We start from the raw sequence: 144,179 nt of genomic DNA, 5'->3' as shown, positions 1-144,179 counted from the left end.
TTGAGCTAGATGGGGATTTTTTGGGTAGAAGAAGAAGTGTGTGGGTGCTGGCATAAGTGGAGGGGGACTACTAGGGGCCCACGAGACAGGGGGCGCGCCCAGTTGGGCGGGCGCGCCCTCCACTCTCGTGGCCTGGTGCTTTCCCCTCCTGTAGTGATTTCAGTGCCTAAAATCCTCAAATATTCCATAAAAATCATACTAAATTTGCAGGGCATTTGGAGCACTTTTATTTTTGGGATATTTTTTATTGCACGAATAATTCAGAAAACAGGCGGATAATACTATTTTTGCTTTATTGATTCTAAATAACAGAAAGTAAGATGAGGGTATAGAAGGTTGTGGCTTCTAGTTTCATCCATCTCATGATCATCAAAATGAATCTACTAACAAGGTTGATCAAGTCCTGTTAACAAACTCATTCCGAAAAACACGAAACCGGAGAAATTTCGAAGTGACACTAGGTTACCTCAACGGGGATATGAAAATCCCCAACAATAAGAATATCATAATTTTTCTTGACAGTAGGGAGAGGAAACTCAAAACCTCTAGTAATAATTGATGGAATTTTCTCAATAGTATTTATGCTGTGAACTTGAGGTTGTTTCCTCGGAAAATGTACCGTATGCTCATTTCCATTAACATGAAAGGTGACATTGCCTTTGTTGCAATCAATAACAGCACCTGCAGTATTTAAAAAGGGTCTACCAAGGATAATCGACATACTGTCGTCCTCGGGAATATCAAGAATGACAAATTCTGTTAAGATAGTAAAATTCGCATCAACAACAAGCACGTCCTCACAAATGCCGACAGGTATAGCAGTTGATTTATCAGCCATTTGCAAGGATATCTCAGTGGGTGTCAACTTACTTAATTCAAGTCTACGGTACAAGGAAAGAGGCATAACACTAACACCAGCTTCTAAATCACATAAAGCAGCTTTAACATAATTTCTTTTAATATAGCAAGGTATAGTGGGTACTCCGGGATTACCAAGTTTCTTAGGTATTCCACCCTTAAAGGTATAGTTGGCAAGCATGGTAGAAATCTCAGCTTCAGGTATTTTTCTCTTATTAGTAATGATATCTTTCATATATTTAGCATAAGGGTTTACTTTAAGCATAATAGTTAAGCGCATACGTAAGAAGATAGGTCTAACCATTTCAGCAAAGCGCTCAAAATCCTCATCATCCTTTGTCTTGGATGGTTTAGGAGGGAAGGGCATGGGTTTCTGAACCCATGGTTCTCTTTCTCTACCATGCTTCCTAGCAACAAAATCTCTCTTATCATAACATTGGTTTCTTGATTGTGGGTTATCAAGACCAACAGCAAGTTCAATTTCTATATCATTGTTATTACTAGGTTGAGCATCTACATGAACATCATTATTAGCATTATCATCAGGTTCATGTTCATCTCCTGATTGTGTTTCAGCATCAGAGATAGAAGTATCATTAGGATTCTCAGGTGTTTCTACATTAGGTTCACTAGAAGCATGCAAAGTCCTATCATTCTTCTTTTTCTTCTTCTTAGAGGAACTAGGAGCATCTAGGTTATTATTCTGGGAATCTTTTTCAATTCTCTTAGGGTGGCCTTCAAGATACAAAGGTTCATGAGTCATTTGTCTAGTTCTAGTAGCCACTCTAACAGCAAAGTCATGTTTATTTAATTCAACTAGCAATTCATTCTGAGCTTTAAATACTTGTTCAGCTTGAGTAGCAATCATAGAAGCATGTTTACTAGTGAGTATAAGTTCATCTTTAACTCTAGCTACATAATCATTCAAGCGTCCTATCATATAAGCATTATTCTTTAATTGTATACCAACATAATCATTGAAATTTGCTTGTCTATTCATGAAATCATCAAATTCATCTAAGCATGGACTATGAAATTTAATAGACGGGATTTCATCTTTATCATATCTAGAGAGAGAATTTACCTTCACTACCTGTGTCGGGTTATCAAGACAATGTGGTTCTTCAACAGGCGGTATATTAAGACCATGTATTTCTTCAATAGGAGGTAAATTCTTAACGTCTTCAGCTTTAATACCTTTCTCTTTCATTGATTTCTTTGCCTCTTGTGTATCTTCAGGACTGAGAAATAGAACACCTCTCTTCTTAGGAGTAGGTTTAGGAATAGGCTCAGGAGTTGGCTTAATTGGTACAAGAATTGCGTCAGGAATTGGCTCAGGAATTGGCTCAGGAAGAGTCCAATTATTTTCATTAGTCAACATATTGTTCAATAATAATTCAGCTTCGTCGACTGTTCTTTCCCTAAAAACACAACCAGCACAACTATCCAAGTGGTCCTTGGAAGCATCAGTTAGTCAATTATAAAAGATATCAAGTATTTCATTTTTCTTAAGTGGTTGATCAGGCAAAGCATATAAGTAATCGGAGAAGCCTCCCCCAAGCTTGTGGGAGACTCTCTTCTTTGATTTGCACAAAATTATATATTTCCCGCAAGGCAGCTTGTTTCTTATGAGTAGGGAAATATTTAGCAAAGTAATAAATCATATCCTGGGGACTACGCACACAACCAGGAGCAAGAGAATTATACCAAGTCTTAGCACCACCCTTTAATGAGAACGAAAATATCTTAAGGATATAAAAGTAGCGAGATTTATCATCATGAGTAAACAGGGTAGCTATATCATTCAACTTGGTAATATGTGCCACAATAGTTTCAGATTCAAGGCCATAAAAAGGATCAGATTCTACCAAAGTAATAATTTCAGGATCAACAGAGAATTCATAATCCTTATCAGTAACAAAGATAGGTCAAGTGGCAAAAGTGGGGTCATGTTTCATTCTACCATTTAAAGTCTTTTGTTTCAGCTTAGCTAACAATTTCTTAAGATCTGATCTATCATTGCAAGAAAGAAAATTTCTAGCAGTTTCTTCATCCATAACATAACCCTTAGGAACAACAGAAAATTCATAATCATTCAAAGATCTTTCATCATCACTATCATCAGTAATAGCATCTTCGATAATTTCGTTCTCTCTAGCCCTAGCAAGTTGTTCATCAAGAAATTTACCTAATGGCAAAGTAGTACCACACACATAAGTAGTTTCATCATAAGTATCATGCAAAGCAATAGTGGCATCATCGTTAACATGCGACATATCAGAATTCATAGCAGTAGCAGGTTTAGGTGTCGCAAGCTTATTCATAACAGAAGGAGAATCTAGTGCAGAGCTAGATGGCAGTTCCTTACCTCCCCTCATAGTTGAGGGATAGATCTTGGTTTTAGCATCTTTCAAATTCTGCATAGTGTTCAACAGATATAAGTCCCAAGTGACTCAGAGAATAGAGCTATGATCCCCGGCAACGGCGCCAGAAATTAGTCTTGATGACCCACAAGTGTAGGGGATCGCAAAAGCTTTCGAGGGTAGAGTATTCAACCCAAATTTATTGATTCGACACAAGGGGAGCCAAAGAATATTCTTGATTATTAGCAGTTGAGTTGTCAATTCAACCACACCTGGATAACTTAGTATCTGCAGCAAAGTATTTAGTAGCAAAGTAGTATGGTAGTAATGGTAACAGTAGTAAAGATAAAGATAGCAAAAGTAATATTTTTGGGTTTTGTAGTGATTGTAACAATAGCAACGGAAAAGTAAATAAGCGAAGCACAATCTATGAAAAGTTCGTAGGCAATAGATCAGTGATGGATAATTATGTCGGATGCGATTCCTCATGTAAAAGCTATAACATAGGGTGACACAGAACTAGCTCCAATTCATCAATGTAATGTAGGCATGTATTCCGAATATAGCCATACGTGCTTATGGAAAAGAACTTGCATGACATCTTTTGTCCTACACTCCCGTGGCAGCGGGGTCCTAGTGGAAACTAAGGGATATTAAGGCCTCCTTTTAATAGAGAACCGGACCAAAGCATTAACACATGGTGAATACATGAACTCCTCAAACTACGGTCATCACTGAGAAGTATCCCGGTTATTGTCACTTCCGGGTTGTCGGATCATAACACATAATAGGTGACTATAGACTTGCACGATAGGATCAAGAACACACATATATTCATGAAAACATAATAGGTTCAGATCTGAAATCATGGCACTTGGGCCCTAGTGACAAGCATTAAGCATAGCAAAGTCATAGCAACATCAATCTCAGAACATAGTGGATACTAGGGATCAAACCCTAACAAAACTAACTTGATTACATGATAAATCTCATCCAACCCATCACCATCCAGCAAGCCTACGATGGAATTACTCACGCACGGCGCAGAGCATCATGAAATTGGTGATGGAGGATGGTTGATGACGATGATGACGATGGAGAACTTTTGTTTTCTACACATGAAACAACATCATGGTAATTCTGCTGAAAACAGCGTCAGTCCGGGTTAGTTTCATTCAAACCATGCAAATTAGAGTCCAAAACAAGGGCAAAATTGTTTGGAAAAGTAGGTACGTTGGAGACGTATCAAGGTGGTGCGGTGGCAGCGTATTCACGAAGATCTGCATGCCACCACGCAGGTGCTTGCTGAGTTGGTCTGAAGGCCGCACGTCACCACAGAGGTGCTAGTCTAGCTGGTTGGGCTGGCAGCTGCGTGGGAACGGTGGTGGAGTCTTGGCGGGTGCGGGCATGGCTACGGCCCCGCTAATGTCCTCATCAAGGGTCTTGCCGGGGCCCCGGTAAGGGTCTTGTCGTGGCGTCGTGGTCGTCCCCGGCAAGGATCTTGCCGGAGGTCTTGTGGATTTCCTCGGCAAGGATATTGTCGAGGATCACCGCCTTCTGGTCCTCATCTGATCTGGAGTGCTCACAGTCTTCACAACGATCTGCATGCCATCGTGGAGGTGCCTCCCGAGCCTTGCTTCCAACGTGATTGATGGTGTTGGAAACCCTGGGGCTCAAGGGTGGCGCGCTCTACTGGCGTTTGGGCAAGTTGCCACGACAAGGCCCTTGTCGGGGCTGCAGAAGCCGCCATGGCAAGGGTCTTCCCGGGGGAGTCTGCCTTGCCCTCTTGCTCTTCGTGTCTCTGTCTTGGTGTTGCTTGAAGTGTGTTGTGTCTTCTGCTTCCCTCTCCTGCCCTGCTAAGTGTGGCCGTGGGTGCGGCTCTGACTGCCTGTGCACAGGTAAAGGGGTACGAAGTAGTGCCCCTACTTCTGTACACCGACAGGAGCCCCCGGGCCTGGGCCACACATGAGCACGACGCATTGTTGGGCTAGGCCCAGAATGGTGCGCGGGCAGGCGGATCCGACTTTTACCACAGTAAGTTTTCCGCCCGCTGCGCTTCCCCATGATTCGCGTTGAATGCGTGAGATGGAGGGCTGTGCATGATGTGGGAGGCATCTGTGGGGTGCCTGCTGCAAGCAGGCGTCACATCGTAGTAAATGGTAAAGAGGCAGCCACACCTTCCCATAAAAAGGAATAACCGCAGGCGCACTGCTCATTTACCCTCCGCGCCTTCTCCAATCTCGGAACCGTCGTCCCCATCTTCTTCCTCCTCGAGCCTTCGCTTCTGCTTGCCACTGCTGTGCCGGCCATTGCTTTCGATCCTTTGCCTCCTCCCAGCCGCCATGGCGCCCAAGACTGGTATGGGCAAGGGGGTGGCCAAGGATGTCGTGGAGAAGGAGGCGCTGGAGAACGAGGCGGCAGTGCGGCGGGCACAATTCGCCTACTTCTCCTGATCATCAGTCGACGTATTCCACCTCAAGGAGTTCTTCAGGCCTCTGTGGGTGGCAGAGACACCGGGGCATCCTGCCACGCGCATCATCCCCGCCGACTGTGGCGAGGCTGGCCCAAATCGGTACCCCTTCTTCGTCGATTTCTTCTCTTGAGGGCTCTGCCCCCCTTTCTCTGATTTCTTGAACGACATCATGCGTACCTTCAGCTTCAGCCTTATGGACCTCACGCCGAACGCTACGGCATGTATGGTGCTTTTTGCCCATCTCTGTGAGGACTTCACCGGGGTGCTCCCCAGCATGGCGCTCTTCCGCCACTACTTCTCCCCCCGCGTCCAGCCAGGGGGAACCCTCTCCGGAAGTATCTCTTGGATCCCTAGGGTCCAAGGGAGAGGCACGTAGCGGGAGGGTGCCCATACGGAGAGGTGGGAGGAATGGCGGGGTCGGTGGTGCTGGATAGAGGAGGAGAACCCGCCGGAGTTCTGCCGGGTGCGTCAGAGCCCGCGGACACGCGGTGAGGACTGGAGGGACGTCGACACCGACAACGCGAAGCTCTCAATCGCCAACACCAGGATCCATCACCTCACCACGGTCGGGCTCACCGTGGAGATGATTGGGGCTGACTTCAGCCAGCGCCGAATCGCCCCGCTGCACAACAAGGGGAGGCCGGCCTGGGATTTCAGGAACGCGGCCGACATCATGAGGCTCTGCCTCGGCCTGAAGCATAATTTCACAGTGATAGGACATGCCCATTTCTGCTAGCAGCTTTCCAGCTCGACGTGTTCGCCGATGGCAGGGTGGAGAGGACCGGCAGGGCCATGAAGGGCGGCAAGGTCATCAAGGGGCCCCTGTTTGTGTTGCTGCCGGGCGTGTTCCCGCTGAGCAACAACACGTGTCGGGGCACCATTCTTGAGATGATGCCGGTCTTCAACGCGCACGGCCTTGACCCGTCCTGGGTCGACCCCCGGCATGCGAGGTGCGGGAGTTCTTCGACAGCCTATCGGAGGGTTATGACCATGACGATCCCCTGCTCATTGAGGATACCACCCAGGCGGAGGTGGACTACATCGCCACTAGGGTGGCGGAGGTGGAGCTTGCCAAGGAGGCCGGCAGCATCGGCGGCATGGAGGACAAGGCCGAGGCAGCTGCGGAGGAGGAGAAGCTCTCTCGGTGGGCGAAGCCTTCCGGGGAGGCCAGCGGCGTCAACGTCGAGGCTCCCCTTGTTGAGGACGTGGTTGGGGAGTCGACCGAGGAGGAGGCCGAGGCTGATAGCCCCCCGGCCATGGGAAGAGGATGCGTCCTGCGGCGGGCCAGCTCTGGCGAGCCGGTCCGACCCCGAAGGACTGAGCCGCGGCAAGGGGCCCAGGGGGAGTCTGTGCGCCAGACGAGGGCCGCGGCAGAAAAGAAGGCGTTGAAGACCGTGGTGGCGAAGAAGAAGGCGACTGCCTCTTCTTCGTCCAAACATCGTCGGACTCCATCCCGTTCTCCACCCCCCACAGACGCTGACGCAGAGGTCGTCTTCGATTTCGGGTCTCTCAGCCCACGGAGGAAGAGGAAGGCAGTGGGGGAGGAGGCAGAGGACGAGTAAGTGTCTGCCCTTCGTCACTTTTTATCTTTCAAACTGCATTGCCTTTCGTGACTTGTCTTCGTCTTTGCAGGGATAGGGAGACGCTGGCCCACAGGGTGGCGAAGAGGGCCAAGGTGTCGGCGGGCGACTAGCCTGTGGTGGGCGCTTCGGGCACGCCGGTGGTGGACATCAGCCCGGACAGCAGCCCCCAGCACAGCCCCCGGTGCAGCCCTTGGCATAGCCCCCGGTTCAGCCTCCAGCATGCGTTCACCACTCACCCCTCATCAACGGCCGTTGGGGTACGATTTCTTGGTGCTGACCTTGCCATGGCTGTAGGAGGAGGACGGCAGCAGGAGGAGTCGCCGTGGGCCACCCCCGACACACCGCCCCCATCAACCACGCCGCCTCGAGGGGTGTCCCCGGCAAGGGCGCCAAGCGTCGAGCCCATGCGCATGGAGGAGGAGGAGGGAACAAACTTGGGCATTGATGGCTCCGTCCCGGCGACGGATTTGGGCGAGGAGGGGGCCACTTATTCCCAGCCCGGCATGGGTAAGTTACCTGCTTTCTGTCCTTGCTTTTCCTTCTTTCTTTTTTTTGGACCCTGATCTTTCCCTCGCCTCACTTTCCTTCCTGGCATACAGATCCTCCCTCGGCGGACCAGGGGGACATCAACACCGTCATCACGGAGGTTTCCAAGGATGGCGAGTCCGACACCGACAAGATCGCCGCCGAGGACGCCGCCGAGACCACGGCCAAGGATGCCGCCAAGGGGCCTACCGGAGGGACCAGCGAGGCTGCTGCCGAGGAGGCCAGCCAAGGCGCTTGTCGGTGTTCTGGGAACGGGGGTCCCTAGACTTTCCTTGCGTGCGTCCCACGGCGTGGCTCCACCAATGGCCCAGTGCGGCCCGTCTTCGTTAGCCGGCACTCAAGACCCTCACGAGGGGCCAACCCTCGCGAGGCAGACGACACGAGGCCTCTCCAGGAGCAGCCTCACCAGGCAGGCTCGCAAGGGGCCAAGCCTCATGAGGTGGATGACACAAGGCTTCTCCAGGAGCGGCCTCACCAGGCAGGCTCGCGAGGGGGGCGGAAAGATCAAGTCGAGGGGTACCTCGTGAGGTTCCCGTGATGCAAGCCATGACGACCAAGGTCAGGCGGGCAACAGGCAGGCGCCAGCATGCACAGTGTCCTTGTTTCCCCTTTGGTGCTAAGGGGGCAAGCACCGACGCGGGGTACCAAGGCATCAGGCAAAGGTTTCCATATCGGTGCAACAAGACCAAGACTAGCGGGACGACATGACGGAGGTCATCGTGGAGCCCAAGACGATGTCACCACCAGCGCCTTTGACAGGCGAAGACCACCTTTAGTCAGGATAACTCATACTAGTTGTCCCCTTTCAAATTGGTCGTTGTTGGATCCCTTCCCGCTCGATATTCGGGGAGAGGACCAGGGCCTCTATAAATATGACTAGCCACCATAGATAAAAGGGACAGAGGAGGACAAAATGGATCAGGACGAAACAAACTTAGTTCATCTTCGCACCCACCAAGCACAAGAACACCTCTCCTCAGAAGGTTGTTCTTCCCTTGTACTGTTCAACATCAGCCCAAGAGGGAATCCACCACCAAACACTGGAGTAGGGTATTACACCACAACGGTGGCCTGAACCAATATAAATCTTGTGTCTCTTGTGTTGTGAGTTCATCGAGCTAAGCTTAGAGATCGCGGCGAGGTTGAGGGCGAGATTTGGTAGGGGGAAATCTTCGTGTGCACCCCCAGTGTTTGAACCTCAAGGGTTTTGCCAGAACCCGAAATCCGACATTTGGCACGCCAGGTAGGGGTGTGCCAGAGCTTTCCTTCTGCCAGTTAGCCCACCGTCGCTCCACGAGTCCAATTTCTGGTGATCCGGTGACTAGCACCGACCGCTGGGCGGCCTGGCCAGCACGGGCCATGCCGCCCACCCAAGAAGACCTCAACCCCACGCCCCAGGCAGCCCGCACCCAGAAGAACGCTGCGGGGCACGGGCGGCGCGGTCACACACCGCCCGCCCTTACTCCACGGAAGGTGCAGGCGGCCGCAAGGGCTTCACGCCACTCTGCGGCCACAGCGCCGCACACACGACGGGAACAAGCAAATATGAGAGCCACGCTCACTCTGGCTCGGGAGCTGCTATGATGCAGGTTGATGGAGAGCGGTTGGGATGCATTGCTGGAGCGCATTGCGAGCTCCTGGATGCCGCAGTCTTGGGGGCGCCGCCTTTCTGCTTCTAGCTTGCACCCCGGGCCTCGGCTAGATTACACGGCGGGCCTCTCCACGCCCGCGTGCCCCCAGGCGCGCCGCAAGGCTTGATCGACACCAGCTCAACCATCGGCGCTGGATGCCAGGTCGCACCAGCACCACCTTCGGCGAACGAGGGCGTGCGCATAGCCGCCTATGGCCCGGGTGGGCCGCCGCCCTACCATCCTCAAGACGGCACGCTAGGCCGGGCAACATGGAGTGTCGGGCACTACGGTGAAGTCTTCGAGGCGGCGTCTTCGGAGGCTTACGTGCCCCGCATGGTGAATTGGGTGTACATGCTAGATGATGACCCTGGTTCGTTCCTCGGGCCAGGCTGGAAGGAAGAGACGCCAGAAGCCGAGCCTTTCCAGGAGCCTCAGGGGAGCCTCACCAACCGCACCGGCAGCAGCAGCTATCGGGTACCACTAATTCCTCAAGAGCAAAGCTTATGCTAACCATGGGTCGCAGGAGGGTTAGGTCACAACAGCAGACGGCTGCCCCAGCTCGGCAGCCTCCCTTCCACTAGCGGGAGCACACTGGGGGCTGCGGGAGAGGGGCCGGGAGCAAAGCCCCTCCCCGCGGCACACGGAACAAGGCATCCCCCGGAGGTAGGCCCTCTGCCGGGGAGGTGCTGCAAAGCCTACCCCTAGCAGAGGACCCGTGGTCGCCGAGGGCGCCGCTAACATCCCCTTTCCCCCTTGGCGTCGTCCTATTTTCCGGTCGCCGCCGATGGTGGTCGAGGGTGGCGCAAGGCAGGGCCCTCGTCTGGCGATATGAAGTAAAGCTCACGCCTGTGAAGCTCGCCGCCCGTGACACTCTCACGTAATAATGAGTGGGGCCGTACATGCCCCGGAGTCTTAGGAGTGCTGCCCTTGGGCCTCGGGGGCTCCCTCCCACACCCAGTGGTAGCACTTAGCTCCGTGCTGGTGAGAAGACTTGAAGACTAGACTAGGTGTCGAATGCGGCCATTTGCTTTTTGACTTCCTTTCTATAGTCCTTCTTCCTTGCTTTGGATTTAAGTTTGAGTTGAATTTTCTTTGCGTGTGCGGGGAGGGTGACTTTTCTCGTTCGTGTGATTTCTTGCATTCTGGTTCGTGCTTTAATTTGGAGTTCGCACTGGCTTCCTCCCCCTCGCGAGCCCCTCGCGGGCGGGGCTGGGCAAAACGCGCGTGCACTGCACGCGTGCCATACTACGACCGGTACTTGCTCTCAGGAGGCCCTCTCGACCGGGTCGGCAGGTCCCTCAGGGGATCCTCGGAAACTCACCACCTCACGAGCTGGTTCAGGGCTGGTCTTGTCTAAAGGTAAATTACAATGGCAAGCTCGCCGCAGGGCTCCTAGGCTCATAGAGGCATATATTCAGTGTTGACCCTGAAAGCATAGGAATGGCGATCTTTTTACATGAGGGGAATCCCCTCCCAAAATGCTCTTACAACCTTTGGGGCCGTGCCTGAGCTTATGTATGCAGGATCAACAGCAGAGAAACATGGGACCAGTCAGACATATCGGTCACCGCGTCCCCCGGGTCGCCTCCATATGCATCGCTGGCGCCGCTGGCGCTGGCGTCGCCATCAGCATCACTGGCACCGCCGTCATCGTCGTCGACCACGTCGCCTTCATCCGTCGCAACTACCACCCCGTCATCATTAGAAGAAAAGGCCCTAACAAGCGCATCCACGTTATCCTCCACCCATCGCGCCAGGTTACCCCGGATGGCCTCGGGCAACGGGGCGATGGCAGCATCAAAGTCAAAGTTGGGGTAGGTGTTCTGAAGATGACTGAAGATGCGGGAGAATGCACGCCTGAGCAGGCTGCAGCCCCTCTCCTCAACAAGCTAGTGAGCTCTCTGGGTCGGTTCTCCAGGCGCGTCACCACGTCAGTAAAGAAGCGGAGGTGATCGGTGTAGTCGGTCGCGTTGGGATGCGGGGCGTTCTTATCATAGATGTTGCCCAGGGCCACGTTGGCCCTGTTCCCGAGGTCCTGAAGCATGGGGGTGTGCATACGCTCCAACGTCCACTATTGGAGCTCTTCCTCCCTGTTCTGCTGCGCGATGGACTCAATGTTGGCAACCCGCTACTGGAGAGGAAGCAGCTCCATGCGGGTGGAGGCCAGCTCGGCCTGCACCGAGACTAGGCCGGCTGCGGTGGCCTCCGCGCGCCATTCCACTTCAACTAGCCTGGACCTAAGGGCGGCAGTCCTGCCCGCAACCTCGGCTTCAACCACCTTCAGCTTCAGGTCATACCTGCTCGCAAGATCTGCATGAGCCTCATCCACATGGCGGTTGACCTCCTCCTGGACCCGGGCCTCGCATGCGCGAACGGTGTCCTCCGCCTGGGCTACCTGGCGCTCCCTCATCTCCAACCGTTCAAGCTCAAGACTGCGCTCGGCGGCCTCCAGCATCAGCGCTTCCTCATGCTTCAGGACCTCCCCTTCCTCGACAAGCGTCCCCCTCAACGACGCACGGGCGGCTTGGCGCGACTCCACCTGCTGCTCCACGGAAGCGCTCCAGGCATGGAGCTCCCACGTGCGCTTCTCTGCAATCTCTCAATGACGGTCTGCTTCCCGGGCCTGCTCCAAAGCCCGGGAGCAGGCCTCACACAAGGATGCAAGAGACGCCTCGGCCTTAGCATTGTCAAGCTCACGCTGGTGGCGCCCGAGGTTGATGGCCACATTCAGTTTATGCCGCTCCTCGATCAGCCGTCGGCCCTCGGCTTCAAGGCGCGTGTCTACATCCGCAAGTTCTCCCCCAAGCTGGCCCATCGCGTCCATCGCCTTTTAAAAGAACTCGTGGCGGACGGCGCTTCGTTCAAGCGCAAACTTGAGCGCGCGACTGACGTCGTCCACCATTGCGGGCGTTGTCGGCGGGACCCGAAGCGGTTCGCCCCCTCTCGGCAGGGGGCTAGGGGCTGGCGCCCCCACGATCACTGGTCAGGCCCAGCAAGGGACCCGGACCGGCACAGGCTCGCCACATGAAGAGGAGCCCAAGATTGACAACAACCAGTTGCCGTCCACGACCAGAGGAGGAGCCCTGGGTAGGCTGGCCGCGCTCCAGGCAAGGTTGCAAAGGAAAGGCGTCAAGGGCACGGGCTCAAGGCACCTTTCAAGCAGGCTTGCTTCTCCAGCTGACCCCGCGCCAGGGGTGGCGTGCAGGCCCGGAGCACTCAAGGCTAGCAATGAAGGCCATGACAATGGAGGCTGCTTCTCGGGAGACTCCGCGGGCTTGGCAGGAGAAATCCTGAAAAGCCACAGTCAGGAAGGGAAGTAGCGATTGGGGAATTACAAGGATAAGGTACTTACCCATCTGTGGTGATGTACTTCCTATGTTTCAGCGGTCGGATGGTGCCACCAGTACAGCCCGAAGACTCCTTCCTCTTACAGAGTACGGCAAAGTCCACGTGGAACCGGCCAAGGCATTGGACGTGGAGGCCAGCGCGGGGCGTGGCTGGAGAGGGCCACAGGCAATCGACCTTAGGAGCACCAAGTTGGGAAGAGCAATCAGGCTCCGCCTCATGCTGGCTTGCTGAGGTCTCCGGACCTTCGGCCTCAGGAGCCGTAGGCCGCATCTCCCCCTCAACAACTGCCTCAGGGCGAGCCTCACGGGTTCCTGAGGATGATGCCTCGGGAACCTCGAGCGGCGTCGGCACCTCGACACCCATGCCTCCAGCCTCTTGCGATGCTTGCCTCCCTGCATTCACTATTGGGGCAAGCTTGGTGCTGGCGGCCAGGAGTGGAGCCATGGCGACAGGATTCTCGCGAGGCCCCACAAGGCCGATCGGACGCAACCCCCATTCGTTAAAGGAAGGCATCTGCCCCGCGAACTCAACCCTGTTCGGGCAGAGATACAAGAGGCAACCCCCTTGCGGCATATCGTCGGGTGAGGGGTTGCCCAGTCAAGACTTCAAGCACTGTCCTTCGCGCTTCAAGCGAGAGCCCCGACTCCTGAAGCCTCATGCAATCCTGGTCACCAGCCAGGACCCACATCAGCCGGGAATGGTGTTGGAGAGGGGCAATGCGGCGCCGGAGGAATTCCATCACCACCTGGGGTGCAGTCACACCAAGGTCTCTCAACCTCTTCAACCGGAGCCAGACGAAGGAAAGGCGAGAGCTCGCGAGCTTCTCGTGGCTCCAGCCAGAGTTGGGGATGGCGGGTGATGACGGAGGCGAAAGTAGGGGGAAGAGCACCCCCAACATCCACGTACACCCACCGCGTCCGGAACCCGCTCGCGGACGGTAGGAGATCAAAATCAATCCTCGAGGCGACCGTATCTACCACAGACTGGAAGCTCAGGCATCCCGAGCACTATGAGGGGTCGGTCAGATGCAGCGAGAAGAAATGGCACAAGAGGGCAACGGAAGGAGCAATGGCCACCATGGTCTCGCAAACAAAGGCGAAGATGGCGAGAAGGGCAACAGATTGGGGATCAAGATGCAGCATGTGAATATGGTAATTGGAAAGCACTACCTTGAAGAATGTGGAGAAAGGAGGAACCAGGCCGGCCCACAGGGCGTCAATGAAGAACCGAACCTTAGTAGTTGTCCTGCCAATGGAGGATCGGGATGCAGGCCAAGCCACCATCCCTCACCACTCGTTGAAACTGGAAGCAAGCATGGGGCAGACCTTGCCCAAGGCCTCCTGATTGAGCGCCCGCGATCGGCCGACGGCGGGCTCGATTGTCAGGGGCAGATTGGCTAAGGGCATAGGCTTCTTCCCTTTCTCCGTGCGAGTCGGCGCCATGGCAATGGAGGGGACTGAGCTAGAGTCGGATTGGAAGCAGGAGCCGGGATCTCGAGGAGGAAGGAAGGATGGGAAGCACGCCGCCTACAAGGAGGAAATAACTATGTAAGGTGTCGTGGCCGCCTAGCCAGGCAGATATTGGGGCAGCGTGGGGAAGTGGAGATGCCCATGTCCAAGCAGTCGCCATGCATCGACCAAGGCCACAGGATGTTGGGGCCCGCGGCGCTCCACACTTGACCTTTGGCTTCGCCGCTAAGCCAAGTCCGAGCGCGCCTTGGGCCCGGGGGCTACTGTCGGTGTTCTGGGAACGGGGGTCCCCAGACTTGCCTGCCTGCGGCCGACGGCGTGGCTCCGCCAGTGGCCCAGTGCGGCCCGTCTTTGTCAGCCGGCACTCAAGACCTCGTGAGGGGCCAAGCCTCGCGAGGCAGATGACACAAGGCTTCTCCAGGAGCGGCCTCACCAGGCAGGCTCGCGAGGGGGGCGGAGAGATCAAGGTGAGGGGCACCTCGTGATGTTCCCGTGACGCAAGCCATGACGACCAAGGTCAGGCGGGTGCCAGCACACACAGTGTCCTCGTTTCCCCTTTGGTGCTAAGGGGGCAAGCGCAGGCGCGGGGTACCAAGGCATCAGGCAAAGGTTTCCATATCGGTGCAACAAGACCAAGACCAGCGGGACGGCAGTACGGAGGTCATCATGGAGCCCAAGACGGTGTCACCACCAGTGCCTTTGACACGTGAAGACCACCTTTAGTCAGGATAACTCGTACTAGCTGTCCCCTTTCAAAATGGCTGTTGTTGGATCCCTTCCCACTCAATATTCAGGGAGAGGACCATGGCCTCTATAAATAGGACTAGCCACCACAGATAGAGGGGACGGAGGAGGACAAGACGGATCAGGACGAAACAAACTTAGTTCATCTTCGCACCCACCAAGCACAAGAACACCTCTTGTCAGGAGGCTGTTCTTCCCTTGTACTGTTCAACATCAGCCCATGAGGCAATCCACCACCACACACTAGAGTAGGGTATTACACCACAACGGTGGCCCGAACCAGTATAAATATTGTGTCTCTTGTATTGTGAGTTCATCGAGCTAAGCTTAGGGATCGCGGCGAGGCTAACGGTGAGATTCGGTAGGGGGAAATCTCCGTGTGCACCCTAGTGTTTGAACCTCAAGGGTTTTGCTGGAACCTGAAATCCGACAGCGCTGCTGAGGAGGCCGGCAAGGGGCCTGTCGGAGAGGCTGGCAAGGCTGCTGCCGGGGAGGAGGTGGTCGACGGCCAACCCTCCTCCTCTGCCGCCTCTGGCTCGGGTAGGTACTTGAAGGTGGGCGACGACCTGTTTGTCCACCATCTAGCGATGGCAGGCACCAGGGCGTCGGTCGAGGAGGAGGTGTTAGATGACGAGGTGCTCGCCGCTGTCGGGCTCGAGGTTGTCGATGAACCGAGCACCGGTGGCGGCGGTACCTAGGAGGAGCAGCTCCTTCGGGCCATGGGCGCCATCTTCTAGAGGTTGCAGGCGCTCCACAGTGCCCGTTTGGACAAGGTGAAGTCCAGGAAGGAGGCGGCAAGCAAGGCGGAGGCGGATCTCGGGGAACGCGTCGCCGAAGTGCATGCCTGGTTCCGCCAGGCCCACGAGGAGCCGAAGGCTGCCCAAGGTCAGCTGGCCGAGCGCGAGCTGGAGCTTGTCTTGAAGCAGACCGACATCAAGAAGGCCCAGGAGGCGGCGAAGGAATAGGCCACCAAGGCCGAGGCCACCCGGCATCAGCACTAGGCCGAGCTTCACTCCCAGGAGGAGGACCTCGTCCCTCGTGAGGCGGCGCTCACCGCCACACTCCATGGCAAGGACGAGGAGGTTGAGAAGCTCGTCACGAAGCAGACCCGGGAGTTGGAGAAGAAGCACAAGGAAGCACTCGATGCTCAAGCTCTGGCCCACAGCGACAAGGTAAAGGAGCTGGAGGTGGAGCGGGACGGCCTGAGGAACAGGGCCCAGGAGCTGGCGAAGGAGAAGGACACGCTCAATGATGCTCCAACAGAGGCGCACGCCGCAGTCCTCGGCAAGGCCGAGCTGCTCACCCAGGCCAACAACTCCGTCAGCGACCTAAAGCTAAAGCTGGAGAGCCTCAAGGAGACGCTCTCAGAGGACAGGGTCCAGGAGGAGACCCTGACCAAGAATCTGGAGAAGGAGAGGCAGCTGCAGAAGAACGACGCTGCCAACCACGATGATTTTGTGAAGGGCGAGAACCTCTGGATCAGCCGCCTCACCGACATTGCCAACAGGATCACCAAGAAGCTGGATGACATGGGGATGTCGAGCGTGAGGTACACCCCAGAGTCGAACATGATCCCCAACACCAAGCTGACACTGTTCTTCGAGGGTGTTCTTGGAGCCCTGGAGCAGTTTTGCTCTAACAGAGCGAACTCTCTGGCCAATGAGGCTCGGCTGCTTTGCCAGGGTGCCATGACCAAGGTCCTCACCAAGGTGGCATACTGGTACCCCAAGCTCAACTTCGACGCTGCGCTAGAGAGCTTCCCGGAGGATATGGACCTCGCACCGCTCGAGGAGTGTATCAAGCCCATCATCAGCTGCGTCGACGGAATCGAGAGGGTGGAGGGCTAGCGCTAGGATTAGGCACCTCGTTTCCCATCGCCGCTGCAGGTTCACGACAAAGACAATTTCTATCTTTAGTTAGAACCGCGACAACAATTGATGTAATATAACTTTGCAGTACTTTGAATCGATGCACATTACTCTCCAATTTGATCTCCATTTGTATCTCCGCCCTACATTAATTGGGTAGGCTTGTCGGGGTGTAAACCCAGGGCGTAGCACCTTGGGGACGGGTCCCCAATAGCCCGTCGGGTGTGCTTGCTTCCGAGCAAACCACCTTACCGCCCCAACACGGCCGCTCGAACTGTTGAGCGGACTCGAAACAGGAACGAGAGCGTTGCCAGTGGCAGAAGGCCACCCTGCCGTTCTCGACGCAGCCTCTTGAACTGTTGAGCGGACTCGAAACAGAACAAAGGCGTTGCCAATAGTGGAAGGGCCCCATTGCGTGTAGGTTTCTCATACAGAGAGAAAGATCTCCAGGGATTATAATCTTATATAAAAGGAGTTGCTCAAAGTTTAGCATGACTTATCTTTTCTATCGCTGCGCGAGCGTTTACTGTGCCCGCCAACGATGCCACTCATTTTGTCGCCTTCTTCCTTGGAAGCCATGGTGAGGAAGAACAGCTAGACTAGCCGCTAGACCGGATTCTCACAACTGCGCCCCCTACCTGGCGCGCCAAAGATGTCGGTGGGAACGACACCTATGGGACATAGGAATCCCTACTACGGTCGGCGGGCACGGGGCTATGAGAAGAGCGGGTCCAGAAGCCAGCACAATGATCGTTTACCCAGCTTCAGGTCGCGAGAGTGTGTAATACCCTAGTCCTGCTTTGGTGTGTATTTGAATGTTCTTGAGCTAGCTATGGTGTGTGACTTGGCCAAAAGAGCCGAATCCCCCTCCAGTATGCCTCGGGCCTCCTTTTATAGGAAAAAGGGGAAGCCACAGTGGCACACAGGAGCTGGAAAGGGTACAATGTACAAGTTTATCGCTTGTCATTACGGGGCAAGATGCATTAAATGCGTCCCTGAGGTGTCCCATCGTTTAGGTGCCGCCTCGCTTTACCTCGACACACGTCCAGGCCAGCAAGGCGTGCAGCGCCATGTGGGCTGGCAGGCTGCTGAGGTGGCGTGGTGGCGGCGTCTTCACGAAGATCTGCATGCCACCATGCAGGTGCTTGCTGAGTTGGTCTGAAGGCCGCACGTCGCCATGCAGGTGCCAGTCTAGCTGGCTGGGCTAGCAACTGCGCAGAAATAGAGGTGGAGTCTTGGCGGGTGCGGGCCTGGCTACGGCCCCGCTGATGTCCTCGGCAAGGGTCTTCCGGGGCCCCGACAAGGGTCTTGCCGTGGCGTCGTGGTCGTCCCCAGCAAGGATCTTGCCGGAGCTCTCGTGGATTTCCTCGGCAAGGATCTTGCTGAGGATCACCGTCTTCCGGTCCTCATCTGATCTGGATTGCTCGCGGCCTTCACAAAGATCTGCATGTCATCATGGAGGTGCCTCCCGAGCCTTGGTTCCAACATGATTGATGGTGTTGAAAACCCTGGGGCTCAAGGGTGGCGCGCTCTGTTGGCGTTTGGGCAAGTTGCCCCGGCAAGGGGAGTCTGCCTTGCCCTCTTGCTCTTCGTGTATCTGTCTTGGCGTTGCTTGCACTGTGTTATGGCTTCGGCTTCCCTCTCCTACACTGCTAAGTGTGGTCGTGGGCGCGGCTCTGACTGCCCGTGCACAGGTAAAGAGGTACGAAGTAGTGGCCCTACTTCTGTACACCGACACCCTTCTTTCCCTTCCCCGGCTTATCATCATCACACACGGGATCCTTGGTACTATCAGAGTTGGCGTATTTGGCGAGAGCCGCCATTAGCTCCCCCATGTCGTTGTAGTGGCACTTAAGCCGCCCCAGCTTCTGCTTAAGAGGGAGGAAACGACAATTCTTCTCTAACATCAGGACTGCAGAACCGCATTGATACTATTTGACGAGTGTATGACTGACGAGATCTGGCGCACCCAATGGGTTGTTGACTCGCCTTCACCTGGAACACAAGAATCCAAATCCGGAATCGACATAGGCTGCTTGCATGTGTCTTTGAAATTTTGAATAAAACGCCTCTTTAACTCTGCCCATGACCCAATAGAGTTAGCGGGCAGGGTTTTTAACGACGTACGAGCCAGCCCATCCAACATCATGGTGAAGTACTTAGCACACACATCATCGTCGACATCCAGCATCTCCATGGCCATCTCATAACTTTCGATCCAAGCCTCCGGGGGCTGATTTGCATGTAATTATGCACCTTAATGGGGCCCTTGAAATCCTTAGGCAAGCACTTATTGCATAGAGCCGGCACTAAACATGGCACACCCAAGGTTCTAGAGGTTGCTCCTGCCTCCATGGACGTTGAAGGATAAACCAGAGATTGTTGTTGAGCCGCCAGCTCCGCCTCACGCCGAGCTCTGCCCTGGTCTACCAAAATCTGAGCATCATTGCCGACACATGGCGGGTCAGGCCTGCAAGGCTGGTTGCGGTGCCGCACACTGCTTGACACGACTGGTTCATCAATGTGCCTGCTATAACTCCTGCTTGGACGAGGTGTTGCATGGATACGATCACGACTGTTCGAATAAGCCGCCTACTGGGCCACAACCGTCTGAAGAAGCTCTCCAGCTCTCTGTATTTCCATTGCTGCTAGCGACTCATCCTAGGCCGGGAGAGCCGCTAGTCGTGTTTCCGCACCTATCATGTTATCCAAGGGGTTAGAAAAATGCCCCGGAGGTGTTGGAATGTGCCGAGGAGGGGTTACGTTCAAACGAGGGGGATCTGTAGCCCGTGGCTGAACCGGTTCTCCTACCACTGGCGCCTCAGTGGTCTGATTCATACCGAGCGAGTTACTTGGTCCTGCCCCAGGCGTGTTGAAAAGATTCCTTGCATCGTAAGTCGGGGGTAGCCGGCTCACATGCCTTCTGTTGAAAACAGCGTTTGACGCATCCATGTCCAAGCTTAAGCGGAAGTTCTCCGCCTAAAGCCGTTCTGCCTCCCTCTATAAGGCGGCTCGCTCCGTTGCCATCCGGGTGTTCTCTGCATTTAACTCCTCCTTGGCTTGTGCTATATCATCACACAATTTTGTAACCTCCGTGTTATGCCGAGCTTGATTCATCGGGTTAACCTCCGCCATTAACAACATTGTCAGAGCATACAATAGATCAGACAAAACTTGAGCCGGCGGGTGCACATGGCATCCTGACCCAGAAGCCGTCGCTCCTACTGACCCGGAGATCATTGCCGCTGCAGTCAGAGAGTCCTGCGCTGGCTGCATACCAGCCATGAAGACTGTGACCTAGTGTGGCGGCTCGTAGGGGTCTGGAATATTGTCACCATCAGAACAGCCCCCAAGCCCGTCATCATGAACCTGGTAGATGGAGTTGGTCTCACCAGTAGAAGACTTGTCGCCTGAGTAGATAACCATCTCACCACCCGAATCAGATCCTGCTTCTAGCTCCACTCCATAAACGAAACCAACAAAAACATGATTTGGGGCGGCTTTAGCCTTGGCGGGTCGCGCGCGCTGAGCCGACTCGATGATGTCGGTGTAGATGTCTGGCTCAGCTTCCAACTCAACGATCTTGCCGATGAAGACATGAATTCCATGAAAGGGGACCCGATACCCATACTCGATTGAGTCGGCTTCGGGGCCCCAGCCCTCATCATCGATGTAGAGCTTGGCACGATTACTCTTGGTTATACGGCCCACAGCGTGCCCCTTGAGCCCTGCGAAGCTGCCCTTCAAGAACTCGAAACCACCATGCGCTGGCCCCACGGTGGGTGCCAACTGTCATGGAATTATCACGTCGGATGTCCTAGCGTAAGGACATAGGTGTGGAGCCATCACAATGTAGTTAGCTTGAAGGGGTTAAACGGGACACGGGACATGGAGAGTTTACTGGTTCGGCCCCTCACAGTGGAGGTAACAGCCAAATCCAGTGTAGGGTGGTTATTGATTGGGCTTCGATTACCAGGGAGCGAATACGCTTTACCTAGTTCTTGATCTCTTTCTTTCCTTCCCTAACTCACCACCGGGTCGTCCCTTTATATACACAGGTTGACGCTGGGCGGTTTACAGAGTCCCGGCCGGCTCATAAACAACGCATCCGGCTCAGGGACTAACTAAGCCTACCTTACAATACAAGTTTATCCTCATGGCGGTTCATCCTCCTGGGCCTTAAGTCGCCTCTGGGTCTTGGGCCGATAGCGGGCTTGTTATGGCCCGCCACCTTCATGGGTTATCGCTAGTGGTATGACCAGGCCCCTCCTGGGCGGTTCATACCCAGTAGGTATATCCCCAACAACAGGGGTGTATTGAAACTCTCATATTTGAAACAGGGGTAGACAAAGAAAGCGGAGTGGATCAAGTGTCCGGCTCCACTACCCGAAAACCCCGTTGATCCTCTGCTGACGAGGATGCTGGTTCTGGCGCCGTACCAGGCGCCGGAGAAGAAGACCAGGAAGAAAGGCAAGGAGGCCAAAAACGGCCCCCGCCGCAAAGGTCCTTTGGACACTATGTCCGAGGAGTCTAAAGCCCTCTCCTCCCTTGAGGGATATGAAGATGAGAAGGAGGAGGAGGAAGAGAGCAACTCTCCCCCTAAGGGGAGGAGGAAGAAAAGGGCGGCTTCTGTAGACCCAGAGGCGGGCGCGTCCAAAAGGGGGAGAGTATCCCACACAGACGACTCAGATTTAGATGCCGAAGTCATCCCCGAGTACCACCCCAGGTCGAAGCCCCTGCCCGAATCGTAAGTTTCTCCAGATGCCTTACATACCTTGGCGTTTATAATTATTGTTTTTAACATGTTGTACTATGTGTTTCAGTCCGGCCCGCGACCTCCCTCAAATACGTCTCCGGGGAATTCGCTGGAGCCGGGGGTGGTGGAGAGCGAGACGCCTTCACGAGCCTCCCCGCATACTACTCCAAACGACACCAAAGTCATGTCCTGGAGGGCCCCTCCAGGTAATGAAGAGGTGCAGAAGTTTGTCAGGACGGTGCCAGTGGGTAATGCCTCAGTTGTCGAAGACATGGGGGGGGGCAACCCCCATGGAGACTGAGGACGGGGGCCATGACCAATCCACCCCCCAGCCACACTATTCCGGAAACCCATATGGTTCCATAATCCAGCAAGCGGCCCCCTTTGAAGGAGGGGGGAGCGTCGACTCCACCAGCGACCTCCATGAATTCGGAAGCACCGGATAATTTCACGGAAGCACTTCGTCGTGCTTCCGTCATGGAGGAGCACCGCACCCTTATGGGTGTGGTGGCTGAGAAAATTCAGTCCGCCAAAAGTAGGCTGAATGAAGCCTTTGGCAGCCTATTAAAGGGCTTTGAGGTAAGCGATGTAATTTTCTAACCGGTTTTAAATAAAGAGATATACCTGTGTGTAGATAGTAGAGCCTGAGACTCTGTCCGGTTTCGAAGAAGCCGGACAGAGGATCACATAGTGTTCAGGAGAGGTGACATTCTATTATACAACAGGCTTCCCTACTGGCGATGAGCGCCCAGTCCGCCGAAGTTGCCAAACTCACTCGGAAACTGTGGCTGGCTGATGAAGAGGTTGTCCGCATCAATAAGCGGTTTGTGGAGATGCAAGGTATGCGTACATTGAGTATAAGTCCCCAAGCATAGATATTTTGATCTTTTTGATGACGAACTAAGAAATATTTTAACTGTGCTCGCAGTTGGCGCTGATGAGGTTGAGACCCTCAAACGCGCTCTTGCCGAAGCCAAGGAGGCAGAGGTGAGCAAGGCGGCCACAGACGAGGCGGCTGAAAGCTTAGAGGGGGAGAAGGCCACCCGCCAACGACATGAGGCGTGGGTGGGTGAGGTTGAAAAAGAGCTCAAGGACACAATTTCTAGATGCGTGTCCTTGGAGCAGACGAGCTCGGAATAGGCCGCCGAGCTCATCAAAGCCCGTGAGAGCCTGAAGGAAGCCTGGGCTAATGCCCAGGACGCTCGATAGAAGATCTAGGAGGCGATGCGTATTGCGGCTGGTAAGGCCTTTATTACGTAGAGTAGGAATACCAGTAAAAGATATGTTTTACTAACCTGAGTTCGGAGTTCTCCAGGTGCCTTTGCCGACCTGCCAAGGAGCATTGCAGATGCTGCCGCATTCTTCCGAGCCGAAGAAAGTGGCTCCACAGAAAAACTGTTCTGGTCGTAGTACCTAGCACCATAGCTTCCAGGGTCCCTAAGCGACCAGATGAAGCAGTTGTCCGAGCCGCATAGGTTGGCTGGGCTGGCCATGAAGTACGTGATAGTCCATCCATGGCCAGCCGAAGATGTACCCAGCAGCCACTTCGGGCTCGTGAAGAAGCTGGTGGAGGCGCTCACTCAGATTGATGCCCTTAAGCGGTCATCATATATTGAGGGTGCTCGGATGGCCTTTGCCCACATGAAGGTTCAGTGGGCAAAGATGAAAACCGCCGAGGTTGCCACCGCAGGGCCACCTGAGGGCAAGGAGCACCGTCGGCCAGAGAGGTACTTCGACGAGGTCCTCGACGGAGCCCGTATTGTAGAGGGCCAGTGTTCCAAGGACATGCTGTTTGAGTAGTTGTGTCTGGTTTGTAAGAGCGATGTAATGAACTCGTAATGTATGACAAGTATGATTACGCTTTATTATCAGTTTGTCCTCCTATTCGCTGTTTATATGTCTGAAAGTTTAATAATCATCGGCTTCAGCCCCCACATAGATGCTACAGGGGTGTTCAGGACCGCATCACCTCACTTTATCCAACGTCTTGGTCCAATGAAGGAGGCGTTTTGCGAAGTGAACCAGGCAATCAGACTATACGATTTTAGTACTTTCATTTTAGTCATAAGAGTCCATTGGTGGCACTAATTACTTAGCCCTTCGTTGCATGATCGACAATCCGGAGTGCGGTACCTTTGCAACGTGGCTGTTCAAAAACCCAGCCCTTCGTGTAACACGGCATAAACCGCGAATGATTTGTAGTATAACACTAAGTCACCGGATCGCTGGTCCGCTCTCGCTTATCATGATAGTCAGTTTTCGGCTTTCTCTACTGAGGTAGTTGACCGGACGAACCGAAAATACAGTTGAGCAGTTCTCCCTTTACTATCTTACCCAAACTAGTGGAACGTAAGGTGGCAAACATAGGAGCCGGGCAACCCAACTATAGACCAAAGACATGATTCGGAGGAGATGCGTATAATGCAATATCTGGGACGCCGAAGAGTTCCCTGTGGGAGTTTGGACTTAAGAATGAGCGTCGAAGAAAGCCCCTTGTATGAAGACCGTGTCAAGCCACATAAGCCCGTTGACCGTAAGGGGGAGCACAGATAACAAGGAGAAAATCCAAAGAAACCAACCAAGAAGGTGATAAGCATATTTTCCCTTCGTATCTTTATTGATATGTCGACTACAGGCAATGTCGTTCAATATGAGGGTCATTTTACATGCCCTGGAAAAGAAGGAAAAGATTTTACATAAGGGAAAGTCTATCACCGGGCCTAAAAAACATAGTTCGGGAAAGAAACTCCAATGATGCCCTGCCGCACATCTGCGCCTTTCCTCCTTAGTAGTGGGTCCTTTGAGAGGATCGTTGGATGGTTGGGATATGCTGGCCTAAAGGGATCTCCTATGACAACCATCTTGTTTCTAGGGCTCTTGATGAATCTGTGTTAAAAGTAAAAAGATATATGCGGTCAAATTACGGTCAAGCCATGTAATGGGCATGTACCGTAGTGTGCCTCCAGCGCCACCCAAGGTATTTTTAGTGTGTATTTATGTATGCGCGGTACGTAAGCCGCGGCCTGATGGGGCGGTCAGCGGAGGTCGAACTTCTAATCAATGTCTGGATCCGTTGATTTATCGTTGTTATGCGCGGACCAAACTCATTTGGGTGCGTCATTGGCTTTATTGGCCAACGAGTTGTTTGGCTTGGTAAGGCCGATGTACACTTCGGTTGCGAGGGCCGCAGTGTGCTCTTCGGTATGGAGTGAGCGCTCCATATTACCATTGACTGTAATAATGCCATGAGGTCCAGGCATTTTGAGCTTCAAGTAAGCATATTGCAGAACTGCATTAAAGCGGGCGAAGGCAGTTCGTCAGAGCAGTGCATGGTAGCCACTGCGAAAAGGGACGATGTTGAAGATTAACTCCTCGCTGCGAAAGTTGTCTGGGGAGCCGAATACTACCTCCAGAGAGATTCATCCTGCGCAACGGGCCTCCGCTACTGGTATCACACCTTTAAAGGTAGTGGTACTAGGCTTGATTCGTGATGGGTCAATCCCCATCTTTCAGACAGTATCTTGATAGATCAAGTTGAGACTGCTTCCTCCATCCATAAGGACTCTAGTGAGGTGGTATTCGTTGATGATTGGATCGAGAACCAAGGCGGTCGAACACCCGTGACAGATACTATTTGGGTGGTCCCTGTGGTCAAAAGTGATCCAACAGGCTGACCATGGGTTAAACTTGGGGGCGACATGCTCTACGGCATAGACATCCCTTAATGTGCGTTTGCGCTCCCTTTTAGTGATGTGAGTGACATATATCATATTCACTATCCTCACCCCGGGGGGAAACTGCTTTTGACCCCCGGTGTTCGGCTGACGGGGCTCATCCTCGTTTAAGCTTGGAGGCCCTTTTCCCTCGTGTTCGGTATTTAACTTACCGGCCTGCTTGAAGACCCAACCGTCCCTGTTGATATGGTTTGCTGGTTTATCGGGTGTGCCATGAATCTGGCAGGGCCTCTCGAGGATTTTGTCTAAGCTGGATGGCCAATCCTTTTTACCTTTAAAAGGTTTCTTCCGCTGACCGGACTCAGGACCGCGGAATCCGGCATTGACTGTCGTATCGTCTGCATTGTCGGTGTTATTGTTACGACGTTTGTTTTTATTGCGGCGAGGTTTGCCATTGCCATCCCGTACCTCAGAGGTGCCAGGGTTGCCTGAGTTGTTGCTTCTACGAGCCAGCCAGCTGTCTTCGCCCGCACAGAAGCGAGTCATGAGTGTCGTTAATGCTGCCATGGTCTTCGACTTTTCCTGCCCAAGGTGTCGGGCGAGCCATTCTTCATGGACGCTGTTCTTAAAGGCTGCTAAGGCTTCGGCGTCAGGACAATTTACGATCTGGTTCTTTTTAGTTAAGAACCTATTCCAGAGCTTGCGGGCTGATTCACCTGGCTGCTGAATTATGTGACTCAAGTCGTCCGCATCTGGTGGCCGGACATATGTGCCCTGGAAGTTAGCCTTAAAGGCGTCTTCCCAGGTTCCAATGGAGTTTTCTGGGAGGCTGTTTAGCCAGTGCCATGCTGGTCCCTTTAGCTTCAGCGGGAGATATTTAATGGAGTGGATGCCATCTCCTCGAGCCATATGAATGTGGAGAAGGAAGTCTTCAATCCAGACGGCCGGATCTGTCGTTCCATCGTATGGCTCGATGTTTACGGGCTTAAACCCTTCCCGAAACTGATGTTCCATAACCTCATCAGTAAAGCATAAGGGGTGTGCGGCTCCTCTGTATCTGGCGATCTCCTGGCGGATATCGGCTGGCATCTGGGTTCGGTACTGATCCCGAACATGGTCGAGGTCATCACGCCGGGCTTCATAGCCATTATCTCACACCGGGGCACGCCCCGTTGATCCATAGATTGATCGGGTCTGACCAACTTTATAGGCTAGGTCATGTTGCAAGTCATATGTATAGCTCGCGACTGCAGTCTCCCTGCCTCTTCGGCAAGGGGCCGCGGGTTGGTATTCGGCTTGATATGCCACTTTATCCCGCCCACGTGGTGGTCAGTCTGGTTGGTCTGCTTCATTGTATTTCGGCGGTATTGGTTCAAGGACTTGGTCGTCGAATTGAGGCAGCAGCTTGCGCCTAGGGTAACTTTTGATAGGTCGCTCTTGGCCATATTCCTCAGTGGCCTGGACCTTAGTCCATGATGACCCACAAGTGTAGGGGATCTATCATAGTCCTTTCTATAAGTAAGAGTGTCGAACCCAACGAGGAGCAGAAGGAAATGCTAAGCGGTTTTCAGTAAGGTTTTCTCTGCAAGCACTGAAATTGTAGGTAATAGATAGTTTTGTGATAAGATAAATAGTAACGAGCAACAAGTAAATAAAGTAAATAAAGTGCATCAAGGTGGCCCAATCCTTTATGTAGCAAAGGATAAGCCTGGACAACTTCTAATAATGAGAAAGGAGCTCCCGAGGACACATGGGAATTATTGTCAAGCTAGTTTTCATCACGCTCATATGATTCGCGTTCGGTACTTTGATAATTTGATATGTGGGTGGGCCGGTGCTTGGGTACTACCCTTGCTTGGACAAGCATCCCACTTATGATTAACCCGTATTGCAAGCATCCGCAAGTACAACAAAAGTATTAAGGTAAACCTAACCATAGCATGAAACATGTGGATCCAAATCAGCCCCTAACGAAGCAACGCATAAACTAGGGTTTAAGCCTCTGTCACTCTAGCAACCCATCATCTACTTATTACTTCCATATGCCCACCTCTAGGCCCAATAATGGTGAAGTGTCATGTAGTCGACGTTCACATGACACCACTAGAGGAGAAGACAACATTCATATCATCAAAATATCGAACAAATACCAAATTCACATGACTACTAATAGCAAGACTTCACCCATGTCCTCAGGAACTAAAGTAACTACTCACAAAGCATATTCATGTTCATAATCAGAGGTGTAATAATATGCATTAAGGATCTGAACATATGATCTTCCACCAAGTAAACTAACAAGTATCAACTACAAGGAGTAATCAACACTACTAGCAAACCACAGGTACAAATTTGTGGTTTTGGATATAAGATTGGATACAAGGGATGAACTAGGGTTTGAGAGGAGATGGTGCTGGTGAATATGTTGATAGAGATTGACCCCCTCCCGATGAGAGGATCGTTGGTGATGATTTCCCCCTCCCGGAGGGAAGTGTCCCCGGCAGAACAGCTCTGCCAGAGCCCTAGATTGATTCCGCCAAGGTTCCGCCTCGTGGCGGCGGAGTTTCGTCCCATAAGCTTGCCCATGATTTTTTCCAGGGTAAAAGTGATGAAATAGCAGAAGATGGACGCCGGAGGCCCACCAGGGGGCCCAGGAGATAGGGGGCGCGCCCCCTGTCTTCTAGACAGGGTGTGGACCCCCTGGCCTATTTCTTTCGCTCAGAAATTCTTATTAATTCCAAAAAGTTGTTTCGTGGAGTTTTAGGACTTTTGGAGTTGTGCAGAATAGGTTTCCAATGTTTGCTCCTTTTCCAGCCAGAATTCCAGCTGCCGGCTCCCCCTCTTCATGGTTAACCTTGTAAAATAAGAGAGAATAGCCATAAGTATTGAGATATAATGTGTAGTAACAGTCCATAATGCAATAAATATTTATATAAAAGCATGATGCAAAATCTTGATTCGATCTTACAACCTAATTTATTTGATTAATGGATCAACAACCAAACCACCCATTTTATCAAAAAGAAGGAGCATGGTCTTATTCGAATTCAAAGCGCTTCGTAATCTTCAACCAGTTTTGTGCTTCAATATAATTTTCCAGGGATGTATCAGTCCACCTTTCGTTCAGGGTGTCTTGCTCTTCTCTGAGCTGCTACTGCTTCCTCTTCAGGCTCCGAGCTGCAGCAATGAGCTGCCGCTTGAAGCGTCCTTGGCCAAGGTGTTCCTCTGTGACGATGAAGTCTTTGTCACCGAGGCTGGCCTCCTCTTCGGATTCTGGCATGTAGTTGATGTCCTCCTCATCTTCGTTGTCGGCACGTTTGGGACTGTGCTCATGCTACCTCTTGATCTTGCGTTGGTTTTTCCCTTGAAGAGGAAAGGGTGATGCAACAAAGTAGCGTAAGTATTTCCCTCCATTTTGAGAACCAAGGTATCAATCCAATACGAGACGACACACAAGTCACCTAGTACCTGCACAAACAATCAATAACCTTGCAACCAACATGATAAAGGGGTTGTCAATCCCTTCACGGTCACTCGCAAAAGTGAGATCTAATCAAGATAGTAAGGTAAATATTTATGGTATTTTTGATATATAGATTGGAAAGTAAAGATTGAAAAATAGTAAACGAGATGGGTTATAATGGAAAAGAGATGTAATATAATAGAAAGAGACCTGGGGGGCTTAGGTTTCACTTCTCTCAAGATAGCATGTATTACGGTGGGTGGACAAATTATTGTCGAGTAATTGATAGAAAAGTGCATAATTATGAAGACATCTAAGGCAATGATCATGAATATAGGCATCACGTCCATGTCAAGTAGACTAAAACAGTTCTGCATCTACTACTATTACTCCACACATCGACCACTATCCAGCATGCATCTAGAGTATTAAGTTCATAAGAACGGACTAACACATTAAGCAAGATGACATGATGTAGAAGGATAAACTCAAGCAATATGATATAAACCCCATCTTTTTATCCTCGATGGCAAAAATACAATACGTGCCTTGCTGCCCCTACCGTCACTGGGAAAGGACACGGCAAGATTGAACCCAAAGCTAAGCACTTCTCCCATTGCAAGAAAGATCAATCTAGTAGGCCAAACTAAAATGATAATTCAAAGAGACTTGCAAAGATATCAAATCATGCATATAAGAATTCAGAGAAGAACCAAATAATATTCATAGATAATATTGTTCATAAATCCACAATTCATCAGATCTCGGCAAACACACAGCAAAAGAGTATTACATCGAATAGATCTCCAAGAACATCGAGGAGAACTTTGTATTGAGAATCAAAGAGAGAGAAGCAGCCATCTAGCTAATAATATGGACCCAAAGGTCTGTGGTAAACTACTCACGCTTCATCGAAGAGGCAGTGGTGTTGATGTAGAAGTCCTCTGTGATTGATTTCCCCACCAGCAGATAGCCGGAAAAGGCCCCAATATGGGATCTCACGGGTACAGTAGGTTGCGGCGGTGGAAAAGTGGTTTCATGGCTCCCCTGATGTTTCTAGGGTATAAGAGTATATATAGGCGAAATATGTATGTCGGTGGAGCTACGAGGGGCCCACGAGGGTGGGGACACGCCTACCCCCCTGGGCACGCCCTCCTGCCTCGTGGCGTTTCTGAATTCAACTCCAAGTCTTCTGGATTGCTTTCGGTCCAAGAAAGATCATCACAAAGGTTTCATTCCGTTTGGACTCCGTTTGGTATTCCTTTTCTACAAAACTCTAAGATCGGCAAAAAACAGAAACTGGCACTAGGCCTCCGGTTAATAGGTTAGTCCCAAAAATAATATAAAAGAGCATATTAAAGCCAATTAAACATCCAAAATAGATAATATAATAGCATGGGACAATCAAAAATTATAGATACGTTGGAGACGTATCAAGCATCCCTAAGCTTAGTTCCTCCTCGTCCTCGAGTAGGTCAATGATAAAAACAGAACTTTTGATGTGGAATGCTACCTAGCATATTTATCAATGTAATTGTCTTTATTGTGGCATGAATGTTCAAATCCGAAAGATTCAAGACAAAAGTTTAATATTGAAATAAAAATAATAATACTTCAAGCATACTAACAAAGCAATCATGTCTTCTCAAAATAACATGGCCAAAGAAAGCTATCCCTAAGAAATCATATAGTCTGGTAATGCTCTATCTTCATCACACAAACTATTTAATCATGCACAACCCCGATGACAAGACAAGCAATTATTTCATACTTTTGATGTTCTCAAACTTTTTCAATCTTGACGCAATACATGAGCATGAGCCATGGATATAGCACTATAGGTGGAATAGAATGGTGGTTGTGTAGAAGACAAAAAGGACAAGATAGTCTCACATCAACTAGGTGTATCTACGGGCTATGGAGATGCCCATCAATAGATATCAATATGAGTGAGTAGGTATTGCCATGCAACGGATGCAGTAGACCTATAAGTGTATGAAAGCTCAAAAGAAACTAAGTGAAGACCTAGGGCACTTTGAGGAAGCCCATCATTGGAATATACAAGCCAAGTTCTATAATGAAAAATTATCACTGGTATATGAAAGTGACAACATAGGAGACTCTCTATCATGAAGATCATGGTGCTACTTTGAAGCACAAGTGTGGTAAAAGGATACTAGCATTGCCCCTTCTCTCTTTTTCTCTCATTTTTTATATTTGGGCCTTTTCTCTTTTTTTATTTTTTTATTTTTATTTAGTACGGAGTCTCATCGCGACTTGTGGGAGAATCATAGTCTCCATCATCCTTTCCTCACTAGGACAATGCTCTAATAATGAAGATCATCACACTTTTATTTACTTACAACTCAAGAATTACAACTCAATACATAGAACAAAATATGAATCTATGTGACTGCCTCCGGCGATGTAGCGGGATGTGCAATGATTCAAGAGTGACATGTATGTAAAATTATAAATGGTGGCTTTGCCACAAATACGTTGTCAACTACATGATGATGCAAGGCAATATGACCATGATGGAACGTGTCATAATAAACGGAATGGTGGAAAGTTGCATGGCAATATATCTCGGAATGGCTGTGTAAATGCCATAATAGATAGGTATGGTGGCTGTTTTGAGGAAGGTAATGGTGGGTGTATGGTACCGGCGAAAGTTGTGCGGTAGTAGCGAGGCTAGCAATGGTGGAAGGGTGAGAGTGCGTATAATCCATGGACTCAACATTAGTCATAAAGAACTCACATACTTATTGCAAAAATTTATTAGTTATCAAAACGAAGTACTACGCGCATGCTCCTAGGGGGATAGATTGGTAGGAAAAGACCATCGCTCGTCCCCGACCGCCACTGATAAGGAAGACAATCAATAAATAAATCGTGCTACAACTTCATCACGTAACGGTTCACCATACGTGCATGCTACGGGAATCACAAACTTTAACACAAGTATCTCTCAAATTCACAATTACTCTACTAGCATGACTCTAATATCACCATCTTCATATCTCAAAACAATCATAAAGAATCAAACTTCTCATAGTATTCAATGCACTTTATATGAAAGTTTTTATTATACCCATCTTGGATGCCCATCATATTAGGACTATTTTTATAACCAAAGCACATTACCATGCTGTTTTAAAAGACTCTCAAATAATATAAGTGAAGCATGAGAGACCAACAATTTCTATAAAATAAAACCACTGCCGTGCTCTAAAAAGATATAAGCGAAGCACTAGAGCAATATTATCTTGCTCAAAAGATATAAGTGAAGCACATAGAGTATTCTAATAAATTCCGATTCATGCGTGTCTCTCCCAAAAGGTGTGTACAGCAAGGATGATTGTGGTAAACTAAAAAGGAAAGACTCAAATCATACAAGACGCTTCAAGCAAAACACATATCATGTGGTGAATAAAAATATAGCCTCAAGTAAAGTTACTGATAGATGAAGAAGAAAGAGGGGATGCCTTCCGGGGCATCCCCAAGCTTAGGCCTTTGGTTGTCCTTGAATTTTGCCTTGGGCATCCCCAAGCTTAGGCTCTTGCCACTCCTTCTTCCAAAATCCATCAAATCTTTACCCAAAAACTTCACAACACAAATCTTCAACAGAAAATCTCATGAGCTCAGTTAGTATAAGAAAATAAACCACCACTTTAAGGTACTGTAATGAACTCATTCTTTATTTATGGTGTTAAAGCTACTGTATTCCAACGTCTCTATGGTTCATATTGTTGGGGAACGTTGCAGAAAATAAAATTTTTCTATGCTTCACCAAGATCAATCGATGGAGTCATCTAACAACGAGAGAGAGGAGTGCATCTACATACCTTGTAGATCACGAGCGGAAGCGTTCAAGAGAATAGGGTTGAGGGAGTCGTACTCGTCATGATCCAAATCACCGAAGATCCTAGTGCCAAACGGACGGCACCTCCGCGTTCAACACACGTACGGTTGGCAAAGACGTCTCCTCCTTCTTGATCCAGCAAGGGGGAAGGAGAGGTTGATGGAGATCCAGCAGCACAACGGCATGGAGGTGGAAGTAGCGGCGATCTCGGCAGGGCTTCACCAAGCTCAGCGAGAGGGAGAGGTGTTACGGGGTTGAGGGAGGCGCCAGGGACTAGGGTGCGGCTGCCCTCCCTCCCCCCTCTTTATATAGGGGCCCTAGGGGGTGCGCCGGCCCCCTAGAGATCCCATCTCAAGGGGGGCGGTGGCCAAGGGGGGGAACTTGCCCCCCAAGCCAAGTGGGGCGCCCACCACCCCTAGGGTTTCCAACCCTAGGCACAGGGGGAGGCCCAAGGGGGGGAGCACCAGCCCACCAGGGGCTGGTTCCCTTCCCTCTTAAGCCCACGGGGCCCTCCGGGATAGGTGGCCCCACCCGGTGGACCCCCGGGACCCTTTCGGTGGTCCCGGTACAATACCGGTGACCCTCGAAACTTTCCCGGTGGCCGAAACTGGACTTCCTATATACAAATATTCACATCCGGACCATTGCGGAACTCCTCGTGACATCCGGGATCTCATCTGGGACTCCGAACAACTTTCGGGTTACCGCATACTAATATCTCTACAACCCTAGCGTTACCGAACCTTAAGTGTGTAGACCCTACGGTTCGGGAATCATGCAGACATGACCGAGATAGCTCTCTGGCCAATAACCAACAGCGGGATCTGGATACCCATGTTGGCTCCCACATGTTCCACGATGATCTCATCGAATGAACCACGATGTCGAGGATTCAAGTAATCCCGTATACAATTCCCTTTGTCAATCGGTACGTTACTTGCCCAAGATTCGATCGTCGGTATCCCAATACCTCGTTCAATCTTGTTACCGGCAAGTCACTTTACTCGTACCATAATTCATGATCCCGTGACCAAACACTTGGTCACATTGAGCTCATTATGATGATGCATTACCGAGTGGGCCCAGAGATACCTCTTTGTCATACGGAGTGACAAATCCCAGTCTCGATCCGTGTCAACTCAATAGATACTTTCGGGGATACCTGTAGTATACCTTTATAGTCACCCAGTTACATTGTGACGTTTGGTACACCCAAAGAACTCCTACGACATCCGGGAGTTACACGATCTCATGGTCTAAGGAAATGATACTTGACATTGGAAAAGCTCTAGCAAACGAACTACACGATCTTGTGCTATGCTTAGGATTGGGTCTTGTCCATCACATCATTCTCCTAATGATGTGATCCTGTTATCAATGACATCCAATGTCCATAGTCAGGAAACCATGACAATCTGTTGATCAACGAGCTAGTCAACTAGAGTCTCACTAGGGACATGTTGTGGTCTATGTATTCACACATGTATTACGACTTCCGGATAACACAATTATAGCATGAACAATAGACAATTATCATGAACAAGGAAATATAATAATAACCATTTTATTATTGCCTCTAGGGCATATTCCCAATAGTCTCCCACTTGCACTAGAGTCAATAATCTAGTTACATTGTGATGAATCGAACACCCATAGAGTTCTGGTGTTGATCATGTTTTGCTCGTGGAAGAGGTTTAGTCAACGGATCTGCGACATTCAGATCCGCATGCACTTTGCAAATATCTATGTCTCCATCTTGAACATTTTCACGAATGGAGTTGAAGCGACGCTTGATGCGCCTGGTCTTCTTGTGAAACCTGGGCTCCTTGGCAAGGGCAATAGCTCCAGTGTTGTCACAAAAGAGAATGATTGGCCCCGATGCATTGGGTATGACTCCTAGGTCGGTGATGAACTCCTTCATCCAGATTGCTTCATGCGCTGCCTCCGAGGCTGCCATGTACTCCGCTTCACATGTAGATCCCGCCATGACGCTTTGATTGCAACTGCACCAGCTTACTGCCCCTCCATTCAAAATATACACGTATCCGGTTTGTGACTTAGAGTCATCCAGATCTGTGTCGAAGCTAGCATCGATGTAACCCTTTACGACGAGCTCTTCGTCACCTCCATAAACGAGAAACATATCCTTAGTCCTTTTCAGGTACTTCAGGATCTTCTTGACCGCTGTCTAGTGTTCATGCCGGGATTACTTTGGTACCTTCCTACCAAACTTATGGCAAGGTTTACATCAGGTCTGGTACACATCATGGCATACATAATAGATCCTATAGCCGAGGCATTAGGGATGACACTCATCTTTTCTCTATCTTATGCCGTGGTCGGGCATTGAGCCGAGCTCAATTTCACACCTTGTAACATAGGCAAGAACCCCTTCTTGGACTGATCCATATTGAACTTCTTTAATATCTTATCAAGGTATGTGCTTTGTGAAAGACCTATGAGGCGTCTCGATCTATCCCTATAGATCTTGATGCCTAATATGTAAGCAGCTTCTCCAAGGCCCTTCATTGAAAAACACTTATTCAAGTAGGCCTTAATGTTGTCCAATAGTTCTATATCATTTCCCATCAAAAGTATGTCATCTACATATAATATGAGAAATGCTACAGAGCTCCCACTCACTTTCTTGTAAACGCAGGCTTCTCCATAAGTCTGCATAAACCCAAACGCTTTGATCATCTCATCTAAGCGAATGTTCCAACTCCGAGATGCTTGCACCAGCCCATAAATGGATCATTGGAGTTTGCATACCTTGTTAGCATTCTCAGGATCGACAAAATCTTCCGGCTGCATCATATACAGTTCTTCCTTAAGATAGCCTTTAAGGAATGTCGTTTTGACGTCCATTTGCCATATCTCATAATCATAGTATGTGGCAATTGCTAACATGATTCGGACAGACTTTAGCTTCTCTACGGGAGAGAAAGTCTCATCATAGTCAACCCCTTCAACTTGTCGATAACCCTTAGCGACAAGTCGAGCTTTATAGATGGTAACATTACCATCCGCGTTCGTCTTCTTCTTAAAGATCCATTTGTTTTCTATTGCTCGCCGATCATCGGGAAAGTCTGTCAAAGTCCACACTTTGTTTTCATACATGGATCCTATATCGGATTGCATGGCTTCAAGACATTTGTTGGAATCTGGGCCTGCCATTGCTTATTCATAGTTCGAAGGTTCATCGTTGTCTAACAACATGATTTCCAGGACAGGGTTGCCATACCACTCTGGTGTGGAACGTGTCCTTGTGGACCTACGAAGTTCAGTAGTAACTTGATCCGAAGTACCTTGATCATCATCATTAATTTCCTCTCTAGTCGGTGCAGGCACCACAGGAACATCTTCCTGAGCTCCGCTACTTACTGGTTCAAGTGGCAGTACTTCATCAAGTTCCACTTTCCTCCCACTTACTTCTTTCGAGAGAAACTCTTTCTCCAGAAAGGGCCCGTTCTTGGCAACAAAGATCTTGCCTTCGGATCTGAGGTAGAAGGTACACCCAATGGTTTCCTTAGGGTATCCTATGAAGACGTATTTTTCCGACTTGGGTTCGAGCTTTTCAGGTTGAAGTTTCTTGACATAAGTATCGCATCCCCAAACTTTTAGAAACGACAGCTTAGGTTTCTTCCCAAACCATAATTCATACGGTGTCGTCTCAACGAAATTAGACGGTGCCCTATTTAAAGTGAATGTAGCTGTCTCTAGAGCGTATCCCCAAAATGATAGCGGTAATCAGTGAGTGACATCATAGATCGCACCATATCCAATAGAGTGTGATTACGATGTTCGGACACACCGTTATGCTGAGGTGTTCCAGGCGGCGTGAGTTGTGAAACGATTCCACATTTCCTTAAGTGCGTACCAAATTCATGACTTAAATATTCTCCTCCACGATCCGATCATAAGAACTTTATTTTTCAGTCACGTCGATTCTCTACCTCATTCTGAAATTCCTTGAACTTTTCAAAGGTCTCAGACTTGTGTTTCATCAAGTAGACATACCCATATCTACTTAAGTCATCAGTGAGTGTGAGAACATAACGATAGCCACCACGAGCCTCAACGCTCATTGGACCGCACACATCAGTATGTATAATTTCCAATAAGTTGGTTGCTCGCTCCATTGTTCCGGAGAACGGAGTCTTGGTCATTTTGCCCATGAGGCATGGTTCGCACATGTCAAATGATTCGAAATCAAGAGACTCCAAAAGTCCATCTATATGGAGCTTCTTCATTCGTTTGACACCAATGTGACCAAGGAGGCAGTGCCACAGATATGTGGGACTATCATTATCAATCTTACATTTTTTGGTATTCACACTATGAATATGTGTAACATCACGTTCGAGATTCATTAAGAATAAACCATTGACCAGCGGGGCATGACCATAAAACATATCTCTCATATAAATAGAACAACCATTATTCTCGAATTTAAATGAGTAGCCATCTCGTATTAAACGAGATCCAGATACAATGTTCATGCTCAAAGCTGGCACTAAATAACAATTATTGAGGTTTAAAACTAATCACGTAGGTAAATGTAGAGGTAACGTGCCGACGGCGATCACATCGACCTTGGAACCATTCCCGACGCGAATCGTCACCTCGTCCTTCACCAGTCTCTATTTATTCCACAGCTCCTGTTTTGAGTTACAAATACGAGCAACCACACTGGTATCAGATACCCAGGAGCTACTACGAGTACTGGTAAGGTACACACACTACAAAAAAAAGACACTTCCGTGGTGATACGTGTTTGTCGCAGTAGGTCACGTTTTTTGTCATGCATGTACATCCATGACGATTTTATGACATAATCAAGATAGTCATACCTGTGCTGTCATAGAAGTATTCCATGACATTACCAAAATTATCATCACGGAAGTGTCCACTTCCATGACGATAAATCGCGCGTCAAAGAAGTGCTTTCGTCAAGGGTGACCGACACGTGGCATCCATCGTAACGGACCGCCGTTAAGCTATCGGGTCGGGTTTTGGATCCGATAACCCGTTAACAGCCCCGACCAATGGGGATTTTCCATGTGTAAAATCATCATTGGCTGGAGGAAACACGTGTCGGCTCACCGTTGGGACAGATGTCATACGCTCATTGGACCCAAGGCGCCTATGATACGGTGACATGTGGCATGGCCCAACAGAGGCCCATTCATGTGAAAAGGCCGGCCCGTTTGACTTGGTCAAAAGGTGGCGGGTCGGCCCACGGAAAGCCTGTTAACGGCTTGTTCGCATATAGCCCATTTACATCCCGCTAACCCAGGGCCCGTTACGCCCTATCCGAATTAGGCCCAGTAGCGTCATCTGGGCCGTCCAATATGATTCAGCCCATTTTAACTTCTGGCCCATGTGTGGCCCATGACTTCTTTCGGCCCATATGAGGACCTTTGTAACTCTTGGCCCATTAACGGCCCGTGGTGAAACTGGCCCGTAATGAACAGTGTATCACTTTATACCCATTAACGGCCTGTTATTCCATTGGGCCGTTTCTAGCCCAAGTTATCTTTTGGCCTTCTCAATGCCCATTTATTCTTGGGCTCACTTGCAGCATTCGGTTACACATGGCCCGTTACTTCAATTTTCTGCTTGTGGGCCAAATTCAGCCCGTCGTTACAGTCGGCCCGTTTGCGGACCGTTAATACGTTGGGCCGTTTTCATGTCAAAAAAACCCCGTTGGGCTGTTTTCATAGAGTTATCAAATACAGCCTATTAACGGCCCGTTACGGTCCATGAATAGTACGACCCATCATTGGCGAAATGATGATACGCCCCGTAGAAGGCCCATGGATCCTACGGCCCGTATGAGGCCCATGTATAGTATGGCCCATAGAAGGCCCATGGATCGTACGGCCCGTAGAAGGACCATGGACCCTACGGCCCCTAGAAGGCCCATTGATCCCTAAGGCCCGTATAGAAGGCCGATGGATCCTACGGCCCGTATAGAAGGCCGATGGTCCTAAGGCCGAACGAAGGCCCATGGATCATACGGCCTGCAGGAGGCCCATGGTTACAACAGTCTGTGTGTTGCCATGATTATTTTGGCCTAGCTACCAAAAATAGGCTATTGTGGCCACTAGAAAAACACAGAAAAAGAACTGCAGTGACTACAAGCAAACAACTAAACAAGACAATAAGGAAATAAATAAGCAAGCAATTAAGGCTAGCCTATTACCGCTATTACACATATTACATCCACTAGGCATCAAAGTTCTCCACCAGTGCAAATATAGGGAACAAAGCAGCATATTACATACACTGGCCGTCAAAATTGGCCACCAGTACAAATAAACGCGGCAGCAAAACAAGAGCATAACTGAAATAACTTCAGAAGAGCTCAAGAAACGTTATCCTGGGTATCCACCATGCTGACAATAAGCTTAGCAAGCTGATTAGCTTTGTCCTATTTGGCGCTAAAATCCTCCAACGCTTGCTGTTGCACCAGAAAGTATGCATATGAATGCTCCAGGGACTTCCGTAGTCCTTCCTCTTCTTGTCGCAGCACAGCTAATCGATGTCTTTCAGCTTGTAGTTGAGACTCAAGAAAACGAACTGATTTAGACAGTGAGTTTGAATAGCTTGTGCAAGCGGTAGTGGCCAGTAACTCGAACACTAAACCAAGACAGGACTTTGGGGTTGTCTCGCTGTCTTCAAGATAGTATTCCTTAGCTGTTTTATCAGCTTTGTTGGAGACCAACAAGGATGTGTCACTATCCTAAACCTTATCTGCATTACTTCCTTTACCATTGCTTAATAAGGCACTCTTCCCCAATATTCTGTCAGCATTCTAAAAGAAGAAACAAGCAAACACATAACAAGTTTAGCATGTACTAGTATATGAAATCATTTCGGTGAACCAGTTCATTAGTAAGGTGGACAGGATTAAACTACCAAGTCTTCTATTGCCAAGTACTAGTACATAATAAAAGCATCAAACAAACATATATCTATGTCCTATGGTCACTGCATTGTCTTGCCAAATCAAAATAGAGACACAGTTCAAATCATATCAGTTCAAGACAAAGCAGAAGTGAAAGAATATACAAAGCGTGGGAAACTACATGGCACAACAAGATTTCAGATGGGTACCACGGGTCTACATGTACAACAACACTATTGGCTCTGTTGTGATGCTAGTAATGTGCATGATATGAAAGTCAACTGTATACACAATTGAAATTGAAATCAAAAGAGCTATTGATAAGAGCAAACTTGTTAAAGAAACATGCGTGAACATACCTGCTATTCCATTGGAGTTTCGATTGGATCCTTCAATTTAAAAATAAGTTTGTATCAGTACATACAGTGATACAAGAGCAAAGCAATCATAGTTAAAAAAGGCGCGCCTAAGCGAGCGCTTAAGCACGCCTAGTCTCTAGCGTTGGCAAAACACATTGCGCATAACTACGCTTAATCTGTGCATAACTGCACATAAGCATGCACTTTGGTTAGTAAAGTGCAAGGCGGTGGCAAAACGCACAATTAACGCCTAGCGCTTTTTTGAACTATGATAGCAATGGAATCTTAAATTAGAACAGTTGTTCTTCAGGTTTAGGCACTTGTTCTACATGAACAGAGTACAATAAGACGCAAGAATATAATACTTAAAAATAGAAAATGAGCTCATAGACCTTACCACATTCTTGGTTCGGGACCAGTACAGAACAAGGCGTTCCCAGTCATCGTCCAGTAAATGTGTCTCAGGAGAACGTAAGGGAATTTGATGAGTTTCTTTGCCGGTGAAGTACGTTTTCTTCAGGTAATTATGATACTGCCACCAAGCATTCTTGAAGATAGCAGAGGTATTAGCACAGGTTACCTCATCCTGAGTTTCCAAATCGGTGCTTCTCTATAGAGAAAAATGGGAAATTTTGCTGTATTATAACCATCATGGAGGTTGGATGTATGGGACGAAGCAAAGTAATTGCCATGAATAACATTACTTACACATAACTCCTGGACAAACACCTGCAACTAGCATTTTCCTTCATCTTCAGTATAATATTTCCAAGATGGGAAGATATGCACATACGATTTAACAACATCAAATGCGATAGATGCTAAACTACGACTGGCTGGTTGTGCTTCCTCCACAGGAATAGGTATACTAACTGGTGGAGTTGGGGTTCCCCGAGATAGTACTGCCCCTTAGGGCACTGGAGCTGCCTTACTAACTGCTCTTGTTTGGGAGCTGTGTGGTGGAGATGGTGTTGTGTCAACAAGAACTAGGTTACTATCGGCTGGGGTTGGGGTTAGATTGGGTGAAGCTGGTTCTCTGTCCATCGCAGTAGGGGTACAATCTGCGAGAGTTTGGGTGATGTGTGGTAGGGCTGGTTCTTGTGCATGTACAACCGGGGTGCTATCTCCACCAAGAGGTAGCACTGTTTTATTTGAAGACCGTGTTTTTATTCTGCTAGATACTGGCATCACCCGCTCCAATTCAAATGGCTGATAAATAGGAAACATAGTTGAATGTACAGACATTGTATGAGAGACAGATGCAATAGATAGTTTAGAAAAAAGAGGGCATGAAAGAGTTGACATGTATATTGTTTAACTAAAATGGATAGCATGACATAATTTCACATATATGATGTCTATCTAAACTGGATAGCATAGCATAACATAATTCAAAGATATGATGAATAACTAAACAGGATCGCATGACATAATTCACCTACATGTTATCTAAGTAATTAGGATCGCATCATTTAATTCACATATGTGATTTATATGCTAAACAGAGGGCATTCAATATGATGTCTGAACTAAGAACATGGTGTTGAATATTATGTATATGATGTCAAGTTAGAGCATACATCTCAGTAGGGGAATTGGACTGGTCATCTGTCTCTAAATCCATCTCTGAGGAGCTATCGGGACCCAACAAGAGATCTTCTTCGACAGGTAGCACTGTCTGCTCTGAAGGCCTTGTTTTCACTCCAGATTTTTCCATCTCCCACCCAAATGGCTGATTCACAGGAAGAGTAGTTTAATGTACAAACATTGTTGACAAATGGAAATGTAATGAAGAAAAGGATGGGCAAGATATCATGCAAATATATGATGCCTGGTTAAACAGGATGGCATTGCACATTTCACATATATTATGGCTAGCTAAAAGACATGAGACTGCATAATTCCCATATATGATATAAAAACTAAACAGGTGGCATTAATAACATGTCTAAACTAAGAAGATGACATATATGATGTCAAAAGTAGGCACTGCAAGGCAACATATGCATGATATGACTAACATCATCATGCCAAGGTAGAGCAAACACCTTGGGGGGTAAATAGGAGTGGTCAGCGGCGTCTGAATCCGCCTCAGAACAGATATCTTCCTCTGGATTACAATCTGGAGAGGGGTGGGGAGGGTTTGCCATTGAACCCACCATGGAGCGATGTCTGCATGACATTGTATTGCCGCGCAAAACTCTTCTCTGTTTCTCTACATGTTCAGCATGACTGTGTACAATATCTGACATGCATACGAAAAAATATGGTGAGATTATGTAAGGAGAGCATGCAGAAATTTAGAGTGATGGCAACAACCAGTGGATGGATCCAAAAATAATGATAGCAGGCTGATGATTGCTTTAAATTAATAAAAATACAGATGATGATTGCTTTACTATTTGTTTCCCACCCAAGATGAACAACATAGGCATACCCTAGGTGAACTAGATATTAGACAGACATACTATTCATTGCTGCCTTGATATGTGCCCCACAACTAATTTAGAACTCAAGTTTGAACATTAATTTGGACCTGAGTTGGGAGTCCAAGAGCTGAGCAGGATGATAAAGTAGCAAGTAAGTTTAAGCAATGCATAAGACAAGCAGAAACAAAAGAGTGCGACCTCTTTTGTGGACCCGTGTACTCCTCAGGTTCATCTGCTGAGTCGATGATGGTGATGCCATTGGGGTGGGTGCCAGCGGCAGGGAAGGAGATCTGAGGCGGCGAAAGATGGTCAGGAGTCGTGATGTCTGGTTTGGTGGATGCTTCTGTCAATGGAGCAGCTCAGGCGAGGTGGACGACGTCGCGGCAGGAGCAGGACAAACCACACAAAGTTCCCTTCGACACGTATCTGTAACTAAAGTAATTCTGTAAGGGCTCATTTGGCTTGCATGATTCTTAAAACGCAGGGATAGGAAAAACACCAGAATAGGATAGGAAAATGCACATGGTAAACAGAGCATTTGTAAACACAGGATTTCTGTCAACTTGGTGTTTGGTTTACAGGAATTGGAAGAGCAGAGGAATGCAAAGAAACATGGCCAAAATAAAGAGAAACCATATGAAAGCATGTACAGTTAGAATGGTATTCTGGCACAAATGCACTTGGTCTTGTTTTCATGCATAGGATTTTGAAAAGTAGGTCTAGGTGGATGTTTTGCTTCATTCCTTTCAACAAAATGCATGAATAATTGAATAGTAGAGTGCCATTGGAAAATTCCCTATTGCTATGTTTTTTCGTTGAACCAAAATAGCCCTAATGGATCAACGTGAATGTATAGTAATAAGTGATGCAACAAGTGTACAACCTCTTTGCCGTAGCCGTGTCGACCTCAGCATCATTGGGTTGGTCGCTGAAGCAGTTGAGGCAGAGGTGGTTGTCGGAGGTGTGGAGGAAGATCTGAGGAATCTATAGATGGTGTCCTGGGCACTGCTTTGTTGTGATGGATCGTTCTGTTGTTGGAGCAGCTCCGGTGAGCCGTAAGACGTCAAGGCTGAAGCAGCACAAGACAGACATCGTCACTCAAGTGAGATTCTAATAGAATCTCCAATAAATGATGTAAAATGGATGTAAAATTAACATCACCAAAAAACCACCTGACTACAACAGATGAGGTAAAAACTATTGACTCTGAACTTAACTGTCGAAACTGAAATTTACTGTGGAATCTGAATGCTACTGTCGAAACTGAACGCAATGGTAGCAGAGAGGCACTTGACATGTAGTTTAGGGAGGGCCTGCAGTTCATCTTCAACCTGCACCGCCCTGAGCCACCAGCCACCACCGGCCAAACCGCTGGCCCCAGCGCCGCCTCACCGCCGCGAAACAACTCGCCACCGCCGCCCCGGCCAGCACTCTACGTCCCCCGCCCCCACCCTGAACCCTAAGATAGATAGTGGGATACCTCTCCAGCGAGCCCCCGTCCGGCTACGGGTGGTTCTTCCTTCACTCCGGCGAGCCCCCCCCCCCCCCCAACCCCTGAAAATCAACTGACCCAAAGGTCAATTCAGTCGACTGAAGTGTGGCTTAATCGGATCAGAGCAGCAGCACGAGCGAGGGGGAGAGCAGCAGCAGCAGCTGGGCAAGCGAGCGAGCGAGCGAGAGCTGGAGTAGCAGCAGCAGATCCGGCTGGTTTAGACGCCGCCGCCAAAGGGGCCTCACACTGGGGGAGATCCGCCGTGGAGATGTTGCTCACGGCGTCGGCTTCAAGGTTGCCGTTCCATGGGGGTGCGGGATGGAGCACCGTCGGCGCCGGGAGGTCGAGTTAATGAGAAGGTGCGATGCTATGAGTGTACAACCTATTTGGTGGCGCCGAGTAGGCCTCGGCTTCGTCCGAGGAGTCGGTGAGGATGTTGCAGTTCCGGTGTAGCAGGTTAAGGCGGCGCTGTGGGGATGGAGCAACCGCAATAGACGAGGCGATCGTCGAAGCAGCTCCTTGGAGGTGGAGGACGGGGCGGCTGAACCGGCTGGATGGCGAGATGGACGACGGATCCTCATCCAGGGAGGTGGACGAGGGACGTCGAGCTGTTGCGGTGGACGACGTCGTCGAGGAAGAGGCTCCAGCTGGGCAATGGTGATGTGGCGGACGGAGGAGGGTGGGGTTTCGCGGCTGGAGCGGAGAGGTTATGGCGACCTGGGATTTCGAATGGTGAAAAGGGGGCGATGGGAGGGGGTGAAGCATGACTTAGGGACGCGCTTGTCCAAAATGTAGGGTGTGTTACAAAAGTACCCCCCCCCCCACCAATTTGCTTACGTGGCAATGAGTTAATGAGGAGAGATGTAGTACTAGTAACTTAGCTAGTTACTGTAACATCACATGTCCCAATGCAATATGAGTCTATAATCTAATAAATGAAGTTTTGCATGTTACCACACTTATGTTACTACCCACTATTGAGGTAGTAACATAGTCTAGGGATATGTGTATGTTACTAGTGTATGTTACTCTCCATTCTGGCTAGTCTTATCTAATTATCTCCATTTTCTTGCATGACACGTGCACCTTGATGCTAGATGTCTCGCGTGTTGGTAAAAGGATGAACAAAGCTCACGTAAAAGAAAAGAGTTGAAGAGCATAGATTCCCGACGACCGAGGAGGAGCAAGGAACCTCGCGGTGGAGCGTCTGCAAGGAACCTTGCGCGTTCTCCCCTGTTTTTTGCCGCCTGCCCACCTATAAACAACTAAAAGAACATGAAATTTTCGCTAACCACTAGAAACTGTACATCACGATGCTAAGTTGAAGATGTTTTATACTCCCTCCGTTCCCAAATATAAGTCTTTTTAGATATTTCAATAAGGGAATACATACGAAACAAAATGAGTGAATCTGCACTCTAAAATATGTACACAAGCCAACGCACTAACTCCATCCGATCCAACTCAAGCACATACTCGCACAACATGGAGCACACAACGCACGTACACAATACATGCATGCACACACGCTCGGCCGCAGAATGCACGTGAATAACACATGCATGCGCACACACTCGGCTGCATGGAGGCGTGCGCCATCCGCGGCGACGTCCGGTTCGTCGTGCTACGGCGAAGCTCGCACGCAACGGTGCATACGCATCTCTTGTAGCACCTCTTTGCCGTCGTTGCTCAACTACTAGTCGAAGACGAAGACGACCACAGCCTCGGCCTTAGAGCAGTGGTGATTCTACTAGTAGGGCTTCAATAGGCTTAAGCCTACCCTCAAAAGATCATATTTCAGCTAAATATTCTACTTGACAAATATACTGAGGTGTTTTACAACCAACAATTGCAATGCTTTGCTAATAAAGCTTAGGGACTTCATGCTTTGAGCCTACCTTTCATTTTGGTGCTAGATTCACCACTGCCGCTTAGAGCTAGCACCGATGGAAAAACACGCATGCTGCACGCACACGAGCACATACGGAGTGCCCACGACGTGGTGGTGGTGCGTCCCCAGTCACCTCTACTCCTTCTATGCACGTTGTGTATCAAGGCGGCTGCATGCTAATGATGATGTGGGTGAGATCTTCTAGGACTCAGATGATGACGAGGAAAATTATGAGACACAAGGTGACGTACACCGTCAAGGTCCACGGTCAAGGGGGTGCTAGTAAGTTCTTAGATGTGCTTAGAGCAAGTATAATAGAGCTGAGTCAACGGGCTATAAGGAATAAACTAGTATATTTCTGCTTAGTTGGAGGAAAGAGAAGAGGAGAGAGAAGGTAAGTGGGCTCTTCGTGAAGAGCCAGCTCTAGCACGTTCTCCTAGGCACTTTGTACATGTTGACTATAGTATTAATGCTCTTTAGATGAGGTGCTAAGATGGGCTGTAGGCTTGTAGCCAGCAGCTGGCTATACTATTAGTGCTCTTTAGATGAGGTGCTAAGTGCATTAAATGGCTTAGTAACTCAAGTGTTCAATGCATAGGTGCTTAGTTTATTGGTGCCACATCATATTTTATGCCTACGTGACAGGCTTAGCAGCTATACATGGTGGAGCACTGGGAGAGGCCAAGGCTGGTCATAGTGGGGAGTAACTTGTACTGTAACAAATTACTATGTTACTTTAAACATCTCTATAAACCGGAAAGGAGGGAATAGTAACATAGACTAGTGTCATATGCAGAGTATGGGAGCACATGATATTTCCCCGTCCGGACCGATCCCAAGTTGGCTTCTCACCTTCTTGTCCCAACAAAAACCCATCCCCCCTCCCGCGCGTGCTTCCCGCCTAGCGCCAGCTGAGCCCGCCGCTCCACATTGATGGCAAGTCAGGGCGACGCGACCTCTCACTGCTTCCGCCATTGAAGCGGCACACCGACCGAGGGCACCGCCAGCTGCACGCCCGACATTTCAAACTACATAGTGGATAGTAACTTTTAGAGCAAGTACTATAATTAGATGACATAAGCAGGCTATAAGGATTTAAATATAGTATTTGTGATTAGTTGAAGGAGAGAGAAGAGGAGAGAGAAGAGAAGAGGATTGTAAACGTGTAGCCGGTTGTACTCCAACATACTCTACTTTGTGAGACAAAAGGTGGGGCCATTATTAATGATATTGTATTTATACTAAAGGGACTAACGGATGCCTTAATTACTCTGTTTTGTTTTGAGACAAACCTTGGTGGGGCTATTATTGACTCTTTTTTTTAGCTATTATTGACTTGGACGTGGGGTTTGGGGGCCAAAGGCCTACTATTATACTCCGACCTGACATGCTCTACCCTAGCCACCGCTGTATCATATGGTTTCGCACCGTTCCCGATCTTAGCGCCGCCACACAATTCTTCTCCAGCCCTCCTTCCGGCGTGCACCGCGAGAAGGGACAACAGTCCTCCGAACCCCGCCTTTTGTGATCCTGTACGGGAGAGGGGCGATCAGGTTTTTGGGGAGCATGCTCCTATGACTACTGCCAGCGACGACTTCCTCAATGACAGCCTTCTTCCCCGACCTCGGTAACCTCTTCATCAACGACGTGAGTGACAACATCAACCACATCGGTTCTGCTCCTGCTGTACAGTATGTGATTATGTCCTCCTGGTTTAGTCCGCATCATTACTTTGATGTTTACAATTGTCGTCATGATCTATTTACTGCTGATTCAGATTAAATCTCATACTAAATTGCTCATATATTCAACAATCCAATCCAAAAACCTGATCACAGGCAATTTACTCCGAGTGGTTTTGCTGCGCTTTTGAAGCCGCCTACTTTTAAAGGGGTGCAATATAAAAGGTGGCTCACAAGAGCAGTATATTGGTTTCAGATCATGTACTACTATGACGCCACTAAGGGTAAGCCTGAGGGTGATCTTAATCCTACACAGCAGGAAGCTTTTCAGAACATGGATACCCTCTTCAAAGCCACCCTGCTGAGTGTTCGTGACGATACCATTGTGGATTCGTATATGTTGTTTAATAGCAGCAAAGACATGTGGGCTACACTCGAAGCCACGTTTGGGCCCTCGGGCGCTGGCAACTAGTTGTACGTCATGGAGAAATTCTGCGACTACAAAATGACTGATGAGCGCTCTGTTGTTTAGCAGACTCATGAGATACAGTCACTCTCTAAGGAACTTGAGTACTTTAAGTGTGTGTTGCCGGACAAATTTGTTGCTGGGACCATCATTGACAAGCTTCCACCTTCGTGGAGTGATTTTGCTACTTCTCTGAAAAACAAGAGACATGAGTTTTCTGTTTTCGATCTCATTAGCACTCTTGATTTTGAGGAGAAGGCGAGAGCAAAAGACACACGTGCTCGGGTTGCCGAGGGAGCTTCTAGTGCCCACATGGTACACGAGAAGAACTTCCAGCCCAGCCAGCCCCAAAACAACAAGAACAAATCTTAGGGGAAAGGCAAGTTTGATGCAAAGAACAAGCCGTCACATTTTGGTAGCACCGCACAAAATTTATATGGCTGCATCTACCTGCTGTCAGCTAACCTCATGGTGCTCCAGGTATTCCTACATTCGTAACTAGGTACAATGACCACCGTAAGATGAAATTAGCTTATTCGTACATTGACTTGTTGAATGCAGTGCGAAACGATCCTGTCATGTGTGGAGGAGCAAACAAGCAGTGCAGCCGAAGGTGGAAATCAACCAAGGACTTATAAAATTATATGTAATCTTCCTCAGGCAGGTCAGTATCCCCTTCGTCCAGATGATCGTGTTTTGTCATGCCGAGCTATTGATATGTGCTACTATTTTGCAACACCGTTTAAGTATAGCTACTGTTTTCCTATCTTTTCAGATTCAGGACAATGAATATGATATCAGGGGAACTACACAATATGGACCCATGTTGAGTCATCTCTATTGCCTCATGTGTTTGCTGCAAATGTGTCAGCATCAATTGCAAGATGAGGCAGCTAGCTAGCTGTGGAGTTGCCAACATGCTCAAAGTGCTCGCAACATTGAGAAGAAACAAGCATGCCCAGGAAATTAATGCGTGCGCAGGGAGGCCCTTTGCTGAGAGAAGCATCGACCGATTTTCTTTATTCCACACCTTCTCACAGTTTTGTATATTGGTTATAGTATGGTGAATCATTGAGATGCATAGACATGCTGAACTTTTGTTCTTCTGAATGTTAGTTTAATGTGAGTGTCTGCATCCAGTACCGCATCCTCTAATTTGGTGGATGCACACAGAGAAAATAAATCTCCTTAATTTACTCCATAACCACCCTATTAAATAGGCCTAGTAACAAACCAGGCGCATGCAGTGGCCGGCGGGCACATGCATCCTGCATGCATGGCCAGTCATGCAGCAACGCAAAAGAAGAGAGCGGTTCTTGGGAAAAAGCGAGTAGTTAGTGCAACGGGCCTTATAAACACGAACAGCTCGCTCTCCCACTTCCGTCTCCCCACCCAATTCCCCCCACTCCCCAATCTTCCTCACTCGTCCAGAAAACCCCGCTCACCTTCTTCCTCACTCGTACAGAAAACGCCTGCTCCTCTTCTTCCACTCCTACAGAAATCCCCAGCCCTCCTTCTTCCCCACTCGCACTGCCACTAGGCTCGTCTCTGGCTACTCTGCTCAAACCCGTGAGCTCGGTGCGACGCCCACAAGGAAAATGGAGTCGGCTGGCCCCAGCGCCAAGAAGATGAGGCTCCCGCCAGCGGCGACGCCGGTTGTAGATCCCGCACCCGGTAGCGCGGGGAGAAGCGGCGAGCCCCCCCCCCACCCGGATCTGAGGAACCGGTAGAATCTCCGGTGGACCGCATCAGCGATCTCCCGGACGTCATCCTTGAGGAGATCATCTCGCTTCTCCCCACCAAGGATTGCTGCCGCACACAAGTCCTCTCAACTCGGTGGCGCCCTCTATGGCGCACCGCGCCCCTCAATCTCGACTGTCGTCAGATATCTGTCCTTCCTGAATTTGATCTCATCAGAGCCATCGTCTCTTCTCACCAGCAGGGCCCCGTTCAATGCCTCTGCATCCCGACAAGCTACCTGCTGTCCATACCCGGCAAGGTGGACGCTTGGCTGACATCCCCTGAATTCGGAAAACTCCAGCAGTTTGAGTTCTACCATTACCACGAAAGTTTCATACCACGAACATACCAAGAATTCGTGCCCACACCACCGTTGTCCATCTCGCGGTTTTCCTCCTCTCTCCACACCGCCACCTTCGCCCGGTGCCATCTACCAGACGATCTGGTACAAATGCTTCGACTCCCACTGCTAAAAAAACTTTCGCTTGTGGTGGTTTATCTGTCGGAGGCCTCACTGCACAGCATCATCCACTCCAGTTGCCCTGCCCTGGAGCGCTTGCTGATTGTTTTGGGAATAGAAATCGGTATCAGTTGTCTCCAAATAAAGTCGCCTCACCTTAAAAGCATTGGAATTTGTTTTGAAGGACAACAGCTCATCATCGAAGATGCCCCTTCACTTGAAAGGTTGCTCCTTGATAATTGTTATACACCTTCAGAAATAACTATCGTCTCTGCGCCCAAACTGGAGACCTTGGGTGTAATTCGTGACCCGTTTAATAATCACAAGGAGTTGGTGTTTGGCTCCTCACCTTTTCAGGTACCGTATATTATCATCTACACATTTGTAATCATATGCTGCATTTTTCATTTGTGCGCATAAGTTTTATATCATCTTGGAGTACACTTTGGGTACTAATATTATGTTATATGCTCAATGAAGAGTTCGTCCATTGATAGCCTATCAATGCTGCTGGATTCTGTCAAGATCATATATATCAGAATGTATAGTTTTGATCTGGACATAATTATTGGCTTGCTGCGATGCTTTCGATCTCTGGAGAATTTATACATAGAGGTGATGATTTCATGCACATTGAAAGCCCGTATATATTGTACTAGAATTAACTGTTCAGCTGTCGTTCTTTCGACATACTCTTTTTTCAGACCTTAACTGTTTTCAATCTTCATGTCTACTTAGGCAGAACCACATGGAGAAAAACATATAACCAATCGTTGGCGTAATAAGCACAAGGATTTTCTCAGTTCTCATGACATTCGTTTGAGGACAATAACGATGGGACGATATGCATCCAACCAGGCAAACAGAAGCTTTGTCACATTCTTCCTGTTGAATGCGAGGTTACTATTGTCCATGAGGCTTAATTTTTACAGCAAGAGATTTCTCACGGACGAACATGTTGAACAGCAAAAAAAGAAGTTTCAGGTGGACAAATGGGCTTCTAAACGTGCTCGGCTTCTATTTACAACAAGTTGTAGACATCCTAAAATAATTTTTTTGCACAGGATGTTGATTTTATGGATCAGACCGATCCATTTGTTTGTGACTGCAAAAAAGAGTGGTTGGGTTAGATGTTACTGTCATGTTCAATCTGGGTTTTGTCTAAAAATTTGATGAACAATTAATCCTTGGGCTTTTTGTACCATTTGTATGCTTGACTTGCATGTTGTTGCCCTCGTACTCCCCTCCACCTGCCACTACACTGCCGCATCTTCCATGGCTGCTGTTCGTTCCCGTCCGAGGCCTTGCCGTCGTTCTCCGCCTTGGTTAGCTCGCTGTGCTCGCCGCCGTCTGGTGTTGTCAACATGGTCAACAACCAAGAGGAATCAGGAGATGACTGTACGTGGAGAGGCTGACAGTAGGGACCCACCAGGGTCATTGCATTTCGCAAGCAGGTGCCTCGTTATTACAAGCCAAAACAATACTTCCTCCTAATTGTTTGACAACTAGGTTCCACGCCATTGTCAATGTAGTCAATAAACGAGAAAATTACACAACGAGCGGATAACACCAGGGACCCAGCAGCTCGCCCAGTTGTTTTTCAGTTTCAGAGATGGAGCTCAACTGCGCGCTGTGCGGGGGCTGTGGCCCGTCTAGCCCACGCTTACGCTTTTATTAAGCACATGACGAGCCCAGTTGATATTTTTTCTTTCTGAAATTGGCTAGCCCAGTTCTTTTTTTTGGAGAATACCAAAACCGAGGCCTACTTGCTTTTCTCAGCCCTGCTGGGCTGCAAATCTTTCAAGACGAGGAGGGATAAGAAATGGGCTTCCCTAGAAAACGGGCTATAAGTTGTAAGAAATGGGCTGTAAATTTTTAAACCAAAGCCAACCGGCAATTGCATTAAAATATCATTTTTTTCAGGATTTCTCTACTCTCTACTCTTATAAAAACCAAAGCCAACTGCCAATTACATTAAAATATCATCTTTTCACCCACAAGATAAACTACTCATACAAATGCATCTTCATGTTCCGTGCAACGAACGGGCATCTTGCTAGTTAAGATTCTAAATTTCATTCATTTTTTTGCGGAGAATTGTTTTTTGAATTTTATATTGATATATTTTTTGAAAATTATTTTTAACGTGACTCGAAATTTCGCGATTAAAAGAGTTCGGACCCCACCGAAATATGCAAAATTTCGTTGAATTTTTTAGCAGTGCCCAGAATATATGGTCTGTAATGCTAATAAAAAGAATATGGGCTTCAAATATCCTTAAGAATTAGCAAATGGGCTGTAAATTATTGAAAATAATGGCTAATGGGTTGTATGCTGTTTTCCACAGATTTGGAGGCTGACTTCTGGGCCTACTAGGTTGACGATGACGTTGTCCTAATTTTTTTTGACGCGTACGCAAGGCTTTGTCAACTTAGTCAACACACAGCAGTGACTGTTGGATGTCCATCCAACGGCCGCCGTGCTTCTTCAATCTCTGATCTTCCTGCTCCAGCCGCCCAAACCAGCGCCGGCGGGACTGCCTGCTCCCTCCTCCCGTGGCTGGCTGTGCTGCCGCCAAGCCATCCATCTAACCACCCACACATCCTGTTATTTTTCGGCGATGTCAGCCTCACCCCGCAGCCGACCAGTCAGCGCTCTTTCTCCCCTCAGCGTGGGCATCCGCTGCAGTGGCTTCGCCGGCTCTGGGTGGTTCTCTTCCTGGGCCCCGCCCTTGTCCATCGCGTTTGTGCTCTCGGCGCGGCGAGGTCAACATGGTCAACAAACAACAGCCATCGGAAGAGGCTGACAGTAGGGGCCCACACAGGAAAATGCCTCCTTATTACGCGCAAAATAATGATTCCTCCACCTGATAGCTGGGACCCACCGGAAGGGTCTCTGTATTTCGCGAAAAAAACGTTCCCCCCGCTGTCAGCTCGGACCCACCGGAAATGCCTCCTTATTACGCACAAAAAATGAATACTCCCCCTGCTAGCTGGGACTCACCTTGGTGGGAGGCTGACTTGTGGGCCTACTAAGTTTACGGGGACGGAGGGCTTTGTCAACTTAGTCAATATGAACGACTCTAGCTCCAGTGACCGTACGATGTCCATCCAACGGCCGTAGTGCTTCTTCAACCTCTGGTCTTCGTGCTCCAGCCGCCCAAAGCAGCGCCGGTCGTGCCGCGTGCTCCTGCCTCCCGTGGCCGGCTGTGATGCCGCGGAGGCCTCACCGCCCCCTACTACTCCCACCGCTGGCCAGGCCATCCCTCTACTCACCCACACCTCCGGTTATTCTGCGGCGACGGCAGCTTCACCCTCGTACTCCTCTTCGCATGGGCATCCACTGCTGCGTCTTCCCCGGCTCCGCGTCATCCCCTTCCTAGGCCTCACCGTCGTCCACCGCCGTGGTGCTCTCGGCGCGGCGTGGTTAATGTGGTCAACGACCGACTTCCATCGGAAGAGTGCTGTGCATGGAGAGGCTGACAGCTGGGTCCACGGCCGCCGCAAGGAAGTGCCTCCTTATTACGCGCAAAATAATTATTCCTCCACCTGACAAAGGGGACCCACCGGACAGGCCACCGTATTTCGTGAAAAAAACATTTTCCCCTGACTGCTGGGACCCACCAACTACATCTTCGCACGCAAGGAAGTGCGTCCGGGCAAAAAAACGATTCGCCCCCCTGACTGCTGGGACCCACCAGCTACATCTTCGCACGCAAGGAAGTGCGTCTAGGAGAAAATAAATAAAACAAAATGATTCGCCCCCCAACTGCTGGGACCCACCAGCTACATCTTCGCAGGCAAGGAAGTGCCTGACAGTCGGGACCCACCTGGTCGAAGCGTACGTAGCGTTGTCATTCTAGTTTCGAACGTGTACGTACATACTAGTCGTTGTAGAGGCGCGCACATGTCATAGTAGAGGCGCGCACGTGTCGTAGTAGAGGCGCGCACGTAGCATGTACACGTACGTACAGCGGCGAGGGTGCAAGAAAGAAAATATGGCCATGTACGTACATACGGGCAGGGTCTCGAACGCCTACTCGCGCATACGTACATGGCTAGGTCGGAACAGAGAAACAGAGTCGTCGTCGTGCTCATGGGGAGGCAACGGAATGCGTCGTGTTCTTGGGGAGGCAACGGAATGCGTCGTCTTTATCGGGAGGCAACGGAACGCATGGGAGCCAACCGGCATGGACGGAATAGGCGATGGAAACGAGGCCTGGCGTGCCGCAGAATGGAGGATACGGCCTTGTGTTCGACCGGCCATGTTTGGAACGGGGTCATGTTAATTGGGAGGGGTGTGGCGTACCGCAAAACGGAGGAAACGGACCTCCTATGGTCGAAATGGGGGTCCTGTTGATCGGGAGAGGTGTGGCGTACCGCAAAACGGAGGAAATGGACCTCCTACGGTCGAAACGGGGGTCCTGTTGATCGGGAGGGGTGTGCCGTATTGCAAAACGGAGGAAACGGACCTCCTACGGTCGAAACGGGGGCCCTGTTCATTGGGAGGGGTGTGGCGTACCGCAAAATGGGACTCCACGGGATACTGTTCATCTCCACCGTCGACCTCCTCCAGCCTCCACGGGCTACCGTCGACTCTTCCAGCCTCCACGGGCTCCTGTTCATCCAGCATCCACCGTGCGCTACTCCACCGGCTACTGTTCAACCACCCCTCCACCGTCTACTGTTCATCCAGCCCTCCACCATCTACTATTCATCCAGCCCTCCACACCACGGGGTCCTGTTCAACCACCCCTCCACGGCCACCCCTCCACCGTCTACTGTTCATCCAGCCCTCCACACCACGGGGTCCTGTTCATCCAGAGGCAACGCCACCGCTCACTATTCATCCAACCCCCCCCCCCCCCGCAACGCTCACTGTTCATCCAATCGATCGGCTTCAGTTAGTAGCAGTAGCGAAGGAATCGCTCCATCAGGTTCAGTTAACAGCCATCGATCGATCGCTCGGGTTCAGTAACGCGTAGCCTGCAGTGCAATCGCTCGGGTTCAGTTAGAGCCCAACGCCTCGCTCGGGTTCAGTTAGAGCCAACGCCTCGCACACATGCGCGTACGTGTACGAGAGAAACGCGCATCACTTGGCCCCCGACCTCCCACCGTAACCGGCAACTCCCCGAAATTTTCCTCCCCCTCGCTTCTACCACGGTTTTTTCCGTCATGGACGGCCCAAAGAATGTCATGCAGCTGCGTCTCCGGCCCGCCCAGGACGAAAAGCCCATTTTCTTTCATGATTTTTTGTCATAGAAGTAGGAGGCCACCACATCTATGATGATACCGGGTTTTGTCACAATTATCGTCATAGAAGTGTCATATGTATGACAGAAAAAAATTTCGTTCGGCCCAAAATGTCACGGATGTGTCTTTTTTTGTAGTGACATCAATTACATGTATATCACATATACCTTTAGTGTTGCCGGCCTTCTTGTCTGCTAAGTATTTGGGGCAGTTCTGCTTCCAGTGTCCGCTTCCCTTGCGATAAAAGCACTCAGTCTCAGGTTTGGGTCCATTCTTTGGCTTCTTCTCGGTAACTGGCTTACCGGGCGCGGCAACTCCCTTGTCGTCCTTCTTGAATTTCTTCTTACCCTTGCCTTTCTTGAAACTAGTGGTTTTATTGACCATCAACACTTGATGTTCCTTTTTGATTTCCACCTCCGCTGATTTCAGCATTGAAAATACTTCAGGAATAGTTTTCACCATCCCCTGCATATTGTAGTTCATCACAAAGCTCTTGTAGCTATTTGCGAGCGATTGAAGGATTCTGTCAATGACCGCCTCGTCCGGGAGGTTAATGTCCAGCTAGGACAAGCGGTTGTGCAACCCAGACATTTTGAGTATGTGCTCACTGACAGAACTATTTTCCTCCATCTTACAACTATAGAACTTGTCGAAGACTTCATATCTCTCGACCCGGGCATGAGCTTGGAACACCATTTTCAGCTCTTCGAACATCTCATATGCTCCGTGTTGCTCGAAATGCTTTTGGAGCCCCGGTTCTAAGCTGTAAAGCATGCCGCACTGAACGAGGGAGTAATCATCAGCACGCGACTGCCAAGCGTTCATAACGTCTTGGTTCTCTGGGATGGGTGCTTCACGTAGCGGTGCTTCTAGGACATATACTTTCTTGGCAGCTATGAGGATGATCCTCAGGTTCCGGACCCAGTCCATATAGTTGCTGCCATCATCTTTCAGCTTGGTTTTCTCTAGGAACGCGTTGAAGTTGAGGTTGACATGAGCGTGGGCCATTTGATCTACAAGACATTTTTGCAAAGGTTCTTAGACTAAGTTCATGATAATTAAGTTCATCTAATCAAATTATTTAATGAACTCCCACTCAAATTAGACATCCCTCTAGTCATCTAAGTGATACATGATCCGACTCAACTAGACCGTGTCCGATCATCACATGAGACGGACTAGTCATCATCGGTGAACATCTCCATGTTGATAGTATCTTCCATATGACTCATGTTCGACCTATCGGTCTCTTGTGTTCCGAGGCCATGTCTGTACATGCTAGGCTCGTCAAGTCAACATAACTGTTTTGCATGTGTAAATCTGTCTTACACCCGTTGTATGTGGACGTTGGAATCTATCACACCCGATCATCACGTGGTGCTTCGAAACAACGAACTTTCGCAACGGCGCACAGTTAGGGGGAACACTTTCTTGAAATTATTATGAGGGATCATCTTATTTTCTACCGTCGTTCTTAAGCAAATAAGATGCAAAAACATGATAAACATCACATGCAATCAAATAGTGACATGATATGGCCAATATCATATTGCTCCTTTGATCTCCATCTTCAGGGCGCCATGATCATCTTCGTCACCGGCATGACACCACGATCTCCATCATCGTGTCTCCATGAAGTTGTTCGCCAACTATTACTTCTACTACTATGGCTAACGGTTTAGCAATAAAGTAAAGTAATTACATGGCGTTTATTCATTGACACACAGGTCATACAATAATTAAGACAACTCCTATGGCTCCTGCCGGTTGTCATACTCATTGACATGCAAGTCGTGATTCCTATTACAAGAACATGATCAATCTCATACATCACATATATATCATTCATCACAACCTGTTTGGCCATATCACATCACACGGCATATGCTGCAAACAAGTTAGACGTCCTCTAATTGTTGTTGCATGTTTTTACCTGGCTGCAATAGGGTTCTAGCAAGAACGTTTCTTACCTACGTAAAACCACAACGTGATATTCCAATTTCTATTTACCCTTCATAAGGACCCTTTTCATCGAATCTGATCCGACTAAAGTGGGAGAGACAGACACCCGCTAGCCACCTTATGCAACTAGTGCATGTCGGTCAGTGGAACCTGTCTCACATAAGCGTACGTGTAAGGTCGGTCCGGGCCTCTTCATCCCACGATGCCGCCGAAACAAGATAAGACTAGTAGTGGCAAGAAAATTGACAACATCTACGCCCACAACAAGATTGTGTTCTACTCGTGCATAGAAACTACGCATAGACCTAGCTCATGATGCCACTATTGGGGAACGTTGCAGAAAATAAAAAAATTCTACGCTTCACCAAGATCAATCTATGGAGTCATCTAGCAACAAGAGAGAGGAGAGCATCTACATACCCTTGTAGATCACGAGCGGAAACGTTCAAGAGAACGGGGTTGAGGGAGTCGTACTCGTCGTGATCCAAATCACCGAACATCCTAGTGCCGAACGGACGGCACCTCCGCGTTCAACACACGTACGGTTGGGGAAGACGTCTCCTCCTTCTTGATCCAGCAAGGGGGAAGGAGAGGTTGATGGAGATCCAGCAGCACAACGGCGTGGTGGTGGAAGTAGCGGCGATCTCGGCAGGGCTTCGCCAAGCTCAGCGAGAGGGAGAGGTGTTACGGGGTTGAGGGAGGCGCCAGGGACTAGGGTGCGGCTGCCCTCCCTCCCCCCCTCTTTATATAGGGGGCATAGGGGGTGCACCGCCCCCCTAGAGATCCCATCTCAAGGGGGGCGGTGGCCAAGGGGGGAACTTGCCCCCCAAGCCAAGTGGGGCACCCCCCACCCCTAGGGTTTCCAACACTAGGCGCAGGGGGAGCCCCAAGGGGGGCGCACCAGCCCACCAGGGGCTGGTTCCCTTCCCTCTTCAGCCCACGGGGCCCTCCGAGATAGGTGGGCCCACCCGGTGGACCCCCGGGACCCTTCCGGTGGTCCCGGTATAATACCGGTGACCCCCGAAACTTTCTCGGTGGCCGAAACTGGACTTCCTATATACAAATCTTCACCTCTGGACCATTCCGGAACTCCTCGTGACATCCGAGATCTCATCTGGGACTTCGAACAACTTTCGGGTTACCGCATACTAATATCTCTACAACCCTAGCATCACCGAACCTTAAATGTGTAGACCCTACAGTTCGGGAATCATGCAGACATGACCGAGACAGCTCTCCGGCCAATAACCAACAGCAGGATCTGGATACCCATGTTGGCTCCTACATGTTCCACTATGATCCCATCGAATGAACCACGATGTCGAGGATTCAAGTAATCCCGTATGCAATTCCCTTTGTCAATTGGTACGTTACTTGCCCGAGATTCGATCGTCGGTATCCCAATACCTCGTTCAATCTCGTTACAGGCAAGTCACTTTACTCGTACCATAATGCATGATCCCATGACCAAACACTTGGTAACATTGAGCTCATTATGATGATTCATTACCGAGTGGGCCCAGAGATACCTCTCCGTCATACGGAGTGACAAATCCCAGTCTCGATCCGTGTCAACTCAACAGATACTTTCGGGGATACCTGTAGTATACCTTTATAGTCACCCAGTTACGTTGTGATTTTTGGTACACCCAAAGTACTCCTACGGCATCCGGGAGTTACACGATCTCATGGTCTAAGAAAATGATACTTGACATTGGAAAAGCTCTAGCAAATGAACTACACGAGCTTGTGCTATGCTTAGGATTGGGTCTTGTCCATCACATCATTCTCCTAATGATGTGATCCCGTTATCAATGACATCCTATGTCCATCGTAAGGAAACGATGACTATCTGTTGATCAACGAGCTAGTCAACTAGAGGCTCACTAGGGACATGTTGTGGTATATGTATTCACACATGTATTACGATTTCCGGATAACACAATTATAGCATGAACAATAGACAATTATCATGACCAAGGAAATATAATAATAACCATTTTATTATTGCCTCTAGGGCATATTTCCAACACATACCCCCCCCCCCCCGATACTACTCATAGATTCATCAAAATAAGCAAACAACACACAAAAACAGAATCTGTCAAAAACAGAACAGTCTGTAGCAATCTGTAACTTTTGAATACTTCTGTAAATCTAAAAATTCTGAAATAAATCGGTGGACATGAGGAATTTGTCTATTAATCATATTAAAAAAGAATCAACCTAAAATCACTCTCCAGTTAAAAATGACAGCTATTCCCGTGAGCCCAAAAGTTTATGTTTTTTACAGCAAGATCGCGAAGACATCACCCAAGTCTTCCCAGGTTCTACTTGGCACAAACACTAATTAAAACATAAAACCACATCTAAACATAAGATAGATGAATTATTTATTACTAAGCAAAAATCAAAAAACAAAAATAAAATTGGGTTGCCTCCCAGGAAGTGCTATCGTTTAATGCCCCTAGCTAGGCATAAAAACACGAATAGATCTAGGTATTGCCATCTTTGGTATGCAATCCATAAGTGGCCTTCATAATAGACTCATAAGGTAATTTAATTTTCTTCCTAGGAAATTGTTCCATGCCCTTCCTTTACGGAAATTTGAATCTAATATTTCCTTCTTTCATATCAATAATTGCTACAATCATTCTAAGGAAAGGTCTACCAAGAATAATAGGACATGTAGGATTGCAATCTATATCAAGAAAAATGAAATCTACGGGCACATAATTCCTATTTTCAACAATAAGAACATCATTAATCCTTCACATAGGTTTCTTAATGGTGAAATTTGCAAGACGCAAATTTAAAGAACAATCATCAAATTCACGGAATCCTAGCACATCACACAAAGTTTTTGGAATCGTGGAAACACTAGCACCCAAATCACACAAGCATAGCATTAATAATCTTTAATCTTAATCTTAATAGTAGGTTCCCACTCATCATAAATTTTTCTAGGGATATAAACTTCTAGTTCAAGCTTTTCTTCATAAGATTGCATCAAAGCATCAACGATATGTTTAGTAAAAGCTTTATTTTGATTATAAGCATGACGAGAATTTAACACGGATTGCAACAAAGAAATACAATCTATCAAAAAGCAATTATAATAATTAAATTCCTTGAAATCCAAAATAGTGGGTTCATTGCTATGTAAAGTTTTGACCTCTTCAATCCCACTTTTATCAATTTTTGCATCTAGATCTAAAAACTCCGAATCATTGGGACGCCTTTTAACTAGAGTTGACTCATCTCCAGTCCCATCTTTATCGAGATTCATATTGTAAAACAAAGATTTAATAGGAGTCACATCAATTACTTTTAGATCTTCATCATTATTATCATGAAAACTAGAAGAACGCGCTTTCACAAAACAATCTTTTATTGCACGCATCCTAGCGGTTCTTTCTTTGCACTCATCAATGGAAATTCTCATGGCTTTGAGAGACTCGTTGATATCATGCTTAGGTGGAATAGATCTAAGTTTCAAAGAATCAACATCAAGAGAAATTATATCCACGTTCCTAGCCAACTCATCAATCTTAAGCAATTTTTCTTCAACCAAAGCATTGAAATTCTTTTGCGAACTCATAAATTCTTTAACACTATTCTCAAAATCAGAGGGCATATTATTAAAATTTCCATAAGAGTTGTTGTAGGAATTACCATAATTATTAGAGGGATTACTAGGAAACAACCTAGAATTAAAATTTCCTCTATACGCGTTGTTACCAAAATTGTTCCAACCAACAAAATTCACATCCATAGATTCATTATTATTCCCAATCAAAGTGCACAAAGGCATATCATTAGGATCAGAAGAAACACTTTTATTAGCAAACAATTTCATAAGTTCATCCATCTTTCCACTAAAAACATTAATTTCTTCAATCGCATGAACTTTTTTACTAGTGGATCTTTCGGTGTGCCATTGAGAATTGTTAACCATAATATTGTCTAGGAGTTCAGTAGATTCTCCTAAATTGATTTCCATAAAAGTGCCTCCTGCGGCCGAATCTAAAAGTTTTCTAGAAGCAAAATTCAATCTAGCATAAAAATTTTGTATAATCATCCACAAATTCAAACCACGTGTAGGGAAATTACATATCGTTAATTTCATCCTCTCCCAAGCTTGTGCAACATGCTCATGATCAAGTTGCTTAAAATTCATAATATCGTTTCTAAGAGAGATGATCTTAGCGGGAGGAAAATACTTCGAGATAAAAGCATCTTTGCACTTATTCCATGAATCAATACTATTTTTAGGCAAAGAAGAGAACCAAGTTTTAGCACATTCTCTAAGAGAAAACGAAAATAGCTTCAATTTAACAATATCATTATCCACATCTTTCTTCTTTTGCATATCACACAAATCAACGAAGTTGTTTAGATGAGTTGCGTCATCTTCACTAGGAAGGCCAGAAAATTGATCTTTCATAACAAGATTCAACAAAGTGGTATTAATTTCACAAGATTCAGCATCGGTAGTAGGAGCAATTGGAGTGCTAATAAAATCATTGTTGTTGGTATTGGAGAAGTCACACAATTTAGTATTATCTTGAGCCATCGTGATAAACAATCGATCCAACACACAAGCACACAAGAAGAAAACGAAAAGAGGCGAACGGTAGAGGGGTGAAGAAAAGGCAAAGGTTTTCGAAAATCATTTTAGAAGTGGGGGGAGGAAAACGAGAGGCGAATGGAAAATAATGTAATGCGGGGGAGAAGAGTTTATGATGGGTACTTGGTATGTCTTGACTTGGCGTAGATCTCCCCGGCAATGGCGCCAGAAATACTTCTTGTTACCTCTTGATCTTGCATTGGTTTTTCCCTTGAAGAGGAAAGGGTGATGCAGCAAAGTAGCATAAGTATTTCCGCTAGTTTTGAGAACCAAGGTATCAGTCCAGTAGGAGACAACACACAAGACACCTAGTAGCTGCACAAACAATCAAGAACCTTGCAACCAACGCGATAAAGGGGTTGTCAATCCCTTCATGGTCACTCGCAAAAGTGAGATCTAATAAAGATAGTAAGGTAAATATTTTTGGTATTTTTGATATATAGATTGGAAAGTAAAGATTGCAAAATAGTAAACGAGATGCGTTATAATGGAAAAGAGATGTAATATAATAGAAAAGAGACCTGGGGGCCATAAGTTTCACTAGTGGATTCTCTCAAGATAGCATGTATTACGGTGGGTGAACAAATTATTGTCGAGCAATTGATAGAAAAGCGCATAATTATGAAGACATCTAAGGCAATGATCATGAATATAGGCATCACGTCCGTGTCAAGTAGACCGAAATGATTCTGCATCTACTACTATTACTCCACACATTAACTGCTATCCAGCATGCATCTAGAGTATTAAGTTCATAAGAATGGACTAATGCATTAAGCAAGATGACATGATGTAGAACGATAAACTCAAGCAATATGATATAAACCCCATCTTTTTATCCTCGATGGCAACAATACAATACGTGCCTTGTTGCCCCTACTATCACTGGGAAAGGACACCGCAAGATTGAACCCAAAGCTAAGCACTTCTCCCATTGCAAGAAAGATCAATCTAGTAGGCCAAACTAAACCAATAATAGACTTGCAAAGATATCAAATCATGCATATAAGAATTCAGAGAAGAACCAAATAATATTCATAGATAATCTTGTTCATAAATCCACAATTCATCGGATCTCGGCAAACACGCTGGAAAAGAGTATTACATCGAATAGATCTCCAAGAACATCGAGGAGAACTTTGTATTGAGAATCAAAGAGAGAGAAGAAGCCATCTAGCTAATAACTATGGACCCGAAGGTCTGTGGTAAACTACTCACGCTTCATCGGAGAGGCAATGGTGTTGATGTAGAGGCCCTCTGTGATCGATTCCCCCTCCGGCAGATCACCGGAAAATGCCCCAAGATGGGATCTCATGAGTACAGAAGGTTACGGCGGTGGAAAATGGTTTCGTTGCTCCCCCTGATGTTTCTAGGGTATAACAGTATATAGGCGAAAGAAGTATGTCGGTGGAGCTACGAGGGGCCCACGAGGGTGGGGGCGCGCCTACCCCCCCTGGGCGTGCCCTCCTGCCTCATGGACACCTCTTGGCGTTTCTAACTTCAACTCCAAGTATTCTGGATTGCTTTCGGTCCAAGAAATATCATCGCGAAGGTTTCATTCCGTTTGGACTCCATTTGGTATTCCTTTTCTACAAAACTCTAAAATAGACAAAAAAACAAAAATTGGTACTGGGCCTCCGGCTAATAGGTTAGTCTCAAAAATAATATAAAAGAGCATATTAAAGCCCATTAAACATCCAAAACAGATAATATAATAGCATGGAACAATAAAATATTATAGATACGTTGGAGACGTATCAGCTCACCTTCTTCCCGCTCGTCCTGTTCGGATGTGGGCTCGATAAGGTGTTCGGCATCTTCGATGCCATCCGGAGTCTCATTGTCTCCGGTGCCGATATTACTATCCCTCGACCGACGCGGTCATGAGCGACCGCCGCTGATGTCGGCGCTTTGGTGGTTTATCGACGGGTCTTTCCTCGTCTGGGCTTGGGTTCTCCTCGTCGTTCTTCGGAGTGTCCACCATGTACACATCATAGGTTGAGGTGGCCGTCCAACGCCCCGTGGCGGGTGGGAATTGGCTTGTTTCTGCATCGGCATCGTCGTCCATACCGTCGATGTCTTCGGATGCATAATCTAGCATGTCAGTTAAGTCCTCGACAGTGTCTATCAAGTGGGTGGTGGGTGGGGCGTAAAATTCCCCTCTCTTAGCCCCTAGTCCGAGCTGGGTGCAGTTCGGAGTTAAAGCCTCTGTGATGGTGAGAGACTATATTAGACCCAACGCTTCATCTAGGAGCGGGAGCAGGACCGGAAGCTGTGGATCTGCCACTCTGTGTTTGGCATGGAGCGCCTGATCAGACTCGCTAAGCACAAACCTCGGCAGTTCGGAATGGTTGCCCAGGGCCAGGTCTAAGCCTGCGTGTGGGTCTTCGATAGGAAGTTCGATAAGGGGAGGAAGTCCGGTGGTGCTCATGCTCTCGTCTTCGGACAATGATGCCTGCCCCGGATCTAAGCCAAGCTGGATGTTGACCCCTGGACGGGGGATCCATAAATTCTTCTTGGATGGGACACAGAGTGGCGGTTGAGGCCTCAAACCCATCAAAGACTAGATCTCCTTAGATGCCAGCAACGTAATTTAGGTTTCCAAACCTGATCTAGTGGCCGCGGGCGTAACTGTCAACCTGCTCAAGGCGGCCGATTGAGTTGGCTCGAAACACAAAGACACCGGACACAAAAACCTGCCCGGGAAGAAAAATATCCCCGGCCGCAGCGTCACCGTTGATGAAGAGGTGAGCCATTCATCCTTATGTCGACGATACAATTGAGCTCTCAATGGAAGCACCAATGTCGTTGGTTAGGGGGGCCCAAGCTGTGCGTTTGAGGAACAATAGTAACAATGGAGAAGGGACGCAATGTTTACCCAGGTTCGGGCCCTCTTAATGGAGGTAAAACCCTACTCCTACTTGATTATATGCGAGAGTATAGGGGTTACAAGAGTTGATATGCCATGAGATCGGTTTGGCTAACCCTAGATAGCTAGACTAGCAATGTTGTGATCCTACCTCCGCTCTAACCCTCCAGTTTATATAGACATCGGAGGGGCTTAGGGTTTGTACAAAGTCAGTTTTATAGAAAGGAATAATATATCCGGACACATATACTTGCCATCCACGCATGCAAGAATCCCCACCGGATACGGGAGGGGATCTTCGGTCTTGTATCTTGACGGCCCATCAGTCCGACCCACATCAGTAGACCGGACGCCCGAGGACCCCCTAATCTAGGACTCCCACAGCAGGTACCCACATAGTGCGAGGATATTAAACAGGCTCCCAGTAGGAGCCATTTTCATTCAGTTTCCTTTCGAAACCGATACCTCTTTTTTGGGACTTTTGTGAAGAATAGATTTCTTTAGAATGTCAGAAAGTGTCTGATGCCCTTTGAGAGATTTGAACATTCCTGTCTACATAAGTTCCTTCAACCTAGCATCCTCGTCATACACAGAACCATTTTCCTCGACAAAGGGGTTAGCATTCGCAGAAGATTCAACATTTGATTCAACATTGCTACGTTCAAGGCATTTTAAGCAAGGTGGTGTAAACACTTCAGGTTTTTCTTTGATTTGTTTGGTGAGAAGAGAATTTTCTCTGATCAAATCATCATGAGCCTCTCTTGGCTACTCGAGTTCCAGTTTCCTTTTCAGGTAATCACAAGTCAATCTCTCGTGGTCAGCTAAGAGAAAGTCATGATGATTTGATAGTTATTCCATTTGTGATTTGAGAGTGGAATACTCTTCTGTCAACGACTAGTTTTTCTCCATCTCCTCAACCAACAACCCTTCAGATTTCCTGAGGGTTTTCTCAGTTTTCTCAAGAAAGTTTTGTTGTATATTAGCAATTTTGATCAGTTTAGCACGGTCATCCTCATCCGAAGAATATTGATCACTGGAGTGAACCTTGTGATGTTTGGAGGATACCTTTTCTTTCGAAGCTTTGGCCATGAAGCAGTAGGCAAGAGATTCATTGTCGCTTTAATGTTTCTCGAATAAGTTTGACACAGGGGTGGAGGCACACACTATACCAACCATGCCGTGATCAGAATCCTCATCAGATTCATAAACTTCTTTGGAATAAGATGACTCTTGTTCATTAGAGTCCATCTCCTTGCCAATGTACGCCATGGCCTTGCAAGAGAAATTCTTGCGGTTGGAGGAGGACTTGGAGGGATTCCTTGATGAAGATCTTGACAAAGACTTTGAGGCGGACCCATCCTTCTCCTTGAAGAACTTCTTTGTTTTCTTCTCATCATCGGAATCGTAGTTCCTCCTCTTGCTTTTACCATGATAGTTGTCTGAATCATATCTTCCACTAGCACGGATTTCAGCTTCCTAGAGAGGGTAGTCCGAAATGAAATGTCCTGGCCTTTTGCACTTGAAGCAGGTATAATCTCTAGTAAGTTTCGATGAAGATTTTGAACAGCCAGAGTTGTTGGAACCTTTCTTCTAAAACTGGTTCTTCCTATGAAGGCACTGGAATCTTTTCATGATTAATGCGAGATCTTTGTTGATCCTTTCTGGGTCATCTGAATGATCTTCGGCATTTCCTTCTGAGGAAGAATTAGCCACAGCCTTGAGAGCATGACTTTTGTGGTGACTTGAGCCATAGAGATCTCTCTTTTCTTCTTCTCGTTCCTTGTGGGTGTTCATCCTTTCCATGATATCAGTAGAGTCGTGATATTTGAAATCAGCTTCTTCCCTAATCATCAGAACTAGTGTGTCGAATGAGCTGTCAAGAGATCTAAGAAGTTTCTTCACAACTTCATGATCAGTGATGTCTTTCGCGTCGAGACCTTGTAGCTCATTTGCAACATCACTCAGACGATCTAAGGTTTGCTGACAACTTTCATTTTTGATTTGCTTGAACCGATTGAACTTCACCCGAAGAGTATCAATGCGAGCTTCTTTGCGAGTTGAAATACCCTCATTAATCTTCTTGAGAATGTCCCACAATTCCTTTGAAGTTTCACATGGACGATAGCGAAGAAATTGAGCACGAGAGAGATGGCCACCAATTTCATCTTTTGCTTGACTGACCAAGTGAACGAGTCTCTTCTCGCGGTCAACGGAAACCCGAGGCACTTCAATCATGACTTCATTCTGCACCATGTTCTACATATTATCATCAATAGCTCAGAGATAGATCTTCACCTTCTGTTTCCAGAAGGCATAGACCATCTGTCGGTGTCAAAACCGGCGGATCTCGGGTAGGGGGTCCCGAACTGTGCGTCTAGGCGGATGGTAACAGGAGACGAGGGACACGATGTTTTTACCCAGGTTCGGGCCCTCTTGATGGAGGTAAAACCCTACGTCCTGCTTGATTAATATTGATGATGTGGGTTACAAGAGTAGATCTACCACGAGATCAAGGAGGCTAAACCCTAGAAGCTAGCCTATGGTATGATTGTTGTTCGTCCTATGGACTAAGGCCATCCGGTTTATATAGACACCGGAGAGGGCTAGGGTTACACAGAGTCGGTTACAATGATAGGAGATCTACATATCCGTATCACCAAGCTTGCCTTCCACGCCAAGGAAAGTCCCATTCGGACACGGGACGAAGTATTCAATCTTGTATCTTCATAGTCTTGGAGTCCAGCCGATGATGGTAGTTCGGCTATCCGGACACCCCCTAGTCCGGGACTCCCTCAGTAGCCCCTGAACTAGGCTTCAATGACGACGAGTCCGGCGCGCATATTGTCTTCGGCATTGCAAGGCGGGTTCCTCCTCCGACTAATTTATAGAAGATTGTGAACACCAGGATAGTGTCCGGCTCTGCAAAATAATTTCCACATACAACCATAGAGAGAATAATATTACACAAGATCAATCTGCTGACGTATCCTGTGGCGTGACGTCACACCACTTCCAAACCTTTACTCGAATTGTTTTTATTGTTCAACCTCAGCGCGTTTAGCGACGCGGTTTCCATGGCACGTCTTGTCGAAGCAGAGATCGTGTTCCCCTTATTCCGGGATTCCCATCAATACGGACGTGGGTAACCCAACCGCGCCATTGATTGTGACGCTTGGGAGATAAGCGAGTTTTACCAGGCCGGTGGCGACGCGTGTTTCTGTCCGCCCATATAAGGGGATAAAGCTCCAACCTCTTTACCTGCGCCTTCTTCCTCCTTGGCTTATCCATCTCTGCGAACTCGAGCTCTAGCGCCCAAGCCCGCACATCTCACCTCAACCTTCTCCAAATATGTCCGGAGCGGGAGGCAAGTGGATGGCCTCCTCCGTCACGGAGGGGCATATCCAGAAGCTGCGCAGCGCCGGATACTTGTCCAGCGACATCGCGCATCGGCTCCCCGACGAGGGAGAGCTCATCCCCACCCCCAGGCCCCATGAGAGGGTAGTATTCCTTCCCCATTTCCTCCGCGGACTGGGCTTCCCACTTCATCCCTTTGTCCGGGGGCTCATGTTCTACTACGGCCTAGATTTCCATGATCTGGCCCCGAATTTTATTCTCAACATCTCGGCGTTTATCGTCGTGTGCGAGGCCTTCCTCTGCATCCAGCCCCACTTCGGCTTGTGGCTCAAGACCTTCAGTGTCAAGCCGAAGGTTGTGAAGGGCAGCCAAGCGGAGTGCGGAGGCGCCATGGTGGGCAGGATGTCCCACGTTACGTGGCTGGAGGGCACCTTTGTGGAAACCATCAAGGGGTGGCAATCGGGGTGGTTCTACATCACCGAGCCGCGTGATCCCGAATGGGCAGCGGCCCCCGAATTCAGATCCGGCATCCCCACACGGCTCACCTCCTGGAAAGAGAGCGGCCGGATTTGGGGCGATTCGGAGGAGCTGACCGGACTCCAAGCCTGCGTCCAAAAGCTGGTGGACAAGAAGCTCAAGCTTGTCAACGTAGTCCAGGTCATGCTCATCCGCCAGATTCTCCCGTGCCAACGACGGGGCTTCAATATGTGGGAGTTCGATCCGGCGCAGCACCAGACTTTGAATGGGCTCTTCGACACTACGTACGAAGAGGTCTGGAAGGTGCTGTTCAAGGGCGCCGAGGCTCCCGCATCCGCTACCGAAGATCGCGGATTCAGCTCGCAGCGTCCAGCTGACGAGGTAAGTGATATTGTCCTTTACGGGACGCTTGTTATTCATAGTTTGACTCTATGCGGGATCTAAACTCCCTTTCCTTTGACAGGACTGGCTGAAGAAGGCCGCACAGGCTATCTGTCCGGCCCCATTGCCAGAGGACCCAGCTGACGCCCGCCTAACGGGGCTGCTGGCTCCGGCACCCCACGTGGTGCCGGAGAAGAAGGCCAAGAAGAAGGCCACGGGGACTCGGAAGAGTTCCCGTTTTCAGGTGCTATCGGACGATGAATCCGAGGCCGACTCCTCCCACCAAGGCGAGGAGGAGAAGAAGAAAGCCTCTCCCCCAGCGGGGGGAGGGAAGAAAAGGAAGGCCTCCCCAACAAGGGAGGCCGAAGGGTCCAAGAGGGGAAAAACTCTTCCCCCGGACTGTTCCGCCAACGCCAGTGACGACGACGAGGACTGGCCTCCAAGGGCCAAGCCTCTGGCGAGATCGTAAGTATCCGGACTCCCGAATAACTTCAAGGTTTTCGTTTTCCGCCACATTATGTCTTTCTAATGCCGCATACAACCCTGCAGTCCGCCTAAGGATGATCTCCCCACTTCGTCGAGCGGGTCCTTAGGGGCGTCGGATATGGATTCTCTTCCGACTGCCTCCACCCCCGTGATGCGGACGATGCCGAGGTGGGATCCCAGGAAGGGACCCACCAGGAGGAGAGGGCCCCGGAGGTGTCGCAGGACAACCTCCCGGACTTTGCACCGGACTCAGCCCCGGAACCCATAGTGGCTCCGGAGTCCGGCGGGCGACCCCTTCGTAAGAAGGGCAAGACCGCGACGCCGGCTGCCTCCGTCCAACCGGAGGTGCCGGATAATTTGCTGGAGGCGCTCAACGGCGCCTCCATCAAAGAGGAACACCGCACTGTTATGAGTGCGGTGATTCAGAAGGTTCAGCTCGCCAAGAGCGGGCTGACCGAAGCCTGCAGCAGCCTTCTAACAGGCTTTGAGGTAAGAATTTCAATATATGTAAAATGGTACCGCATAGACAGTAGCCCCTGATGCTCGGTTCGGTGTTCGGAAAGAAAAGCCGGACTGAGGATCTTTAGAAAGATAAACGCAGGAGTCATGAAAATATGTCAATATGGGATTGCAGGCTGTGCTGCTGACCTCTGCCGCACTGACTGCGGAGGTCAATACTTTGAAGGAAAACCTCGAGCGGTCCGAGAACGAGCTCGGCCATGCCAAGAAGCAGCTCGAGGAAAAAGAAGGTGAGTAATACCTTATGAAAATTGTACCTTACAGAAAAGGATTTGGTTGCAAGAAAAATGACAAGGATAACTGGGGTATTGCAGGGGCCACTAACGAGGTGGCGACCCTGAAGGAGGCGGTGGCCGCGGCCGAACGCAATGCGGCTGCGGAGCGCACCGAGCGAGAGAAACAGGAGGCGCGGGTGGCGGAGGTACAGCAAGAGCTCCAGGATCTCGTGAAGAAACACGAGAGCCTGGAGCGTGACTCGAAGACTCGAGAGTCTGAGCTTGCAACGGCTCTTGAGAGTGCCAAAGCCGCTAAGGCCGAAGCCTACAAGGCCCTCCAGGAGATAGAGGCGGTGAAGAAAATAGCAGCGGGTAAGGCATTTTTCATGCAAAGTAAGCATGTGAGTGTTAATTACCTGTCGCTTACCCGAATTCGGAGCTCTCCAGGAGCGTTCGCAGATCTTCCCCGCAGCGTGTCCGATGCTGCCGCATTCTACCGGGCCGAGGAGGGGAGCTCAACGGAGAAGGTCTTCTGGTCTCAGTATGCTGAGGCCGGACATCCGGTGCCCCTTAGCGACCAGCTGAAGCAGCTGGTCGAGCTCCACAAGGCGGCCGAACAGGCCATGAAGGGCCTCATAGTTCGGCTGTGGCCTAAGGAGGCTATGCCTGGGAGCTACTTCGGCCTGGTGCGGCGGCTGGTGGACGCGTGCCCGTGGGTTGAAGTTATCAAGCACTCCGCCTGTATCGAGGGTGCGCGTCGGGCCCTTGCCCGCGCAAAGGTGCACTGGGGCAAGATGGATGCCCAGAAGCTTGTGACGGACCCCCCACCAGAGGGCAAGGAGCATCGCACGCCCGAGATGTATTATAGGAGTGTGCTGAAGGGCGCCCGCATTATTGCGGGTGAGTGCTCCAAAGAAGAAGTTTTTGAGTAGACTCGCGTTTTGTTATCCTGTGCGCTGAAAACTAAGTTCATATGCGCGAAGCAACACTTGTTAATTTAAAATATTACCTTCTGTGCGGCTGTTTATCAAATCTGAGAGATGGCAAGTCGTCGGCTTCAGCCCCCATGCCACGAGTGCTGGGGTGTTCGGGATAAATTTGGGCACTCTTGTTCCCATATTTGGGTCCATCGAGGGAGGCGCTCAACACAACGAACAAGGCAACCGGACTTATAATGCTTGAACACTCTCACTTAGCCATAGAATTCTATAATTTTAAATTTCGGCGAAGCCCCTAGTTTTCGGAAGGCCGAATTTGGGGCGCTATCCACGCCTTGGCCGGACAGAATCCGGCTCCTCGCTCGAAGCGGCATAAGTCTTTAGGGACTCGCAAAGAACCTCTCGAACAGCGACCAGCTCTCGCCTCATCATGACGGTCAGTTTTAGCTTTCTCCACTGAGGCGTTAACCCAGCTCAACTGGGGCGCAATCGCAGTGGTTCTCCCAGTGCTACCTTAGCCGATAAAACGGAACGTAAGGTACCAAAACATGGGAGCCGGGCAAACCCAACTATTGACCCAAGAACATGATTCGGAGCCGATGCATATAATGCTATAAGTTCGGGGTGCCGCACTTGTGAAAGTGTTCGGACTTATCACACCATAACGCGGGAAACATAAGCCCCTGGTGTATTTAGCCGTACCAAAACGTACGGATGCAACATGTCATAGATGAACATATGTGTAAGAAAGAAATGCAATTAGAAGCAAAAATGTGCTGCATTGCTTTATTCAATAAAAACTGCTGTAAGTGCAGGACGATACAAGTGGTGCGGTAAGCAAGGGATGGGACTGTTTAACATGTCCCCCTCCAGGGGTAGGCTACGGAATAATGCATAAAACAGATTTAATGCTCATGATGGAGACCACCTGGATTTTCGTTGTAGCCTTTCTCCTTCCCTGGCTGTTGCATCGTGGGTTCGGCATGTCTGCTGCCGGACAGGGCCTCTGACGAACGGAGTCCTGTAGGTAAAAAATAAAAGGAAAAGAAAAAGAAACGACACACTTAAGAGCCCCTGGTGCGGTTGAGCCGCAGTCTGGGCTTATCGTGGTCGAGCCCCTTGCCCCATGCCCATGGTATCTTCAGAGCGTAATGGAGTACGCGAAGGGTCTGTCTTAATGTTTTACAGGGGCTGGGGTTGGGGCCGCACTGCTACGCGTGCTCGGAACGTGCCAGGTGGTCGTGTTGTAGGTTACTCCGGGCACGCTTAGCTGTGTCCGGCCGCTTGGCAGCCGGACTCGAGAATTGCCTTAAAAGGCTGCTTTGTACTTCTGCCGCGAGAGCCGCTGTATGTTCCTCCGTTCGGAGGGAGCGTTCAGTGTTTCCGTTGACCGTGATGACTCCTCTAGGGCCTGGCATCTTGAGCTTGAGGTATGCGTAGTGCGGCACCGCGTTGAACTTTGCGAACGCGGTACGTCCGAGCAAGGCATGATAGCCGCTGCGGAACGGGACTATGTCGAAGATTAACTCCTCGCTTCGGAAGTTATCCGGGGATCCGAAGACCACTTCCAGTGTAACTGAGCCTGTACAATTGGCTTCTACACCTGGTATGACGCCTTTAAAGGTCGTCTTGGTAGGTTTAATCCTTGAGGGGTCTATGCCCATTTTGCGCACCGTGTCCTGATAAAGCAGGTTTAGGCTGCTACCGCCGTCCATCAGGACTCTGGTGAGATGAAATCCATCGACGATTGGGTCTAGAACCAATGCGGCGAACCCACCATGGCGAATGCTGGTGGGGTGGTCCCTTCGGTCAAAGGTGATCGGGCAAGAGGACCATGGATTGAACTTCGGGGCAACTGGCTCCATCGCGTATACATCCCTGAGTGCACGCTTCCGCTCCCTTTTGGGTATGTGCGTGGCATATATCATGTTCACCGTCCGCACCTGTGGGGGAAACCCTTCTGTCCTCTATTGTTCGGCGGTCGGGTCTCTTCCTCGTCGTCGCTATGTAGCCCCTTGTCGCTGTTTTCGGCAATTAACTTGCCTGCCTGCTTGAACACCCAACAGTCCCTATTGGTGTGGTTAGCTGGCTTTTCAGGGGTGCCATGTATCTGGCACAAGCGGTCGAGAATTCGGTCCAAATTGGACGGACCCTGAGTTGTTCTTTTGAATGGCTTTTTCCGTTGACCGGGTTTAGAGCCTCTGAATCCGGCATTGACTGCCGTATCCTCACTGTTATCGCCGTTAATGCGGCGTTTGTTTTTGTTGCGACGCGACCTGCCACTACGGTCCTTGATATCCGGACTGCCAGAATTTTTGTTGAGGTTGTTGCTGCGTGCTAGCCAGCTGTCCTCACCCGCACAGAAGCGGGTCATGAGTGATGTAAGGGCTGCCATGGATTTCGGCTTTTCCTGTCCCAGGTGCCGGGCAAGCCACTCGTCGCGGATGTTATGCTTGAAGGCCGCGAGGGCCTCGGCATCCGGACAGTCGACGATTTGGTTTTTCTTGGTTAAGAACCGTGTCCAGAATTGTCTGGCCGATTCGTCTGGCTGCTGAATTATGTGGCTTAGGTCATCTGCATCTGGTGGTCGCACGTACGTGCCTTGGAAGTTATCGAGGAATGCGGCTTCCAGGTCCTCCCAACTCCCGATTGACTCTGCTGGCAAGCTGTTAAGCCAGTGCCGGGCTGGTCCTTTAAGTTTGAGTGGGAGATATTTGATGGCGTGGAGATCGTCTCCGCGGGCCATGTGGATGTGGAGGAGATAGTCCTCGATCCAGACCGCGGGGTCTGTTGTGCCATCATAAGATTCAATATTGACGGGTTTAAACCCTTCTGGGATTTGATGATCCATTACCTCATCTGTGAAGCACAGTGGGTGTGCGGCGCCTCTGTACTGGGCGATATCGCGACGGAGCTCAAAAGAGCTTTGTCTGTTGTGTTCGGCCCGGCCGGACTTACTGTGTCCGGGGTGACGGTGATCGTCACGTATCGTGGGGCGCCCACGTGATCCATAGATCGATCTTGATTGTCTTGCCTTATCCTCCAATATGTCTCGCAGGTCCGGAGTGTTCCCCTGTGGCCTTGTGCTTTTCGAGCGATGCCGGGGTACGGGTCTAGTGAAGGGCCTTGAGGCCTCTCTGTCGCGACCACGGGGTGGTCGATCAGCCGTATTGTCTCCTGGTGAAGCGGGATCATATGCCTCCACCTCTAATCGGGGGAGCAGCTTACGTTTGGGGTAGCTTTTGGAGGGGCGTTCGAGTTCATGCTCTTCGGCCGCGAGGACTTCGGTCCATCTGTCGGCTAGCAGATCTTGATCAGCTCTAAGCTGCTGCTGCTTTTTCTTGAGGCTGTTTGCCGTGGCCATAAGCCTGCGTTTGAAACGCTCCTGTTCGACGGGATCCTCAGGCACGACGAATTCGTCGTCGTCGAGGCTTGCCTCGTCTCCGGAGGGAGGCATATAGTCCTCTACCTCTTCTTCGGCCGCTCTCTCATGAGGGCTGGCGTCCCCCTCCTCCTGTGCTGGATCTTGCTGGAGTGGGTTGTCTTCGGCGCTATCCGGTGTATTATTGTCTCCGGTGCCGGAATCCTCATTCTTGCTATGGCGGGATTTAGAGCGGCGCCGCTGACGCCGGCGCTTGGGCTGTTTCTTGGAGGGGTCATCCTCCGCTATTCCTTCGCCGTTCCCATCCTTTGGGATATCCACCATGTATATGTCGTATGAAGAGGTGGCTTTCCAGTGCCCGGTGGGCGCTGGTTCTTGGTCGTCTCCGGCATCGTCGTCCATACCGTCGATGTCCTCAGAGTCGTAATCTAGCATGTCGGTTAGATCGTCGACAGTGGCTACCAAGTGGGTGGTGGGTGGGCTCTGAATTTCTTCGTCGTCCGCATCCCAACCATCCTGGCCGCAGTCCGGCCAGGCCTCTCCTGATTACGAGAGGTACTTTAGCAAACTCAAGATGTCGCCAAAAGGTGAGCGTTGAAAGATGTCCGCTGCGGTGAACTCCATGATCGGCGCCCAATCGGATCCGACTGGAGGGGGCGCGGGAGGTCCGGAGTCCGGCACCTTTGAGTCACGAGCTTCATGGGGGACAAGATCGGTGTTCGGCTCTATCGCCGTAGAGGTTGCAGCCCCCGAGGCGGTGTCTAGGCATCCATCCTCGATCTGCGGAGCTGGCTACGAATTGAAGATCGGAGTGGTTTCGATTGCGGCCTCCAGGGTACTGTCCGGCGGCAGAGCTAAATCATGCCCATTGTGACAGTACGGCACACTCGGTTGTGGCTCGAATCCGTCGAGGATCAAGTCCCCGCGGATGTTAGCCGTGAAGTTCAAACTTCCAAATCTGACCTGACGGCCAAGGGCGTAGCCTTCGATCTGCTCCAGCTGGCCAAGCGAATTGGCCCGCAGTGCGAAGCCGCCGAATACGAAAATCTGTCCGGGGAGGAAGGTCTCACCCTGGACTGCATCGTCGTTGATGATCGAAGAAGCCATCGAGCCTATCTGTGACGACACAAAGGAACTCTCAACGAAAGCACCAATGTCGGTGTCAAAACTGCGGATCTCGGGTAGGGGGTCCCGAACTGTGCGTCTAGGCAGATGGTAACAGGAGACGAGGGACACGATGTTTTTACCCAGGTTCGGGCCCTCTTGATGGAGGTAAAACCCTACGTCCTGCTTGATTAATATTGATGATGTGGGTTACAAGAGTAGATCTACCACGAGATCAAGGAGGCTAAACCCTAGAAGCTAGCCTATGGTATGATTGTTGTTCGTCCTATGGACTAAGGCCATCCGGTTTATATAGACACCGGAGAGGGCTAGGATTACACAGAGCCGGTTACAATGGTAGGAGATCTACATATCTGTATCGCCAAGCTTGCCTTCCACGCCAAGGAAAGTCCCATCCGGACATGGGACGAAGTCTCCAATCTTGTATCTTCATAGTCTTGGAGTCCGGCCGATGACGGTAGTTCGGCTATCCGGACACCCCCTAGTCCGGGACTCCCTCACCATCCCATCAAAGATGGGAATCTTGAGATGCGACTCGTAGCTCACTGAAGACATACTTAATCTCCAAGGTGGTTAGACCAAAATGAGCAGAGTCAAGGTGTACCTTGCTTAGATACCAATTGTAGAAACGAAGTATGTCTACCACAGGGGGGGGTGAATGGGAGTTTTAAAATTTCTTTCAGAAATATCAAAACTCCCGGTACCCAGCAGCGGAGAGAACGAAAACAGAGGACAGTGAGCGAATACAAACTAACGAATGGAAACTAAAGCATGCATCAAGGTAAATTATATGATTGAAACAATATGAATGTAAAGTGGAGGAGCAGAGGTAACCAGTGATGCTCGATAGTGACAAGGAATTTGGTGGTCCAGTTCGTCCTTCTACACAAGGACTATGTCTGGTTGGAGGGGTTGTCATTTAACACAGAATATAAACTCCCTTTTCCCTATTCTCCTCGACAATTGGTTCGTCAACCAATGTCGATCACTCATGGTAGATACTTGAGGTGATCTCCGAACCTTTAGAGACTTCTTCTTTGAGAACCACAATTACTCTTGGTCTCTGATGAGATTGACACCTAACCATCTAGAGAGTTTGCAGCTCTCAAGAGTAATAAGCGGAGCGTACTGGACTTAGATTTGAGTGAGGTTGAACCATTATCTAATTTTTCGGCTCTAGGGGTTTTCTCTCGGTGGATTTAAAACTCAAATCACTCGGGAGAGGGGGTTGCTTGATACGTCCATTCTGCATCATGCTTTGATATTAATATTTATTGCATTATGGGCTGTTATTACACATTATGTCACAATACATATGCCTTTTCTCTCTTATTTTACAAGGTTTACATGAAGAGGGAGAATGCTGGCAGCTGGAATTCTGGGCTGGAAAAGGAGAAAATATTAAAGACCTATTATACACAACTCCAAAAGTCCTGAAACTTCACGGAGGCACGTTTTGGTATTAATAAAAAATACTGGCGAAAGAATCAACAAGAGGGGGCCCACACCCTGGCCACGAGGGTGGGGGCGCACCCTACCCCCTGGGTGTGCCCCCTATCTCGTGGGCCCCCTGGCAGGCTTCCAGTGCCCATCTTTTGCTATATGAAGTCTTTCGCCCTGGAAAAAATCAGAAGGAAGCTTTCGGGAGAAGCGCCGCCGTCTCGAGGCGGAACCTTGGTGGAACCAATCTAGGGCTCCGGTGGAGCTATTTTGCCGGTGAAATATCCCTCCGGGAGGGGGAAATCGTCACCACCGATCCTCTCATCGGGAGGGGGTCAATCTCCATCAACATCTTCACTAGCACCATCACCTCTCAAACCCTAGTTCATCTCTTGTACCCGATCTTTGTCTCAAAACCTCAGATTGGTGCTTGTGGGTTGCTAGCATTGTTGATTACTCCTTGTAGTTGATGCTAGTTGGTTTATTCGGTGGAAGATTATATGTTCAGATCCTTAATGCATATTAATACCCCTCTGATTATGACCATGAATATGATTTATGAGTAGTTACGTTTGTTCCTGAGGACATGGGAGAAGTCTTGCTATAAGTAGTCATGTGAATTTGGTATTCGTTCGATATTTTGATAAGATGTATGTTGTATTTCCTCTAGTGGTGTTATGTGAACGTAGACTACATGACACTTCACCATTATTTGGGCCTAGTGGATGGCATTGGGAAGTAATAAGTAGATGATGGGTTGATAAAGTGACACAACCTTAAACCCTAGTTTATGCGTTGCTTCGTAAGGGGCTGATTTGGATCCATATGTTTCATGCTATGGTTAGGTTTACCTTAATTCTTATTTCGTAGTTGCGGATGCTTGCGAGAGTAGTTAATCATAAGTGGGATGCTTGTCCAAGGAAGGGAAGCACCCAAGCACCGCTTCACCCACATATCAAATTATCAAAGTAACGATCGTGAATCATATGAGCATGATGAAAACTAGCTTGACGATAATTCCCATGTGTCCTCGGGAGTGTTTTCCTTTATATAAGAGTTTGTCCAGGCTTGTCCTTTGCTACCAAAAGGATTGGGACACCTTGCTGCACCTTATTTACTTTTATTGCTTGTTACCCATTACAAATTACCTTATCACAAAACAATTTGTTACCGATAATTTCAGTGCTTGCAGAGAATACCTTACTGAAAACCGCTTGTCATTTTCTTCTGCTCCTCGTTGGGTTCGGCACTCTTACTTATCGAAAGGGCTACAATAGATCCCCTATACTTTTGGGTCATCAAGAATCTTTTCTGGCACCGTTGCCGGGGAATGAAGCGCCTTTGGTAAGTGGAAATTGGTAAAGAAAAATTTATATAGTGTGCTGAAATTTACTGTCACTTGTTACTATGGAAAGTAATCCCTTGAGGGGCTTGTTCGGGGTATCTTTACCCCGACCATTAGAGCAAAGAGTTGCTCCTCATCCTACTGAATCTACTGAAAATGTTTACATTGAAATTCCTTCTGGTATGATAGATAAACTGCTAGCTAATCCCTTTAGAGGAGATGAAACATTGCATCCCAATTTGCACCTAATCTATGTGGATGAAGTTTTTGGATTATTTAAGCTTGTAGGTATGCCCGAGGATGTTATCAAGAAGAAGGTGTTCCCTTTATCTTTGAAGGGAGTGCCATTGATATGGATTAGGCTATGTGATGATATGGGATCCTAGAACTATAAACGATTGAAATTGGAATTTCACCAGAAGTTCTATCGGATGCATCTTGTTCATCGTGATCGTAATTATATATATAATTTTTGGCCTCGCAAAGGAGAAAGCATCGCTCAAGCTTGGGGGAGGCTTAAGCCAAAGTTATATTCATGCGCCAATCATGAGCTCTCAAGAGAAATTAATATTCAAAAAAAAATTATGCTCGGCTTTCTCTCAATAATCGCTCCATGCTCGATACTTCTTGTATTGGTTCTTTTATGATGAAGACTATTGAATTCAGATGGGATTTATTGGAAAGAATTAAATGCAACTCTGAAGATTGGGATCTCGACGAAGGTAAGGAGTCAGGTATGACACCTAAGTTTGATTGTGTCAAATCTTTTATGGATACCCACTAAATATGGACTTGACTCTGAGATAGTAGCTTCTTTCTGTGAATCATTTGCTACTCATGTCGATCTCCCTAAGGAGAAGTGGTTTAAATATCATCCTCTCATTTAAGTAAAAGTAGTTGAACCTATTAAAGTTGAAGAAAAGACTATCACTTATAATGTTAATCCTATTGTTCCTACCGCTTATATTGAGAAACCGCCTTTCCCTGTTAGAATAAAGGATCATGCTAAAGGTTCAACTGTGGTTCGTAAGAGTAATACTGGAACACCTACACCCCCTGAGCAAATTAAAGTTGAACCTAGTATTGCTATGGTTAAAGATCTCTTGGCCAATAATATTGATGGGCATGTTATTTACTTCTGTGATGAAGCTGCTAGAATTGCTAGACCCGATACTAAAAATAAACATAGACCTGTTGTAGGCATGCCTGTTATTTCTATTAAAATAGGAGATCATTTCTATCATGGCTTATGTTATATGGGTGCTAGTGCGAGTGCAATACCTCATTCTTTATACGAAGAAATTATGCATGACATTGCACCTGCTGAGTTAGAAGGCATTGATATTACAATTAAGCTTGCCAATAGAGATACTATTTCACCAGTTGGGATTGTTAGAGATGTTGAAGTCTTGTGTGGGAAAGTTAAATATCCTGCTGATTTTCTTGTTCTTGGTTCCCCACAAGATGACTTTTCTCCCATTATATTTGGTAGACCCTTCTTGAATACTGTTAATGCTAGGATACATTGCGAAAAGGATATTGTTAAGATTGGGTTAGGGGATATGTCTCATGACTTTAACTTTTCTAAACTTCATAGACAACCTCATGATAAATAATTTCCTAGGAAGGATGAAATTATTGGTCTTGCTTCTATTGTTGTGCCTCCTAATGATCCTTTAGAACAATATTGCTAGACCAAGAAAATGATATGTTTATGAATGAAAGAAGGGAAATAGATGAAGTATTCTTTGAACAGGGACCTATTTTGAAACACAACTTGCCTGTTGAAATCCTAGGGGATCCTCCACCACCCAAGGGTGATCCCGTGTTTGAGCTTAAACCATTACCTGATACTCTTAAATATGCTTATCTTGATGAAAATAAGATATATCATGTTATTATTTAGTGCTAACCTTTCAAAGCAGGAAGAGGAGAAATTATTGAAAACTCTGAAGAAGCACCGTGCTGCTATTGGATATACTCTTGATGACCTTAAGGGCATTAGTCCCACTCTATGCCAACACAAGATAAAATTAGAGAAAGACGCTAAACCGGTTGGTGATCACCAACGACGGTTAAATCCTAAGATGAAAGAAGTGGTAAGAAAAGAAATACTAAAGCTTTTCGAGGCAGGTATATTTTATCCCGTTGCTGATAGTCAGTGGGTAAGTCATGTCCATTGTGTCCCTAAGAAGGGAGGTATTACTGTTGTTCCTAATGATAAAGATGAATTGATCCCACAAAGAATTGTTACAGGTTATAGGATGGTAGTTGATTTCGGCAAATTAAATAAAGCTACTAGAAAAGATCATTACCACTTACCTTTTATGGATCAAATGCTAGAAAGATTATCTAAACTGTAACGCTCCGGATCCGATGCGCCAGGTGTCTGCCAGTTATTCGCGTAGTTGCCATGTCATTTTGCTTGCGTGTTGCATTTCATCATGTCATCATGTCCATTGCATTGCATACGTGTTCGTCTCATGCATCCGAGCATTTTCCCCGTTGTCCGTTTTGCAATCCGGCGCTCCTATGCCCTCCGGCGTTCCCCTTTTGTCTCTCGTTGTGAGTGGGTGTTAAACGTTCTCGGAATGGACCGAGGCTTGTCAAGTGGCCTTGGTATAACACCGGTGGACCGCCTGTCAAGTTTCGTGCCATTTGGAGGTCATTTGGTACTCCAACGGTTATCCGGGTAACCGTAAAGCCCCTCTCTCTTTGCAGCCCAACACCCCTTCCAAATTGGCCCAAAACCCATCTAACTCCCCTCCATGCTCTCGGTCGTTCGATCACGATCGTGTGGGCGAAAACCGCTCCTCATTTGGACTCTCCTAGCTCCCTCTACCTATAAAACTAGACCTCCCCCGAAATTCACGGATCAAATCCCCCTAAAACCCTAGTTTTCCCCTCCGCGCCACGCCGGACATGTCCGTCCCGAGCCGGACATGTCCGCCGCCGCTCCCCAGCCAATCGCAGGCCGCCATGTGTCCTCGCAGGCCTCTCTCTCTCCTCCCGCCACCGCCGGCCCACCCGAGCCCGCGCGGGGCCCGCCGAAGCCCATCAGGGCCCGGGTCGGCCCGAGCTCCTTTGCCGCCCGCGCCGCCGCGGTTGCCGCCTCCGCCGCCCCGGCGCCGCCGCGCCCACCGCCGCCCGGCGCTCCGCCGCCCTTCGCTCGTTGCCGCGCCCTCCGCACGCCTCCCCATCGGCCGGAGCCGCCGCCCGCCCGCGCCTCCTCCGGCGCCGCCACAGCCGGATCCGCCCCGGCCGCCCGCGCCCAGTGCCGCCCCAGCCTCCTCCGCCCAGGACCGGCGCCGCCCCGAGCTCCCCGGTCGTCCCCGACCTCCGGCGACCTTCTCCTGCCCCGGCCACCGCGACCCTCTTCGTCTCCGATGAGCCCAGCCCGCCTCGGGTCGCGTGCCGCCCCGATCTGGATCTGGATCCTCGAGGTTGACTTCCCCCCCCCCCGAAATCGTCCAAGTCCCTAAATTCAGTAATTTTCATGCCATGTTTGTCATGCTGTATCTCTGCATCCGTAGCTCCGTTTTGTGCGTGTAATATGTCAAATTGTTCGTATCGACGAGTAAATCATTTCATTCCATTGCATCATATTCTTTTAAGGTCATCTTGATGCCTGAATCATCGTTGTAAGAGTGCTTCATGATGTTTTTCTGCTGTCTGTTAACAGAACGAGCTCTTTTGTCATTTTTGCCATGATTGATGTGTGCATCCTATGAGGTTGATGTCTACATGTGTTTTGAACTATGCCATGCCATCTTTACAGAGGTGTATGCCATTTATTTTTGTGATCAATGTGGTGACTAGCGCAAGCATGCAAACTAGGCATCGTGATGTTACTGATTTTGGTCCCTGTTCTGCTGTTATTTTGATGCCATGTAAACATGATGCTACAGAGAGATCCATGCATATTTTGAGATACTTCAGTAAGCGTGTTTTGAACATATGATTATTGTCTATCCATCCCTGACCTTTGTTGCAATTATGGAGTAGTCTAGCATGTCATTTTCATGCTCTACTTTTGCTTCAAAATGTTTCCTGGCAGATTGTTTACATGTTATTCAATTTTACCAAGGTTGCTATAGTTGATCCTTGCATGCTATGAACTTGTTCTTGACTTGGTTTGTTACACAAACATGTCTTCTTGATGATGCTATGCTTATCTTGTCATGCAATGACTTGTGGTGAGTGAATCGAGCTTGTTAAGTAGGGTACATGTTGTTGCTGTTTTGCTAGGCTGAATCTGTTATTTCGTGATGCTATATAAACATGTTGCTACTAATCATTCTATGCATAATCTGGAGATGTTCTATAAACATGTTTTGATGTACATGTCATCCTCTATCCATCCATGCCCCTGGTTGCATTTATAGGTTGTTGTAGCTTGTTCATATCTTGCTCGAAAGTTGCTTGATAATGTTGTTGTCAGCCTGTTAACATTAAGTTCAGTTGTTTCCATGTGTTTTCCTAGTGATCCATGCACCCTATGAACTTGCTCTTGCCATTCTTAGCTTCACAAATATGTCTTATTACTGTTGGTTGCCTTGCCATGCCATATATTACTATGTAGTGAGTTGCACAAGCTCATCTACATGCCTTCATAATTCTGTTTCTTCCATGTTTGAATCGGTAATATAACTTGCTATGTTTACGTGGGTGCCATCATATTTTCTGATCCTTTTTGGCTTATGGTCAGCAAGGGACTTTTGATCTATGCATTTAGTAGATTCATGCCATGCCTTTGTTTGCCATTATAAGTTCCTGTAACATGTTGTTTAATAGCTCTAAACATTGCATCGTGATGTTATTTTCTGCATAGTCTGGAATTGTTATAACTTGCAATCTTACCATGTGTGTTTGAGTATGTTCTAGTGATTTCTGGAGATAGCTCAGTGTTCATGTTTTGTAATGCATTACCTATAGATCATGTCCATGCCTTTTGTTATCATGTTGGGGTGCTGTAGCATGTTGTTTTGATGCTTGCAATATGCCTAGTTGCTGTTTTGGACAGCTTGTCATTGTAACTTGTATAGAGTGCATGTGTTGAACCGTTGCTCCGTTTTGAGTGTGCTCTATATGAAACTTGCTTGATTTTGCATGTAGCTTCTTATTATCATGTTGCATCCTTGTTTTGAGGTGTTTGCTTGATGTTTGTATGCATTTTGCATCAATGCCATGTGTAACTTGTTTTGCTCATATCTTCTAGGCCGTAACTCCGAACTAAATGAACTTTATATGTAACTTGACTAGAATCTTGTGTAGATCATCTTTGTGCATCTTAACTTGCTATTTAACAACTTGAACATAAGGTTTATTCAGATCGGGACCAACTTCGAAATTTGCATATGAGGACTTACCGGAATTGTTATATGTTGTTCCCGGCCTCATTTAAACTTGCCTTGATGTGTTGCTCTTGTTTGCATCATCTCTTGCCATGAGTAGCTTCATGTAGTCTTGTCTTGCATCATGCTTGTTTGTGCATCATGTCTTGTTTATGTGTGGTGTGTTTACCATGTTGTGTGCTTCTTCTCGATAGTTCCCGTTTCGTTGCGATCGTGAGGATTCGTTCGTCTACGCTTGGTTCGTCTCCGTGGCTTCATCCATTCGTCTTCTTCATGGACTCGTTCTTCTTCCTTGCGGGATTTCAGGCAAGATGACCGCTACCCTGGATCTCACTACTATCATTGCTATGCTAGTTGCTTCGTTCTATCGCTATGTTGCGTTACCTATCATCTGTTTTTCAAGCCATCCCAAATTGCCATGAACCTCTAACCTTTGACACCCTTCCTATGCAAACCATTGTTTGGCTATGTTACCGCTTTTGCTCAGCCCCTCTTATAGCGTTGCTAGTTGCAGGTGAAGTTGAAGATTTCTCCATGGTGGACAGGATTTTGGTTGGGATATCACAATATCTCTTATATATTATTAATGCATCTATATACTTGGTAAAGGGTGGAAGACTCGGCCTTATGCCTGGTGCTTTGTTCCACTCTTGCCGCCCTAGTTTCTGTCATACCGGTGTTATGTTCCCGGATTTTGCGTTCCTTACGCGGTCGGGTTATTTATGGGACCCCCTTCACAGTTCGCTTTGAATAAAACTCCTCCAGCAAGGCCCAACCTTGGTTTTACATTTGCCTCACCTAGCCCTTTTTCCCTTGGGAGTCGCGCTCTCGAGGGTCATCTTTCTTATAGCCCCCCGGGCCAATGCTTGTCTAAGTGTTGGTCCAAACTAGAGCACCGTGCGGGGCCATCCCTTGGCAACTTGGGTTACGTCGATTCCTGTACGCTTAGCTTATCCGGTGTTGCCCTGAGAACAAGATATGTGCAGCTCCTATCGGGATTGTCGGCGCATCGGGCGGTCTTGCTGGTCTTGTTTTACCATTGTCGAAATGTCTTGTAAACCGGGATTCCAAGTCTGATCGGGTCTTCCTGGGAGAAGGTCTATTCCTTCGTTGATCGCGAGAGCTTGTCATGGGCTAAGTTGGGACACCCCTGTAGGGTATAATCTTTCGAAAGCCGTGCCTGCGGTTATAGGCAGATGGGAATTTGTTAATGTCCGGTTGTAGATAACTTGACATCAGATCCGAATTAAAACGCATCAACCGTGTGTGTAGCCGTGATGGTCTCTTTTCGGCGGAGTCCAGGAAGTGAACACGGTTTCTGGGTTATGTTTGACGTAAGTAGGAGTTCAGGATCACTTCTTGATCATTGCTAGCTTCACGACCGTTCCTTTTGCTCTCTTCTCGCTCTTATTTGCGTATGTTAGCCACCATATATGCTTAGTCGCTGCTGCAGCCTCACCAGTTTACCCCTTCCTTTCCCTTTAAGCTTTGCTAGTCTTGATACCCATGGTAATGGGATTGCTGAGTCCTCGTGGCTCACAGATTACTACAACAACAGTTGCAGGTACAGGTTTTGCGATGATCATGACGCGAGAGCGATGCTTGCTTGCGTTGAGTTCTTCTTCTGCTTCTTCGATCAGGGGATAGGTTCCAGGTCGGCAGCCTGGGCTAGCAGGGTGGATGTCGTTTGAGTTTCTGTTTGTGTTTCATCCGTAGTCGAATGATGCTCTGATGTATTGTGATGTTGTATTCGTGTGGCATTGTATGCCTTATGTATGTATCCCCATCTATTATGTAATGTTGATGTAATGATATCCACCTTACAAAAGCGTTTCAATATGCAGGTCTATCCTTGGTGGGACCTTCGAGTTCCTTTTGGATAGGGTCGCATATTGGGCGTGACATAAACATACCAATTTTTGCTTTCTAGATGGTTATTCTGGTTTCTCTCAAATACCTGTGTCAAAAGAGGATCAGGATAACAGCACTTTTACTTGCCCTTTCGGTACCTTTGCTTATAGACATATGCCTTTTGGTTTATGTAATTCACCTGCTACCTTTCAAAGATGCATGATGGCTATATTCTCTGACTTTTGTGAAAAGATTGTTGAGGTTTTCATGGATGATTTTTCCGTATATGGAACTTCTTTTGATGATTACTTGAGCAACCTTGATCGAGTTTTGCAGAGATGTGAAGAAACTAATCTTGTCTTGAATTGGGAGAGGTGCCACTTTATGGTTAATGAAGGTATTGTCTTGGGGCATAAATTTTTTGAAAGAGGTATCGAGGTTAATAAAGCTAAAGTTGACGCTATTGAAAAGATGCCATGTCCCAAGGACATTAAAGGTATAAGAAGTTTCCTTGGTCATGTCGGTTTTTATAGGAGGTTCATTAAAGACTTCTCTAAAATTTCTAGGCCTCTGACTAACCTCTTACAAAAAGATATTCCTTTTGTCTTTGATGATGATTGTGTAGAAGCATTTGAAATACTTAAGAAAGCTTTGATTTCTGCACCTATTGTTCAGCCACCTGATTGCAATTTACCCTTTGAAATTATGTGTGATGCTAGTGATTATATTGTAGGTGATGTTCTAGGACAAAGAGTTGATAAGAAACTAAATGTTATCCAATATGCTAGTAAGACTCTAGACAGTGCCCAGAGATATTATGCTACTACTGAAAAAGAATTTTTAGCAATTGTATTTGCTTGTGATAAGTCCAGACCTTACATTGTTGACTCTAAAGTAACCATTCACACTGATCATGTTGATATTAAATATCTTATGGAAAAGAAAGATGCTAAACCTAGACTTATTAGATGGTTCTCTTACTACAAGAATTTGATTTGCATATTATTGATAGAAAGGGAGCTGAGAACCCCGTTGCAGACAACTTGTCTAGGTTAGAAAATGTTCTTGATGACCCACTACCAATTGATGATAGCTTTCCTGATGAACAATTAGCTATCGTAAATGATTCTCGTACTGCTCCATAGTATGCTGATTATGCTAATTACATTGTTGCCAAATTTATACCACCTAGTTTCACATACCAGCAAAAGAAAAAGTTCTTCTATGATTTAAGACATTACTTCTGGGATAAACCACACTGTCGGCGTTTTCGGAATGGGGGTACCCAGACTTGCCTGCCTGCGGCCCGCGGCATGGATCCATCAGCGGCCCAGTGCGACCCATCTTCATCAGTCAAATACTCAGGACCCTCGCGAGGGGCCAAGCCTCGTGGGGCGGACGACACGAGGCCTCCTCAGGAGCGGCCTCATCAGGCAGGTTCACGAGGGAGGCGGAGAGATCAAGGCAAGGGGTACCTCGCGAGGGTCCCGTGATGCAAGCCATGACGACCAAGGCCAGGCGGGCGCTAGTGCATGCAGTGTACTCGTTTCCCCTTTGGTGCTAAGGGCCAAGCACAGGCGCGGAGTACCAAGGCATCAGGCAAAGGTTTCCATATCAGTGCAACAAGACCAAGACTAGCAGGACGGCAAGACGGAGGTCACTGTGGATCCCAAGACGGCGTCATCACCAGAGCCTTTGGCAGGCGAAGACCACCTTTAGTCAGGATAGCTTGTACTAGTTGTCCCCTTTCAAAATGGCCGTTGTGGGATCCCTTCCCGCTCAATATTTGGGAAGAGGACCAGGGCCTCTATAAATAGGAATAGCCACCAAGACAAGGGGACAGATCGACCAGTCCATTCAGACCAGAACCACCACCGAGCACAACAATACCTCGCCTCAGGAGGCTATTCTTCCCCTTGTACTGTTCATCATTAGCCCAAGAGGCAATCCACCACCACCACACTGGATTAGGGTATTACACCAAAACGATGGACCGAACCAATACAAATCTCGTGTCTCTTGTGATGTGACTTCGTCTAGTTAAGATTAGGGATCGCGGCGAGGCTGAGAGCGACATTAGGTAGGGGGAAATCTTCGTGCGCACCACAGAGTTCGAACCTTAAGGGTTTTGCCAAAACCTGATATCCGACATTTGGCGCGCGAGGTAGGGGTGCGCCAGAGTTCTTCCTTCCGTCGACCCGCTCTCCGCCAACACCGAGCTTCACCCTCATGGCGAACATCGCACTTCCGGCTCCGGCGACCGGCACCAGTACTGGGGCCAGGGGGCTTCCAGCCTTGGCCCCCGCCTTGCGACAGGTGCAGTGGTCGACCAAGTTCAAGTCGGAGATGTCGCCACTCTACGACGGTGCGATGGACCCGATGGTTTTCCTGTTGGCATACGAGGAGGCCGTCCTCAAGGCCGGGGGCGACGACAAGGTCATGGCCAACTGGCTTCCCATGGCCTTCACTGGTGTCCCGCGCGCATGGCTGCTCAACCTGTCGGCTTCCTCTGTGGCCTCCTGGGAGGAGTTGCGCGACCTCTTCCTTACCCACTACATGGGGCCGGCGCCCCTGGTTGTCGCTGCTCTCCTGGGTGGTTCACAGGCGCCACACTCAGTTCACCACACCAAGAGGTTCTTTCGCCAGATCGATGCTGTCCTCAAGCGGCGAGGGGCTCCCCAGGGTTGGGTGGCGCCTAAGGCCGACCTGACCTTCAGCTCAGAAGATCACCGCGTCAACACCGCATGTTCGGATGCGCTCCCAATGCTCTGCACGCCCACCATCTGCCAGGTGGTCGTCACCAAGACCCTAATCGATGGTGGTGTCAGCCACAACATGCTCTCAGTGGAGGCCTTCAGCCTCCTCCACGTACCACTGGAGTGGATCCAACCCAGCAAACCCTTCTCGGGCGTTGGGGGCGGTTCCTCTAGTCCCCTGGGGCAGATCCGCCTCCCTGTGACCTTCGGCACCCACGACAACTATCGCATGGAGTTGATCGACTTCGACATTGTTCACATCGGCCTTCCATACAACGCCATCCTCGGATACCCTACCCTGGCTCGGTTCATGGCGGCAACCCATCCAGCCTACAACCTCATGAAGATGCCTGGGAGCGGCGGCGTCCTCACCGTAGCTGGGGATACCAAGGAGGCTTTGCTGGCGCTCAAGTTGGCCCTCTAGGCTGCCGCGATGGTGCAGCCCGCCGGCGCGGACGCCTCCAAGGCCAAGGAAGTTGCACCAACCAAAAAGAAGCAGTTGTTCACTCAGGATAAGGCGGAGACCAAGCATGTGTCGGTTGAGGAAAACGGGTCCTCAGGAGCCACCTTGACCATAGGTGCCGACCTCAACCCTGAACAAGAGGAGGCGCTGGTGAAATTCTTGCGTGCGAACAAGGAGGTGTTTGCATGGGAGCCCAAGCAGCTAGTGGGGGTTCCAAGGGAGGTGATTGAGCATCACCTGAATGTGTGCCCCAATGTGCGCCCTGTAAAGCAAAAGGCGAGGTGGCAGTCCATGGAGAAGCAGGCCTTCATTGTTCAAGAAACCAGCAAGCTGGAGGCGACAGGAGTTATTCGTGAGGTTTGCTACCCTGATTGACTGGCAAACCCCGTTGTCGTGCCGAAAAAGGGGGGAAAGGAGCGCATGTGCGTGGACTTCACCAACCACAACAAGGCCTGCCCGCAAGATCCGTTCCCACTTCCCCTCATTGACCAAATCGTCGACACCACCGCCAAGTGTGACCTGCTTTGTTTCCTGGATGCGTTTTCGGGTTATCACCAGATCAAAATGGCTGTGGAAGACGTAGAGAAGACAGCCTTCCTGACCCCGTGCGGGGTGTACTGCTACACTTGTATGTTGTTCGGGTCGCGCAACGCGGGTGTGACCTTCCAACGGCTGATGCACATCGCCTTGGGCCGGCAGCTTGGGAAGAACGCCGAGGCTTACGTCAACGACATTGTGGTAAAGTCTCGGGAGGCAAGGACCTAAATTCAGGACTTGGAGGAGACCTTTGCGAGCCTTCGCCAAGTAGACCTGTGGCTCAACCCGGAGAAATGCGTGTTCGGTGTCCCTTCAGGCAAGCTGCTGGGTTTCCTCGTGTCCCATAGAGGGATCAAGTCCAACCCGGAGAAGGTCAAAGCAATTGAAGACATGAGTCCACCGCAGACCCTCAGAGAAATGCAGAAGCTCATCGGTCGTGTGACTGCGTTAGGGCGCTTCATCTCCAAGCTGGGGGAGTGCGCCCTATCATTCTTCAAGCTAATGAAGAAAAGGGGCCCATTTGAGTGGACACAGGAGGCCGACCAAGTGTTTAAAGACCGCAAGAAATACTTGACCAGCCCTCCGGTGATGGTGGCGCCGCGCCCTCTCGAGCCCTTAGTGATCTACCTTGCCGCCACTCCCTACTCTGCTAGCGCAGCCCTGGTGGCAGTTTGGGAGGAGCGCCAAGCCAAGGCCGCGTCCCGCCCAGCTACAACCTTAACCGGGGTGACCCAAAGCCAAGAAGGCCTCGCGAGGACCACGACAATGGCAGCAGGGGACCAAGGTCAGCAAGAAGCTGCCCCAAGCAACCAGGCGCTGGGGGCTCCATTGCCTCCGGAAGCTCCTCAACCTCCGGAAGATACAGGCCACGCCAGCATGCCCACCCTCGTCGAGCACCCCGTGTACTTTGTTAGCACGGTGCTACGGGATGCAAGGTCATGGTACCCCATGCCTCAGAAGCTCTTACTCGCGCTCTTGGTGGCCTCACGTAAATTGTGGCACTACTTTCAAGGTCACCCCATCCAAGTCTTTTTGGCCTACCCATTGGAAAGAGTACTCAGGAGCCCCAACTCTGCTGGGAGAGTCGCTTAATGGAACATCAAGCTGCAGGCGTTTCAGTTGGAGTTCAGCACAACCAGGGTCATCAAGGGAGCTGCACTTGCTGATTTCGTAGCAGAATGGACAGACGCACCCGAGCTCAAGGCAGGCGAGGATCGGTCTCTCTCCCTAGGGAGTGAGGCACCAGACAAGTGGGTTATGTATTTCGACAGTGCCTTCTCACAACAAGGCGCGGGGGCTGGCGCAGAGCTAATATCACCCACTCAGGACAAGCTCTACTACGCCGTACAGCTCTGGTTCTAGTAGGGTGAGAAGGTCTCCAACAACATGGCAGAATACGAGGGCCTCATAGTAGGCCTGAAGGCTGCGGCAGCATTGGGAGTGAAGCGGCTCGTCATCAAGGGGGATTCACAACTCCTTGTCAACTTCTCCAACAAGGTGTACGAGACGAAGGACGAGCATACGGAAGCGTATCTCATGGAAGTGCGCAAGATGGAGAAGCAGTTCTGGGGGCTGGAGTTGCAGCATGTGCCCCGCAGCACCAACCAAGAGGCTGATGACATCACCAAGAGGGCGTCCAGACGGCTGCCTCAGGAGCCCAACATTTTTGAGGAACGACTCTTCAAACCATCGGTGGCGCCACCACTTTCAAGGACGACATAGCCTCGGGAAGAACTCCCTCAGCCACCTACCACAGGAGCCCCAGCCTGCGTCCCAACCTCAGGAGCGCGCTTACTCTTGGTGCTGGAGCCTCAGGGGGGATGCTGGACCAAGGAATTCAAGGAATACCTTATGCGAGGGACACTGCCAGATAAGGAAGAGGACGCGGAGCGCGTAGCACGGCAGGCCACCGCCTACTGCATCCAAGACGGTGAGTTATACCGGAAGCGGCCCAATGATGTTTCTCTGTGTTGCATCTCCACGGAACAGGGGAAAGAGCTGGTGGCTGACATACACTGCGGAGATTGCGGACACCACTCGTCATCATGGACCCTCGTCGGCAAGGCAATTCGCAGTGCGTTCTACTGGCCTAAGGCACTCAACGACGCGGTCGAGCTGGTGAAATCCTGTGAAGCCTGCTAGGTCCACGCCAAGCAGATCCACCAGCAGGCACAGGGCCTGCAGACCATCTTGCTCTCGTGGTCGTTCGCGATCTGGGGGCTGGATATCTTGGGCCCATTCCCTCAAGCGCCTGGGGGCTACCGCTACCTCTACGTCTCCATCGACAAGTTCACCAAGTGGGCGGAGGTGGAAGCCGTCTGCACCATCCCAGCCGGTTCCGTGGTCAAGTTCATCAAGGTCCTCGTGAGCCGGTTCGGGGTCAATAACCGCATCATCAACGACAACGGTTCACAGTTCACCAGCAATCTCTTCAAAACATATTGTGCTAACCTTGGAACGCAGATCTGCTAAGCTTCGGTGGTGCACCCCCGGAGCAACAGCCAGGACGAATGCGCCAATGCAGAGGTCCTGAGAGGCCTCAAAACTAGGACTTTCAAGAACAAGTTGGATGCCTGCAGCAGGGGATGGCATGATGAACTCCAGTCCATGTTGTGGTCCATCCACACTACCGCCACCAAGCCAACAGGCGAGACCCCGTTCTTCCTCGTCTATGGAGCAGAAGCAGTTCTCACTGACGAGGTCAGGCATCGCTCCGTGCGGGTCCTGGCGTTTGATGAGACACAGTAGGATGCCATGCGGGGGATGGACCTCGTGCTGGGGGAGGATTGCCGCCGTGATGCCGCGCTACGGGCAGCAAGATACCAACACGCGCTGCAGAGGTATCACTGTCGCAGCATCCGCCCCAGGACGCTCGAGGTAGGTGACCTTGTGCTGAGGCGGGTGCTCTCCAGGGAAGGGCTGCATAAGCTTTCACCCATGTGGGAGGGCCCGCTCAAGGTCGTCCATGTCTCTAGGCCTGGTGTCACGCGCCTGGAGAGTCAGGATGGGGTGCCCATCCCGAACGCCTGGAACATCCAGCACCTCGGGAAGTTCTACCCATGAAGCAAGGCCTAGTGCCTGTGAAGATCGCCACCCGTGACACTCTCACCTAATAATGAGTGGGGCTATACATGCCCCGGAGTCTCAGGAGGCCGCCCTCGGACCATTGGGGCTCCCGCCCATGCCTAGTGGCAGCACTTAGCTCCGTGCTGGTGAGAAGACGTCAAAGACTAGACTAGGTGCCGGACATGGCTTTTCATTTGCTTTCCGCAGTTGGCTCACTCTTTCTTATTTTGAACCTTGGTTAAAGTTGCTTCTTGTGTTCCCTTGCCTTCTACCTTCGTTTCTGTCTTCAGCTCTTTGTCTGATTTGCTCTCTCTCTCTCTCTCTCTCTCTCTCTCTCATAAGCCTCGTGAGGGGGCTGCGCGGGTGCCCGCGTGAGCCTTTTCTCTTCTGTATTTTGCAAGGCCCTCTCGTTCGAACTCACAGCGGGAGCATCCCTCCCAGTCTGTGCCCCTCGGGTACCACGACACAAAGCATCGGGCCCCTGCCAGCGGCCCTTACCGCCAGGGTCCTGGAAATAAAAGGCTCTCAACGAGTTTTCTCTGCAGCTCTTAAGGCGTCCGAAAAAACCTGAAGTGGGTGTCTCGGGAGGCGAGGATCACTTCAAGCATAATAAGCTAAGTTGTTCCTACACGCCAACGTACAACAATAAACGCCATGACAATAGCACAGGAACAATAGATGCAGCAAGTTAACTAGGAAATAATAGTTTGTTGCTCGCCCCCACAGGGCCCCATACTTGTCTCTCTTAATTGCGGGAAGGAAGGAAAACAGAACAAAAGCAGCACGCGCCCTGTCATAGCTCGCGAGGGGTACCCGACGACTGTCCCCTGAGCTCAGTCAGACTCCACCTCCCGCTTCATCGGAGCACAGCGGCGGGACGACCCGCTGCCGCCCTCGAGGCGGGCGCGACGGCGTGGCGGGTGATCGCGGCCACGGCTGGAGGGGCTTTCACCGTTGGAGGAGCCGCCGTAGCTTGACGAGCTGCAGTCGCCTCCGAGAGCGGGTCCACCTTCACCCTCGTCACAGCCTTCACCAAGCCCGAGCACCTCGTCACCGTCGCTGACTTCAGGGCAACACCCGACGCGGTGACCATCATCCCCAAACACCCTCACGTAGAGGGTCACGTCGCCATCATACCTGAAGTGAAGCGTGCATGGCCTGCCCAGGCCACGTGTGCAGGCGAACGTCTGCCAGCCTTGAGCCAAGGCTGCGTTGCCGGTGATGGAGACCTCCACCATGACCCAGGAGGCCCTACTGCAGCAGCCGTCCGCTTGCAACCAGAGCCCGCCGAGGCCAGCTGCTGGCAACTCACCGACGAAGAAGCGCGGGAGCTGAAGCCAGTTGCCAGCCAGATTTTTTGACCACACAACGAACTCCAGCGACAACTCCATTGAATGGAAGCACGGCCGGGGAGGCCGAGCAGCCACAGCATGCCTTCCCCCATCAATTGGGCTGCCTCGGCACGGGCGGCCACCACCGCATGAAGGACCACCGCCGCGGCCGCGAGAAGCCACGGCCGGGGCTGTAGTGTACTTGCGAGGGCGACCGCGTCCACACTTGGGCAGAGGGAAGACAGGCCCGTCCCGGCGAGCCTTCCCCTTCTCCACAGCCGAAAACCTCTTTGGGGGCGCCATGGGGGGTGCTGCGAGAAGTGGAGCAAGGAAGAAGAAGCAAGCGGAATGGGAAGAGATGGGCAACGGGGGCTTTCGCCCCTCCTCATATATAGCCCAAAGGAGGCCAACCGTCGACCTCCACGATCGCAGGTAATGATAACCTTTTTTGCATGCAGCAGGGACTCGTCAAGTCGTGTAGTTGCCGAAGCAGCGTGGGGAAGCGGAGACGCCCACGTCCAATTAGTCGGCACGCGTCAACCAAGGCCGCAGGCTTTGGGGGCCTGCGGTGCTCTGCACTTGCCCTTTGGCTTCACCGCTAAGCCAAGTCCGAGCGTGCCTTGGGCCCGGGGGCTACTGTCTGCGTTCTGGGAATGGGGGTCCCCAGACTTGCCTGCCTGCAGCCCGCAGCGTGGCTCCATCAGCGGCCCAGTGCGGCCCATCTTCATCAATCAAACACTCAGGACCCTCGTGAGGAGCCAAGCCTCGAGGGGCGAACGACACAAGGCCTCCTCAGGAGCGGCCTCAGCAGGAAGGTTCACGAGGGAGGCGGAGAGATCAAGGCAAGGGGTACCTCGCGAGGGTCCCATGACGCAAGCCATGACGACCAAGGCCAGGCGGGTGCCAGTGCGCGCAGTGTACTCGTTTTCCCTTTGGTGCTAAGGGGTCAAGCGCAGGCGCGGAGTACCAAGGCATCAGGCAAAGGTTTCCTCGGTGCAACAAGACCAAGACTAGCAGGATGGGAAGAAGGAGGTCACTGTGGAGCCTAAGACGGCGTCATCACCAGATCCTTTGGCAGGAGAAGACCACCTTTAGTCAGGATCGCTTGTACTAGATATCCCCTTTCAAAATGTCCATTGTGGGATCCCTTCCCGCTCAATATTTGGGAAGAGGACCAGGGCCTCTATAAATAGGACTAGCCACCAAGACAAGGGGACGGATCGACCAGTCCATTCAGACCAGAACCACCACCGAGCACAAGAACACCTCGCATCAGGAGGCTGTTCTTCCCCTTGTACTGTTCATCATTAGCCCAAGAGGCAATCCACCACCACCACACTGGAGTAGGGGATTACACCACAACAGTGGCCCAAACCAGTATAAATCTCGTGTCTCTTGTGCTGTGATTTCGTCTAGTTAAGCTTAGGGATCGCGGTGAGGCTAAGAGCGAGATTAGGTAGGGGGAAATCTTCGTGCGCACCCCAGAGTTTGAACCTTAAGGGTTTCGCCGAAACCTGATATCTGACACACACCTTTATAAATAAGGTGTAGATGGTGTTATTAGATGCTATGTACCTGAGCATGAACAGGAACAGATCCTACGCGAGTGTCACTCCGAGGCTTATGGAGGACACCACGCTGGAGATAGAAGTGCACATAAGGTATTGCAATCCGTTTTTATTGGCCTACTCTCTTCAAAGATGCCCGTAAGTTTGTGTTGTCTTGTGATGAATCTCAAAGAATCGGTAATATTAGTAGACGTCAAGAAACGCCTATGAATTATTCACTTGTTATTGAACCATTTGATGTTTGGGTGTTTCATTATATGGGACTGTTTCCTTCCTCTAATGGGTATACACATATTTTAGGTGCTATTGATTACGTTACTAAGTGGGTAGAAGCTATTCCAACTAGTAGTGATGATCATAACACCTCTATTAAGATGCTCAAAGAAGTTAATTTTCCAAGGTTTGCAGTCCCTAGATACTTAATGAATGATGGTGGTTCACATTTTATTCATGGTGCTTTCCGTAAAATGCTTGCTAAATATGATGTTAATCATAGAATTGCATCTCCATATCACCCACAGTCTAGTGTCCAAGTAGAACTGAGTAATAGAGAGCTCATATTAATTTTGCAAAAGACTCTTAATAGGTCTAGAAAGAATTGGTCCAAGAAACTTGATGATGCATTATGGGCCTATAGAACTGCATATAAAAATCCAATGGCTATGTCTCCTTATAAAATGGTTGATGGAAAAGCTTCTCACTTACCTCTCAAACTAGAACATAAGGCGTATTGGGCCATTAAAGAGCTCAATTATGATTTCAAACTTGCCGGTGAGAAGAGGCTATTTGACATTAGCTCACTTGATGAATGGAGAACTCAAGCCTATGAGAATGCCAAACTGTTTAAAGAAAAGGTCAAAAGATGGCATGACAAAAGGATACAAAAGGGTGAGTTCAATGTAGGTGATTATGTTTTGCTATACAACTCTCATTTAAGATTCTTTGCGGGAAAACTTCTCTCTAAATGGGAAGGCCCTTATGTTATTGAGGAGGTCTATCATTCCGGTGCCATAAAAATCAAGAACTTTGAAGTCACAACTCTGAAGGTGGTGAACGGTAAAAGGATCAAACATTATATCTCGGGTAATCCCATAAATGTTGAAACCAAAGTTATTGAAACCGTAACCCCAGAGAAATACATAAGGGACACTTTCCAGAATGTTTCATACTCTGAAAAGGAATAGATATGTGGTACGGTAAGTAAACCGACCCCAAAACAATTCTAATAGCAATGTTTCTCCGTTTTGGAATATTTAAGAAAATAGGAAAATAAGAAGTACTCTGGGAAGGACACGAGGCATCCACGAGGGTGGAGGGCGCGCCCTACTCCATGGGCGCGCCCCCTGCCTCGTGGGCACCTCGTGTGCTCTCTGGACTCTGTTTTCTTGCATGATACTTCTTTTGGTCGATAAAAATTCACTATATAATCGCCCAAAGGTTTTGACCACCGTATCACGCAAATATCATCTGTCTTTGTTTAGAGCTATTTTTCTGATAGATCTAGATCACCATGACGTCTCCAAGCGCCCCCAAGGACAAGTTCTTCGAGAATGTCATCAACCCCTACCTCGCAGAAGTGCTGCAACATCCTAAAACCATTGAGATGCGTGAGGGGTTGTTGCACATCCGCGATGTTGTGGGACCAAGGAGGACTGGAAGCACGGAGACAAGGCTCGAAGCAATGGAGCAACAAGTTTTCAAGTGCCAGGAGATGGTGGAACGCGGACTCGACGCCAACCACACAATGATCATGGATTTCACCAACAACCACAAGCTAGATGTCAAGAACATTGGGGAGACCATCTTCAAGCTTCACGAGAAAATCAAGCACCTCCAGGCCCAGATCTATGACCTACAAAACCAAAACTGTGAGTATGAATATAGATTCAAGAGGATGAGTTTGGATGCAGATTTGAGGATCCTGGAGACTCGATCATCCTTTTATGATGGTGAGCCTATGCCTTGGAAGATGGACGACAAGCCTACATCATCAACAACTCTACCATCACCACCTCCGAAGAAAGAGACATAAATACATGGGTATGGGCACTCCCCTTGGCAACTGCCAAGCTTGGGGGAGGTGCCACAGTATCGTATCACCATCACACTCCTATCTTTATCATTTTTCTTAGTTCGATCGTTTTGGTAATATCTTGATCTATTAGAATAAAGTTTTAATATGATTTAGTTTTGAGTTTTGCTTTATGATCCTTCTATGTAATCGAGTCCATGAGCCATATATATATAATAAAGATTAGTGTTGAGTCAAGGGCTTGATTGTCCTGTTATGATCTTGAGGGAATTAAAGAAAAAGAGAGAATAAAAAGAAATAACGAGATCATATTGATCTTATGGAGAGTAATGACTTCACACATAAAGAGTATGGTGAATAAAAGTTGTTGAGAGTTGACAAACATTGTTTTGGTCATCATTGCAATTAATATGAAGTAATAAAGAAAGAGAGGTTCTCACATATAAATATACTATCTTGGACGTCTTTTATGATTGTGAGCACTCATTAAAATATGACATGCTAAAAAGTTGATGTTGGACAAGGAAGACAATGTAATGGGTTATGTTTTCTTATATCCGAAAATAAAGTATATTGTCATGGATCATCCAACATGTTGAGCTTGCGTTTCCCCCTCATGCTAGCCAAATTCTTCGCACCAAGTAGAGATACTACTTGTGCTTCAAAATATCCTTAAACCCAGTTTGCCATGAGAGTCCACCATATCTACCTATGGATTGAGTAAGATCCTTCAAGTAAGTTGTCATTGTTACAAGCAATAAAAATTGCTCTTTAAATATGTATGATTTATTAGTGTGGAGAAAATCAGCTTTACACGATCTTGTGATATGGAAGTAATAAAAGCAACGGACTGCATAATAAAGGTCCATATCACAAGTGGCAATATAAAGGGACGTTCTTTCGCATTAAGATTTTGTGCATCCAACCATAAAATCACATGACAACCTCTGCTTCCCTCTGAGAAGGGCCTATCTTTTATTATTTTTCTTATGCCTTATGCAAGAGTCATGGTGATCTTCACCTTTCCTTTTTACATTTTATCCTTTGGCAAGCACATTTTATCCAATTGGATGTAAGTTATCATAAACTATTATTGTTGACATTACCCTTGAGGTAAAAGGTTGGGAGGCAACACTATAAGCCCCTATCTTTCTTTGTGTCTGATTAAAACTCTATACCCATAAGTATTGCATGAGTGTTAGCAATTGTGAAATACTAAATGATAGTTGAGTATGTTGACTTGCTGAAAAGCTCTTATATTGACTCTTTCGGATGTTAAGATAAATTGCAATTGCTTCAATGACCGAGATTATAGTTTGTTAGTTTTTAATGAAGTTTCTGATTCATACTTGACACTGTGAATAGAGTGTTACTTTAGCATAAGAAATCATATGACCATATGCATTTATATATGTTGTTGTTTCAAGAATGATCATGATGCCCTCATGTCCGTATTTTATTTTATCGACACCTCCATCTCTAAAACAAGTGGACATATTTTTCGATTTCGGCTTTCGCTTGAGGACAAGCGAGGTCTAAGCTTGGGGGAGTTGATACGTCCATTTTGCATCATGCTTTGATATTGATATTTATTGCATTATGGGCTGTTATTACACATTATGTCACAATACTTATGCCTTTTCTCTCTTATTTTACAAGGTTTACATGAAGAGGGAGAATGTCGGCAACTGGAATTCTGGGATGGAAAAGGAGCAAATATTAGAGACCTATTCTGCACAACTCCCAAAGTCCTGAGACTTCACGGAGGCACATTTTGGAATTAATAAAAAATACTGGCGAAAGAATCAACCAGAGGGGGCCCACACCCTGGCCACGAGGGTGGGGGGCATCCTACCCCCTGGGCGCACCCCCTGTCTCGTGGGCCCCCTAGCAGGCCTCTGGTGCCCATATTTTGCTATATGAAGTCTTTCGCCCTGGAAAAAATCAGAAGGAAGCTTTCGGGACGAAGCGCCGCCGTCTCGAGGCAGAACCTTGGTGGAACCAATCTAGGGCTCCGGCGGAGCTGTTCTGCCGGGGAAACATCCCTCTGGGAGGGGGAAATCATCACCATCGTCATCGCCGTCGACCCTCTCATCGGGAGGGGCTCAATCTCCATCAACATCTTCACCAGCACCATCTCCTCTCAAACCCTACTTCATCTCTTGTATCAGATCTTTGTCTCCAAACCACAGATTGGTACCTGTGGGTTGCTAGTAGTGTTGATTACTCCCTTTAGTTGATGCTAGTTAGTTTATTCGGTGGAAGATTATATGTTCAGATCCTTAACGCATATTAATACCCCTCTGATTATGAACATGAATATGATTTGTGAGTTGTTACGTTTGTTCCTGAGGACATGGGAGAAGTCTTGCTATAAGTAGTCATGTGAATTTGGTATTCGTTCGATATTTTGATAAGATGTATGATGTCTTTCCTCTAGTTGTGCTAAGTGAACATCGACTACATGACACTTCACCATTATTTGGGACTAGGGGAAGGAATTGGGAAGTAATAAGTAGATGATGGGTTGCTTCGTAAGGGGCTGATTTGGATCCATATGTTTCATGCTATGGTTAGGTTTACCTTAATTCTTCTTTCATAGTTGCGGATGCTTGCGAGAGTAGTTAATCATAAGTGGGATGCTTGTCCAAGGAAAGGAAGCACCCAAGCACCGGTTCACCCACATATCAAATTATCAAAGTAACGAACGCGAATTATATGAGCATGATGAAAACTAGCTTGACGATAATTCCCATGTGTCCTCGGGAGTGTTTTCCTTTATATAAGAGTTTGTCCAGGCTTGTCCTTTGCTACCAAAAGGATTGGGCCAGCTTTATGCACCTTTATTTACTTTTATTGCTTGTTACCCGTTACAAATTACCTTATCACAAAACTATCTGTTACCGATAATTTCAGTGCTTGTAGAGAATACCTTACTGAAAACTGCTTGTCATTTCCTTCTGCTCCTCGTTGGGTTCGACACTCTTACTTATAGAAAGGACTATGATAGATCCCCTATACTTGTGGGTCACCATTGCTCAACAATCTTCTCACAATTAAACAAAGCAGCCGCCAGATAACACCGACGCGGGGTGGCTATTTATAGCCGCAGCTTCCCCTGGTTGGAAAAGACCATTTTGGACACGCGGTCCAGCCAATGGACAACCGACATGTTCTCAACGGACAGCTTTCAAGAGCAATGATAACATTACTTGAGGACCAAGTAATGCTAACTCCTCGGTCAGAGACAAATCTCTCGCAGCGAAGAATATCACAGTCTCTTGGTGGCAAGTATTTTCTCAGAACAGAAAGAGATTTCTCTCGCAACGTTCATAGGATTTGGGTTTAGCAACAGAGAATCAAAGCTACGAATGCTACACGCCTCTTAATAGTATGGTGGTCCTATGACTCAATAAAGAGAAGATAAACAATGAAATAAATGCTACGTCTTCACTTCGTCTTCAAACTTCTCGGTCATAGTCACTTTCTTCGGACGAGCACCAAACCAATTGCTTCGCATCAGCAATTTTTGAGGGGTCACTCTTGTTATCGTAGTCTTCGTGTTAGCCTTCACTGCCACGCAGGGGATTATCTTTGTTGTTTGAATCAAACTCCTCTTGATTCCAACGACCTGTTATTCTGTGTGCACTAGCAAACCACATGAGTCCCATACAGTTTATGTCAACAAACTCCAAAACATAAGGAGGCAAATTATTGCACCAACAGTTCAATCTTGCGGTGTTCTCACCCGGTAATAGAAGGGGTAGCAAGGCACGTATTTTTATTGTTGCCATTAGGGTTAAAATGATGGGGTTTAATCATATTGCTTGAGTTTACTTTGTCTACATCATGCCATCTTGCATAAGGTGTTACTCCATTTGTCATGAACTTAATACCATAGATGCATGCTGGACGACGGTCGACTGGTGGAGTAATAGTAGTAGATGCAGGAAGGAGTCGATCTACTTGTCACAGATGTGATGCCTATATATGTGATCATTACCATGAATAACATCAAAACTATGCGCTTTTCTATCAATTGCCCAACAGTAATGTGTTTACCCACTGTATGCTATTTGTTCGAGAGAAGCCTCTAGTGAAAACTATGGCCCGGGGTCTATTAAATCATATTGCTAAAAACAAAAATACCTTGCTATAATTTTACTCCTTTTATTTTACTTTTACTTTTATCTATCTACCACTACAAGACTTAATCCTTGCAAGTAACGAGTTCAAGGGGATTGACAACCGTCTTGCCCGTGTTGGGTGCAAGTATATGCTTTTGTGTGTGCAGATGTTGTTCACTAGGGTTTGAGAGATTCTCCTACTGGTTCGATAAACCTTGGTTCTCAGTGAGGCAAATTCTTAACACTACTATATTTCTTCACCCTTCCTCTCCGGGGAAAATCCTAACGCAGCTCAGAAGTAGCATGTGTGTGTAGGCAAGCCCATTGTTGGATATAGGCAAGCCCATTGTTGGATGAAACTCAAAGGAATATCAATCCCTATGAATACACAAATGCCATTTGATTGAACCTTTGGTTATCATGTGATGCTACCTTTGCTTCATGATACAATACACAACCCGTGGTGAGATGTATCAATATCCTCTTGAGTCATACCCATGCTCACTAAACTGGTCTCCTCGTTGTCGGTTTTGTTCTTCTTTCTCATTGACATGTTCCGGCATCCTCGTGGCGTCGTCACTGTGTCTAGCCAGACGATGGTGGATGTCATCACATCAAGAGGGCCCTAAGAATATCTCTCCTTCATCGGAGAAGCAAATCCACTCTTGAGCTATCGATTATCTAGCCAAATTTTCCGATGAACCTGTAAGTTGTCGTTATGATCAGCGTGTTACAGATAACGTTTGAGAAACCCCAAAGTTCATCAGATGGTAAGAAGATACTATGATAATCTCATGGTCTAAGGAACTAAAAACACATTAACACTTCGTGTTATAGCAATTAACTTGTGACGATATCATCTCAAAATAGAACAAACAAATTTGAATCGATTCAATATGATCTCATAATTTCAATGTTGCTTTATGATTAATGTTACATTTAACAATATCCTAAGATCTGGAAAACGTGATCAACAACAACACTTAAGCTAGTCTTAGAGACAAGACTAGGAATCTTATTTTTCATGTTTATCGTTCACACGTGCATATGAGTTTTCCACTGAATCAAATATTGTCGGATCATAGCAGTTATAACATACAACATAAACTCTTAATTATGAATAGAGAAATATAATATGACAATGTTATTTCATCTAGGGCATATTTCCGACAAAGGGCACAATGATGTATGGATTGGGTCGAGACGTGAGGAAGTACTTGACATTGTACGTCATGATTGTAATTCTTGATTTTGAGCAATACAAGAATTATTGGCAAAAAAAGAAGTTATGGGTGGCCATGGGGAACCCTTGCGACAAGACAAACCTCGACCTTTTCTATGCGTCCACCACTATCACCATCAGCAATGTGGCAAAAACTCCTATTTAGGATGCACCATTGATATCGTATGATTGAAAATCTAAGAACATTGCACCACTCATTTTTTAGGTTTCTAAAAGGAAAATTGAAAAGCGTGGGAGGCCCTCAAGGAGAAAGCTTGGGTAGGCAAGATTAAGATGGACCACACATTATCTTTGGCTCACATCCAACAATTTATTGAGCTTTGGACGCTTATAAGTGACTTATAAGTAAATGAGTTGCGAGGGATAATTTGCTTGGAAGCACACAACGGATGGCCAATACTCGGCGGCTTCCGCATATGAGGCGTATGGGAACTTTCTTTTCACCTTTGGCTCACACCATTTGGAAGGCTTGGGAACATCCCAAAGTAAATTTATTTACTTGGTTGGCCATCTAAGATCGGATTTGGACCATCGATAGATTGGCTAAGCGGGGATGGTTAAAATATGTCCTTTGTCCCCTTTGCAAGCAAGTGAAGGAAATATGCCTTAGAGGCAATAATAAAGTTGTTATTTTATATTTACTTATTCATGATAAATGTTTATTATTCATGCTAGAATTCTTTTAACCAAAAACTTGATACATGTGTGGATACATAGACAAAACACTGTGTCCCTAGTAAGCCTCTACTAGACTAGCTCGTTAATCAAAGATGGTTAAGTTTCCTAACCATAGAAATGTGTTGTCATTTGATGAACGGGATCACATCATTAGGAGAATGATGTGATGGACATGAACCATTCGTTAGCTTAGCATTATGATCATTCAGTTTTATTGCTATTGCTTTCTTCATGTCAACATATTCCTCCGACTATGAGATTATGCAACTCCCGGATACCGGAGGAATGCCTTGTGTGCTATCAAACGTCACAACATAACTGGGTGATTATAAAGACGCTCTGGAGGTATCTCTGAAGGTGTTTGTTGGGTTGGCATAGATTGAGATTAGGATTTGTCACTCCCGAGTATCGGAGAGGTATCTCTGGGCCCTCTCAGTATTGCACATCATAAGAAGCCTTGCAAGAAAAGTGACTAATGAGTTAGTTGCAGGATGATGCATTATGGAACGAGTAAAGAGACTTGCCAGTAACGACATTGAACAAGGTATGAAGATACCAAAGATTGAATCTCGGGAAAGTAACATGCCAATGACAAAGGGAATAACGTTTGTTGTCATTACAGTTCCACCGATGAAGATGTTCGTAGAATATGTGGGAGCCAATATGAGCATCCAGGTTCCGCTATTTAATATTGACCAGAGAGGTGTCTCGGTCATGTCTACATAGTTCTCGAGCCCATAGGGTCCGCACGCTTAATGTTCGATGACGATTTTGTATTATATGAATTATGTGATTTGGTGAGCGAATGTTGGTCGGAGTCCCGGATGAGATAACGGACATGGTGAGGAGTCTAGAAATGGTCGAGAGGTAAATATTGATATATAGGATGATAGTATTCGGACACCGGAAGTGCTTCAGAGGGTACCAGGTACATATCGGGTCACCGGAAGGGGTTCCGGGCACACCCCCCCCCCTAGCAAAGATATGGGCCTAATGGGCCAAGAGGGGAAACACAGCAGCCAGCACGGTCTTCTATGCCCCCCATATGGGCCGCACATGAGGGGAAGGGAAGAGGGGAAGATAGAAAGGAAGGGGAGGGATTCGGCCTCCCCCTTCCTTCCCTCCTTCCTCCTTCCTTTCCCCTACGGTGAATAAGGAAGAAGGGGAGGCCAAATTGGGGGAGGCACCCAAGTAGGATTCCTCCTACTTGGGGTGCCCTTTGCTGCTCCCCTCCCTATCCCACATATATATTCATGGTGAGGGGGCGCCTAGAACACACAACAACATCTGTTAGTCATGTGCGGCGCCCCGCTCCATAGATTACACCCTCGGTCATATTCTCGTGGTGCTTAGGCGAAGCCCTATTAAAGGGAATTCCTCCTAACATAGAAAACTCTATTTATTTGGGATCGGTCTCCTGGATCGTTCCCTCAAGTGATCGGTCACTCCTTGTCAACCCGCGGATAACTTCACCATCATCGCCACCATGTCGTCATGTTGACGAAACTCGTCTACTACATCGACACTTTGCTGGATCAAGAGTTCGAGGGACATCATCAAGTTGAACGTGTGCAGAACTCGGAGGTGCCATACGCTCGGTGCTTGATCGGTCGGAACAAGAAGAAGTTCGACAACATCAACCGCATTGTCAAATGCTTTCGCTTTCGGTCTGCGAGAGTACGTAGACATACTCTCCACCTCTCGTTGCTATGCGTCTCCTAGATATATCTTGCGTGAGCGTAGGAATTTTTTTGAAATTGCATGCTACATTTCCCAATAGTGGCATCATGAGACAGGTCTATGCGTAGACGATATGCACGAGTAGAACACAAAGAGTTGTGGGTGGTGATCGTCATACTGCTTACCACCAATGTCTTATTTTGTTTCGGCGGTATTGTTGGGTGAAGCGGCCTGGACCAACCTTACATGACCATGTTCATGAGACCGGTTCCACTGACAGACATGCAACTAGTTTTGCATAAAGGTGGTTGGCGGGTGTCTGTTTCTCCCACTTTAGTTGAATCAAATTTGACTGCGGCCGGTCCTTGTTGAAGGTTAAAACCGCAAACTTGATAAATCACCGTTGTGGTTTTAATGTGTAGGTAAGAAGGGTTCTTGCTAGAAGCCCGTAGCAGCCACGTAAAACTTGCAACAACAAAGTAGAGGACGTCTAACTTGTCTTTGTAGGGCATGTTGTGATGTGATATGGTCAATACATGATGTGATATACGTTGTTGTATGACATGATCATGTTTTGTAAAAGTTATCGGCAACTGGCAGGAGCCTTATGGTTGTCGCTTTATTGTATGAAATGCAAACGCCATGTAATTGCTTTACTTTACCACTAAGCGGTAGCGATAGTTGTAGAAGCAATAGTTGGCGAGACGACCACGATGTTATGATGGAGATCAAGGTGTCAAGACGGTGATAATGGAGATCATAATGAGGCCTTGGAGATGGAGATCAAAAGCACAAGATGATGATGGCCATATCATGTCACATATTTCTGATTGCATGTGATGTTTATCTTTATGCATCTTATTTTTCTTAGTATGGCGGTAGCATTATAAGATGATCCCTTAACTGAAATTTCAAGGTATAAGTGTTCTCCCTGAGTATGCACTGTTGTGACAGTTCTTCGTGCTGAGACACCACGTGATGATCGGGTATGATAGGCTCTATGTTCACATACAACGGGAGCAAGACAGTTTTGCACATGCGGAATACTCAGGTTAAACTTGACGAGCCTAGCATGTACAGACATGGCCTCGGAACACTAGAGACCAAAAGGTCAAATGCGAATCATATAGTAGATACGATCAACATAGAGATGTTCACCATTGATGACTACTCCATCGCACGTGATGATCGGACATGGTTTAGTTGATTTGGATCATGTATCATTTAGATGACTTGAGGGATGTCAATCTAAGTGGGAGTTCTTAAGTAATATGATTAATTGAACTTAATTTATCATGAAATTAGTCCTGATAGTTTTTGCATATCTATGTTGTAGATCAATAGCCCGTCCTACCGTTCCCTTGAATTTTAATGCATTCCTAGAGAAATCTAAGTTGAAAGATGATGGTAGCAACTACACAGACTGGGTTCATAACTTGAGGATTATCCTCATTGTTGCACCGAAGAATTATGTCCTTGATGCACCGCTAGGTGAAAGGCCTGTTGCAGGAGTAGATGTTGATGTTATGAACGTCTGGCAAGCTCCCTCTGATGACTACTTGATAGTTTAGTGTGACATGCTTTACGGCTTAGAATCGGGACTTCAAAGATGACGTTTTGAACGTCATGGACCGTATGAGATGTTCCAGGAGTTGAAGTTAAAATTTCAAGCAAATGCCCGAGTTGAGAGATATGAAGTCTCCAACAAGTTCTATAGCTGCAAGATGGAGGAGAACAGTTTTGTCAATGAAAACATACTCAAAATGTCTGGATATCATAATCACTTGACTCAGCTGGGAGTTTATATTCCAGATGATTGTGTCATTGACAGAGTTCTCCAATCACTGCCACCAAGCTACAAAGGCTTCGTGATGAACTATAATATGCAAGGGATGGAAAAGACTATTCCCGAACTCTTCGCAATGCTCAAAGCTGCGGAGGTAGAAACCAAGAAGGAGCATCAAGTGTTGATGGTTAACAAGACCACTAGTTTCAAGAAAAAGGGCAAGGGGAAGAAGGGGAACTTCAAGAAGAATGGCAAGCAAGTTGCCACTCCCGGGAAGAAGCCCAAAGTTGGACCTAAGCCTGAAACTGAGTGCTTCTTTTATGGTCATGCACCCTTGAGGAGTGGTCCATTTTTGTTGACTCCCGATTGTAGTGATACACATATTCATAATATTGATGCCAAAAGATGCAAAGTTGATAAAGATAGTGCATTTGTGGCACTGCCGTTTAGGTCATATTGCTTCAAAACGCGTGAAGAAACTCCATACACATGGACTTTTGGAATCACTTGATTATGAATCGTTCGGTACTTGCAAACCATGCCTCATGGGCAAGATGACTAAAACTCCGTTCTCTGGAACAATAGAGCGAGCCTATGACTTATTGGAAATAATACATACCGATGTATGCGGTCCAATGAGTGTTGAGGCTCGCGGCGGGTATCATTATTTTTTGACCTTCACAGATGATTTGAGAAGATATTGGTATATCTACTTAATGAAACACAAGTCTGAAACATTTGAAAAGTTCAAAGAATTTCAGAGTGAAGTGGAGAATCATTGTAACAAGAAAATAAAGTTTCTACTATCTGATCGTGGAGAAGAATATTTGAGTTACGAGTTTGGCCTTCATTTAAAACAATGTGGAATAGTTTCACAACTCACACCACCTGGAACACCACAACGTAGTGGTGTGTCCAGACGTCGTAACCATACTTTATTAGATATGGTACGATCTATGATGTCTCTTACCAATTTACCACTATCGTTTTGGGGTTATGCATTAGAGACATCTACATTCACGTTAAATAGGGAACCATCTAAATCTGTTGAGACGACACCGTATGAACTGTGGTTCGGCAATAAACCTAAGCTGTCGTTTCTTAAAGTTTGGGGTTGCAACACTTATGTCAAAAGGCTTTAGTCTGATAAGCTTGAACCCAAATCAGGGAAGTGCATCTTCATAGGATACCCTAAGGAAACAATTGGGTACACCTTCTACTACAGATCTGAAGGCAAGATCTTTGTTGCCAAAAATGGAACCTTTCTAGAGAAGGAGTATCTCTCGAAAGAAGTGAGTGGGAGGAAAGTAAAAACTTGATGAGGTAATTATACCTTCTCTCACTTTAGAAAGTAGCTCATCCTAGAAATCCATTCACGTGATGCCTACACCAACTAGAGAGGAAGCTAATGATGATGATCATGAAACTTTAGATCAAGTTACTACCGAACCTCGTAGGTCAACCAGAACACGATCGACACTAGAGTGGTATAGTAATCCTGTTCTAGAAGTCATGTTACTAGACCATGACGAACCTACGAACTATGAAGAAGCTATGATGATCCCAGATTCTGATAAATGGCTTGAGGCCATGAAATCTGAGATAGAATCCATGTATGAGAACAAAGTGTGGACTTTGGTGGATTTGCCCGATGATCGGCGACCCATAGAGAATAAATGGATCTTCAAGAAGAAGATTGACGCTGATGGTAATGTTACTATCTATAAAGCTCGACTTGTCTCAAAAGGTTTTCGACAAGTTCAAGGAGTTGACTATAATGAGACTTTCTCACCCGTAGCAATGCTTAAGCCTTTCCGAATCATGTTAGCAATTGCCGCATTTTATGATTATGAAATCTAGCAAATGGACGTCAAAATAGCATTCCTTAATGGATTTCTAAAAGAAGAGTTGTATATGATGCAACCAGAAGGTTTTGTCGATCCTAAAGGTGCTAACAAAGTGTGCAAGCTCCAGCGATCCATCTACACTACAAAAAAAATACACTTCCGTGATGATACGTGTTTGTCACAGTAGGTCGCATTTTTTGTCATGCATGTAAATCCATGACAAATTTATGACAGAATCAAGATAGTCATACATGTGCTGTCGTAGAAGTGTTCCATGACATTACCAAAATTATCATCACGGAAGTGTCCACTTCCATGACGATAAATCGCGCGACACAGAACTGCTTTCGTCAAGGGTGACCGACACGTGGCATCCACCGTAACGGAACACCGTTAAGCTATCGGGTCGGGTTTTGGATCCGATAACCCGTTAACAGCCCCGACCAATGGGGATTTTCCACATGTAAAATCATCATTGGCTGGAGGAAACACGTGTCGGCTCACCGTTGGGGCAGATGTCATCCGCTCATTGGACCGAAGGTGCCTATGATACGGCAACACATGGCACGGCCCAACAAAGGCCCATTCCTGTGAAAAGGTCGGCCCGTTTGACTTGGTCAAAAGGTGGCGGGCCGGCCCACGGAAAGCCTGTTAACGGCCTATTCACATGTAGCCCATTTACAGCCCGCTAACCGAGGGGCCGTTACGCCCTATCCGAATTAGGCCCAGTAGCGTCATCTGGGCCGTCCAATATGATTCAGCCCGTTTTAACTTCCGGCCCGTGTGTGGCCCATGACTTCTTTCGGCCCATATGAGGACCTTTGTAACTCTAGGCCCATTAACGACCCGTGGTGAAAATGGCCCGTAATGAACAGTGTATCACTTTATACCCATTAACGGTCCGTTATTCCATTGGGCCGTTTCCAGCCCAAGTTATCTTTCGGCCTTCTCAGGGCCCATTGATTCTTGGGCTCATTTGCAGCATTCGGTTACATACGGCCCGTTACTGTCATTTTCTGCTTGTGGGCCAAATTCAGCTCGTCGTTACAGTCGGCCCGTTTGCAGACCGTTAATACGTTGGGCCGTTTTCATGTCAAAAAAAACCTGTTGGGCTGTTTTCATAGAGTTATCAAATACGGCCTATTAACGGCCCGTTATGGTCCACGAATAGTACGGCCCATGATTGACAAAATGATGATACGCCCCGTAGAAGGCCCATGGATCCTACGGCCAGTATGAGGCCCATGGATAGTACGGCCCGTAGAAGGCCCATGGACCCTACGGCCCGTAGAAGGCCCATGGACCCTACGGCCCGTAGAAGGCCCATTGATCCCTAAGGCCCGTATAGAAGGCCGATGGATCCTACGGCCCATATAGAAGGCCAATGGTCCTACGGCCGAATGAAGGCCCATGGATCATACGGCCTGCAGGAGGCCCATGGTTACAATAGTCCGTGTGTTGCCATGATTATTTTGGCCTAGTTACCAAAAATAGGCTATTGTGGCCACTAGAAAAACACAGAAAAAGAACTGAAGTGACTACAAGCAAACAACTAAACAAGACAATAAGGAAATAAATAAGCAAGCAATTAAGGCTAGCCTATTATCACTATTACACATATTACATCCACTGGGCATCAAAGTTCACCACCAGTGCAAATATAGGGAACAAAGCAGCATATTACATACACTTGACCATCAAAATAGGCCACCAGTGCAAATAAACGCGGTAGCAAAACAAGAGCATAACTGAATCAACTTCAGAAGAGCTCAAGAAACGTTATCCTGGGTATCCACCATGCTGGCAATAAGCTTAGCAAGTTGATTAGCTTTGTCCGGTTTGGCGCTAAAATCCTCCAACGCTTGCTGTTGCACCAGAAAGTATGCATCTGAATGCTCCAGGGACTTCTGCAGTCCTTCCGCTTCTTGTCGCAGCACAGCTGATCGATGTCTTTTAGCTTGTAGTTGAGACTCAAGAAACCGAACTGATTCAGACAGTGAGTTTGAATAGCTTATGCAAGCGGTAGTGGCCAATAACTCGGACACTAAACTAAGACATGACTTTGGGGTTGTCTCGCTGTCTTCAAGATAGTCTTCCTTAGCTGTTTTATCAGCTTTGTTGGAGACCAACAAGGATGTGTCACTATCCTGAACCTTATCTGCATTACTTCCTTTACAATTTCTTAATAAGTCACTCTTCCCCAATATTCTGTCAGCATTCTAAAAGAAGAAACAAGCAGACACATAACAAGTTTAGCCTGTACTAGTATATGAAACTCATTTCAGTGAACCAGTTAATTAGTAAGGTGGACAGGATTAAACTACCAAGTCTTCTATTGCCAAGTACTAGTACATAATAAAAGCATCAAACAAACATATATCTATGTCCTATGGTCACTACATTGTCTTGCCAAATCAAAATAGAGACACGGTTCAAATCATATCAATTCAAGACAAAGCAGCAATGAAAGAATACAAAGCATGGGAAACTACACGGCACAACAAGATTTCAGATGGTACCACGGGTCTACATGTACAACAACACTATTGGCTCTGTTGTGATGCTAGTAATGTGCATGATATGAAAGTCAACTGTATACACAATTGAAATTGAAATCAAAAGAGCTATTGATAAGAGCAAACCTGTTAAAGAAACATGCGTGAACATACCTGCCGTGCCATTGGAGTTTCGATTGGATCCTTCAATTTAAAAATAAGTTGGTATGAGTAAATACAATGATACAAGAGCAGAGCAATCATAGTTAAAAAAGGCGCGCTTAAGCGAGCGCTTAAGCGCGCCTAGGCTCTAGGCGTTGGCAAAACGCATTGCGCATAACTACACTTAATCTGTGCATAACTGCGCATAAGCATGCGCTTTGGTCACTAAAGTGCAAGGCGGTGGCAAAACGCACAATTAACGCCTAGCACTTTTTGAACTATGATAGCAATGGAATCTTAAATTAGAATAGTTGTTCTTCAGGTTTAGGTACTTGTTCTACATGAACAGAGTACAGTAAGACGCAAGAATATAATACTTAAAAATAGAAAATGAGCTCATAGACCTTACCACATTTTTGGTTCGGGACCAGTACAAAACAAGGCGTTCCCAGTCATCGTCTAGTAAATGTGTCTCAGGAGAACTTAAGGGAATTTGATGAGTTTCTTTGCCGGTGAAGTATGTTTTCTTCAGGTAATTCCGATACTGCCACCAAGCATTCTTGAAGATAGCAGAGGTATTAGCACAGGTTACCTCATCATGAGTTTCCAAATCGGTCCTTCTCTATAGAGAAAATGGGAAAATTTGATGTATTATAACCATCATGGAGGTAGGATGTCTAGGATGAAGCAAAGTAATTGCCATGAATAACATTACTTACACATAACTCCTGGACAAACACCTGCAACTGGCATTTTCCTTCATCTTCAGTATAATATTTCCAAGATGGGAAGATATGCACATACGATTTAACAACATCAAATTCGATAGATGCTAAACTATGACTGGCTGGTTGTGCTTCCTCCACGGGAATAGGCGTACTAACTGGTGGAGCTGGGGTTCGCCATGATAGTACTGGCCCTTTGGGCACTGGAGCTGCCTTACTAACTACTCTTGTTTCGGAGCTCTGTGGTGGAGATGGTGCTGTGTCAACAGGAACTGGGTTACTATCATTTGGGGTTGGGGTTAGATTGGGTGAAGCTGGTTCTCTGTCCATCGCAGTTGGGGTACAATCTGCGAGAGTTTGGGTTATGTGTGGTAGGGCTGGTTCTTGTGCATGTACAACCGGGGTGCTATCTCCACCAATAGGTAGCATTGTTTTATTTGAAGACCGTGTTTTTATTCCGCTAGATATTGGCATCACCCGCTCCAATTCAAATGGCTGATAAACATGAAACATAGTTGAATGTACAGACATTGTATGAGACATAGATGCAATAAATAGTGTGGATAAAAGAGGGCATGAAATAGTTGACATGTATATTGTTTAACTAAAATGGATAGCATGACATAATAAACTAGATAGCATAGCATAACATAATTCAATGATATGATGAATAACAAAACAGGATCGCATGACATAATTCACCTACATGTTATCTAAGTAATCAGGATTGCATCATTTAATTCACATATGTGATTTATATGCTAAACAGAGGGCATTCGATATGATGTCTGAACTAAGAACATGGTGTTGAATATTGTGTATATGATGTCTAAACTATGCAATGCAAGACACCGTATGCATGATATGAGCAGTATAACCGTGCCAAGTTAGAGCATACACCTCAGTAGGGGAACAGGACTGGTCATCTGTCTCTGAATCCATCTCTGAGGAGCTATCGGGACCCAACAAGAGATCTGCTTCGACAGGTAGCACTGTCTGCTCTGAAGGCCTTGTTTTCACTCCGGATTTTTCCATCTCCCACCCAAATGGCTGATTCACAAGAAGAGTAGTTTAATGTACAAGCATTGTCGACAAATGGAAATGTAATGAAGAAAAGGATGGGCAAGATATCATTCAAATATATGATGCCTGGTTAAACAGGATGTCATTGCACATTTCACATATATTATGGCTGGCTAAAAGACATGAGACTGCATAATTCCCATATATGATATAGAAACTAAACAGGTGGCATTACAGAACATGTCTAAACTAAGCAGATGACATATATGATGTCAAAAGTAGGCACTGCAAGGAAACATATGCATGATATGACTAACATCATCATGCCAAGGTAGAGCAAACACCTTGGGGGGTAAATAGGAGTGGTCAGCGGCGTCTGAATCCGCCTCAGAACAGATATCTTCCTCTGGATTACAATCTGGAGAGGGGTGGGGAGGCTTTGCCACTGAACCCACCATGGAGCGATGTCTGCATGACATTGTATTGCCGCGCAAAACTCTTCTCTTTACATGTTCAGCATGACTGTGTACAATATCTGACATGCATACGAAAAATATGGTGAGATTATGTAAGGAGAGCATGCAAAAATTTAGAGTGATGGTAACAACGAGTGGATGGATCCAAAAATAATGATAGCAGGCTGATGATTGCTTTAAATTAATAAAAAGACAGATGATGATTGCTTTACTATTTGTTTCCCACCCAAGATGAACAACATAGGCATACCCTAGGTGAACCAGATATTAGACAGACATACTATTCATTGCTGCCTCGATATGTGCCCCACAACTAATTTAGAACTCAAGTTTGAACATGAATTTGGACCTGAGTTGGGAGTCCAAGAGCTGAACAGGACGATAAAGTAGCATGTAAGTTTAAGCAATGCATAACATAAGCAGAAACAAAAGAGTCTGACCTCTCTTGTGGACCCGTGTACTCCTCAGGTTCATCTGCTGAGTCGATGATGGTGATGTCATTGGGGTGCATGCCAGCGGCAGGGAAGGAGATCTGAGGCGGTGAAAGACGGTCAGGAGTTGTGATGTCTGGTTTGGTGGATGCTTCTGTCAATGGAGCAGCTCAGGTGAGGGGGACGACGTCGTGGCAGGAGCAGGACAAACCACACAAAGTTCCCTTCGACACGTACCTATAACTGAAGTAATTCTGTAAGGGCTCATTTGGCTTGCATGATTCTTAAAACGCAGGGATAGGAAAAACACCGGAATAGGATAGGAAAATGCACATGGTAAATAGAGCATTTGTAAACACATGATTTCTATCAACTTGGGTGTTCGGTTTACAGGAATTGGAAGAGCAGAGGAATGCAAAGAAACATGGTCAAAATAAAGAGAAACCATATTAAAGCGTGTACAGTTAGAATGTTATTCTGGCACTAATGCACTTGGTCTTGTTTTCATACATAGGATTTTGAAAAGTAGGTCCAGGTGCATGTTTTGCTTCATTCCTTTCAACAAAATGCATGAATAATTGAATAGTAAAGTGCCATTGGAAAATTCCTTATTGCTATGTTTTTCCGTTGAACCAAAATAACCCTAATGGATCGACGTGAATGTATAGTAATAAGTGACGCAACAAGTGTACAACCTCTTTGCCGTAGCCGTGTCAACCTCAGCATCATTGGGTTGGTCGCTGAAGCAGTTGAGGCAGAGGTGGCTGTCGGAGGTGTGGAGGAAGATCTGAGGAATCTGTAGACGGCGTCCAGGGCACTGCTCTGTTGTGATGGATCGTTCTGTCGTTGGAGCATCTCCGGTGAGCCATAAGACGTCAAGGCTGAAGCAACACAAGACAGACATCGTCAATCTCAAGTGGGATTCTAATAGCATCTCCAATAGATGATGAAAATGGATGTAAAATTAACATCACCAAAAACCACCTCACTACAACAGATGGGGTAAAAACTGTTGACTCTGAACTTAACTGTCGAAACTGAAATTAACTGTGGGATCTGAATGCTACTGTCGAAACTGAACGCAATGGTAGCAGAGAGACACTTGACATGTAGTTTAGGGAGGGCCTGCAGTTCATCTTCAACCTGCACACCCCTGAGCCGCCTGCCACCACCGGCCGAACCGCCGGCCCCAGCGCCGCCTCGCCGCCCCAAAACAACTCGCCACCGCCGCCCCGGACAGCCCTCTAGGCCCCCCCCCCACCCTAAACCCTAAGATAGATAGTGGGCTACCTCTCCGGCGAGCCCCCGTCCCCGCTGCGGGTGGTTCTTCCTTAACTCCGGTGAGCCCCCCCCCCCCCAACCACTGAAAATCGACTGACCCAATAGTCAATTCAGTTGACTGAAGTGTGGCTTAATCGGAGCAGAGCAGCAGCACGAGTGAGGGGGAGAGCAGCAACAGCGGATGGGCGAGCGAGCGATCGAGCGACAGACGGAGCAGCAGCAGCAGTGCGAGCGAGAGCCTGAGCAATAGCAGCAGCGCGAGCGAGCGAGCGAGAGCTGGAGCAGCAGCAGCAGATCTGGCTGGTATGGACGACACCGCCGAAGGGGCCTCGCACTGGGGGAGAGCCGCCATGGAGATGTCGCCCGCTGTCGGAGTAATTGGACACGGATACCCCGAAGATGGTGAGACGATATTTCAAGACATCGGGGCTAGCAAAGCCCCTCAGTCCGACTGCCCAGCCGCTCCTGCCGGCTCCCCGTCCGACTGCTCTGCCGGACCGGCTGCCGGCTGCCGACTGCGCCAACCAGTCGGTTGCCGACTGCAGCCCGACCCGACACCAACAAGACCCCGACGTGGCGGCCATACCACGGACAAGACAACCGTACTGTGACGCCATCATGTACAGTGACACTTGTCCCTGGGCACTATTTATGAAGTGACCTAGGGGACAAGTGTGACACCCCACCATACCTAGCCCATGCCACTACCTATCTTACATTCTAAGATACCTCACACTATAAAAGGAGGCACAAATCCATCCATCCAGGGGATGGACTCCCATGGACTCCCACGGCCACATTCATTTGGCCACAAGGCCACTCACCGCCACAAGCCATGGACATACATGGCCACTAGAGTCGGCCATACGCATGCATATACCAGATCAGACGCACTTGGCACTGATCCCAGATACAGCTCCAGGAGCACTTTGTACTGCCCGATATACACCCCAGATAGATACACTCAGACATGCAGCAGTAGCAGTATTATCTCTCCGGAGAGCTCCGAAGCTGGGTAAATCACCGCGTGCTACTCGCATACCCGCTCCCGGGCCTATCAGCAGCAGTCTTACCCTCACACTAAGACCTTGTGGCATATGTCATCTTGCAACACCCCCCGTGAGAATACCACGACATTTGGCGCCCACCGTGGGGCGGTACTACTATTATGCTACCACGCTGCTGCTGGTTTCGCTGTCCGGGCGGGACCATCTTCGTCTTCCCCGCCGCGGCGTCGCGCCGTCTCTCTGGTAGCGCTTGGGGGCTCGACTTTGACCCGCCCTCGGAGCGGCCGTGCGGGACGGCGCGCCCTCGTCGTCGGCCTCGCCACCTTCGTCATCACCACCGTTGCGACTCCGGCTGTCCATCCACGCGCGCGCCGCACGCGGGGCCTCGTTTCGGTCGGTCGTGGCCATCCACGCGCCGCTCGCGTCTGCTTCCCTCCGCGTTGCGCCTTGTTCCGGGCGAAACACGCGTTGGTTCCTCCACATACCATTTATGGAAGCTAGTTGATGAAAGTCAACCATGGTCAAACCATTGGCCATGCACTACATAGATACTACTACCCAAACAATGCCCATACACCGCTTGTACAATGATCAGATGCAAGTCGGACAAGCCCCAGATAATCCTTGTATAATCCCTATACATCGCCCATACACTTGTCAGATACAGGACGGACACGACCTGTACACAAGCACAATGGCCATACAATGGCTCGGTCTGCAGCTAGCGCGCTCGGCCTCGATGCGCAGCTCCCTCCGCCAGGCGTTGGCTGCAGTCCCGTGCCTACCGCAACAATCAGCGTCCGCGACCTCCTACTCCTCTGACTGGTCCTCCGCTGCGTCGACCTCCGTTCCCCGCGCGCCTGGCCTCTCCATCGCGGCTCCACCCTGCTCCAGCCTACTATGCCTCCCGCACGGGCGCGACTTCGCCCCTGCGTCGGTCTTTCCTCCCTGCACACGCGTGCGGGACCGGGCCCCCTGCAGCTCTACTCCAACCGGCCACGCGGCCGCGCACCTCTACCGCATCCGCCGGCCGCCCGGCTCCGGCCTCGTCCAGCTCTGCCCAGCTTCCAGCTCCGCCAGGCTTCTAGCTCCACCCGGCTCCGGCTGTTGCTCCGCGGCCGCGGCCGCTGCGCCGTCCGCCTACGCGGTCTCGGTCGCCGCCGACTCCACGCCGTCCGTCCACAGCCTCGCCTCTTCATCCGTGCGAGCCCCGCATGCCGCGCCTGCAGCCGCTTTGAACCGCCGCTCGGAAGCCACACTGCCGGCAAGTCCTCCTTTGCCGCTCCCTCCGCGGAAGCCGCCACACGCCCGGCCCCGGCGCCGGCTTCTCCGCGTCCCGCGCCGGCTTCGGGTGGCTGCCCCACGCGCGGCCGCATCCCGCCTCAAGCCGGCTCCTTCCGCGCTTGTCGGCTTCCGCTCACCCGGCCGATGCCGTGCCTCAGGCCGGCTCCGCCTCGCTGCCGCGCCCGGCCGACTCCTGCAGCACCCGGCCGCCGGGTCACCAGCGCCCCCGCCTCCGGCTTTGTCCCGCTCCGGCCCCGTTCGCTCCCCCACGCCGATTCCTCCATCACGGCTGGTCGCCAGCCGGCTCCGAATGCCCGCGCCGGCTGCGTCTCGCGGATGCCCTCCGCCGGCTGCCTCTGGCTCGCGTGTGCGCCGGCTCCCCGCCGCTTCCGCCGCCCTCGCCAGCCGGCTGGCCGACTGCTCGGGTGCTGGGCCGGCTACCCACCCGACAGAGAAAGAAACAGAAAAAAGGGGGGCCGGGTGAGAGAAAAGTCAGGGGCCGGCTGCCCAAGCCAGCTGAGAAATAAGTGGCCGAGTGCTAAAAGAAAAAAAGAAGGGTCCGACTATCCTCGTGGAGGCGGACAGAAAAAAGAAGAAAGAGAGAGATACGGGAAGACTGCTCCAGCAATACAGCCACGAGTGGAAAGCCGTCTGGCTACCCACAGCCGGCACAGAAAAAGAAAAAAACGTACGTCTGACTGCTAGATGTGTGTCCGACTGCTAGCTGCTTGGCCGGCTGCAAAGAGTCCGACTGCTGTGTCGGGGTCCGCCTGCCTAGCCGGCTGAAGAAGAAAAAGAAAAAGACAAAGTAGTCGCCGGGAGATCCGGCCCGACTGCTCAGCAGTCAGCCCCAATCTCGGGGGCTACACCCAGCGGGTGCGCTGACGCGCCCCCGCGAAGAAGAAGACACAGCAGTTGCTGGAAGATCCGGCCCGACTGCTCAACAGTCGGCCCGAATCTAGGGGTCTACACCCAGTGGGTGCGCTGGCGCCCCCCCACGGAAGATTGCAAAAAACAAAACAAGAGACAAGAGAAGAGTTTTGTCCGGCTGCCAGCAGCCGGCAGAAGAGAAGAAAAAAGAAACGGGTGCTGCAAGTTACCTCGCCGCCAGGCCGGTCGAGCTTGACCGGCCGGGACCCCTTCGAGCACCCGGGGGCTCGAAGGCCACACCCAGCGGGTGCGCCGGCGCGCTCCGCGCGTACCGTGCCGCGCCAGCTGTCTTTGATGACCTCTGCCGTGACTACACGAAAATCAATGTGAGCTCCTCACCCGCATATTTTTGCACCACGAAAGTACGGATAACCCCGAGCGATGCTCGGTGGGCTATCTCCGCATTTCATTACAGTCGCATCACTATTCGCCCCGGCACCAACCAGAGTTGGCCGGGGGGCTGGCCGCTTGGCCTGAGACGTTAGTTCCCGCAGACGGCTTAGTAGCGTGTGCGGTACCAAAGGCCCACTCTTAGTCACAGACCGCAGAGCGGCTGTCCGACTGGCAAGAGTGAACGCTGGAGGCCACCCACGCGAAAAATGTCCGGGAAGAAAAACGCTCCGGGCGACCCGACCGTTTCCTTTATGAGTATCTACTCGGTTAAATTCGCTCCCAGAGTGTGAGTATTATACGCTCCACTCCGCGGCCCACTCTCAGCCACAGACCGCAGAGCGGCTGTCCGGCTAGCGAGAGCACAAGCCAAAGAGCGGAGGGGACATGAAAAAGATAGAAGGGGGCTCGGACGAAACCGAGTCGGCACCCTCCGCATAAAACTTGCAATGCTAAAAGCAAACATCTGATATATCTGCATGGACTAACTTTGTCTTTTTTCATGATCATTTGCATGAACACTCGCCAAAAAACCTCTGCCCAACTTTGCCAAGTTGCCCGGATGCTTGGGGGCTACTGTCGGAGTAATTGGACACGGATACCCCGAAGACGGTGAGACGATATTTCAAGACATCGGGGCTAGCAAAGCCCCTCAGTCCGACTGCCCGGCCGCTCCTGTCGGCTCCCCGTCCGACTGCTCTGCCGGACCGGCTGCCGGCTGCCGACTACGCCACCCAGTCGGCTGCCGACTGCGCCAACCAGCCGGCAGCCGACTGCTGCCCAACCCGACACCGACAAGACCCTGACGTGGCGGCCATACCACGGACAAGACAACCATACCGTGACGCCATCATGTAGAGTAACACTTGTCCCTGGGCACTATTTATGAAGTGACCTAGGGGACAAGTGTGACACCCCACCATACCTAGCCCATGCCACTGCCTAGCTTACATCCTAAGCTACCTCACACTATAAAAGGAGGCACGCATCCATCCATCCAGGGGATGGACTCCCATGGAATCCCACGGCCACATTCATTTGGCCACAAGGCCACTCACGGCCACAAGCCATGGCCATACATGGCCACTAGAGCCGGCCATACGCATGCATATACCAGATCAGACGCACTTGGCACTAATCCCAGATACAGCTCCAGGAGCACTTTGTACTGCCCGATGTACACCCCAGATAGATACACTCAGACATGCAGCAGTAGGAGTATTATCTCTCCGGAGAGCTCCGAAGCTGGGTAAATCACCGCGTGCTACTCGCATACCCGCTCCTGGGCCTATCAGCAGCAGTCTTACCTTGACACTAAGCCCTTGTGGCATATGTCGTCTTGCAACACCCCCCGTGAGAATACCACGACACCCACGGCGCCGGCTTCAAGGTAGCCGCTCCATGGCGGTGCGGGATTGAGCACCGTCAGTGCCGGGAGGTCGAGTTAAGGAGAAGGTGCAATGTGATGAGTGTACAACCTCTTTGGTGGCGCCGAGTAGGCCTCGGCTTCGTCCGAGGAGTCGGTGAGGATGCTGCGGTTCCGGTGGAGCAGGTTAAGGCAGCACTATGGGGATGGAGCAGCCGCGATAGACGAGGCGATCGTCGGAGCAGCTCCTTGGAGGTGGAGGACGGGGCGGCTGAACCGACGGGACGGCGAAATGGACAACGGATCCTCATCCGGGGAGATGGACAAGGGACGTCGAGCTGTTGCGGTGGACGACGTCGTCGGGGAAGAGGCTCCGGCTGGGCAGCGGTGACATGGCAGACGGAGGAGGGTGGGGTTTCGCGGCTGGAGCGGAGAGGTTATGGCGGCCTGGGATTTCGAATGGAGAAAAGGGGGTGATGGGAGGGGGTGAAGCATGACTTAGGGACGCGCTTGTCCAAAATGTAGGGTGTGTTACAAAAGTACCCCCCACCGATTTGAACTAGCGGCCCTTTCGTCTCATGGTTAGAAGGGGGATTTCACGTGTCGGGATTTGGCAGCTGGAGGGAGTTTTCGCGCGCATTGTATTTTCGGGATAGCAAGGCGCGGGTTGTGAAGGCGCCGGTTTTGGGAGCACGATATCTGAATTTTTGGGATATAACAAGACGCGGGTTGAATTTTAGGGACAAGCCTAACATGTAGTAATATTGTACTTGTACGTACCAAATCAATTCGCACTTCCCTCAACCAAAAACAAAACGAAAAAAATAAAACTATTCACACCACACAAAGAGAGAGTCTTGCCCCGTTTTACTATACAAATGCTATTCAAAGCTACACCCTCCTTCCATCTATATAGGGCCTAATGCGCTTTTCGATGCAAGCTTTGACCAAATATTAGAGCAATGCTATATGACATGCAACTTACACAAAGCACACCGTTAACTTCGTCTGTGAAAGGTTCTTTCAATGATATAATTTTCACATTGTGCATGTCATGTACTATTAATCTTGTCAATAGTCAAAGGCGGTCTTAAGAATCTCATTACGCCCTATATAGATGGAAGGAGGGAGTATGAATCCATGTTATGTCCGATTATTTTTTTTCGCTTTGCTGTATAATGCATGTAACCTACTCAGACCAACATTTTAGTGCATTTCAAATGTCTATACTACCGCTGCAATTCAAACTAAATTTGAATTCGTTTCTCTATTTCAATAAGAATCTACAATCATGATTGTTGCCAACTTGAACCATCATTCGTGTATTACCTTAATAACACACCACATGATTACTATAGAGATAGATATGAACTATGTGTACTACATGAACTCGAATTCTATTTTTTAAATACACTTGATGTTGATTCCAAATAATAGTACATTTGATGTACTAACTATATATTCATAATCTAAACCATCTTCCATACATACACCGTGTTTATCACACAAAGTATAGTGCCCCGCCCCCTACATTATGACAAGTATTTAGACCTGAGTTGCAAAAGCCACACATTAGCCCAAATTATAATCAATGTTGTACATTATGATATCTTCTTAAAGTATCTGTATCCACCTTTTTATAATGAATTATGATCTTTGTTCGTCTTTTACACCTTCACGATCCTCTTCTATTTGTAGCTAGCTAGCGCTAACTTTCTATCGTGCATGCACACGCCCGCCCCCCTCACACACCCTTAGCGTCCCCTCCATTGCGCATGTTCATTATTTCTCTTTAGGTCGTCCACCAGCGGTGTGTGTAGGCCCCCGGCTCCTTCTTTCTGGCACACACCGGTCGATATACCTCTCTAGCCAAGTGTGTCTACAACAAACACATATATACTTCCCCTCTTCTCTTGTCACCGTCCATGTCCCCATATGTCCAATACGATTCCACGCAGGTGCACACTCCCGCCCCTCTTTTCATTAGTCACATGCTCGCACACTCCTCCCCCCTCGACATGGTAGGCCTCTCGCACCACCTCCTAGCTACACTCTCTCCCCCTGTCTGCCTCTCCGGACCTTATTTGCTTCTAACACATGCGGGCGTGTATATGAACTGATCTCCCTACATATAGCCAGGTCGACTATAATTCATTTTCACCAAGCACCGATACACTTACCTCGCTAGTTATGTCTCTCCTTTTCTCGGACACACGATGGTTGATCCTCCTATATAGTTATGCATGCTTACCACAACCATATCTTCTCCCCTCATCATCCTTGAATACCTCCCGACCCGTCTCTCACACGCACGTGCATAGACAGACAGACATCCCCCACCCTCTCTTATTGATATTGCACTCATACCCTCCGTTCGTCTAGCGGGCCTCTCCCACCATTTGTGAGACGCCACTCCATCACCAACCCTCCGACGCTCTATTGTCTTTTTTCCAACCTTATTCCTCTACTACACATATCCATGGATGTCGATCGATCTCCCTCAATACATAGCTAGGTCTCTCTCCTTCCCCAAACATATACTAGTCGACCGGTCTCTCCCCCCCCCCCCCCCACACACACACACCGATAGTCGAACGTTGTAGGCAGGTATCCATGCCACGGAGAAGAACTGCACCTCTGCCCTCTCAAATTCTAGTAGGCCAGCCGCCATGTATCTTTGACGTGGGCAAACACAAATTCGATGGCACTCTTTATCGATCGCGCAGCCACACACTTCATCCTTGTTTTCAATTCTATCGATATCTCACGTCCATGACTCCGTTTCACACACATTGCATATGTTACGTTTTTCTGATTGAGTACCATCAACACATTGCCTCTGTTTCGCACAAACCATCTCTCTCACACCCACCCACGTACGTACCTGCACCTAAAGAAGAAGTGCATGTAGGACGCACGTACTCACGTCTTGTTCCCGGCCACACCCGCGCGGGTACACGATGGAGTTTGTTTCTGTACGAAAAGGCAGCCCACGCGATAACTTGACGCGTGTAGCGGTTGTTTACTCGAAGGAGGGTCAGGTACCATGCCTAGAATATAAAATGATTGCCGTGGGGAAAATGGAGAAATGGGTTTTTCTCTCGTGAGTCTCGTCACACAATCTCACACAAGGTCGCCGTGGCCTCTCTCTCTCTCAGCGTTGGTCAGTGATCCGGCCGCATCTTGTTCACCGACGGAAAGGGAGGATGTGCATCGTCTCTCTGTTCGACGGCGTTGAGGCAGCTCATCCCGATCTGAGGTACCCGTCGTTCTCTCTGACCAAGCTCTGGCCGGTAGGGCCTTCGCCACTTGCTCGCTGCTGCAGTATGGGCAGATCCCGGCCGCCGGCGCCCTCCTAGTAACATCCCGGCGACCCTCAGGTACAGCTTCCTCCGGCCTTGCTCCACTGCCCATCTTCCCACGTTGCTGCATGTGGATCTTCTTTAGTTGTTTGCTTAAATCGTATCTCGGCCGGCGTACTTTCCATCTTGCAATCTCGTCCTCAAACCATTTTTGATAAACCACCATGTGCTATCTTTCCCTTTTTACATGGAACATGCTTCTTTTTTGTCGGCGTATGTGTCTTGAACTCGTGTTATTGGGCAATAATTGTTTCCTTTCGACCTCCTTTTGCAAATAGGGCTATCCATTTTCACCTCATTGCTATTGCGACCTTTTGGTGAACTGCACAAATCACTTTTCTGAAGAGTGTTTTGTGCAGTTCCGCCAAAATGTCACACGGGCAATGTTTTTACATCTCTGTGGGACTGCGGAAAGGGAGATTGGTTTTGCTATCCTCCTCATCCAACTCCGTGCCTAATCTTCTCCGACAAGAAGTTAGTCCTAAAGAGAGATCGTAGATGTGATCGGCTTCTATTTATGTGTGTTATGTTTCATCATCTAGTTCCACTATTATTGTAATCACACTGACTGGATATCTTTGCAAACAGGGATGGTCCGCCCGATTTTAGTGGAGCTGCACAAAATGATCGGATTGTGCTGTCCTTCATACACCTCTTTTTTGGCTACAGAGCTGGGTGAAACTAGCTGCCAAGCAATGAACACTGTGCCAAGGAAATGGAGCCATGCCTACGAACAACATCGATCAATTATATTTTTTTCTTTATTTGTACACCTTCTCACAACTTTGTCTTCAGTTGTGATGTGAGTATTGGCGCTGATCTGCGAACCATAGAGATGCATTAGCCATGGTAGTTTCATTTGTATTTGATGGAATGTTGTAACGAGATAATCTCGAGGCAAGACACATGAATCCTAAGTTGAAACTTTTTTTTCCTGCGGGAACCAGAGTTGAAACCTTCATAGCATCACAGTACAATTTCATCAAAATTATGCGTACATATAAACAAATCCTGAAGGATTGATAGCAATGCCAGAAACAATTCAACTTCGTTTCGCCGACATGTTGGACATCCTTCATCCGTCTCCACCTGCCAAGCAGCAATATTGAGTGCACAACACAACTTCAGGGAAAGATTCACCCCGGTCGTTGCGCCGCAGTAGTAATGACTAGTGAGCAGTCAAATCACAGAGCCCCACCACTACAAGAAATATGTCAACTTATGACCTTCTGTCAGTGACCCTGGAAGAATTGGTCATAGATTTATGACCATTTGAGACCAATTGGTCAAAAGCTGTTCGAGGGGCTCCAAACCCTAAACCATTGCGACCATTTTGGTCAGAAAGGTCATAATTTCCTTACATGAAATGGTCATAAAGCTAACAGTGCTAGTCCGCTGCCTTATTTCTAGTTGTTAACGACCAATATAGATGGTCATAGCCTTGTAAGTTGTGGTGGGTTGCTATGACTAGGCGCCACCTCATCAGTTTTGCCTATGTGTCATGTCCATGTGGCAGTTTTTGCCCTAGGTTGTGAAGCAACCTATATTTCTGTCATTCCCAAAATTCCCAAAAAAATCTCATAAATTCTTTGGGTCATATCTTCGTCAAATATGTAGAAACCTTCCTTGCCTAGTTCAAAAATAATTCAAAAATATTCATTTTCCTATTCTGTTCAGAGTAACAGTTTGTGAAGGAAGTACCACTTTGGCATGTCCAAATAGTATCCATTTTCTACAATGCTTTCCTATGCCCAAATAACCATCCTCCACCAAATTCCAGCTCAATCCATTCATTATTTTGAGCCGAGCTTCAACATTCGTATTTATGTCCAGTGTGGTGGTTTGCAAAGCAAGTACCACCTAGGCTCCTCCTTTTGAGCTAAAAATTTGTGAAAACGGTCTTCTTAGTAACTGATCATCCTCAGCCAAAACTCACGCCCATTAGCCATGTACATTTCCCGTACCGCTAATCAAACACTTGGCTGCTAATTCATGTTTGACCATCGATTGGTCTCCTCGTGAGAATCTTATGTTGTAATTTTCTTCCTAGCACCAACCTGGGGAGTGCCCAACCCACTAAACATTCCTAGGCCGCCCAGAACACATGGCACGCGGTGACCACGCGGCGGGCATGCGAGTTTACGCGCTCTAGAGTTGGGGCCCTCGGCCACCGCCCAAACCTCGACGTATCGCCACCAAACCATGTATTTATGATTAAATAGGTCCTTATGTAACTAGAAATGATTTTTGGAAAAAATAAATAGCAAACTATGAGGCAGCTGCAGTTCAAATTTGACCCGCTTCCAGCTGAATCGGCAGAAATTTGTCTTTTTCACGAGAGGTGGATCAAAAAATTTTACACCATACCATTTTGTCAATTGTGCATTAAATATGGCCTAGTATTTTATAAAAATGATTTGGTCCAATTTTGCAACAATTATTTGGTAGTTCCTTCACAAAAAAACCTCCTTTCGGGCACTCGAAAAATGGAAAATGGTTTTTTCGTCCAACGAAAATGAAAACTTCCTTAGGCAACATTGTTTTCTATTCCAATATGCACCCTTGTGCACAATATGAGATCATTTGAACAAACTATGCCATGAATGTGGCCATAAGATTGATCATTTGGCTTGAAAGCCATGAATCTTCACACATGATAGCTCATTTCTGAGAACACTTTTTTAAAATAATTACCGTATTACAAGTTTATTATTTTTCCTGGAAACTTGGTCACATATAATGACACAATGCGAAGGTTTTCCAATTTTTTAATTTTTTTTGAATTTTTTATGCCCGTTTGAAAATGCGGTCAAAACGGCGGGCTTGACCGTTCCTAGCTAGTGGTTGAATCTTGGAATTTTTTTGGGGTTTCTATGATTAAATAGATACTTATGTACCTAGAAATGGTTTTTGGAAAAAATAAAGAGCAAACTATGAGGCAGCTGCAGTTCAAATTTGACCCGTTTCCAGCTGAATCGACGACAATTTGTCTTTTTCATCAGAGGTGGATCAAAACTTTTTTCACCCAACCATTTTGTCAATTGTGCATTAAATATGGCCTAGTATTTTAGAAAAATGTTTTGGTCCAATTTGGCAACAATTATTTGGGAGGTCCTTCACAAAAAAAACCTCCTATTGGGCACTCGAAAAATGGAGAATGGTTTTTTCGTCCAAAGAAAATGAAAACTCCCTTAGGCAACATTGTTTGCCATTCCAATATGCACCCTTGTGCACAATATGAGATCATTTGAACAAACTATGCCATGGATGTGGCCATAAGATTGATCATTTGGCGTGAAAGTCATTGATCTCCACACGTGATAGCTCGTTTCTGAGAACACTTTTTTAAAATAATTTCCGTATTACAAGTTTGTTATTTTTCCTAGGAACTTGGACACATATAATGACACAATGCGAAGGTTTCCCAATTTTTTGATTTTTTTGAATTTTTTATGCCCATTTCAAAATGCGGTCAAAACGACGGGAATGACCGTTCCTAGCTAGTGGTTGAATCTTGGAACTTTTTTGGTGTTTCTATGATTAAATAGATACTTATGTACCTAGAAATGATTTTTGGAAAAAATAGAGAGCAAACTACAAGGCAGCTACAGTTCAAATTTGACCCACTTCCAACTAAATCGGCAGAAATTTGTCTTTTTCACCAGAGGTGGATAAAAACTTTTGAAACCCAAGCATTTGGTCAATTGTGCAGTAAATATGTCCTAGTATTTTAGAAAAATGATTTGGTCCAATTTTGCAATAAATATATTATAGGTCCTTCACAAAAAAACCTCCTTTTGGGCACTCGAAAAATGGAAAATGGCTTTTTTGTCCAAAGAAAATGAAAACTTCCATAGGCAACATTGTTTTCCATTCCAATATGCACCCTTGTGTACAATATGAGATCATTTGAACAAACTATGCCATGAATGTGGCCATAAGATTGATCATTTAACTTGAAAACCCTGAATCTTCACGTGTGATAACTCATTTCTGAGAACACTTTTTTAAAATAATTGCCGTATTACAAGTTTATTATTTTTCCTGGGAACTTGGTCACATATAATGACACAATGTGAAGGTTTCCTAATTTTTTGATTTTTTTTGAATTTTTTATGCCCGTTTCAGAATGCGGTCAAAACGGCAGGAATGACTGTTCCTAGCTAGTTCTTGGATCTTGGATTTTTTTCGGTGTTTCTCTGATTAAATAGATACTTATGTACCTAGAAATGATTTTTTGAAAAAATAAATAGCAAACTATGAGGCAGCTGCAGTTCAAATTTGACCCGCTTCCAATTGAATCGACGGAAATTTGTCTTTTTCACGAGAGGTGGATCGAAACTTTTTACACCCAACCATTTGGTTAATTGTGCATTAAATATGTCCTAGTATTTTAGAAAAATGATTTGGTCCAATTTTGCAACAATTATTTGGCAGTTCCTTCACAAAAAAACCTCCTTTCGGGCACTCAAAAAATGAAAAATGGTTTTTTCGTCCAAAGAAAATGAAAACTTCCTTAGGCAACATTGTTTGCCATTCTAATATGCACCCTTGTGCACAATATGAGATCATTTCAACAAACTATGCCACGAATGTGGCGATAAGATTGATCATTTAACTTGAAAACCCTGAATCTTCACGTGTGATAGCTCATTTCTGAGAACACTTTTTTAAAATAATTGCCGTATTACAAGCTTATTATTTTTCCTGGAAACTAGGTCACATATAATGACACAATGTGAAGGTTTCCCAATTTTTTGATTTTTTTTGAATTTTTTATGCCCGTTTCAGAATGCGGTCAAAACGGCGGGCTTGACTGTTCCTAGCTAGTAGTTGAATCTTGCAAAACTTTTGTTGTTTCTCTGATTAAATAGATACTTATGTACTTAGAAATAATTTTTGGAAAAAATAAAGAGCAAACCATAAAGTAGATGCAGTTCAAATTTGACCCGCTTCCAGCTGAATCAGCGGAAATTTGTCTTTTTCACGAGTGATGTATAGAACCTTTTGACAACCAACAATTTTTTCAATTGTACGTTAAATATGCATCAGTATTTTCTAAAAATTATGCGGTACAATTTTGCAACAAATACATGTTAGGTTATTCACAAAAAAATCATTTTGGGCACTCAAAAAATGGAAAATGGCTCTTTGTGCAATGAAAATGAAACCCCCCAAATCAACATTATTTGTCATCCTAAGATACACACATGTGCACAAGATTGATTGATTTTAACAAACTATAAGTGGTTAATATGTTGAATGTCTGCCCTGAATAAGAGGATAAAAACTGTAAGCAAAACAAAAGAATTTTTTTACACAACCTTAATTCTGATTGGTTGAATTAGCTATGGCATGGATCGATGACATGGCGGAGATCCGTCCATCAATACAGCCATCCACCGTCCATCCAACCCACTGATCCAGATCCTACCCTACCCTGCGCTTCTCTCCCCCTCCCTGCCGCCTCCCCTCACCTTCTCTGCCCGATCCAGATCCACACGCCGCCGCCGCCCCTCATCTCCCCCGACGCCTCCCATCCCCACCGACGACCTTGATGCCCTTCTTCCCCTCCCCTCCCGCGTGGACGCACGCAACCATGAGAGCAGCGGCACCTCCGTCCGTCTCCCCGGCGCGCGCAAGCAGCCGAAGGAGGTCTTGAGCGGGGGGCGAATGCGATAGGAGGCAGAGATGGGGTCGAGGACCAAAGGGTGCTGCGGGTGGCTCATCGTGGCGCCGGTGCTTGCGCTCGTCGGAGCCGCCCGCCCGGCTCCGCCGCTGACCTCGCCATCTTCTCCACTCTGACCATGACACGGCGGGCGGATCCAGGCCATGCGAGCGAGACGGCGGCCAGATCCTCGACGGAGAGGACACGCAGCGGTCCCTGCCGGCCAAACCAGGTTCGTCTCCTCCCGCAGCTGAGTCGTTTTACTGGGGATTTGCCTCCCACAGCCATGACCTCTGACCCCTTCTCATTGATTTGCTCAGGCGGCCGCCTCTTCCACCATCGACGGCAGGGTGACGACCAAGTAGGAGGACAAGTACTGCCGCTTCAAGTTCAACTCGGCGGAGGGTGATGACATGTACGTGGTTTTTTGCCGTGGCCACTGCCCTGGCTCAGGTAATTTTTGCCCCTTTTTGAAGATACACGAGCCCTGATTTGGGATGGAGAAGAGTGGCACAACACCATACCTGGTGATCTGCTGGAGCTATGCACTGGAATACTGAGTCTTGTATGTTTGTTGTACCACAGTTCTCAGCTTTAAAATTAGCAGTAGGATATTGGCTTGCAAGAATCTGATGCACCTAATAGTGCATAAAACCTTGCGTGTAATTCACTATCTTGAATGTTTCTGAATATCACTTTGAATATAAGCTTATGTTTCAGAAGGTGCAAAGTAGTTAGAAATGATTGACAACCCATTAGGAGGAACTAAAACTAAATGAAAAGGATGTGGAAATGTACAAGAGAGGAGTACTCCTTTTTAGTAGTCTCAGTTTAAAGTAAATTAAATGAAAGGAGTACTCCTTTTCAGTTGTCTCAGTTTAAAGTAAATGAAAGGAGTACAAATGCATTTACAAAAATATGGATTAATTTCACATATCCTCCTTTGCAAACATATGGATTAATTTTCAGTAGTCTCAGTTTAAAGTAAATGAAAGCACACACACATGTCTGTGTGTGGATTCTACTATAGCAGTAGTACTCTTGTTAAATTTGCAAACATATGCTTTTGTCTATGAACTAATAACAATATTGCTGGCATTCTGTGGCAACATTTGCAGATCTTGAGGCATGTGTGTGGCTGGAAGAAACACTCAAGAAATTTGACCGTATACTTGTGATATCACACTCTCAGGACTTCATGAATGGAGTGTGTACCAACATCATCCACATGCAGAACAGGAAGCTGGAGCTATGAATATTGCTGCAGAACAGGAAGCTGAAGCTGTGAATATTGCTGGCCATATTACTAATGTGTTGTCTAAACATGCTTTCTGCTAGCTTTAAAGTTGATCTAAAGAACCATTCATGCATTTACACATTCATGATTTCCTCTGCTATTTGTAATTGTTCTTGTTAACTGTGCTAGTAGATATTTCCTAGGATTTGTAGCTGGTAGATATTGTGTCATGTCCTCTTAGACGAGTTCATTTATTGAAAAGTATTTCACATGTAGGGCCAGGCTGTTCGTCTGTTTTCTGCTTCTCTGCTTTTGCATTCTTACTATATCTACTGCTGCCACAATCATTCTTACTATATCTCACTGAATGGCATCTCAGTTTGTACCTCATCTAGCACACTACTTAAAATTGTCACTATTGTTTCAATGAAATTAGTAGAATTACCTTGTGATTCCTCTGTTTGCTTCATATTATGGTTGCTCTACTGCTAGTGTCTAACTAGCTTGTTCTGGCTCATCGTGTTCCTGCTTGTAGTTGATTTTCCATGTGCCTAAGTATATGAGTAGTACATGTGCAAGCAAACATTTGAACTCAAACCCATCCATCCTTTGTACTGTACTATACTGAAGAAGTAATGTAGATGAATATACATGCAGTTTTATTAAGTGAATGCCATGCAAACAACTAACTTGCTCTTGTCCATGTAGATGGAGTAGGAGGATGAGCAGCAGTAACAAATGAGCCTGATGGTGAAGAAGCACATGACGACCAGAACTCGTTCAAGTGCTCTTTAGTCCTTCAAAAACAAGGTCTTGATGTCCCCCTTACAGAAAATGTTCATATATGTTCCTGCATGATGCGTGTGTGCATGTTGGATGGTCACATTCTAGTGTACTAGCTAGCTAGTAAGCTTGTTTTGCTACCGGATGATTGAATGTCATATCAGTTTGTACCTCATCTAGCTCACCACCTCAAATTGCCACTGTTTGGTTAGTGTTTCCTTCTTGGTTGGCTAAACATATCCGTTTGTTTAATTAGGAGCATTAGACGCTCTCCATTGATGATTGCCTAATTTTATTCATGGTCTGCTACATCTCCACTTAAATACTCATAATGCTACTTTCCAGCCTTTGTTCAATTGGACTGACTATATATCTCTTGTTAAAATTGTGCTCTTGATCTTTTCTTTAAACCTGGGACATCATGCATATCTAACTCTTCCTTTTCAGTCTAAACCTGAGACCTCTCTTGTTTTCAGTCACACTGCTGTTTTGCTGTGCTTGATAAACCTGAGACTTCTTTCTATTGTAATATCAAAGTTGTTTGGTTCTGGCCTCAGCACTAGTACACTAATATTGAAGTTGTTCACTCTTTTACAGGAGCTTCGGGCCTAATTTTTTTGGAGTGTGAAGCCATGAAGCCAAGTGCGAATTAGTGAAGCCCTACTTAGCGAAGAGTTTTTTGGTTCTGTAGTAGACTATAAATTGTAATATTGTAATAGATTGTAAAAGACTAATGTAGTGTTATTTGATGAATTATATTTGTCCCGTCCTATTTGAAAGTGATTATGTATGTTAAAAAGATGTGAAATGGAAACATGACCAGCGGGACCAATTTATGTCCCACTTATGAATATAATTTGAGATATTTTGAAATTTTTGACGTGTGGTGCCCATCTGACTAGTGGGACCAGCTCTAAAATAAAATGATTGAAAAATAAAAAATCAATTGATGGTAAGAAGGCCACAACCCAACAATAAAAAGGCTGCAATATTGGGCTTGGCCCATGAACCCAACCAAAAATTGACAGACAAAAAAACACAAATAAGCTGAATTGTTGGGCTCGGCCCATGTAGAAAACCGAATTGGACCGGGCTGAATCTTGTGCCACATCAGCTTGCCACGCTGGATGCCTACGTGGCCTGGGGGAGGTTGCTAGTGACCAAAACGCCACAGTAGGAATATTTTGGTCGTAAACGTCTTTGACCATTCCAGAAGAAAGGTCGCTATAGTCAGTTTACGACGGCCAGCTTTTGACCTTCTGTTTTTGGTCACAAAAAGGTCATAAATGCAAATTTGTGACCTTTCAGTGACCAATAGTGGTGGTCATAAGTTGACATATTTCTTGTAGTGCACCGTCGCCACAGTAAGTTGCTCCGACGAAGCAACCATCATTTCTCTGTTCCTTGAATCCGCTGGTACTCCCATATTCCCATAGTAAAGTTGCTCGGGCGAATCAACCATCACTATATCCGCTCACATGTGATGACCACAGGAGCTATCCATTCAGATTGCATGTTAAAAAAAATAAATGTCGATAACTAATGCGGCAAACTTTAAAAAAAACTAATGCGGCACTTCAGGCCAACGCGGCCAGATCGCATTTTGCACGAGAAATTACACACCAAGTTTCATTGACATGTGGTCCTGTTCCAACATATCAGTGAGACGACGGTGAGTAGTAGGAGTATTTCCGAACCGACGTGTAGGCCGGGGCGCCCCTTCTTGAACCGTGGCAAACTGGCAACCGTCCACCGACGCTTCGCCTTTCCCTCTCGATTTGGAACTGCTATCACACGCTCTTCCTCTCCCTCCTCCATTTTCCTTCATCCCTTCACGCTTTCTTCTGCCATTGTTCGGTCGTCTTCTCCATGGAGGGAAGAGGACGGAAACGACCCCGTTATTCTTGCCCCGATCTGAAAGATGACGTGTGTCGGATTTCGGGTTCCGGCAGACCCTCTAGGTTCGAACACTGGGGTGCGCGCGGAGATCTTGCCCTCTACCTACCTGCACCGCGCCGCCTCGCTAGGATCTAAGCTATGAAAAGAGCAACACAAGAGACACAGGGTTTATACTAGTTCGGGCCACCATTGTGGTGTAATACCCTACTCTAGTTTGTGGTGTGGTGGATTGCCTCTTGGGCTGATGATGAACAATACAAGGAAGAACAGCCTCGCGAGGGTCTGTTCTTGGCTGGTGCGATGAACTGCTAGGGGGAGTTTAGTCGCTCTACCAGGTGGTGATCCCCTCTTGCCTGGGGGTGGCTAGTCCTATTTATAGGCAGAGGCCCTGGACCTCTTCCCAAATATTGAGCGGGAAGGACGCCAACAATTGGTCATTTTGAAGGGGAACATCTAGTACACTTATCCTGACTAAAGTTGGTCCTCGCCAGCCGAAGACTCTGGTGGTAATGCTGACTTGGGCTCCACAATGACCTCCTTCCTGCCGTTGCGACGGTCTTGGTCTTGTTGCACCGAAACGGATGCCTTTGCTTGATGCTCTCGCCTGCGCTTGCTCCCTTTGCACCAAACAGGAAACAAGGACTCTGCGCAGGCCGGCGCCGTCCTAGCACCCGCCTGGCTTTGATCGTCACGGCTTGCGTAATGGGCACCTCGTGAGGTACCCCACCTTGATCTCTCCGCCTCCTCGCGAGCCAGCCTGACGAGGCCGTGCCTGAGGAAGCTTCCTATCATCCACCCCGCGAGGCTTGGCCCCTCGCGAGGGTCTTGAGCTCGTGCTGATGAAGATGGGCCATGCTGGGCTGCCCCTTGAGCCACGCCGTAGGCCGCAGGCAGGCAAGTCTGGGGACCCCCGTTCCCAGAACACCGACAGTAGCCCCCGGACCCAAGGCGCGCCCGGACATGGCTGAGCAGAGAAGGGAAGGGGTAAGTGCGAAGCGCCGCGGGCCCTAACAGCCTGCGGCCTTGGGCGCCGCGTGGCGGTTGATTGGATGTGGGCGGCCCTGTTCCCCCACGCCTCCTCATTTTGCGTCCGGCTAGGCGGACCCGTGGTTGCACACAGTCTTTCCTCTTTTCGCCGCTCGACCGTCCCCTGCTCTTCCTCCTCTCGAGCTCCGGTCTATGCTTCCAATCCAATCTCGAATCGTCCCTCTTCCCATTGCCATGGCTCCGACGAAGAAGGGAAAAGGGAAGAAACTGGTGCCTCCGCCTCGCTTGCCGTCGGCGGCGGCTCCCGCCGTCAATCGGTCGATCATACTCAACCGAGAAGGCTTGGGCAAGGTCAGCTCTGCAATGGCCACCATCTTCAACGAGTGCGGGAGGACGACAGCCTGGCCCGCGTCCCACTTCTCCATCGACAGAGTAGTTCCGAGGTCCAGTACTTTGCCGACACCCTGTGGGCGGGATTGGTTCCCCCCTTTTCTGATTTCTTCAACGCTGTGCTTTCCCATTACCAGATCCATATGATGCATTTGGGTCCTGAATCCATTACTCTTCTTGCCATCTTTGCCTTTGTCTGTGAGGCAATGATGGGCATCCCTCCTTCAGTTGCCTTGCTGCGTCACTTCTTCTCTCCGCGCCTCGTCGATCCCACCCAATGCTCAGGGTGCGTGAGCTTTATTGCCGCACCAGAAAAAGGGGCCTCGGGGATTGATTTCAGCCTTCCTCCGTCTGCGCCTGGGTTCCACGAGCGGTGGCTGTACGTGGATGTAGGGGTGCCCAGCCCCATCTTTCGGAGCCGACGTCACCCGCTGTCGCCAATTCAGGCTAGGGCCAGGAGACGCTCTCGAGCCCTCGGCTCATCTTTGTCTGGCGTCGCTTCGCGCTCTTGAGGGAGCTCGGCATGACTGCGCCCATGGTGGTGAAGGAGTTCCTGCTACACCGCATTTCTCCTCTCTAGCGCCACTCCCCCCGGATGTGGGCCTTCAGCGGGCGTGCAGATCGCATGAGGCTCCAGGAGGAGGACCTGACGCCCGAAGCACTGAGGAAGGTGCTCTTGGTCTTGACGGGGGACCCTTCCCCCCGCAGCGTCCAGCGAGAGGGGGCTTTGATGTACCTTTGCTGGAACAGGGGCGACTTTGTGAATCAGATGCCCGGCTTCGACGAATGGGGGCTGTGTCCTGCTAGCCTCACGGGGCCTCGTGAGAACCTAGTGGTGGTGACTGCCCTTCCAGTCGCACACGGCGGTCCTTCCTCGAGTGGCGGAGCAGGGAGGCATGGGCCGCCGGAGGCTGAGGGGGCCCCCGTGGGGGTGATGACGCCAGGCGGCACTTCTGAGGGGGCAGCTCCTGAGGCCTGTACTACTGCGGCTGAAGGCATTGAGCCGCTGCCCGCGGCACCCATGGTTGAGGCCCCTGGGTCCCCAGCTTCCCTCCTTGGTGAGGCGACCGGCGGCGTGCATCAGGACGATGCCCCGGACGCTGGGCATCTTGACACCTCTTCCTCGTCGCAGGCTGACCCCTGCGCTCAACTCCTGGGTCGCTTCCGCGTGGACTTCGAGGCTCTCCGGAAGAGAAGGAAGGCCTTGGGTGACGATTACCCTTGCCGCCTGCTGAAGCGCAGCAAGTATTTCGCCATTGATGAGTAAGCCTTCCCCTTTCCTAGCTCTTGATCCTCCCGTTGCTTTGGCTGATCCTTGCTCTCCAGGGCCCTTCCCGCCGAGCTCACGGAGATGGCTGAGGAGCCATCCCCCCAGGCTCCACCCTCTCCACCGTCTTCGAGCGCTCCGAGCTCAAGTAGAGCCCTTGCAGTGAGGCCGGTCAGAGAGGTGAGCCATCCTGTGGTGCATCGCGGCTCTGCGCGCCTCGCGACCCTTCTTTGCGAGCCTTCTCGGGGCATAGCCAGCCTGCCTTGGGCTTCGCGTCTGGTCGTGGATGGCGATTGGCTGAGGTCGGCCCTGTGCTCTTCGTTTGGGGATGGGCTGGCTCCAGGCCGGGCTTCTGGCGAGGCATGCTCGGCCATCGCGAGGGCGCCAGCCCCCAGCCCCCTGCCCAGAGAGGGAGTGCTGATTCGTGGCCCCCGCACTTACTTGGGGCGGATGACGACGCATAAGACGTGCTCGAGCGTGCCCGGAGGCGTCGCGTTCTTCGCCAAGGGTTTCTCCGGAGGGCGGCTGACGCGGTGAGCCGGCTTGGTGGAGAGCTTGCTGATGAAGATGCGCGCCTTGAGGCTGAGGGCATGCGCCTGGCTGAAGAGAGGCGCAAGCTGAAGGCGGCTGTTGCCCTTGCGCGCCACCAGCATGACCTCGACAATGAGGAGGCCGAGGCGTCGCTGGCGGCCTCTCGGGAGGCCCGTTCCCGGGCCGTCGAGGAGGCCCGAGAGGCTGACCGGCGGCATGAGGCAGTGGATGAGTGGGCGCGGGAACTTCAGGCTCGGTGCCATTCCCTGGAGCAGCAGGTGGAGCTGCGTGAGATGGCCCTTGCATCGATGAAGGTGGCTTCGATCGACCAGGCAGAGCTCCTGAGGCGTGAGGAGGTACTGACGCTGGAAGCTGCTGAGCATGCACGCGATCTTGAACAGCTGGAGACGAGAGAGCACTTGGTGACACAGGCGGAGGATGGCGTTGCTGCGTGCGAGGCCCGACTCCTGGAAGAGATTGAACGTGGGGTGGCGACGGCCCGCCTGAACCTTGAGTGCGAGTTCGGGAAGAGGCTGGGGTTGATCCGGGTCGAGGCCGAAGGCAGGACCGCCGCCCTGAGGGCCAAGATGGAGGAAGTGACGCGGCGGGCCGACGCTTCCTGGGCCGCCCTCGATGTGATGCAGGAGGAGCTGACTACCTCCCACGCCGAGGCGCTTCTTCTCCGCCAGTGGGTGGACGAGGCTGAGGCCGTTGCACAGTAGAACGAGGACGAGATATGCCGGCGGCGGCTTCTGGAGCACGAGCACGGCCCCATGCTCACCGTGCTGTGGGAGAGAGCCAACGCAGCCTTGGGTAACATCTGCGAGGCACCTGTTGACGAGCCGCACGTAGTCAACTATGCTGGCAATCTTCAGTTCTTCACCGACATGGTGACGCAGCTGGAGGCGCGGTCGGTCGGAGCCAACAGGCTTGTGGAGGAGAGGAGCCGCGCCCTGCTCGGACGCGCCTTCTCTTGTGTCTTCAGCCACCTTCAGAACATGGACCCCAACTTCGACCTTGACGCCGCCATCGCCCTAGTACCCCAGGCCGTTCGGGGCGACCTGGCGCGCTGGGTGGAAGACAACGTGGATGCCCTTGTCAGGGCCTTCGCTTCTGATAACGACGACGTGGTCGTGGTTGCTGATGGAGGTGACGTGGTGAACGGCCCTGACGCCGCTGATGGCGACACGGAGGGCAATGGCGAGGCCAGCGACGCCAGCGACGATTCAGGAGGTGCCCCTGAGGATGCATTTGGGGATTTATCCGACTGACTGCGTGTTGTCCCTGCTTCCTTACCCTGCGCAGATAGAGTTCGGGCCTTGCCCTGAAGGTTGTAAGAGCATTTTGGGAGGGGGAGCCCCTCATGTAAAAACTCGCATTCAGCATATCAGTAGATGCAATATCACCCGTACGCCTGCGCCAAACGGCTGACTTTGTGATGAGCTGACTGGCTTGTTTACTTTCGACCCGCGTGGGCCTCGAGTTAGCCTGCGGAGGGCTGTGCTGCCTCGAGCGTCTCCTGAATGAGCCCATCGAACCTGTAATGAAAACCTCCTGAGAGGGCGTGACGATGGCAGTCTGGGCTGCACGCAAGCTAGGCCTGGCCCGGCTAGCGAGGGGCTCGCGAGGGGAGGCAGCTGAGGCAAAGTGGTAACCAGAACGCGAGAGATTGCTCGAACGAGACTAAACACCCCTTCCCCTAACACGCGCAAATCTTCGAGCTCAAATCCAACTTAAATCCAACGGGGGGAAACGACAGCCAAAGGGGGAAAAGCAATGAAAGCAGAAAAAGGCCGCGTCCAGCACCTAGTCTAGTCTTGGACGTCTTCTCACCAGCGCGGAGCTAAGTGCTACCACTGGGCGTGGGAGGGAGCCCCAGGGCCTGAGGCCGGCACCCCTAAGACTCCGGGGCGTGTACAGCCCCTCTCATTATTACGTGAGAGTGTCATGGGGCGGCGAGCTTCGCAGGCACTGGGCCTTCTTCATAGGTACCGGCCTTGCTTCATATTGCCAGACGAGGGGCCCGCCTTGCGCCACACTCTAGTGCCACCGACGACGACCGGAAACCAGGACGCCGCCGATGGGGTAGAGCGGTCGCCAGCGGTTCCCCCGACGACCACAGATCCTCTGCCATGGGCAGGCCCTAAGGCACCTCCCCAGCAGAGGGCCTACCTCCTGAGGACACCTTGCTCCGAATGTCGCGGTGGTGATGCAGGATCTTGGCCCCTCTCCTGCAGCCCCCGGCACCCTCCTCCTGAGGGGTAGGAAGCCGTGGGAGTGGGGCAACCGCCCGCTGTGGCGACCTGTACCTCATGCGATCCATGGTTGGCGTATGCCTGCTCCTGAGGAATTAGTGGTACCTGATAATCATTTCTTCCAGCGTAGTGGATGGGGCCTTCCCGGGGCTCCTGGAAGAGCTCAGCTTGTGGTGCCTCATCCCCCCAGCTTGGGCCGAGGAGCGAGCCTTGTTCGTCCTCATGCGCGCGCCCTTGGTCCATCATGTGGGGCACGTACTCTTCTGGGGCCGCCATCCCGAAGGCCGCGCCGTAGCGCCCCGCGTGCCACGCAGTGCTTCTTGAGGCGCCCTCCTGGGGGTGGTAGGGTGGTGGCCCACCGGGGCCGTGGGTTGTGGCGAGTCCTTCTTCGATGGCCAGGGGTGGAGGCAGCGCCGCTGCTGGCCCGGTGCTGACGGCCTGGCCGGCGTTAGGGTGGCCTTGGAGTCCGCTTGGGGCTACACGGGCGTGCGTGGAGCCTCCGTGCGGTCCATCCTGGACCTGAGGTGGGAGTTGGGTGCAGAAGGGGGGAGCCCCCAAGGCGGCGAAGCCCAGGAGCTCTGCCACCCGCTCTAGCAGCACGTCGTGACTGCCTTCCAGCAGCCTGCATTGCAGTAGCTCTCGAGCCACTGTGAGCGCGGCCCTTGAGTTCGCCTGCTCCCGTCGGGTGTACGGCGTCGTGTCCGCAGCATGGTGGGAGGCCCTTGCCGCCGACCGCGCCTGCCGCGTCGTGAGAGCTGTTGTTGTCTATCCGCGCCGCCCGTGGCCTGCAGCGCTCTGCGGACCGTGAGCTGCCTGGGGCATGGGGTTGCCCGGGGCGAGCAGCTCTGCGTGGGCGGGCCAGGCCGCCCAGGGATCAGGGTTGCCTGCCTGGTCGTCGGACATGATGATGACGATGCGACGGGATGCGAAGCGGTAGAAGGTGGATTCCGGCGCACCCCTACCTGGCGCGCCAAATGTCAGATTTCGGGTTCCGGCAGACCCTCTAGGTTCGAACACTGGGGTGCGCGTAGAGATCTAGCCCTCTACCTACCTGCACCGCGCCGCCTTGCTAGGATCTAAGCTATGAAAAGAGCAACACAAGATACACAGGGTTTATATTAGTTCGGGCCACCATTGTGGTGTAATACCCGACTCTAGTTTGTGGTGTGGTGGATTGCCTCTTGGGTTGATGATGAACAATACAAGGAAGAACAGCCTCGCGAGGGTCTGTTGTTGGCTGGTGCGATGAACTGCTAGGGGGAGTTCAGTCGCTCTACCAGGTGGTGATCCCCTCTTGCCTGGGGGTGGCTAGTCCTATTTATAGGCAGAGGCCCTGGACCTCTTCCCAAATATTGAGCAGGAAGGGCGCCAACAATTGGCCATTTTGAAGGGGAACATCTAGTACACTTATCCTGACTAAAGTTGGTCCTCGCCTGCCAAAGACTCTGGTGGTGACGTCGACTTGGGCTCCACAATGACCTCCTTCCTGCCGTTGCGACGGTCTTGGTCTTGTTGCACCAAAATGGATGCCTTTGCTTGATGCTCTCGCCTGCACTTGCTCCCTTTGCACCAAAGAGGAAACAAGGACTCTGCGCAGGCCGGCGCCCGCCTAGCTTTGATCGTCACGGCTTGCGTAATGGGCACCTCATGAGGTACCCCGCCTTGATCTCTCCGCCTCCTCGCCAGCCAACCTGACAAGGCCGTGCCTGTGGAAGCTTCCTGTCGTCCACCCCGCGAGGCTTGGCCCCTCGCGAGGGTCTTGAGCTCGTGCTGATGAAGATGGGCCATGCTGGGCCGCCCTTTGAGCCATGCCGCAGGCCGCAGGCAGGCAAATCTGGGGACCCCCATTCCCAGAACACCGACAACGTGGTGGAGGAACTCATTGATTGGTGCGACGTCATCACCTCGGCTAGCATGGCAGGTTCATTCAAGCCCATTCTTGACTCAACTAATAACATCATTACAAGGAACCCAAGAGTCAAGGAACGGTTTGATCTCCCCTATCTTCTTCACCGTGACCCTGATGACCGGCGCCGTCACGACGGAGGCCTCGCCCTGTGCAAGTTGATGCCGCTTGATAATGATACGTATGATGTTAAGATGCCATCGCTTGAGGGCAAGTCCTGGGCAGGCGCAAATGGAGATTGGGTTGTTTACATTGGGTCCAACTGCGAGTGGGAACTTGTGAATGTGTACACTCGTGACCGGGTTCCACTTCCAAAAATCTCAGCAGACTGCCCAGAGGTTGAGCACACCGGTATTGTACGCACGTTCAAATACAATCATGGTGACTGTCTTCTACGGAAGATAGCAATTTCTCGAGTTCCCACCCGCTCTTGGAATTACAACAACTATGAAGTTGTTGCTATCTTCGACAAGCTTGTTGCCGTCGTTGCTGGTTTGACTCGATGGACATTGCTCAAAAATCAGTTTCTGTACACGGATGAGTACTGTGATGCAATTGAATACGAGGGCCTTGTGTTTGCTGCCACCACTCGTGGCACTGTTTTTGCATGGAATCGTTATGATTTCGGTACGTTTGTCTTCCACCGTAATTATAATTGTTTCATCCACATGCATGCGGGTTAGCAAGTTTCCCTTTACTAATTAACCTTCTTCTTGTGTTTCCAAGGTCCTGTGAAAATTCCACCAACTATACTTCAAAATTTTATAACCAAGGGGGAGATGATGATGGTGATGATCACGAGCATGAGGATGAGCAGCGCCCATATACTCGTTGGCGCCTGGCAACTAATTCCGATGAAACGTGCATTGCAATAGGTTATCGGATGAGGCCAATCATCAACAATAGTAGTACACTATTTGTACTAGCTTCACATGCTCCGCGCGTCGTGCGGGTGTTTTTACTGTAACCATATTGTACTACGTAACCAGCACCTCGAATCCTTGATACTAGTAGTACTATATAGTACGTAGTAGGAGTAGTAGGGTGGCATGGGCCAGAACAAGCATTCATGTCCAGGAGTACGGCACACACCACCAGCACGACTTCCATCTAACACCATATTTCTTGGAGTCCATGCTAGAGCAATCTCTTCAACCTCATCATTTCTCTAACTCAACCATCACGCGGCGGGCGAGGTGGGGGTTTGCCGATAGTCGGTTTCCTCAACTGCGGGCCCACTTGTAAGGCCCACTCCAACGCTCTATCAATATATGGATGTACTCTTCTTCCCAATACAAAAACTTGCATCCATTCTACTCCCTCCGTTCTACTACCTCCGCCCTGGTTTATAGGTCCCCTTTGTAGTTTGTGTCAAATTTTGACTAAAGATTTAACTAACAAAATGTTAATGCATGTCAAGAAAAATTATCTCATTGGATTCGTATTTGAACATAGTTTTCAAAAATATAATGTTTGGTGACATGCGTAAACATTTTGTTAGTTTAATCTATGGTCAAAATTCGGCACGAAATATAATGGGGACCAATAAACCCGGACGGAGGTAGTATTTGTCAAAATATATATGTATCTAGACATGTTTTAGTATATAGGCACATCCATTTTTGGACAAATGGAAGTCAAGTATTTTGGAACGGAGGGAGTACACAATAAAAATTTTAAGTTAGCACAACTAGTCTAATCCGAGAGCACAACCGAAGATTTGGTCGGGTTCTTCCTCCTTTTGCCGACACGTGGGACATCCAGCATCCAGGTCGTGTCATGAAAGAAAATAGAGTGGTAGTTGATAAGTTGAAGCCACGAGATGTGCATCTTGGGTTAAACTGTAAATAGAATCTTACTACTCTTGAGTAACTCCAAAAGCGGCCACCGAAGATATTTCTTGGATTTGTTTTTCATCACCAGCACGTCGAGGTGAAAGATGTGCAGGTTCAGTGGGTCCTCTTGCGTTTTCACTGACATGTGGGGCCGCATGTGAGCAAACAGACGATGGGCTCCGCGCGTCCGCTGGCTGGCTGAGAAGAGAGATAGAGGAGTGCTGAGCACGGACTGCAGGAAATTTGTTCTACGTAACCAGCACCTTGATATTCGCGTGTGGTTGTTTCTAGAATAAAAAAAGGAGGTACCTCTACTTATGTTACTCCCACTACGCCTAGCCTAAGGTTAGTAGGTGACCTTGCGCTTGGCTCTTCGCCTCTTCCGGAAGTCGATGGTTCTACAGTAGTGCTTCTGGCAATCTGACACCAAATGAACTGCTGCACGTCCACCGCTTGTAAGCAAAAGTTTCTCCTCGTGCTGCGAGCCACCGCGCACGCGTTGGCGAGGGAGAAGGCGTAATCAAGCTTCTCGTCGTTCTGCGAGTTGACGGGACACATCAAAGTTATTTACTAGTAGTACGTACTCTCTCCAAAAAAGGGCTGACCATGTCATTGCTACCATCCCGTGCTCCGTCGTTGAGTACGTGCACTATTCACGTGCCATCGAGGAGAAAAAATATTGCGTAGGTGCCATCGAAGTGCACGACTCACTTACGGAAAAGGGTTTCCCCCCGCTTCCCCCCCCCCCCGCACGACTCACTTACGCACTGCTTATCTGATTATCTCCATTTTCTTGCATGACACGTGCACCTTGATGCTAGATGTCTCGCGTGTTGGGAAAAGGATGAACAAAGCTCACGTAAAAGAAAAGAGTTGAAGAGCATAGATTCCCGACGACCGAGGAGGAGCAAGGAACCTCGCGGTGGAGCGTCTGCAAGGAACCTTGCGCGTTTTCCCCTGTTTTTTGCCGCCTGCCCACCTATAAACAACTAAAAGAACATGAACTTTTCGCTAACCACTAGAAACGGTACATCAGGATGCTAAGTTGAAGATGTTTTATACTCCCTCCGTTCCCAAATATAAGTCTTTTTAGATATTTCAATAAGGGACTACATACGAAACAAAATGAGTGAATCTACACTCTAAAATATGTACACAAGCAAACGCACTAACTCCATCCGATCCAACTCATGCACATACGCGCACAGCATGGAGCACACAACGCACGTACACAAGACGTGCATGCACACACGCTCGGCCGCAGAATGCACGTGAATAACACATGCATGCGCACACACTCGGCTGCATGGAGGCGTGCGCCATCCGCGGCGACGTCCGGTTCGTCGTGCTACGGCGAAGCTCGCACGCAACGGCGCATACGCATCTCTTGCAGCACCTCTTTGCCGTCGTTGCTCAACTACTAGTCGGAGACGAAGACGACCGCAGCCTCGGCCTTAGAGCTAGCACCGATGGAAAAACACGCACGCTGCACGCACACGAGCACATACGGAGTGCCCACGACGTGGTGGTGGTGCGTCCCCAGTCGCCTCTACTCCTTCTGCGCACGTTGTCTATCAAGGCGGTTGCATGCTAATGATGATGTGGGTGAGATCTTCTAGGACTCAGATGATGACGAGGAAAATTATGAGACACAAGGTGACGTACACCGTCAAGGTCCACGGTCAAGGGGGTGCTAGCAAGTGCTTAGATGTGCTTAGAGCA

The sequence above is a fragment of the Triticum aestivum genome, chromosome 1B, assembly GCF_018294505.1.
Source record: "Triticum aestivum cultivar Chinese Spring chromosome 1B, IWGSC CS RefSeq v2.1, whole genome shotgun sequence".
Classification (NCBI taxonomy): domain Eukaryota; kingdom Viridiplantae; phylum Streptophyta; class Magnoliopsida; order Poales; family Poaceae; genus Triticum; species Triticum aestivum.
This window is presented reverse-complemented; position numbering follows the sequence as displayed.